Source organism: Diadema setosum, chromosome 21 (assembly GCF_964275005.1).
Source record: "Diadema setosum chromosome 21, eeDiaSeto1, whole genome shotgun sequence".
NCBI classification, from domain to species: domain Eukaryota; kingdom Metazoa; phylum Echinodermata; class Echinoidea; order Diadematoida; family Diadematidae; genus Diadema; species Diadema setosum.
Window position 1 is genome coordinate 31,327,025 of NC_092705.1, and position 144,179 is coordinate 31,471,203.

General features: G+C 37.8%; 4 protein-coding genes across 4 annotated transcripts; 1 reads left to right on the top strand and 3 right to left on the bottom strand.

Annotated features, from left to right (window-relative positions):
- Positions 1–6,094: 6,094 nt before the first annotated feature.
- Positions 6,095–19,748, bottom strand: LOC140244492 (cytochrome P450 2C16-like). The gene is made up of 7 exons (XM_072324122.1): positions 19,553–19,748; positions 18,188–18,204; positions 14,031–14,211; positions 10,996–11,196; positions 10,048–10,769; positions 7,384–7,624; positions 6,095–6,303 (listed from the first exon to the last, which is right to left on the bottom strand). Exons 1-7 carry the CDS (start codon positions 19,746–19,748, stop codon positions 6,095–6,097), a joined length of 1,767 nt encoding a protein of 588 aa, XP_072180223.1.
- Positions 19,749–28,401: 8,653 nt separating this feature from the next.
- LOC140244575 (FMR1-interacting protein NUFIP1-like) lies at positions 28,402–84,849 on the bottom strand. The gene is made up of 7 exons (XM_072324199.1): positions 84,725–84,849; positions 83,735–83,827; positions 82,798–82,906; positions 82,087–82,318; positions 57,361–57,537; positions 39,408–39,634; positions 28,402–28,548 (listed from the first exon to the last, which is right to left on the bottom strand). Exons 1-7 carry the CDS (start codon positions 84,805–84,807, stop codon positions 28,447–28,449), a joined length of 1,023 nt encoding a protein of 340 aa, XP_072180300.1. The 5' UTR covers positions 84,808–84,849; the 3' UTR covers positions 28,402–28,446.
- A 671-nt stretch (positions 84,850–85,520) lies between these two features.
- Positions 85,521–89,353, bottom strand: LOC140244493 (uncharacterized). The gene is made up of 2 exons (XM_072324123.1): positions 88,868–89,353; positions 85,521–85,667 (listed from the first exon to the last, which is right to left on the bottom strand). Exons 1-2 carry the CDS (start codon positions 89,351–89,353, stop codon positions 85,521–85,523), a joined length of 633 nt encoding a protein of 210 aa, XP_072180224.1.
- A 338-nt stretch (positions 89,354–89,691) lies between these two features.
- On the top strand, positions 89,692–106,106 carry LOC140244268 (homocysteine S-methyltransferase YbgG-like). Its single transcript, XM_072323907.1, has 8 exons — positions 89,692–89,819; positions 90,477–90,544; positions 93,456–93,501; positions 95,198–95,324; positions 98,252–98,355; positions 102,039–102,200; positions 102,950–103,158; positions 104,856–106,106. Exons 1-8 carry the CDS (start codon positions 89,757–89,759, stop codon positions 105,001–105,003), a joined length of 927 nt encoding a protein of 308 aa, XP_072180008.1. The 5' UTR covers positions 89,692–89,756; the 3' UTR covers positions 105,004–106,106.
- The last annotated feature ends 38,073 nt before the right edge of the window (positions 106,107–144,179 follow it).

A 144,179-nucleotide genomic window follows, 5' to 3' on the forward strand; every position in this document is an offset into this window, starting at 1 on the left:
GTTACGTTACGACTGTTTTAATGGCAAGTTGCAAAAGCCGAATTTTGACTTTTACTTTTTCATAGTCATAAAGCGCACCTAAGCTTATAACAGTTATTCAGTTTTTGAACTCGAAGTCATGTAGCATAATTATAATAGAAATTATGCAGGATAATAAATTAGTGTCTGTACATTTCATTACTCATGGAACATACAACGAATTATCTTTTTTCATACATGTAAAGGTATGTGTTATATTTCTCAACGAGATAACCGCTGTCCAATTTAGCACCATGGTTTCAAAAGTGGAAGAATATAAGCAATTATGTAACGCTTAACAAATGCGAATATGAAAGAATAAGCCATGTGTATCAGGCGAAGCTAAGCACATTGAGATATTTGTTATTATTGTCAGAACATAGATTATATAACATGAATGTTTTTAGGAGGCGTATTACCACCAAGAAAAATGACTCAACATGTTATGGCTTATAGGTGACAGTGTCATGAAAGTACCGTGTGTAAAACTGCGTTGAAATCATTCGGCAAAGCAGCTCTTGTTTGCATCACGTATTGAGATACGTACTGTAATTAAGCAGTAATTAAGCAGAGCTTGCGAATCGATGACTACAATCCACTAGCGTGAGGATCTTTGTCACAAGAGATGGTAGAAAACGAAATGACGTCACAGATTGTTAATTCCTACAATCATGTCATTCCACATTGACTCCTGACCTCAAACCTTTGCGTCAAGTCGAGTCCGGTACTCCTTTGCGCGAGGGGAACACTTTACGTGTCGCGACTGCGGGTCGAGAACATCTGGATTGTCTGGTACAGTCTATTGATGTAGTATATGTATCGTCAAAATAATTGTGGCATTATGTCGGTCTGTGGTATTAAAAAAAAAAAATCGTGGGTAGAACCCCACATCCATCATAATGTACTTGTGTTGTCGAATATGTGTATGCCTTTTCGTTGTTTTTATTTGACTTTTGACGGTATGTTTTGAAGTTCTAAAAGTTTTTTTTTTTTCGTCCCTTTCGCTGTTTGTTGTCCGTTGATGTTGTTGTTCCTGATATAAAGATGAACGTATGTAAAAAGTGCAAATGCACAAGTGAGGAAGGCAGGTCATTACCAGATTTTTTTAGAAGTTATTTGCAGATTCATTTCCATTTGTGTGGTTCCACCTATTTCAATTGCAGAAGACGTGTACGCACAGAACGTACATCCTTTGCCCGATTGCACTCTTTATGGCTGCAAAAAAAAAAAAATAATAATAACAGCAACAACATAAAAAATGTATGTCAGAAACTCACATAGTCCCATACACATTGCCTGTCTGTGAACAAGTGTCTTAAAATAGAAAGAAAAACATGTTAGCTATACTCAGTATCAGGAGCAGCGTGGTATAATAGGCTCTGGATTTGTAAATAAACAGTTTAAGTTCGAATCCTGGTGTGCCCATCTTGGACAATGTCCTTCTTGACCCAGGTGTTTATATAGCTACCTGGTAATGCTGGGGGTAATGATAAAGACAGGACCCTCTCGAAGAGCAGTATTAGCATCAAAGAGGCTATCCTGGATAAATAGGACCTCGTTATTATCCTCATTACTAAGCATGACTTTTGTAACCATTGTAGAGTTCAACATTTCTATATGAAGGAGCATACTATGTAATTTCCAGGAAACTGCAGAGAAAAATACAAACACGTGTATTGATTACTGACGGAAAGAAATTGACTTTGTGTAACTTGTAGTATCGACGTTTTGTTTAATTCTTTTGAATTACAACGTAATGCCTTATTATACAAGTTTGAATTAAGTTGTAGCTTGACGGCGCAGCATTATTTTGTCAAGGCAAAATCTATTGTTACCCTTTCCTGATTTGTCGACCACGGAACGAGCGGATCTCTGATGTAAGAACGTTATTAGGGCATCGGCACAACACACTCTAATGATCTATAGGATGTTAACACTACGCACCCCAGCCGTGTACTTAGGTAAATATGATTGATTTTGTTGTTTCCTAATTTTTCTCATCAAATCGTTTTAAGTTTGTGCCTGTCAATATTCGTGTCACTTATTGAACATAGGTTATTCAAATTATGTAGTGAATTTAATGACGTTGGTAACATTAAAATTCGAGACCTTTTTTTACACGATTCAGTCAGAAAATATTAAAAATTTGATGACTTCACTTATCGATGTTTTCCCTTTCCTCGTTCCCCATCTTCTCTTCCTCCTTTTCTTCTCCGATCCCTTTTCATCCTCCTCCTTTGCCCATCTCATTGTCTTCTCTCCGTGTCTTATTTGCCTTCATCTTTATACCTTCCTTCTGTCTTCTCCTTTCTTCTGTCGTCTTTTCTTCTTCTGCTCATGGTAACACAGTGGTACACTGAATAAGGTACCAAGATTCCAAGCAGGGAGTCTTGTGTTGGAATCCTGACAGTATACGTACATCCCTGGACAAGATGTCATACGCCAAAATTAAGAGCGGTTTTTAATTGGGTGCAGATAGGTGGGTTGTTGTGACGGTATGGTTCCAAAGAGATTAGTGAGATGTCATCCCAGATAAAGAATATCCCGTCGTTGCAATTCTTCTGATTTAATCTAAGTGAGGTGATGTGAGATATTCGTTAATTAACGAATCCTTCTTTTCCCCTTCCTTGATTTCTTCTGCCTCTCTGCCTTAAAAAGTTGTGTCAAAGTAGAAAGACGACTCTATAAAGACTGTGTACTAGGACAGAATTTCTCTGTGCAATCCTGAAGATATTGTATTGTCTTCTTTTTTTTCTTAAAGAAAAGAATGGTCGTAATGGTAAAAACATTGCTCTGCTCAGCAAACTGAAGCGCTGCACGTAAATAATAATTCTTCGTGTGAACTACTTTGTTCATCATTGTAAGTTCTTTGAATAACATTGTTCTTCAGTTTGTAGTCAGAAAATATACAGATATGATTTATCTTCATTTTCATTTTATTCTTTAGATATTTTCCATTTTGATGTTTGTGATATTGTGAAAGAATGTTACTACTTAGTTATGAGTATGACTTTTTTTTTCCATTGGACAACAGTCTCGTATTCGATTTTTATGCCATGGTCGTATGAATAAAACGATGTAAAAAATGTCACTATAAGGACATAATGTTATTGGATTTTCACGTAGCAATTAAACTCATTTTTTGTCAAACATTTTTAATTCATGTTTTATTTTATCGGTATTACATAAAGAGAGAGAGAGAGCGAAAGAGAGAGGCAAACTATACACATTTGTACACACACACACACACACACACATTCAATGAAATAAAAAGTGAATAGTCACTGTCAATCAGTTGCAATAAATAGTCACTGTTTGTTGCATTTTAAACACGTTTTAGTCATTTGATCAATTTGCAGCACTTTGATCCAGCTTATCAACTCTGTTAAAGGGAAGATTCCGGGCAAGGGTCTTATCTCAATATGCCCAAGTATTTAAAGCGACACATTGCCAGCGCAGATCCTTGTTATGCATTTATTTGTCCATCAACGCTAGTACTTCTATGGTATATCGCGGGAAAAAAACTCTGAAGGAATATTTTTTTTATCCGTAATATCTTGTTGATGAAGATATAATAGGTTACATTCATAGATGACATAGTAATCATAAATAACATATTAAAAAGATGCCTTATCGATCCAAATGAGAGATTAATATTCGTACAGTTAGAAAATGCTGACATGAACATACATACTATAAACAAATATATTTTGTCGGTATTATGATGTAATCAGCAGAAAGTAAAAAAAAAAAAAACAACTCGACCTTATGATAAATGTTCCTTGAATACAATTTAGCTTGAATATGTACTCTTACTGAATACAAAGTAATTTGCTGCAAAGGTTTTCTAATACATGAAATAAAATTACGCACAACTTTACTTGACATAATGAAAATTTTCATATAGATATCAATGATACTTATTTGTAAATATGGATGGAATTGGGTTTCCTCTTATGTTTCAATACAGCAACAATGACCGGACGTCAGTTGACTCTTTACATAACAACCACTTGCAAAGAGATATTCAGGTACAATTTCCTGTCGTAAACTCTCTATCCCGGCCTGCATTTGGGTCGTGTGTGTACAGACTGTGACCAATGTCAACCCACTGATGAATACCAAGAGGATAAATAAAAGTATATAATACACAATCTTGCTTTAAAAACAGCAAATGAAATCATTGGATGACATGCATGTATATTCAAATAAAACATGACAAGACGGAAAGAAGAATGAAGTGGTAACACGTAGCCTAGGAGCACGAATAAAAAAAAAATGTTTTGATGAATATTTGAATATCAATGAGAAGGAACACTCGTCTTCTATCTGTAGGGCCTAAAATCGCTGAGAGATAACAGAACAGAACTGGGCACATAGTAAAGCAAAGGTAATAGTTTTCAAGAATTGCGCAAAATACAATGATTTTTTTAAGGAAGTGAAAATAGCAATAAGAACAAAGATGATGACAAAAGGTTAGTTTCTGTTGCTGGTCATGACCCTTTATCATCACCAGTCGTATTCATATTGTAACATCGGCACTGAAAATGACTTGCGGTGCAAAGTTCGTGTCATCTATATCCCCGGCTATAATAGGTGATTAGAGCTCGGCTTCAAACATAAGGCTACAGCGTCCGGGTATGAACATTGCCTGCAATTCCGCGTTTGAAGTGTGACACTGATCATAAAAAATACCATTTTGACAGCGATAATTCAGGGCTTATTACGCAATTCTCATGATCTAATGCTCATCTCGATAAAAATAGCACGTTCAAGTAAAAACATACGCGAAGAAAACATATTATACATGAATCATGGTCAACAATACAATATAAATACGTAATCATAGCTTGATTTTCTTGTGTTTACAACCAGAGGAGGGATGTACCACCACTCCCCTCCCTTCAGCTGGTCACTCCCTCTCGGAGAATGCCTCACTCTCACATCTCGTTCAATGTTTAACCCTGTGTGTTCTTACGTATGCACCTGTATAGCACTAAAAGAGTAAAGACATCAGTTCAAAATAAATTATGCTAACAATGAAACAATCGATCCAGCGACTCCTCGTTTAATTATACACCTTATACACGGCATGTCGTACACCTGAAAGTATGAAACATACACGAATAGTAACGGGTACTGTATTTACAATGAGGTAATGATGAAAGATTGTATCTTTTGTTTATTTTTTTTTCTGGGGGGGGGGAGGGGTTAACAGGGCCGGCGGAACGGGGGGGGGGTGGCATACTCATACAGTGTAACTACTTTGCCCCCCCCCCCCACTTTTTTACCACGAAAGTGGCACCGAAAAAAAAAAAAAATAGAATGTGGTTAAGCTTTTTGCCGATTGCAAGTTGCGAGGAAGTGGCACCAGAAATATAACCTGCCCCACCCCCCCCCCCCCCGGTGGCGCCGGCCGTGGTTAATAATTTGGTTCTGTTTGGCTGTTTGTTTGTCTTAGACTTGCCACATGCGGGATGTCCTCTGTCTTTAATAACCTAACATTCTCTTACTCACTTTCTCTTGTTCCTAACAAACAAGTGAATATAATAGAACTGATCAAAAGATTGTTTTTGAGTGATCGAATCAACACTTCATGTCAACTCTTAAACATAGACACATACACACACGCACACACACATACAAACACACGCATATATGTATAGACACAAAAAAAGAAATAAAATTATGTACATACATAATAACTATTTACATATCCTACTATTTACATTTCAAACATAACGATGATGTACGGCATCCAATACAACTCTGCCATGATTCATTATTAACGCTGCTGATGTTAACTTTTACTGTCGTTTAGTCATTTATGACAGTGATAAAAAAAAAACCACGGAATTTGAGTACTCAAATATCAGTCTTCATTTTTTTCCCAACGTGCAATCAACGTGCTGAATTGACAATCTGAAATGGATGTTCGCTGTAATAAATTGACGTGGCATCTACAGGCAGGGAAAGAAGACATGAAAAGTAAGAATTTACAGTTGAGTTTACAATTTGGGGCAAGAGCGGGGTAAGTGCATTCTTTGTTCGTTGATCATTATCATAATAATTATCATTAAGTCTCACTGCTGAGTCGTGAGGACGATCGCGTCTTGAAGGACACTTTGTAGTGATGTGGAATTCTTGTCATGCCGCCATTTTGAGCCTCGATGGGAGGTGCCGGGGCGTCTGGAGGGAAGACTAGGTCGTAGTTGTGTAAGATGTTGGTGAAAAAAAGGAAGAGTTCCATTCTTGCAAGTCTCTCTCCCAGACAGTTGCGCTTACCTTGAATAGAAATATAAAGAGAATTAAAAATGTAGATTATGCTATGTGCATCTACATGGAGTGATATGAACTCAACACAAAGGTTACTCAACTTTTATTCAAAATGTGTTCGATCTCACTTTACAAACGTATACGACTATGTGTTGGCCTTTACTATAGCAAGTAAAAGTCATAGATCCAAAGGGTTCGAAATGACGAGAAGCAGTAAGTTATCTAATTCAATAGCGTGAGTAAAATGTCATTATCATCGAAATGCACTGTGAAATGCCCGTTTCACAGAGATTTTTCTTTTCTCCTCGGTCACTTGTCAGGAGCAAAGTTTTCTGCTTCCGACCACCTATCAAAGTGTATCAAATCACAGTCGGACAAACCGACTTGTGTTGCTCCATTATCAGGTAAGTGTCAGACAGGTCAAGCCTGATCCGATGAGGCACGATCGTCCGATGAAGGAACTAAGCCTAGAGGCTTAATAATTCGCAATCAGACACCATTTTTCAGTAGCAAGTGTCGAGTCAGCCAGATAGGTATTGAGTCAATCCCGTATGTACTAGACGTGTGTTTTGTGACTTTTGGGCGTGTCCAGAGGACGTCGTATGAAAGTTTGTTGAGTTTCTTACACCCCCATTCCACAGAGATTTTCTCTCATCGGAAACAAAGTTTGTTGCTTCCGGCCACCCATCGAAGTGTATCGGATGGCAGTCTGATGAATCAGATTTCATCGGAACTCGTCTAAATGCTGACAATGTGTTTTGTGCATTTTGGGGATCAGATGAACTTCCTATGATCAATGGAATGGGGGCCGTTATCATGTTTCATAGTCGGGTCACTTTATCAGTGAGAAATTTCATTTAGGGATAGCGCCATCTATTGGGCACACCATAAGTGCCATTTTAAGTGCGCGTCAATACAGTACTCCTGCATGAGATTGTGTATCTGAAGAATGGTCCAATGCATACTATCGTAATTAATTAACGTGATATAATATACAAAGTTTTTAATTGCTTTTTTTTTTTTGATAGAATGTACCACAAAACAGCAAACATCATGTTTCATTTCAGTATTACCACTGAAGTTGCTTACCAATGCTAAAGGAAATGAGCTCTTCGCGAGGTTGAAACTCTCCTTGGCCATTGAGGAACCTTTCCGGCTTGAAAGAAAGAGGGTCAGACCAAGTTTCCGGGTCAAATGAGCAATACTCATAATTGAGCATGACCCAGGTGTCGGGCTGTATGAGATGTCCAGCTACTTTCATATCTGATGTCGTGGAGCGAATCGAAGAGATGGCGACACTGGCATAACGGATCGCCTCTTCTAACGTTGCCTGAGGGGAAGGAGTGGGGTGGTAGGAGAATGGCAAGTCATATTCAGTTGTAAAAGCGGAATCTTTTGGTGGCCATGATTAAAGTCTAATATCTCTTATAAAATCTACTGAAAGAAACAAATCTTAGTACCTGCTTAGCACCTGTTCAAGCGAAAAAAGAACAAAAGTGCGACTGTTGCTATTTCAATATCTGGCCTTGTCTCTATAATTATGTCACTGAAGTAGAAATAACAGAGAATATGAAGCTGAACTCTTAATAGTTATAACAGTCCGCAGACAGCCTAAGTGTGAGCGCCTACAAACCGCCATTAAGTTTAGCATACCAAGTTTACCACGTTAATAAATGTATTCTCTTTCTTTCGGTCCGATGCGTTAACTGCCAATAAACAAAGAACGCAGTGTTCAAATTGATTTTAATGACTTCAGGACAGAATGGTAGTGTCATTTTATGCACTGGTGCACGACTTCCATGTAACGAATGCTCTACTTTGTCGGTTGGCACCTTTTAACAATGGTCTCGGTAACATGACTTTTATGTTTCTTCTCCAAAGCTGATGACATTTATTGGAATGTAGACCCCGGGCTACTGCGGTTTGCCTTAACAACTATGTTCTACACAATTCATTCACTTGAGGTCACGTTGAATAATCAAAAGACAAAGGAAACGGATTTCTAGTTATCAAAGACTTCTAAAGGAAAGGTCTTGTGGCAGTCACATGAGACACGTGTTACTGCGCATGTTACTTTGAAGTTGATCACCTGATTACAGCAGCGATTACGAAGGCTTAATAGTATCGACGACTTATTGACATGCAAACTATAGTGTATGGGTTCTAAAGTCAGCCGGATTTTGACTTCATATTTGCAGACGTATCATTGTAACTCATCACCCGTTATTTTCTTCAACAAGAAAGCTTTCCCCCCGTTAGCAGTAATAACTAGAAATGTCGCTACAGCGACTGGTTATACCCGCGCCAAACAACATTTCATAAGCTTTGGTCAAAAAACTGAGGAAGTAGTTAAATCCGCAAGATCTTTCCTTGATCTTCTGCCATTAATATGCCGTTACCATGGCAACGTACTTTCGGGTACTGTCGAAAAATGCGTCTTGCACATCTACAACCAAAGGCACACATCTGTACCAAGTTTCATGGAAATTGGGCAAAAACTGAGGAAGTAGTTTGCAACACAAAATTTTCCATCATTTTGGCTCATAATATGTGAGCTGTTACCATGGCAACATACTTTTTGCCACTGTCAAGAAATGTGTCATGCTGACCTATATCCTAAGACAAACATTCAATATGAATTCCATGAGAATTGGAAGAACACTGATGAAGCAGTTTTGCCATGAAGCATTCTGCCCTATATTTTACCAATAACATGCCGTTACCATGGCAGCGCACTTTTTGCCACTGCGGAAATATGTGTCTTGCACATTAACATATTCAGATGAACATCTGTACCTAATTTCATAAAAATTGATCAAAAACTGTGGGAGGAGTTCGCGACGCAAGATTTGTACCCATTTTTGCCCATAATATGCCGTTACCATGGCAACGTATTTTTGGGTACTGTCAAAAAAATACGTCTTGCACATCTACAACCCAAGGCACACATCTGTGCCAAGTTTTATGGGAATCGGTTGAAAACTGAGGAAGTAGTTCGCGACGCAAGATTTGCAACGGACCTACCGCCCGACCGACCGACCGCCCGACCGGCCGACCGACCGCCCGATCGACCGCCCGATCGACCGCCCGACCGACCGCCCGACCGCCCGACCGCCCGACCGTCCGCTGATTCCTATATGCCCCCTTCAAACTTCGTTTGGCGGGGGTATAAAAAAGTCTAATACTTGTCGTGGACGGACTTGATATAAAACATGTACTCCTGGATCATGTATATCATATTGAAGATTGTACATCACGTGATATGAAGGTTCGATGCATGCAGCCAAAATGTAACCCAATATAATATAGAAGAAGAGTGTACCTCAATAAGTTTCCCAGGCAGATCATTTCGGTGTCTCCGAGTCTTAGACTCTTTGTATTGCACACTGTACAATATTTTAGTTTGAATAATGCAACAAAATCATATCTTATCTCCATAAGATAGCACCGTTAAATACATGACTGCTTTGATGTTACTATTTATGGATATCGGAATTTATATTGACTGAACCATTGAGCGCAGACGATTATTATCACAAAATGTTCCTCTCTTTTATCTCTTGTACACTGCAAATCAGAAAGACAATCTGCAAAAGGAAATGGAGCTTTTCTTATTGACAATAAAGGAGACGGACCGGAAAAGGGGTAAATCAGAAGGGGTTTGCTCGAGTAACCTTGTTTTGTGTTTTGTTCTGTTTTGTTTTGTTTTTTTTCTACGGAGAAGTTGAAGAATGAAGTCTGTTGTTTACTAACCATTGTATACGGCATGCTCTGTCGGTCAGACATTGCTGCGTGTCCGTTCTGCCCAATCACTGCATCAGCTTCCTCGTGTAGCGTCTCCTGGATTTCCGGGTGGGATGCCACCAGCAGGATGGCCCAGTACAGTACATTAGCCGTTGTCTCGAAGCCAGCCATAAACAGGTCGTTGACTACAAACTCAAGATTGGTTTTAGTAAAGATGCAGTTCTCGGCAGGGACCTTCGCAGTCTTCTTTATCTCGGTCAGGTAGACGTCGATTACATCACGAGGATTCTCAGGGTCAAGAGTCTCATCATGCTCCTTAATTTGCTCTCGGAAAAACTCCATGAGCTTGTCCATCTTGGAGTAAAAACCTTTGTATGAACATCCCGGCAGATAGTGCAAGCCTGGAACGAGACTGCTAACTGCGGCGTACTCGATGGCACGCAGGCTCCCGTGCACGAGCTGCAAAAGATGAATGAAGCGAGAGTCTTCATAGTCGTACTGCTTGGCAAAGACCACTCCGTTCATGACGTTGGCGACGCTGGCCTGAAGAGTTTGCAGTGGATCGCAGGGCTCCTCATCGAAGGTCTTGTGGAGGTAGTCAACCAGGTGATCGGCCTGTGACGCGACAACGCCTTCAAAGCATTGACGATTGACGCCAAAGTGCTTCAGGGCTTGGATGACGAACGAGCGGGTTTTCTTCCAGTAGTCGGTGTACTGAGAGCCAATTACACCTGGACAGAAAGGTGTTTGAAGGTACAGTTTGTTAAACCCCATAAAACACCATCTATCACAACATACAAGCACTGATGTGAAAGAGGAATAAACAACAACAAAACAACAACAATGACAACAACAAACACTTAAAACCAAATCAATTTGAGTGAGATGTGTTCCACGTCACCATTTATGGAGGGCAAATATTTACACATATCTAAACACACAAACGGGAAAGCTCACCCCGTCCTTTAAAGTAGTCATCCAGCGCGGGCAACGATCCCCTATTGCTGAGTAGATGACCGTCCAAGAGGGCGTCTTTCATGACGGGGTAGGTGTTGAGCACCAGTACTGGTCTTGATCCCATATACATGGTAAAGGCCGTGCCGTACTTTTCCACCAGACCGGCGAGGTACTTGGAGCCACTCCCCGCCAGAATCATGCCTGCGGAGTTAAGGGACGTAAAGGTTGAAGCGGCTCTCAGTGACATCATCAGTACATACTCCCACATAATATTTACTGTGGGACCAGGCAAGTGTTTCTTCTCAACTCACTGGTGCAACCAATATCACTATATTCTGTGAAAACTTATGAAACTCTTGTGGCCCATAACTTTCATCTTTTTTACGCCCGACATCGATTAAAAAAAAAACAACAACAAACAAACACACAAAAAACTAAAAAAACTAAAAAAAAAGTCAGTCTTGACGTACGTGGCCTGTGGACAGTGACTACGGTCTACTGGACAAGGCTCTGGAATTAAAAAAGAAACAAAACAAAACTAAACAAAAAAGGATTTTATTTCTTTTTTTACTCCTAATCCTCTTGCCCGGCCGGTATATTCTTAGATGAATTAATGACCAACATGTCGCTCATTATCTAAGTCAGGTGGTAAGAAGAGTAAAGCCCGTTTATTGAACAGAGGAGTATTACCCTGGGTAGTTATTGTACCTCTGCCAAGGAGGATATTTTTTTGCCGGTGTTTGTTTGTTTGTTTGTTGTTGTTGTTTTTTTGCAAAACAATTCATTAATCTTTTAAATTACTTAAAGGGAACACAAACCCAAAGAGCAATGTGGATTGAGTAAAAGCAGTAACATTAGTAGAACACATCAGTGAAAGTTTGAGGAAAATCGGACAATCGATGCAAAAGTTATGAATTTTTAAAGTTTTGCTGTTGGAACCGCTGGATGAGGAGACTACTAGAGGTTATGACGTATGAGAGGACCACGATATAAAGAAAATATAAAAGGAATTCCACAAAAATTCACTTTTCTAGCAAAATGAAAGAGTTCTTGACTAACCGCTTTCAGAAAGCAGGGGGAATAAGTGCTACCCCTAACATATGTCAGTATCAAGTTGATGGAATGTGTAATTTTCATGAAAAATGAATTTTTATTGAATTCCCTTTTTATTTTCTTTATATTGTAGTCCACTCATACGTCATAACCTCTAGTAGTCTCCTTACCCAGCAGTTGCAACACCAAAACTTTAAAAATTCATAACTTTTGCATCGATTGCCCGATTTTCCTCAAACTTTCACTGATGTGTTCTACTAATATTACTGCTTTCACTCAATCGACATTGCTCTTTGGGTTTACTTTCCCTTTAAATGAAATTTGCAGGAAAACATGTTAATGACACATGAAACAGACGAAAAAATATTGGTAGCGATCCGAATCATCGTCGGAATCCAATAACTTTGGGATTTTTGAGGTAGAAATCTCAATATGGGTGGAAATGAGATGACTGGGAGAGGTCTGCGCTCTCCGAGTGCTTTTCTAGTTATTAATATGTAAAAAAAAAAAAAAAAAAAAAAAAAAACATTATTGTTATCATTATTATCGTAAATATTATTATTGTTATTATCATAAATATTATTATCATTAGTATCATTAGTATTCTTATTATCAGTAGTATTATCATTATTCATATTATCTCTTTACTCTAACTACTACTACCATTACTCTCGTCATCAACAATAACATCGGTATCATCATGAACATAGTGACTATAACAGGTTTTTTTTTTTTTTTTTAACGACTACGAAAATCGGCATTCTGCTGTTAATGAAAAGAACTCCAACTGATATCTAGTAGCTAGACGTTTTCTTGACAAGGTGATCTACATTTTCTGAAAGTTTTCATCTTGATGGAGCCTCAGACAATGTAGACCCAAACCGAAGAAATGGTTCGAAAAACAAACAAACAACCAACCAAACAAAAACTACATTACATTTTACGCCGAACAGGTGTCATATCGGACATAAAAAAAAAAACAAAAACAAAAAACAAAACAAAACAAGCAGAAAACAAAGCAAAACAAAAACGATTTTGATGTCTCACGGCTAATAATCAAACGTAAATTGATAATAAGGATAATGCCAGGATTTTCATCATTCCAGACAGTAGCACTTTATTGATTGAATAGGCTTATACATGATACGTACACGTTAAGTTGCATTACTGAACTGCGGTAAATGAGGACATTGCTAATGACATCAAAAAAGTCATATTTGAATTAACTCTTCTTTTGAGGTGTCATACATGCCGTATAGAATCTGACATTCCTAATACAGATATGTGGGAATTTTTTATATGATAACAATATTTATAATAACATGGTCTTTTTTTATATAGGTTAGAGGGTTTTTCAGATTTAACACTGCTCTTAATTCGCTATACCTCGCATACTCGTGTAACGAGTGAATATAAAATGAGTGAGAGCAGCTATAGAAAGACTACTGTTTATACGGATCAAAATAATGCATAATAGAATATGAAAAATAAGGAAAAGTATGTTGTCGCATATGTTCAAAAATAACCCACTGTATTTTAAACTATTACTTTTTTGATATAAATAAAATTTAGAATTGTTCCTAGAATTGTACATAAAGCACAGCGCTTTACAAAGTCTATGTCCCTTAAAGAATCAGAAAAATCCGAAATTAACGAGGAACTAACAATAGAAAATAAACAAAGACGATGATAAAAATATAATAAGAAATAGACAATACGATTTATACCAAAATACAAGTTAAAAGCAGTTAAAATGGCAATAATAACTGAGAAGAAATGAATCTAAGAAATCACCACTAAGAAAACAATATTAGAAATTAGATGAAAGAAAAGAATAATAAGTAACAAAGGAAAATAAGTACAGTAGAGGAAAGAGATGTATATAAAAGAACTGGGGAACAAAGATAAAAAAAAAAAAACAATAAGAATTGGGAAGATAGGAACAGAAATTGACAAATAAGCCGTAAGAATAAGAATCTTACTGGGAATGTTTCCCAACAGAGGCCAGCCCGGCGGGCCAGGAGGGAGTGAGTACACCGCTGACGGGTTCCCCGCAGTCTTCTTCGACGGACGCCGAGTAAACACGAACGCCGCCAGGAGAGCAAAAGCCACCCCCGCAGTGCTGGCCGTAACGAAGGAGAAATCCGTACTCCCTACGGGGCTCTGAAATGCACACACAGATATACCCATCAGCATTTCCATGATAAAAGTCGATATGAAGAAAGCAAAATCAGTTAAAATCAGATTTTCCGAAGCTGCCAAGAAACAGAATAGTTTTCAATTTTTTTGTTGAAAAATATCAATAGACATTAGTTGTGGCAAAGTAGCAATACAATTCGTATGGAGAGAAGTTAGCAATGACAGATTGCATGGTGAGGTTTGCTGTGTGGCCGTATCTTCTTCTTTGGTGTATCGATAACATTACTGAAGTCAACGGAATACCGAGGCAGGGTGAGGTATATACATTATCTATCTATCTTAATATGTATCAAATATCTCTATATCTCTATAGTGATCTATATCGATGTAGGTAAATAAGTAGATATAGATAGATAGATAGATAGATAGATAGATAGATAGATAGATAGATAGATAGATAGATAGACAGAGTAGATATAGATGGATACAGATTTGTATATACATTGTATAGTGACAAACATCGATATATGAATTGAATTGAATTGAATTGAATTGAATTGAATTGAATTGAATTAAATTGAATATGATTATAGACACATTGTATCTTTTCTAGATGTTCCATTATACGTGTAGTATTATAATTCTTTCTATCTATCATTATTTTTGCACCTTTATCTCTCTGCCTCAAAAAAGAAGAGGATATTTTGGGATAATCTACGTCTTACTGTTAGATCCATTTAAATGATGATGATGGTAATAATAATAATAATAATAATAATAATAACAATAACAATAACAATAATAATGATAATAGTAGTAATAGTACATTATAGCGCATGGTACAATAAAGTCTCAAGTGCTTTACAATAATTATTCCAATAATAACAGTTGCAAAATACTTGTAGTACAAATGATATAAAACACTACAATAAATTACAAAAGTATTATTGAAATAGATGCGTTCCGATTCTAGCCTTGCAGATCTCTTGAGCTGGTGCAGTTCGGAAAGAAATGGGGAAGTGTTCCAGAGAGTGGGACCATAACAGCGAGGGAACTTGAGCCGTAGTACGGAGCAGTACGGAGTGTTCCAGCGGGGGACTTGAATAAGTACATGTAGTTGTTGTAATTGGAGTGTACGAGGAGGTGTGTAGACGTGGATTATGTCAGATACTACATGCAGGATGGAGCTCCATCAGTGAGTGTTTTGTTGGTTTCAATACACTCGCATATATTTCATTCAGTCTAAATTTATAGATTTCATTCAATTTAGATTTATGTCATGACTAGCGATCCCATGAAAGTAAGCCGAGATATTGTAATGTTATACTTTCATTGTCAATTCATTATCATCGAAACGACACACATGAGTAAGCTGAGAAGGGTAATGGTCCGAAAGACTGAAACTACCACGAACTTTACACGAGGAATACTGCATTCGACAGGACAGGGGCAGAAGTTCGGTCTTCATATTATAACTTAACTTCCTCATGAGGTAGGTATATAGGCTGATACAAGGGTCAAGACTTGGAGAGTGATAACGGTCTCCCTTGCCCGTCGGGGAACGCTCTTCAATGTTTGCATTGCTCTTAAAGATGATCATTATCATTATCACCGTAAAATACCAATTTTGACACCAGAGTCAAAAGAGGGGTCCAAGGTGAGACGGGAAGGATTCCAACGGCATACTCTCTACGCCATAGGCTACAGTTATGAACTTAATGCAATTAGAAAACTTTTGGTACAGGCCTACAAATCTCTTAATGTCAGAGTACGCTAAGTTTCTAATGCTATTGCTTGCTGGCCCTATCAAAAGGTAATTGCTGAATTGTGTGGTTTTTAACAAATTAACGAGAAGTTCGACATTTACACCTATCTTGCACGAAAAAAAAAAATCTCATTTGATAAATGTTTACTTTGTTTCCATACTCCCTTGAATCGCTGATGATTAAGAAGATAATGTATCGAGCTCTAACACAGACGGTTACAATATAAGTGATACCGATCATCGACTACAGTGTCATCTTTACATCACAACAGGAATTGCACGACTAAAAAAGTATTTGCTCTTCGTTCAAGGCAAACATCGAAAGATGTACTTTGTTGTCACAAATGCTTTATGTATTAGACAAGTAATGTGAAAGAAATCTCTGTGAATGATTCAAATTTCTTTACACATCCAAAGTGCAACAGTTAGGGATCATCGCTGGTGATAGCATGGCTAGTATATAGCACAAACATTAGCATTATCACCGAACTTGAAATCACCTAAATAGACTTTTCGATAATCCATGATTTTAAGTCTATAACTCTGCTATTTTGACTGTTTTGCTCTAAGAGGATCATTTTCTGTGTGTTCTCGTCAAAGTAACTTAAAAGACAAACCTTATAGTCAGTGTTTAATGGATATTTAGCGCAAGGGTGTATGTACTTTATACATTGGCCGCGTCTGTCGTCCCTCCGTGCACGTGCTCGAGAAAACACCGGTAATGGCTATCAGCTATTAATTGAAAGAAATACACTCACACAAACACACATCCACAGTCGCACAGGTATACACGTGCGAACATCATTTCACAAAGGGTAAGGTATGCTAACATAAACACTAATAACATTGACAAATACGCACTTTGCTCTCTGTATTTCAATGAGCCAAGTACGGCCCGATCACTGCTGATAGTATTCTACAGGGAGCAATGAGAACAAGACCTATAGTCGTGTCTGGATTAGACTCGAAGTGTTGTCTAGATCGCCAGTATACTTTTGTCTCAAATGATTATATAAACGACATTATACACTAGGCATATGAAAATTCTGCTTTGATACTGGTGGTTTCCTCTATCTCTCCCCCCCCCCCCACCCCCACCCCCAGCCGCTTTATTCATGATTACGGTTTAGTATGCAATTGTGTAAGGTTATCAATACCAGTGGCAACCGTGGTTATTGATGGTACAAAATGAATGTTCTAAATAGATTTAGGCCCTACATTGTTTGCTTTATTTGAACACTATTTATTTTGTTACCGTACCTTGAGAAACTATACTGAAATACAACCAGGCCCTTATCAACATAAAATACATTAGTAATGTGGATTAATGTAAAAGTATCAACTACTGACTGTGTCCATGCCTTTTATCAAAATCAAAGTATGATAGAGCTTCCATCAGATTATTGAAGGGGAAAAGCTTTTTGGAGAATCATCTGAAGCGAACGAGACGTCCTGTTCACTGCAAATGGACATCCTCCTTAATTAACTAAGTGACAAAGACAGACACTGCGGTAGCTTAACATCACGCTTTGACAAAATATTTTTCATTTTTTCTCTTTATTTTTGCTTCGAGCGAGTGGTTGTGTCGAGTTAGATTGAGGTGAGTTGAGTTGTATCCATTTCCTCTTTATTTCGTCTTCCCGTAGGAAAAACACAGTCAATAAAACAAAATGTGCTACAGATACAACAGAATGCAAAATTTGGCTTTCAGTACGAAATATAGAAAAGTTTATACGTTTTAAGGAGTAAATTCAATTCACTATTATGTACGATACTAATGCTATATCTAAAAAGAAGAACAAAACGTGGTGAAACGCGATTCAAATGAAAAGATAATGTAAAGTTTATAGGTTCCCTTTACGGCGAAAAAAACAAACAAAAACAAAACAAAAAAACAAACTCAAACAAAACTCTGAATCGAATCTTACATAAAGCCAAATGAATTATAAAAACGAATAATCAAACAAACAAAAAACGAAAAGCTCTCTTTTAGCTTTCCACATGCCTCAATTCGGAAATGTGGATATTAGACATTTAGAGTTTGTCCTTGATGAGGTTAATGAACATTCATCTGACTAGCTTTGTCTGTACTTGCGATATGATTCACATAAACAGAATATGAGAGGATCAGTGTCTTTACTGCACAAACGTCTTCTTTTGGTAATTGGATTCTTGTGAGAAAGATCTTAAGTGAGTGCACGAGTGAAATGATCACCTCAGCAATCCGATTCTTACCTCCATTATCCTGTTCTCTGCGCGAGTTATAGACATAGATGACAGTTAATGATTCGAAAAAGGGAGAGAGAGGAAGATCAGATCAGATCGCTTATCAATCGACTAATTGGGAGAGCTCCTGTCATCCGAGTGAAGTGCTGCGAATCCCCTTGGATCTCGAGGGATCATCACCTGGATTACTCAATGCTCAAATTTTGGTACGATATACCTTAATATATCCCCACACATTCGGGTACGCGGATGACTCTTTGCTACTACAATCATGGCTTGGATGCAATATTTCTAACAGAGCACGATACTATTGTTCCGCTTTGTTAACGTTTTGCAATTGCCCTGCGTAATCGACCATTTGGATTGCACAACAGGGTTAGCTTGTTGAATATTCATAAAGAACTGTTTGATCCAGACCTCCAGTGAATGAGTCTCGAAGCCACGCCCCTGATCGTCTGAACCAATCAGAAGTCGACTTCACGTGGGGCACTCGATAGGTGCACAAACGCAGAATCAATAATAATCGTACTATATTATTGTGTGGTAGCATCTATTACGTGATCTTCCCAATGCCATTTGTGTTTTGGTCTCAAAAAGGTGAAAGATGAGGTCGCAGACCTTTTCTTTGCTTTGGCGGTCGCTTGGGAGCCTTTTGCATTACGCTGAATGGAAGTTCGCTGAGCCTCATCGGCGTACATTGTGAGCGAACCACACATCATGTCTAAAGTTTCAGACGTATCAAAAGAAAGAGGGTACAAGCATTGGGAATCAAGGGTTCATCTCACCTTTTTCATACACATAGGTGCCATATGCGGATCATAAAGCTACACGTACCTTGGAAAACAAATGCCATGTCTTTTGTGTGTAATGTGTTAAGGACTATGACATTCCATCCTCCTTCCCCCCCCCCCCCGAATGACATAAAAACTTTCTCCCTATCAAAAACAAACAAACAAACAAACTAGACAATGCACTTTAGAACAGCTCGATATTCATGGCAATCAATTACGCATCCATCGTGGATTGTAGTTTCCTCCAAAGAACTACGTAATAGATATCAATTGCCTTCCTTGCCCATGTAGAGGGCGCTGCTGGGAGGCCGGAACCAGCTGGTGATCTCAAGACTGAAAGCCGTGCATGGATGGACTTATCCTCAGAGCCACGTCAGCTAATCACGGGTGAGATCTTATGTCTAGCTCATCACGGAGGGACCTCATTTCTAGCTCATCAGGGAGAGACCACATTTCCAGCCCATCAGGATAATACCTCATTTATAGCTTTTCAGGAAGAGACATCATTTTTAGCTCATCAAGACGAGACCTCACTTCGAACTCAGCAGGACGAGACTTCATTTTCAGCTCATCATGAAAATACCTCTTATTTCTAGCTCCTCAGGAAGAGACCTCATTTCTAGCTCATCAGGGAAAGACCTCATTTCTAGCTCGTCAGGGCGAGACCTCATTTCTAGCTCATCACTGAGGGACTTCATTTCTAGCTCACCAGGACGAGTCCTCATTTCTAAATCTTCACAGTGCGATGTCATCTCTAGCTCATCAGGACATGTCCCCATTTCTAAATCTTCAGAGCGAGATCTAATTTCTAGCTCGTCAAGGAGAGACCTCATTTCGAGCTCATCACTGAGGGACCTCATTTCCTACTCTTTGGAGTGCCATCTCATTTCTAGCTCATCAGAACAAATACATCAATACAAACTCTTTAGAGCGCGATCTAATTTCTAGCTCATCAAAGAGAGACCCAATTTCTAGCTCATCACTGAGGGACCTCACTTCTTACTCTTTGGAGTGCCATCTCACTTCTAGCTCGTCAAGACAAGTCCTCATTCTGAGAGAGACCTCATTTCTAGCTCATCAGGACAAATACATCAATACAAACTCTTCAGAGCGCGATCTAATTTCTAGCTCATCATCTGGAAGGAGAGACCCCATTTCCAGCTCATCACTGAGGGAACTCATTTCTTAATCTTTAGAGTGCCATCTCATTTCTAGCTCATCACGACAAGTCCTCATTTCTGACTCTTCAGAGTGCGATCTCATGTCTAGCTCATCAGGAGGAGTCCTCATTTCTAAATCTTCAGAGCGCAATCTAATTTCTAGCTCATCAAGGAGAGAACTCATTTCTAGCTCATCACTGAGGGACCTCATTTCTTACTCTTTACAGTGCCATCCCATTTCTAGCTCATCAAGACAAGTCCTCATTTCTGACTCTTCAGAGTGCGATCTCATGTCTAGCTCTTCAAGGAGAGACTCCATTTCTAGCTCATCACTGAGGGACCTCATTTCTTACTCTTCAGAGTGCAATCTAATTTCTAACTCATCAAGGAGAGACCTCATTTCTAGCTCATCAGGGAAAGACCTCATTTAGACCTCTTCAGAGTGCGATCTCATTTTTAGCTCATCGGGGAGAGACCTCATTTCTAGCTCATCAGGGAGGTAGATCATTTCTAGCTAATCGGGAAAGACCTCACTTCTGGCTCATCTATGGAGAGACCTTATTTCTTGCTCATCAGAGAGAGACCTCGTTTCTAGCTCATCGGGACGAGTCCTCACTTCTAACTCTTCAAAGTGCGATCTCATTTTCAAGCTCAGCAGGGCGAGATCCCATTTCTAGCTCATCAGCAAAGTACCTCATTTACAGCTCATCAGGGTGAGACCACACTTCTAGCTCATCGGGACGAACTCTCATTTCTAAATCTTCAGAGCGCGATCTCATCAGCGCGATCTCATCAAGACCTCATTTCTAGCCCATCAGGGAGACGTCAGGGCAACGTCCAGAGAACAAAATTCCTTGCCTCGGGATTTACTACATGTAAGCCCCACACCTCAGGAGTCTTTCTCACGCTCTTGCATGGCAAGCCTCTTCGTACGCCTCATAACCCCCCCCCCCCCCCCCCACTAAAAAGACCAACAACAACGACAAAAAAAAAAACTAGAAATGTCGCTTTGGCGACTGGTATGCCTCTGCCATAATGCATGATTTTCCCAATAGGTCTAGATAGTACATGTGGACAATGTGTGATTACATTTTCACAAAATTGGCAAAATATTGAAATGACAAGTTTGTCACAAATGTGTTGAATGTTCACCTTCCTTGACCTAGGTTTAATTGGATGAATAGGAGAGCATGTATCTAGGGATTTAAGGACTTTAACTCGACTTTGACCCATTCATACATTTAAGCATTGAGTAATTTTCAAGGTACAGGTGTGGAGAAAAAGTGCAATTTCTGAATTGAATAGTAAATTGCTACCATTTTCATCTGGCCCTTGACCCTAAAATTCATAAGATAATCACTTTCAGGTAGAACATGCATAATATGTACTAAGTTTCAAGATAACTTGAGCCACTTCCGAGATATGGAGGAAAAAGTTAGCTCAGCACTTTCACTTGATCTTTGACCTTTTGACCTTTGAGGCAAAAAAAGAAGAAAAAAAAAAACTTTCCAGAGAATTTCTATTAGGTTACACATGTATGCATACACCAAGTGTAAAAAAAAAATAACCCTGCTGGCATTGCATGATAGGAGGGAAATAGTAAAATTTTGAAGTGTTGCTCTTGACCTTTCACCCCTGACCTTTGACCCCATGAACCCTACATTCTCTAGATAATCACTTCCAGTCAGTATATGTATATACTATGTTCCATGAAGATACCTTGAACAATTTTCCAAGTATGGAAAAAAAAAAGTTTTAATATTTTTACTTGACCTTTTGACCTTTGACCTTTGACCTCATGACCCAAACTTTCACCAGAGAATCTTAATTGGGTAATACATGTATACACTAAGTTTCAAGAAAATATCTTCAGGCATTCAATAGATATGGTGGAAATAGTGAAATTTTATGTATTTGACCCTGACCTTTTGACCTTTGACCTTTGACGTCATGACCCAAACTTTCACCAGAGAATCTTAATTGGGTAATACATGTATACACTAAGTTTCAAGAAAATATCTTCAGGCATTCAATAGATATGGTGGAAATAGTGAAATTTTATGTATTTGACCTTGACCTTTTGACCTTTGACCTTAAGCATGTGCACCCAAAAGTTGATAGGCACAATTTCACCCCATAATACACATACATGCCAAGTTTCATTAGGATACCTCAACAGGTTTTGATAGTTACCTTGTCCACAAAATTCATTACGGACGGACGGAAGGACGGACGGACGGACGGACGGACGGACGGACGGACAACCCGAAAACATAATGCCTCCGGCACCACTTCGTGGCGGAGGCATAAAAAACAAAACAAACGAACAGATACACACACACACACACACACACAAATGGATTTTCAACCATCCATAGAGTCAACTTTTGGGACAACTTTTATTTCATCAGAACGGGTAAAAATAGCAAAGTTAGTATGCAGCTGTGCAATTTACAACTCCAAAATGCAAAAGCTCCTTAACCCTATTTTAACTGGGGGGGGGGGGGGGGGTGTCAAATTGATCCCCCCCCCCGACATTTCGCGCCACGATTCCGCAACGCGCAAAGATTTTGCCACGTCGTTTCATGACTTTTTTCCATTGAAGTCTCCTGCATATTTTGAGACTAAATTTGCGACGTCCGGTTACACTGTTCTGAAGTTACGCAATGTTTTGCATAAGCATGTCAACCCGAAAACAGCTCAAATTCATGATATCGTGTGCAAATCCAATGCAAATTGTGTTTTTTTGGTTTAATTGATATGCATTAGATTATTTCCACTTTGATTGTGCTATTTTTTTACAACAAAGTTGTTCGATGTGTCGTGAGGAACTCTGACACAAAAATTTCGCAATCCTTCAGTCTTTTTAATGGAGTTATAGGTGAAAATATGATTTCATGCATAAATTTGCATAATTAATATATTAAAAACAGAAAGCCAATATTTTTCTATTGTATGACCACGTAATCTTGTAGGTGACATCCGGTTCTATCTTCAGGCAAAATTTTGCAGCGATCGCGCTATCGGTGGCTGAGATCTGAAGGGGGGGTTCAAATTGACCCCCCCTCCCAGTAAAAACTTGGTCTCAAATAGCCCAGTTAAAATAGGGTTGATATTGGGGGGGGGGGGGGGGAGACACCATCCCTCTCACATCTCAGACTCGCTTGGTTGCTTCACTCAGTCTCTTGAATGGCGTTGATGTGCTGCACAATCTCACGCCTAGTCTGTTGTGCGCTACATGGCCTTGACATCCCTGTATTTGAGGCACTCTTAACCAAGGAGGTATCATTTAGTAAAAATTGTACCAGGCTTGACTAATGTATTGTACAGTTAAACTCGCCTAAGTCGACATCGCATATGTCGAATAATCGCGCAAGTCGATGATTTTAAAAAGTCCCGATTTTTCCCCATTGACTTACGTGTAATAATTCACTCACAAGTCGAATTTTGTAAGTCGAATACTCGCCTAAGTCGATGAAATTCCAAGAACACTTTCACGGAAAAACCATTAAATTCACTGTGCCTAAGTCGAATAAGATTTTATTGTGCAATAAATCACTGTCAAAATCACGAGACGCCAGTTTTTGTTTACATAAGAACTAGCCCGACCAGACAGGTGACAAAAAAAATGATCTGAAGTATCAAAATTCAAAGCGATCGCATGCGATTGTTGAATTCTCTTCGTGTTTGGAGATCCGCTGGTACAGCCCTGTCGCGCTAGCGCTACGTACGTACGTACAGCGCGACTGGGCTGTGTATAGTCTGTGTATGTTTGCAGTCTGCGCTGTGCAGTGGATGGATGAAGCTGCTGAGTTTTCAAAGCGGAAAGTAGGGGGAAAGTTACGGGCACAGGTAAATCAGAAGTACACCTCTACACGCATTTCAAGCCACGGTATGGTAAACTGGAATCAATCACTGCTCAAATATCGTTCATATTCACTTCCCCAAGGTTTAACGAGGGTGTAAAGTAATCCGACCTGTGCCAATGCTAATGCACTGTCCATGCAAAGTTAGCCGCGGCCCTGCCGGGCGACCCGTGCTGCGGCACACCTCTCCAGCTCTCGGCTCCAGAGTAGACAACATACATGTACATTATACATAATGTACGTGTGGTGTGACTGTTGTTAAGTCGATTTTTTTCGACTTACGCACAAGTCGAAACTCGCCTAAGTCGATGTGTTTTGCTCAGTCCCGAGAAGATCGACTTATGCGAGTTTAACTGTAGTTCCAACTTGATCTAACCAAGCAGTGCTGTGAATTCACCACATGATGCACACACACATACACACAGACATACACAAATAATCTAGTGTTATTATCATTATTTGTCATCAATAACTTTTTTTATTTGATATCATGGGAAATTCTTACAGAGCGTGTAATGTAACAATTTTTAACAATGTCATACACCCATTACGTGGACTGAAAACCCATTCCCCACGTGACCGAGTCAATTAAATCAAAGCAAACATGTCATGCATATCACATGATTCAATGTCATCTTAATAAAACTGTCTGCATTTGACAAACCATCAATTTTCACTCTTTTTGTTTCAAGAAATATGACTGTTGCATGAAGGCGCCTTGAATATTACTAATAGACTTTCTAAGCTGAAGATATTATTCCAAAATGACATTTTTGACTGAAGTATAGTGAACTTTGACCTTGACCTTTGACATGCTACCATTAGGCCTATCGTGTTCATGGAAAAAGAGAAAGAAAGTGTTTATCCATTTTGCCCTGTCTATCACCTCTAACAATACTGGACATTTCTCACCAAGGTGATAACTGTAAAATAACCTTTTTTTAAAATTGTTCTTTCCTTTTTGAGAAAGTATAACTTTAGCACCATAAACACACTAATTGCAGCGAAATAGATGTCTGTTTATATCTATACACTTCTTGGGAAGTACAATTACCACTGGACATAAGGAATTGTATATATGGGTAATTCCATGAAGTTGGGGCAGTGTCCATGTAGCATCGTGATATTTAAAAAATACATTTCAGCATAACTCAATATTAATTATGCTATACATTTTATATTGTTTGTAGGCTCTACATTTGCATTGAGGCCAAACATTTTCCTGGAAATTTTGTGCCATTCAGACTCAATTTTGATGAAGTTATTAAACAATATGTAACAGTGTCCTGTAGCATCATGACGTGTCCATGTAGCATCGTGATATTTTAAAATTTGGTCCTAAGAGACAAATTATGGCCATTAGCTTGACCAAAATTTGATGCAATATGCATATTTACAAGATATGAATGAGATAGCTAAATATCTCAAATTTCCTGTACACAGTTTTAATTTTAAAAGAAAATTACAAAATGTATCACGATACTATGCGGTGTCCTTTTATGTGACATTTGGTGGACACCGCGTAGCATACTGACACGTTGTGTAATTTTCTTGTAAAAGTAAAACTGTGGAAAGGAGAGTTAAGATATTTAGCTATCTGACTAATCTAGTAATTATGCATATTATATCAAATTTTGGTCAAGCTAATTTCATTAATTTGTCTTTTAGGACCAGATTTTAACTATCACGATGCTACAGGACACCTTTACATATCATTTTAATAACTTCATCAAAATTGAGTCTGAATGGCACAAAATTTCCAGGAAAATGTATGGTCCCAATACAAATGTAAAGCCTATAAACAATATATGTATAGCATAATTAGTATTGAGTTATAAAATGCTAAAATGTCACACTTTGTGCCCCAACTTCACGGAATTACCCATATGTATGTGTGTGTGTGTGTATATACTGTAAAACAAGGAATATTAGCGTGCATTTTAATTTTGTGAATTTCGCAAGCAGCAACATTCACGAAATTAAAATGCATGCAAAAGTTCTTGCAATAATACGCATTGAATGCCAGTGGTAAGTAGCAAAAATTTCATGCTGTGAGACAGACTGTCGGCTCCAATTTGTGAAATTTTCATGCCGCGAATATATCTTGTTTGACAGTATATATATGCACAAACATATATACATTGCATCAAATGACAAAAAAGACTAATTACCTACTTCAAGTGTGACTTCTATGGGGTGGAGATTGTAGTTGATACATAATTAGAAAAAAAAAGTTATCTTTACAGAACATTGAGAAACTTGAAAGGCTATAATATCACTGCCTCACCTTTACAACATCTGAGATAATGAGCAATATCATAGTTTCATAAAAACAGTTAAAACCATAAAATTCCATTTTAAAAATGGGAGCTATAAATAATAAAAAAAAAAATCTGCCCTATGTCAAAGTCTGGCAAATCTAATGCTAGTAGGTCATAAGCAGCAGTCACACTGGCAAAACTTCACAAGGTCTAAGTTCTTGGAAGTTTTGCCAGTGTGTAAGTAAAACTGGGGGAAGTGGAAAGTACAATTAAACTAGGTAAATTTCCCTATTCCCACAAATCTTCTCAAAGTTTGTGCAGTCTGGATGCACATGACAGGAGTTATTACGGAGTTATGACCAGTCTATTGCAGTGACTCCAAAGTGTGCCTTCATTGTGATGTTTGTGTGAACATTGTTATTTCACAATCATAAAAGGTGTCAGATACACCTAGCATGACCTTTCTTTTATATTGCGCATGTGCACCAGTGACCCACACTTCATGAACTGAAACTTTGAGAGTGTTGGCTGCCACAGTGAACAAACAAGCAAAGTTCCTGGAGAGTACTTGAGAAGATTTGCTAGAGTTACTGTGGCTAGTGTGAAGAATTTCATGGACTGTGCACGCATCAAAGTAAATACATTAAATTGCTAACTTTTATTTGCTTATGTAACGGTACAATCACCCCATTCTTGTATACAAAAGCATGAGGGACAAGCACTTATTCACAAAATTTACATTAAAAATATCAAGAACAATAAATATCAATGGATTCTCTGCAGTATGATATTAAATGCCCTTATGCTTATTAATGACTGGGCATCAGATGTTGTATCACAATCACTCCATCCAGCATTGCTCATGACTATTAAATAAATGCAACTTGAATCCTGCAATTGCTTTACAGAAACCTCTTTTAAAGAATACCTGCCAAGACTGTTGAAGGGACATTATCTTTTCAGCAAAGTTTCACATGGCATATCACCTTCCAAATACAAACTTTTACCAGAATACATAGCTAGTAATCAAAAGGATATTGGTTCAAAGTTTGCAATTTAACAAACTGACTGTTAAACAAAATTTAAACATACAAATGTAACATCCTCTTTAAAAGGTCTCAATTTACACAAAATCTCTCACATTGCTACACTTTCTTTCCATATTATTTCCGTAAAGTGGAAGACTAATGAAAAACTGGAGAAATAATGCCTTCGAAGAGAGTGGTTTCCATGGTTTCTGTGAAACTGTTTGGATCAATACAGAACAGCAATAAATACTGCATTGATCCTCAAAAGTTGGTATTTCGGCTCAAGAGATGTACAGTGTATGAGAAAATGTACATCACATAAATGACGACAGAAGTCTTTCAGTAAAGCCGGATAAACTTCCACTGATTTGTAAAAATCAGCTTTTTATTTTCTGACAGAAATAAATTTAAACTCTTAGCTCTCATTTCCCTGATCAAATCACTTTATCATCTTGTATCCATGGTAACTGCAGAGGTAGGAGCACCGTGCATAAGGATATTTATATCTAAATTGGCATCCAATTCTTCATGCTGGTGGTTGGAGACATGGCTGTTCCCCTCACTTCTTGCTTCTCTACCGTATGTCCCCCAAAAAGTACAATGAGACCTTCTACAGTGATAACTTTAAAAATCGTGAATCAATCCAAATACAATTTTAGGGTATGAAACTATACCTTATTACCCACATCTTACAGAAAAGCCCATCCAATTTGCTTCAGTGGTCAAAGAGATATGAGGAGTTTGTAGAGCATGTCAGGAATCCCTTCCCTCCAAGTTCTGTCCATTGTGTTCACACGTTTTGCAGTTCAAAGAGCATCCAAGTGCCGAACTTGGAAGAATCAGACCCACGACATGCGTTACAACGATCCACATTTCGCTGTGACCACTCAACCAATTAAATGGAGTTTTCTGCATAATAATATACAATGTAGCTAAGATGTTGTATTTGAAGACCCTGAAGTAGCATTTAGACGGTTAAATCATATCGGAAGTTATCAATGCGAAAATCAAAATGTATTTTTTTTTTTTTTTGGGGGGGGGGAGGACAGATTGTATGTACTCAAGGAGCAAATGAGACAAGGAAGTCCACATTGCTATGTGAAGCAGTAAGCCGATTACATCTTTACCCCTCTAGCGATGGAATATGGGAGTTCCCCTCTCATCATGTGTCTGCGTCGGTGCCTTGGAAGAAGCCATTTTTGACGATGTACCGCACACACTGGAGGATGGTGTTCCTCTCTCTACAAATCTCTGGAGCCAACAACTTACGAGAGAAGAGAAATATGCCCATAAGAAAAGAAATCTATTATTACAAATAGGTCAGACAAGAGTGGACAATAATCAGCATTAATCATACAACACCTACAAAGAATGTAGCTATCTGATTGGTTGATTGCCCATCACATGACCTTCAGTTAAAAGTACAATCGCACATTGTCTCTGTCAGCTGTGCAATTTTTTTGCATAAACTAAATAGTGTATGGTCTTTACACATGCAACGGAACAAGATCTCACACTTCGTTGAAGATGAAGTGCACCATTCAACTCAGCTCAACTTAAGCAAAAATTAGTACCACTGAACTCATGACCATTCACTAACGTAAAAGTGGACATTTTCGCGGAACCAGAAGTCAGCGCAACAAGAATAAACAGGCAGATATTTTTGCATGTCATATGTTCCACAATTAAATGTCTTGATTCTGTGGAATTAACGTGAAATTCATCTCACCAAGCCAAGCGTAAAAAAATTAATAGCGCGAAATAACCACTCTTACAGTATTTGTAAACTATCACATTTTCCGTGATGTAGAATTCAAAGAAAATTTTGGCATTGCAAAAGGAATGTGAATTGGCTCACTAGAAAAAGGTACACAAGATACCCTAGACTAAATGCAAAAGATTTAGCATGGAAAGATAAAACTTATGGCCCATGCACTTGGGCACATCTTCACTCAATATACACATGGACACATAAAGAGATATAGTGAGTGAGACAGACAGACGGGGAGAATGGCATACATACAAACAGACAGAGACAGAGTAACATGATGATTCTGCAACTTGTGGACAAATACTGAACAAATAAGGAAGGCAAACATTGTTAGTGTTTTGGTTCAGTAGGCTGGCAATGCATGCTGTTCATTATCCCATTGGCAAGCACAAGGTTTGATAACAGACATTCAATTCTATTCAATTGTAGGGAAAAATGACTTTTTATTATGTCACTGATGAGTTTGTTTTGCTTTCTGTTTTTGTTTTTTGACCAGACCCTGACTCTGCTCTGTTTACTTTCCTATTGACTGCTCAACTGGAATCAAGAACACTTGAGACTTTGATTTGTTCAGTGAGTCAGTAGGAAATGCCTTTTCAATAGCTCTAGGCTAAGTACGAATGAAATAACCACAATGTGATTGATTACCCTGCTAAGTAATCACAGATTTGCTTTGCTCTAAAAAGTGACAATACATTCTAAAGTAGGGTGAGGACATTAACTGCCTCATACCTCACGTGACTGCATCACTCACATAATTGTCCTTGTAGAGCGGCATAGTATGCGATCACGTGAGATTTTTTTTTTTATCATTTTTTTTTTTAGTTGATCTGTGTCCTCCTGTATCATCTCTTGATTTTGTCACAATTTTTCTTTCTTTCTTTTTATTTCTTTCTGCCACATTTTGGTGAAGAGCATACACTTCAAGTGTCACCTTGTTTCTTAACCAGTTGAGGACGGACTGATTTTGCTTCAACAGGCATTTCCCATAGACACCTGCCCAAGTATACTCGGGACTAGTCCTAAACGGGTTAAGTTGAAACTTCTTTCACTTATTGCTTATGACTTCTGAATGACATGGTTACAATTTCAGTCTGGTCACTGATGCCTGATGAACATATACGTCACTTTGCAAAATCACGTAAGTGTGTACATCTTCAGTACTAGACATAATTTTTCAACAAAACTTGGTGGGCATATGTGTTTATTTCATATGATAATTGATGTATACAGCACAAAGAATTGCCCGGATGCACACCACACGTGCATACATGTGTGTCAAAATTCAGGCACGCTCCAAATGACCTACAAATCATCTTGCATATGTTTCAGGCCTTCTTTCTTTTTCTTTTTTTGCACTGTAAAGATTTTGCAGGGGCATGTCATTTTGCATATATGTTTCAGGCCTTTTTTCTTTTTCTTTTATTTTGCACTGTAAAGATTTTGCAGGGCATGTCATTTGTGTCCTTTTACACTGACATAAAATAAAAATGAAATTTTGTGCATAGTATCATGTTGTAGTATCATGGAAAATATATGCACCAATTTCAAGTCTATCCTAGTTGATATGACATCATACAGGCCTGTGAGGGTTGACATTCCACATGTGCATCAATGACGACATACAGTAGAAATGTACAGAGAAAAAAAGAATTGCATATACCAGAATCTAGCTGAGAATCTTAGCTCCCTCAACAATTTCAGCTACAAATGTTTATTGATAATTATATGGTAAAAATGTTTGAAATTAATGAAATATCAGTAGATACCTGAATCACCATGGCAAAAAGTGAAATCATATGTTAAAATGCCGAGTTCTGGTTGTGAATTCTATATGTACAATTTTAAGTCAAACATAAGGTTACTTGATGCAATGGATTGGATATTAAAAAGATTTTTTTTCCCCCCAGAGACAGGCCCAAAGTTCGATGATCTTCATCAAAATACAGATAAAGGACAATGTACACATGCACAGCACACACAGTGATTGCATGAAAAGTGCATGCTGCATTTTTGATTGTGGAACAGTCAAATTGGTCTGCAAATGTGTCTTTACAAATGAAGCAAAAAACATGCTTAGATGTGTAGATTACCCAATCCTAAACCCACCATTCACAGTCTAACACAAATGTATTGCCCCCATCTAATTTTCATACAATCGTTTATTTCTTGACTGCAATCTTTTTTTTTTTAAAGATAATGTCTCCTCTTTGATGCTCAATGCTCCTCCCAGTAAAAGCACTATTGTGTTCCTAAAACTATTCAAACAAATGGTGGAGTTGATCACTCCAAAACCAGGACTGCTTCTAACCTTTTCATACACACCCTCCCCCACCCCCATGGTATCATATAATTTTTTCTAGGTCATCCAACCTTTGCAGGTATTCAACCATGGAAAGTGGGTCAGTCGTGGAGTAGTCATATAAATTGCTATCTTTCACTTGGTTTTTTTTAACTGATTCCCTCCAAGATTCCAAAAAATGTCATAGATTTTTTTTATACAGGCACCATCAGGCTTCTGCGGCAAAGTGGTTACACTGGATTGCCTCAAGTTTACGCCATGTGTTCATGGCAAGTGAATGTGTCGCATCTTGATTTACCGAAGCTCATGTAACTTAAATGTTAATACATAGCTTGAGCTGTATTTCCATGATAACACAGCTGATCTCTGCATTCTTTTATCATTCAAAGTTCTAAATTATGCAACGGTTGATAATTTTTACATCGCATGTTGACCTGAAAACAGGTGTTTGTTTTCATATCTTGTCCATTCTTTACTATCTGGTGTGTGTTGATGTAGTTGTTCACTGTTGTTTCCAAAAACAAAAGGTAAACCATTAAGGTGATGAACTAAAGTTAGTCATCTGTAGTAAAATATGCCAACTTATGACAAGAATTGCCAGCCTTATTAACATGACTGGCATATCAATACAACTACCAGTAGGCTACGTGGTAATTGCAATTACCCACAGCAACAACCAGACATGCCTGGATCTGAATCTCATAAAGTTGCATTGATTACATTAGGCGTTTTCACATCAGCCCGCTAAAAATCCGAGCTCGAAATATTTTCCGCCATTGAGAATTAGAGCACTATTTCATTTCTTATTCACATCAGCCCAAAGAGCGAGTAGCCCGAATAGTTAGAAATTTTAAAATAGCTAATTCGACGGCTGAGTATGTGCAGACAGCATCAGTAATTTGTGTGCCCTCTCAAAAATTCCCCATGATTTGTGTGCAGTGTGTCTCGATCGATCGGGTCACACATGCTAGGCATGATGGGATTCATCGCGCTAATTTCTCGAGTCGTTTTCACATTATCAAATAGCGCGCTACTATCCCGCTATTTCAGAAATTTCCAGAGTTGGAGTCGAGAAATTTTCTCAATCAGAGCGATACAATTAGCGTGCTAATTTGTGTTCACATTATCAAATAGCGCGCTATTTCGCTATCAGGAAAATTTCCAAAGTCAGAAAATAGCACGCTATTTCGAAACATCGGACTGATGTGAAAACGCCTATTGTTGCCAAGTTTCCCCATATGTCCTTTAATACATTGCAACAAGAGCCACAACATGAATATGTTGCAAGTTAGTGTATATCTTGCCTCCTCATCCCCCCCCCCCCCCCCCTTGTACAACTGTATGTTCACCTACTGAGGAAGAGTCCTGATATACTCCGGCAAGCGTTTATGGGAAATGTAGGTTGTTGCAAAATCAGTCCGTCCTCAACGGGTTAAATACACTATGACTGTTATAATGTGATATTTTATGTAAAGATTTTGACATAGTTGATGGGGTGTGGGGTAGAAGACCTGCAGGTCATGGAAATTAAGTTTACCTTTTCCTGCCCATGGTTGCCCTGTTTCTTTTGTCACAATGTAAGCTTATTTTTCAGTTTCTGCTATGTTGCTGTGTTATGATTTATCTTATTGTTTGTCATGCTGAATAAAATTTGATTTGTGTTTAGCGATGTACACATGATATGTCTGAAATGCTGAATACATAAATAATAACAACATTCAGCCAACAGATTAACTAATACAAACATTTGATTTCTGGTATAATTACAGTGTATTCTCTCTCTTTTTTTTTTTGGGGGGGGGGGAGGACAGGAAGTGTCGTGGCACAAAAGTGACATGAAAATATCAAGGAATGAATTTGATCTGCTTTGCCCATCTCTCTTCAAGTCTTCGCTCCGGCTCATCTATCACTACCTATTACCTAATCTTAATTTGTGGGGCACAGTTGCCTACAAAGTCCTCTTGTCTCTGGCTTTATGCATACAGGTCGCATAACCTGTTACATGCACAAAGCAGCTCACAATTACAAAGAGATTGGCGCATTTCCAACAGCGGAACAGTTACCTGAAAATAAATTTCTATCACTCCTTTCAACGCATGACAGAGATCTTTTTTAGCCGTCATCACTGATGCCTGAATGCCACAGGCAAGAATCTGCCGGTGTTCCGCAAGCTGTAATCCTTTCTTTGTGTGTGTATTTGAAAATATTCCCACTCATTGAGCTCAGCATAGTTTGCTGAACACAGTGTTTACACCATTTAAATGTGACAATGACAATGAGTAATGTAATTCAATCAGACAGAACTACATGGAGGGGTGTCTGAGAAAGGCATGTAAGAAAAAAGAAAAGAAATGATATCACTGGAAAAATCATCAAAATGAGAGAATATTAAGAGCCCTGGGGTCATTTGGTGGAAGAAATCTGATCACAATGTGCCTTTCCAATGGTCTTCCCTGAGGGTTTGTCATTAGCTACCTCTCCAGGGGCCCTAAAAAAACAAAATATGTTTCATTCTTCACCTTTAAGGGTATCTATACGTAACATATAATATATTTGTTCTATGGAAAAGACAAATGACGATTAACCCGTTGAGGACAAGTCCCGAGTATACTCGGGCAGGTGTCTATGGAAAATGCATGTTGTAGCAAAATCAAACCGTCCTCAACGGGTTAAAAAGTTACGCTATTTAAAGGGAACGCAAACCCAAAGAGCAATATGCATTGAGTGAAAGCATTTACTTAGTAGAACACATCAGTGAAAGTTTGAGGAAAATCGGACAATCGATGCAAAAAATATGAATTTTTAAAGTTTTGGTGTTGGAACCGCTGGATGAGGAGACTACTAGACCCCGTTTATATTGCGGGGCTAGGCCGCGGCTCGGCCGTGGCCGAGCCCTCCTTCATTTCGGTGTAAACGCGCAAAAGGCCAAATACTGGGCCAAAATTGGCCGCGCATTTGGCCACGCTCTGGAGGTGGTCTCGGCCGCGGCCGCGGCGGCCGAGCCCGGCCTTTTCTCAGTGTAAACGCAAACTGGGCCAAATGCGCGGCCAATTTTAGTCTGGCTTCCAGACCCTCTGCCCGTACTATTTTGCTTTTCAGGATATTAAAGATAATAAAAAGTTTTGGTACCTGAAAAGTGTCCCTGAATTTCCTTGTCTTGGTTTGTGTTTCAGGTTAAAGTACGTTGTCTGTGAGAATTACTCGCCCCAAAGTGCTCTCATGTCTAAGTAATCATGCAATAATGGTTTCGTACCAGAGCCGTCGTGGTACCGCGGCGAAAATTATAGTATATACAATGTACATTGTATATGTGTATTGTACGAAACCACTGACTGCGACCAGCACCGTGCAGCCCCATACGCATAGCTAACAGCGACCAGCAGCCCCTTACGCATAGCGTAATGGGGCTTCGCGTTGTAGCATTCAGAATCATGAAAGAATTATTATCGCGGGTAACAGTCAATTTAAAATCCAAAAATTTCTTCAATTTGAAGACTTACCAACTAAGTTGAAGTATTGAAAACAGGTTTCGGACAACGTTTGGTTCTGCCAATAGTCCCTTTCTGTTCGAATTGATGACTGAATGTGACTCGGTCGAGAGGACCGTGGGAGAGTTACATACACTGAATACTACGGCCAGCGCATGCGCTCACAAACATCTTATCCATTCATGGATTTGAAATCTGTGTGCATGCATGTGATGTGTTCTCATGCACTGGCTATTCAGTGTACGTAGTTCTCCCAAGGTCCTCTCGACCGCGCCTGTTTTCAATACTTCAACTTAATTGGTAAGTCTTCAAATTGAAGAAATTTTGGGATTTTAACTTGATATGTACCCGCGATACTAAATCTGTCATGATCCTGAATGCTACAATGCGAAGCCCGATTACGCTATGCGTATGGGGCTGCTGGTTGCAGTTAATTGCATGATTACCAAGACAAGAGAGCACTTTGGGGCGAGTAAGTCTCACAGTGTTAGTTATATGAAAGGTACTTTAACCTGAAACACAAACTAAGACAAGGAAATTCAGGGAAACTTTTGAGGTACCAAAACTTTTTATTATCTTTATAACCCCTTCAACGTCGAAAACTAGTATAGTTTAAGGTGGTTTTGTCCTGCAAAGGATTTTTCCTTCGGCAAAGGCCTTTGCCCAAATGGAGACTTCGTCACCACGGAATCCAGTTGGCAAAGGGTCTGAAAACCAGACTATACCAAATTGCGTTTGTTTACAAGCAGAGCGCCACTACGACAAAGTATTGAAAGGTTTGAATTAAAAGCGCGGCCGAGCCCAGCAGTGTAAAGAGTCAAAATTGCTGGGCTCGGCCCCGCACTGTAAACGGGGTCCTAGAAGTTATGACGTATGAGTTGACCACAATATAAAGAAAATATGAAGGGAATTCCACAAAAATTCACTTTTCTAGCAAAATGAAAGAGTACTTGATTAACCGCTTTCAGAAAGCTCTCTACCCCTAATATATGTCAGTATCAAGTTGATGGAATGTGTAATTTTCGTGAAAAATGAATTTCTATTGAATTCCCTTTATATTTTCTTTATATTGTAGTCCACTCATACGTCATAACCTCTAGTAGTCTCCTTACCCAGCAGTTCCAATACCAAAACTTTAAAAATTCATAACTTTTGCGTCGATTGCCCGATTTTCCTCAAACTTCCACTGATGTGTTCTACCAATGTTACTGCTTTCACTCAATCCACATTGCTCATTGCTCTTTTGAGTTTGCCTTCCCTTTAAATAGCCCTGTCCAAAGGCCCCCTTGAGGACACTATACCTACGTTGTATATATCTGCATGTCAACATCAAACCTTTGTTGAATAGTTAACAACTTGCCCCCCCCCCCCCCCCTCACCAATGTTACCCTCTTGTGGGTCCAATTGGGCCATCTCTATCACTGCTATGTACAACTAAATTAAGTCCAAAACAATTTTTAAATGCAGTTCAATTTGGCTGCACTACAGCTAGATCCCCCCCCCCCCCTCGGCCCTAAAAAAGAAAAAAGAAAGAAAGAAGAAGAAGCGTTTGGAAATTCATACAGGCTTGGTCCCTGTCCCATGCCCCTGCCCCTGCCCCCCTCCCCTGGACCACCTGCGTAACTTAACAAACTTTGTATCAACTTGCCCCTATGAATAATTCATCTCAAGCTGAAAAACTGATAATGCATGGCGAGAGAAGATGAAAATGTCTCTTGTAACAATAGATACCACCCAAACTTGCCCCCTTCTAAGGCACCCAAAGATGAAAATATCTCTTTTGACAATAGGCACCACCTTAACTTGTCACCTTCTAAGGCACCCAAAGATCAAAAGAGCTCTTTTGACAATGAGCACCACACTAACTTGTCACCTTCTAAGGTACCCCAAGCTGAAAACATCTCTTTTGACAATGGGGACCATCCTCACTGATCGCCTCCTTAGGCACCCAAGCATGAATTATTTCTTTTGACAATGGGCATTATCCTAACATGTCACCTCATAAGGTACTCAAAGATAAAAATGTCTCTTTTGACAATGGGCACCACTCTGTCACCTTCCAAGGGAACCCCACGATAAAAATGTCTCTTTTGACAATAGGTACCACCCTAAGTTGTCACCTCCCAAGGCACCCAAGGATGCAAATGTCTCTTTTAACAATATGCACCACCCAATCTGGCTACCTCCTACGGCACCCAAAGATGAAAATGTCTTGTCAACAGGCATCACAATAACTTATCACCTTCCAAAGCACCCAGAGATAAAAATGTCTCTTTTGGAAATAGGCACCACCCTAACTTGCCACTTTCTAAGGTACCAGGTACACAAAAATTAAAATCTGCTTTGACAACAGGCACCACATATTTACTTGCCACCTCCCAAGGCACCCAAAGATGAAAATTTCTCTGTTGGAAATAGACACCACCCAAACTTGCCACCTTCTAAGGCACCAAAAGATCAAAATATCTCTTTTGACAATATATTAGGCACCACCAAAACTTGCCACCTTCTAAGGCACCGAAAGATCAAAATATCTTTTTTGACAATAGCCACCAAACTAACTTGCCCCTTCTAAGGAACCAAAAGTTCAAAAGAGCTCTTTTGACAATAGGCACCACCTTAACTTGTCACCATCTAAGGTACCCAAAGGTCAAAATGTCTCTTTTGACAATAGGCACCACCCAAATTTGCCACCTTCCAAGACACCAAAAGATCAAAATATCTCTTTTGACAATATATTAGGCACCACCAAAACTCGCCACCTTCTAAGGCACTGAAAGATCAAAATATTTTTTTTGACAATAGCCATCAAACTAACTTGCCCCTTCTAAGGAACCAAAAGTTCAAAAGAGCTCTTTTGACAATAGGCACCACCTTAACTTGCCACTTTCTAAGGTACCCAAAAATTAAAATCTGTTTTGACAACAGGCACCACACATTTACTTGCCACCTCCTAAGGCACCCAAAGATAAAAATGTCTCTGTTGGAAATAGACACCAACCAAACTTTCCACCTTCTAAGGTACCCAAAGATGAAAATGTCTCTTTTGACAATAGGCACCACCAAAACTTGCCACCTCCCAAGGCACCCTAAGATGAAAATGTCTCTGTTGGAAAGAGGCACCATCCAAACTTGCCACAATTCTAAGGTACCCAAAGATCAAAATGTCTCTTTTGACAACAGGAACCACCCTAACTTGTCACCTCCCAAGGCACCCAAAGATCAAAATATCTCTTTTGACAATAAGCACCACTAAAATTTGCCACCTTCTAAGGCATGCAAAGATGAAAATGTCCATTTTGCATTCATTGCTACTAAAAAAAAAAAGAGAGGTTAAAGGGGAAGGCTAGTAACTGATCAGTGGGAATCAGTGCGAATGCTGGGGGATGATTGTTCCAATTCTTGTGGGATTCATTTAAGAGTACATTATATATCTATCGTTGTGTGAAAATCATTTGCTTCACAACGGTCTCATATTCAAGTAATGTGCAGCTTAATGCTCCGTCACTGACCAGGCATGCTAACCTGGAAACATTAAACTGCACATTACTTGAATATGAGACCATTCTGAAGCAAATAATTTTCACACAACAATAGATATATAATGTACTCTTGAATGAATCCCATAAGGATTGGAACAATCATCTCCCAGCATTCCCACTGATCAGTTACTAGCCTTCCCCTTTAAGTTACTTGGAATTAGGCTAATTGTGATATTTTTTTCGAAAGAAAAGGTGGCACAAAATGCTACTATACCAGTGCCCAGCATAGAAACCTTCACTAGAAAGGAAGGGCCATTACACTTTCGAATTTGCGTTTGAAAAGCCCGCCTAACAATGGTGAATGTGAATGAACAGCAAACCACCTGGCACGGCCATGCAGCTGAATGTGGGCAAGTGCATGAGAGACATGGAATTTTACCTTTCATTTGATAGATTGTCATTACTGTTGATGTTTTCAAAGCAGATAATTCAAATGACATGGAAAAGCATTAGATTCAGATTACATTGGTATGACAGTTATGCCGGCTAAATACCAATACAACGCTCACCTAGGAAAACGTCACAAATATCAGGTGTTTTTGGTATGTTTTGTTAGGTTTTCAAAATAGACAGGAGAATGCTGTTCTCCTAACTTTATGTTGCCAAAATCTTTTCTGTGAGTTTGGGAATTGTAATAACTGGGTTTGGCTTAAACTCTATTTACAATTTCATGAAATATTAATCATGTTTAATATTCTTTGAATGTACAGTTTAACTCCCTCTTCTCTTGGGTGGCTAGTAAGGCCACCACTGTCACTGACATGCAAACATCAACTCAGTCACAGGCCAACATCAGTTAATATTAATGTATTAAATGTGGATGCAACTGAAATTGTTTCTGTGTAAAAATGTGCTAAATTAAAATTCTACAGCTTTCATGATTATTGACATATTTTGATGAGACTTTCACCATTGTATTCATCTGATTCTAGTCCGCAAGATTTATGAAGTCCACTGATACATAGTGTGGAATGATACATTAAATAAATGAACAAAAGTAAATATTGAACCTCCGCTCACCATCTCAAGCAGTGTTGGTTTTCTCCTCTTGCTGGGGATGTGTGAAAGAGGAGCTTTTCTCCTCTTTTGCTTCCTTTGCTCGATCTTCCTTTTGCTGAGGCTGTGTCCTCTGCTTTGAGGGTCATTGTGTTTATCCACCTCCAGCTCTGCCTTGGCAGTGGTCAAAACATCCTCCTTTGGTTTTGGCTGCTCTACAGTTTGGATTGGGGTAACATCTGTGTTCGCTTCTGAAAAAGATAAAAACCAGGAGAAGAGAAGGGATTAAAATGTTGTGCATATTGCCCCTCAATAACTTCCTATCTTTGAAGGCCTACAGTAGAACATTGAGTGGGAGAAGGCTTTAATAACAGCACACCACTTTATTCTTCTTCGGGTATATAGTAGCCCTAGTCAGGGCCACATCATATAACGAAGAAAGAATACTTGGTGCCCCATTAAGCCTTCTCCAACTTAATTTCCTGTCATTTGGTTTGCTTAGGTTCAGGACATCATCTTTGTTTCAAGCCTTCCTAGTTTGTGTGTTTGTTATTGTTGTGAATACGAATATTTTTTAATCCAATTTTGGCCATTTTTGTGGCCCATATATATATATATAGAGAGAGCTTTGTGGCCCACTAATTGAAAAGCACTGCTCTAGATCCTCTCTGGTACTATCTCGGCATTATATCTTGTGACATTTGACCATAATGAATGAGCTGCATCCCAAGGAAGAAATCTCCACCCCGCTTTTCATGTGTTTGAATCACTTGCAATTTTCTTTCTTGAAGTATGTGGTCAGTTTTGGTATGGCGTTAGGCATGTTGCATGTTTTAGCGGAAAGTTAAGCGTGTCACAGCAGACATGCTAACACATCTTTTGAACCACCATGCAAGCTTCTTCAAGTCCCCAAACGCAAAATTGGCTTGTGGGTCTAGTGATATGGAATCCCAGTACTGATAAACAGGGCATCTTGGCAACAAATCATAAGAGGGAAGTGAAAACTACAGCCTTTAAAAAGTTTTGATAAATCCACACAAAAAAAGAGATTAGGTTTCGTGGGAGAGCACTTGCCGAGATAACAACTAGAAATGTCGCTATGGCGACCTTTGACCTTGATCATGTGCGCCCAAAAGTTGATAGGCACAACTTCGCTCACTCATACATATACATGCCAAGTTTCATTACGAAACCTCTAACAGTTTTTTAGATACGCTGTCCACAAAATAACATTACGGACGGACAACCCGAAAATATAATGCCTCCGGCGACACTTCGCGGTGGAGGCATAAAAAAATGAAAGCTGTGTGACGGAGAACTCAAGAAGCTGTAATATCTATTTCTAGAAGCCGACACCGGCACTTCAGGTCAACTCCTAAATGGTGACAATAACAGATTAATGTAGTTGCCTCTTGAATGTAACAGCAAACTGCTTGCTGTACTAGCAGTATAGAACTGCATAATAACAAGGGATTTTATTCAAGATGTGGCAAGAAAAAGATCTAAAAAACTTCTATGACAGGCCCGTAGCCAGGGGGGGTGCGTCGGGTGCGTACGCACCCCCCCCCCCAAATTCTGAAAGGTCCACTTTTTCATAATAACGGTTTTTAGCAATTCTCAAGATAACAATCCAAATAAATATAAAGACACATTATTATGCTACGTAAATGTGGAAGAGTACGTTTAACAATGTTAAAAATAATTGTACGAAACCCTTTTGTTGTATGAACCATCGGATCGTCCCCATGCACACAAACACAAATGTTATGTATCAATTTGTGCGAGCTATTATTATATTGGCACTGCATGCCATGGCCCTTGGCGCGTGTGACCGGTGTTTTTTTTCCCACTGGCCGCCCGAGTACGTGCGATTCGTGGATGACATTGCGGTTGACACTTGCATTTTTTCACAGGAACAGAGGTAAGTTGATGAAAATCTAATAGCCTCAAGTTTACGTATAATGTTTTTATTATGATAAGAATTAAAGAAATTTCCTCGAAATTATAACTATAATCGCAAACCTGAGACATTTTATATCTACGTCTCACAAAGATATAGTACATGTATATAAGTACATGTTGGCATGATAATGCCTGGGGATAGATTATTATGTCAACTATTTTCCATTATGAATGCATGCTCCAATCAAATTGTGAAAAGGTGGTCATGAATTAGCATTTCTTACGAACGATCAGGAGAGACAAAATGAGTCGGATTGGATTACAATTCTCACTTACAGCTTTGTAGAAGTCTGAGTCAACAGTATCACACAGTACTTCAAGACGTATTATAGTACAAACGATTTCTTGAGCCTGCACCGTTTCAGGCTCTGTTCTGGATACAGCGGTAGAAACTCATTCTTTTCTTTCTTTTTTATTTTATCATTATTTACTAATCTCTTTTCTAACTTACAGGTAGCGGATTTCTTTGCAGGCCAAATTCGGAAATGTAGTGTTGATTATTACTTATACATTTTCTCATGTTGTGACAGTTCTATTGGTTCTCATTTTAAAGTGAGCCAAAACCTAAAAAAATTTTCACTTATAATTTCCAAAGAGTATTATGCAGGCACGCAAACTCATTTTAGTTGTATTTCATTTAAATGTAATGAGTAAGAGGGTATGAGAGAGAATGGAAAGTGCTGAGCTATGAAGTAAAATGGTAAAGTAAAAAGTTTGTCAGATAGTATTACAAAAGAAACTCATTCTTTTTTGTTTGTTTATTTTATCATTATTTACTTATCTCTCTTCTAACTTAAAGGTAGTGGATCTCTTTGCAGCCAGTGGCGTATCTAGGGGGGGGGGGGGGGGGGCAAGGGGGGCACGTGCCCCGGGCGCCACTCCTTGGGGGCGCAAAAAAAAATGGAAAAAAAAAACGAAGAAGAAGAAGAAAAAAAACGAAGAAGAAGAAGAAAAAAAGAAAAGAAAAAGAAGAAGAAGAAGAAGAAGAAAAAAAAAAACTCGCCCGGAAGGGGGAGGGAGAATGGTAAGGGGGGGGGGGGGGGGGGGCAGAAAACCAAATCAAACAAGATAAAAACAAAACATGATGATGACGCGGACAAAACGACAATGTTTATTGTGTTCACACAAACATTCTATGTTCTGTGAGCTGAAATACAAAAATTTTCGGCTCGCTCGCTGCGCTCGCTCGCCAAAATTTGTATAAAAAAGAAGGTAAGAACAAAACGTGATGATGACAAAATGGCAGTCTCTATTGTGTTCACACATGTCATTTTATATTTAGCAGGCAAAATGTTTCACGGAGCAGCGGCTGCAATTTCATTCCTTCTGAAGCGATCGCCCATTGGATCAAAAGAGGGCGTCAACGGTTTCGAACATACGGGGGGGGGGGGCGCAAAAAAACAATAACAAATCAAACAAGATAAGAACAAAACGTAATGATGACGCGGAAATATACAAATTTTGGCTCACTCGCTCGTACTAATTTAGAGTATTTTTTCAAGTCCTCAGTTTGTTGGTATAAATCGTTATCTATAAGGCCGTCACTATATTTTGATTAGAATTGTAAGATTTAATAAGCAAAAAATGACAAGAGTTTCATGATTTGTAAGCTGAAATACAAAAATTTTCTGCTCGCTCGCTGCGCTCGCTCGCCAAAATTTGTTTAAAAAAAAGAGAAGAAGATAAGAACAAAACGTGACGATGACGCGGACAAAATGATAATGTCTATTGTGTTCACTCATGTCATTTTATATTTAGCAGGAAAAATGTTACACGGAGCAGCGACTGCAATTTCATTCGTTCTGAAGCGATCGCCGATTGGATCAAAAGAGGACGCCAACGGTTTCGAACATACGGGGAAGGGGGGCGCAAGAAAAAAATCAAAAAAAGATAAGAAAAAAAAAACGTAATGATGACGCAGAAATATACAAATTTCGGCTCACTCGCTCGTACTAATTTAGAGTATTTTTTCAAGTCCTCAGTTTGTTGGTATAAATCGTTATCTATAAGGTCGTCACTATAATTGTGAGATTTAATAAGCAAAAAATGACAAGAATTCCATGTTTTGTAAGCTGAAATACAAAAATTTCGGCTCGCTCGCTGCGCTCGCTCGCCAAAATTTATATAAAAAAAAATATAAGAACAATACGTGATGATGACGAGGACATTTACAAATTTCAGCACACTCGCGCGCACTAATTTAGAGTACTTTTTTAAGTCCTCAGTTCTTTTGGTATAAATCGATATCTATAAGGCTGTCACTATATCTTGATTAGAATTGTAAGATTTGGTAAGCAAAAAATGACAAAAATTCCATGTTTTGTAAGCTGAAATACAAAAATTTTCAGCTCGCTCGCTGCGCTCGCTCGCCAAAATCTATCAAAATTCATTACATTTAAATCACCCTCAAAAAGATCCCTTTTAAGTGCTTGAAAAAGCATCATGCGGACTTTGTTTAAAGTCCCTACCGGGATGGGGTAGGGGTTGAACACTTTTTTTCAGAAATTAGGGGCGCAATTTTCGTGCTTGCCCCGGGCGCCGTTTTCCCTAGATACGCCACTGTTTGCAGCCCAATTCGAAAATGCCCAGAGACAGCTAGTAACCAAATAACCTACTATAATTTAATAGATAAGAAATAACCATTCCAGTATGTATCTTAGTGTGCACAGTAAGACAGATCAAATCAAATAGGAAAACATCTGACTACTGAGCACTAAGCCTGAGGTCTGAATTTGCACTCAACTTCTTCCAATGGCTAACGGATGTTTAATTTTTGAATTTCACTGACCTCCAAATTTCACAAAGAAAACCTTCTTAGCATGATGGTTAATATGACATTTGACTGATATTGGAGATGTTTGCGAATCGGATCTACTACCTTTAATATTATTAATCTAAAATGATTATTTGAAAGTTCGGAAATGCTGGAAATATCCTACCACAAGGAGGCAAAATATAAATGGTTCACATTTACAATTCATTTTGTTTTAAAAATTTTCTTATTTATTTTCGTTTTTGACAAACTCGCATATCAGGCTTCAGGCCTGCTAACGCGGGTATACAATAGAAAAAAATAAAAGTTAAAACAACACCAGGAAAATCACTATTCTCAATTTTGCGGCGCGCTACGCGCGCAGAGTCTCGAACACAATTAAACTTTGCAACTTCCTGGCAAAATGAGTTTTTACTATTTCCTAGATGAAATACCGTAACGTGATTGCATGCAACAGACAAAAATACAAATTTCCTCGAGACTTTAAAACGTCATTAAAACAGTCAAAATTCACAATTTGCGGCGCGCTTCGCGCGCAAATTCTTATACAACTTTTGTAGTTCGGTCGTCCAAAGAAGAAGAAAAAAAAAATATATATATATATAATAGCGTGTGTGTGTGTGTGTGTGTGTGTGTGTGTGTCATCATTGGTATTGGTACCGAAGGTCCGTTTTTTTAGTGACCGCACCCCCCCTTGAAAAATCCTGGCTACGGGCCTGTATGATATGTGAGTCAACTGGCACAACACCAGCATTCAGCCACTACATGAAGTTGTTATAAACATGATTTTCCTCCTAATCATGATATTGATAACATAGTCAAAGAATACAAACAAACAAATGAAGCCAGTTACACATGATCTCCTTGAGTTCTGTTCTCAATTTAAGATTTGATGACCTATTTGTCGGCAACTAAAAAGGGTGTCTATGAAGGGCAGATGTTAAATGCCTGAAGGTGGTGAGGAAGGACAGAGTGATGATATTGCTTTCATTCGCTTCAATGAAATTCAAAGAATGTCTTTTGTCTCCAGAGATATTTTGCACTATGGCACCAATTCCTGGTGCTCTCCTCCACCCACCCCCCCCCCCCCCTTAGGGGTGAGGGAAGGTACAGTGTAGGACATGACATCTTTTCTCCAACCTGCCTCACACCGCGAGCACTCTGAGCATTTGAGAAAGGTTGCTAGACCTTTGGAGAGGTTATGAAACATATTACATGATTACTGCACACAGGAGCAGACAGACCAGGCAAGAAGAGGCTGAGTGTAACTGATTTCTTTGTTCATACAGGCACTGTGTGCAGTCAGGCAAATATATCCAGACTAAGTCACACATCTGATCACAATGAAAAGATTAATCAGCCTTTGGCAATTGTGGGGGGGGGGGAGGATGCAAGGGAGTTCTTGGGTTCAACACACACCTGGGCTTGACAATTTCACCTCAGGGACACTCACTACCGTCAATGGCTTTATACAATATTTCAAGAACGACCAGACTTTCATGAATCAAATTTACCTTTTTAATAGCGTATCTGACTCTAAGTACACCAAAAATCAAAAAGAAATGAGAGAAAAAATTCAAACAAACAAATCATCATTACCAATCATGTGATATTTGTTTCTTTCTTTCACTTCTGCTTTGTCTCTTTCTTTTTTTCTTTCTTTTTTTTTTTTTTTGGGGGGGGGGGGGGGAGGGGCGGATGGACCAAATGGGACCCAGTTTTGTACCACCCTAATGGAACCTTCACTTTATTTGCCTATCAAGGTAAAAATACAACAATTATATATGGCCTCACGAAAGGCACAATCTATCACATTTTACAATGTTCAAGTGAGACCACATGACTGAAAATGAGCTCTTTTAAAAATGTATTGCAAGATTGCAACTACTGATCTATAATTTAATAAACATGTCAACAACAAAAGAGAGGAACCAGTGGGATACAAACCTGTCATCTACTGCTTTCCGAGCAGCTACAGTCCCACTGGGCTATCCCTGGTTACCGGCAGTGATAAGATGAACTTGGAACAAATACCCTGTTATCTGCTGTCATCTACTGCCCAAGCAGTACATGACAGGTCCAAATCCCGCAGGTTCCTTTTTACCGACATGTTTGTTAAATCATAGATCAGCTGTTGTGATCTTATAAATTCATTTTATAAGATTAGAATTAACAACAACAAAAAATCCCTAATAGCATATCTTCAACCCTCTGCATTCAGTACTCTCTTTCCTTCATTTCTTTTATCACAAATTACATTGACTGAGTCAATAATACCCATGTCAACATGGGGATCAAGGTTCTTTGTCGAACAACTGAAGATTTATACCACCTTTGGTTAAATCAACTAGTACTTGAACTTTAATCCGTTGAAGACGAGTCCCGGGTATACTCGGGCAGATGTCTATGGGAAATGCGTGTTGCAGCAAAATCAGCCCGTTACTGTCATATATCTTCATGGGCAAATTTGTATTTATTACAGTTAGTCATGTGAATGCTGCTGTGTACATAGTATCACATCTAGTGCCTAATCCATAGATGTTAGACTTTTAGGAATATATAGCAGTCAGGTGGTGACTATTACTCTCACTGCTTACCCTTTATTCCACTTTGAATATACTAAAAGTTTATCACTCAGATCGATGCCTACCGCGAGTTCGTAGACCCTACATGACAAAAAGAGGACATTGGAAGCTTTTTACATACACACACACACACACACACACACTCAGAGTTTGTTTGCATGTCATACTTTGGTCTGGTACAGTAAGCAACAGACAAACACTAAAGCACATGTGAGGCACGTGAAGTGACTACAGGGCCATTCTCAGATTAAGTGTTCAATTCCATGTGAGTAAAACCGAAAAATCAACCACAAAGTAATACATTCAAAGATGTGTTTTCGGAAACTTCAAAACCGGTCAAATACAAAACAAAAAGTGGAACATTTTAAATGATGGCCATTCATTGAGTAAAAATGAATTGAAATAGAGCATCATATATGATTTTTGATCACCAATCAGATACGTTACCGCAAATTTACATGTTGTAATGGACTCCTAACTCTTAATTAAATTTATTGTTTTGATCCAATTTCTGTTCAGGAAAAGACATCTGTCCCCCCTAAAGATATTGGGGTTTTTCAAGAGGTAAAGATGTTGTCATCCCTTGCTAATTGGTAGAAATTATTTCTGTGTGGTAGGTTGAAATATGCTTTTCGCAGAAATGAAATATGACCTTAAGATTCACTTTGTATTTTTAGCAAATTTCGCTTACAAATAAAGTTTCGAATCCCACAAATCATGCAAAGGGAACGATTCGATCTGGAATTTCCACAGGAAACAAATATGAATTGCTTTCCTGGGGAAATAACTATTGAAAAGCATCGAATCACTTTTGGTAACGTATCTGGTAAAATATAAGTAATAATTTTAGTTGTGTATGAATTAATAAATATCACCTGTTTAATTATTTACCTCATGAATTGATGTAAAAATGAACGATGTAAGCCCAAATTAACCATTTTAAACATTGTACGTAATATTTAAACTGTGAAATGTAATGGAAAAGAGCCCAAAATGTGAAAGCTAAGTTCTTCATTCACAGAATATTCTCATCTTACGTCTGAATGTATTTATCCATCTGACTATAAATATTCATTAAGTTTTGATGGATAATGCAAACAAGGTTTAAAAAATATATTTTTGCAGGCACTTAGAAGGAAGTAGGTACAGTTTCTATGAACTCGATATGCTAAACAGTTGTTTGACCTATGGTAACGTATTTGGCTCATCCCCTTTAATGAAAATGAATAAATAATTGTTCAACTTATCAATGAATCTTGAGTATTCAAATTTATGAAGTTCTTCCGTCGAGATGTTTTCATTGCAACTGATTGACAAATTGCCCTACATCGACGTAAATAAGCACTGAATTGATCAGTGTTTTAGTAGTAGCCATGATAAAAAAAATCATGGGCGTACATACTCGAGCAGGATTCGAACCCACGACCTCCTGATCACCGGACAGGCGTCATCTCCACTAGACCACCGAGCTTTCGCCCGACAGCAAGTGTTGGTTCTAATCCTTATAGCATGCAGCGGGTACTGCTTTGTTATTCAAATTTATGAAGTTCTTCCGTTGAGATGTTTTCATTGCAACTGATGTGAAAGCTAAGTTCTTCATTCACAGAATATTCTCATCTTACGTCTGAATGTATTTATCCATCTGACTATAAATATTCATTAAGTTTTGATGGATAATGCAAACAAGGTTTAAAATATATATTTTTGCAGGCACTTAGAAGGAAGTAGGTACAGTTTCTATGAACTCGATATGCTAGAATATGAAAGTGGCTGGGTTTTATAGAATAGAACTTTGGAGTTTATGAGCACACAACGATTTTTTTGTAAAAACATTAACAATTTCTTTTCAGTATTTTGATTATGTGGTAACGTATGTTTTACATAACACTGACGCAGAAAGAAACACCATGTGGAAGTGTTACAATGAAAACATCTCGACGGAAGAACTTCATAAATTTGAATAACAAAGCAGTACCCGCTGCATGCTATAAGGATTAAAACCAACACTTGCTGTCGGGCGAAAGCTCGGTGGTCTAGTGGAGATGACGCCTGTCCGGTGATCAGGAGGTCGTGGGTTCGAATCCTGCTCGAGTATGAATCTTGAGTAGTTCTTCATATATTGAAAAACACTAGAATAAATATGCAACAGAACACTGAAACTTTTCTCGGAAGCGTTTCATAAACTACTTTTTACTCTTTCAAAGTTTGGTAACGTATCTGGCGTACCGTAAATGAATCTGTCGGTGAAGTTACAGAGCAATTTCTACTGAATATTCTTCATTTGAACACAACTTTAATTTCTTATGGAAGCGTCATTCTATGCAGAATTGTTTTATGAACACTTTGTTTTACATAACATTATTTGTCACCGTGGGTGCCCTGAATTATACGTAACGTATCTGCTAAATCTGAAAAGCAAAAAACTGATATGCTGAATCTTAGCTTCGTCTTGTAAAATAAACGTTCAAAGTTGTTGCATAGAATATGAAAGTGGCTGGGTTTTATAGAATAGAACTTTGGAGTTTATGAGCACACAACAATTTGTTTGTAAAAACATTAACAATTTCTTTTCAGTATTTTGATTATGTGGTAACGTATCTGTCGGAAAACTTGGCATTAAGTTGTGAGACACTGACGCAGAAAGAAAAACCATGTGGAAGTGTTGCTCTTTTTCACCTCTCTGTCCTTTTGGTGCAAGAATATAATCTTGAGGTCCAACAAAACGAAGCATGTAATTTGTAGGGATGAATTTTGACCAGATTTGATCCCCAGAAAGCACAAGACCAATGCGCAAAATTCAGTCACGTATCTGGGGTAACGTATCTGTGGTAACGTATATGGTCGATCATATTATTATGAGAGCGATATCTACCAAATATTTCTCACTTGTACTAAACTTTAATGTTGAATCGATGCGTCATTCCGAGGAGTAATGTATAATATACAATTTGTCTGACATTGCAATATCTGTCGCAGTGGGTGGCGTGAAAAGTATGTAACGCATCTGTCAAAATAAAAGTGTAGAAAACCGATATTTCAAACATTGTACCGTATTCTCAATAAAGAGCTGTTGCACAAAAAAATCTAAGTACTTGCAATGTATGAAGTATATCCTCAGGGTTTCATATACACAGGGTCATTGCATAGTCTTGTTATTTTCGCAATGCTGTAACACTAAAGAAACTGGTAACGTATCTGGCGGTGAACTTGGCGACAGGTTTCAAAAGGCTATAAAAAAGAAGTCAATAAAAATTTTGGAACTTTTTGAGTATTGTGATTAGCACATATGATATGCTCATCGTCCATGAAAATGATATTTGGAAAGTGTGTTTGTGGACGGAGAGGAGCAATAAAACATAATTCTGAAATAGCCGGCGACACTGCGTTTTGGGGGTCTTAACGAAGTTTAGCAGCAAAATTTTATACAAAAAGGCAGACAACCGCATTTGATCGTGTTTATTTTTAACAAATAAAGTCCTCGTGATATATTATAAACATTTAAATAGTATCTAATAGGTTTCAGGGAACCGCAAACTGTCATGGAATGTCGGCGACACCAAAATTCCGTATTTGAACGCTTTTACTGAGAATGGGCCTACAGAATGATAAAAAGGGCATGTGAACTTTATCAATACATTTGTACATACTGTAGGTTGAGTACACGCTGTTTGAGCAGGGGACCTTTCAGAAGAGGTCTTCCTTTTATAGACTTTAAAATACACAAAATACACAAAATACACGAACACACACACATTCTATTTTTCTTTTCTTTGAAAAAGGATTCTACGTAAGTGACATCTTCCATACACAGGCTATTCTGCCTGCTGGGATGTCAGTCTGTGTGGTTAAATTTTGTCTTCCTGTCGATATTTTCTACTCTCAATCAAAGAGTACCACCAGGCACCAAGTTTGTTTTTGCTGTATGACAGACACATCACTCACAAACATATATATCTCAACTATATTCAACAACAACTATATTCAACAACAACAACAACAACAACAACAACAACAACAACAACAACAACACATTCTTACTGGCTCCACAAAACAATAAGAATTAAGTGCAATCTTGTGCTGGGTGATGCTCTGTAAATCGGTCCGAGCAATCACGCCACCTAAATGGCTATATTGTGGATGTCCTCTGTATGCACCCAGTCGTAACCATACATTGTATAGCATGAATGTCTGGCATCACAGCTAGTTTATTCAGTACTGTATGGATCATGTGCGTGACGCAGTCATGGTCAATGCCTTAAAGCCATAAAATGCCATTTGCAGATTAAACAAAAACTCTGCATTAGTGCTTCAAAATAGTTTTAAATGTGAGCTAGGAAACAACCAAGAATGTAAAGATTTGAATCAGTAAAATCAATGTTAAGTACGTAATGTCATTATATAAACTGTGAACAATACATACGCCTAGTTATAATAAAATGTTTCCAGACTAAACCATCTACAGTTATAGTTTAATGAGAAAAAATAATGATATCTCTTTGATATATTTCAGGCTTTATTGCAAAAATGTTATATGGTAGAATGTTTTGTGATACAACTGACCTACACATATACATCAAAAGTGATATCTTGAACATTTTTTTAAATCACTGCACCCAAAGGTAAACAGGCCCTTTAAAGCAGCAACTGTAACATTGTGTTGCTTGTCATTCCATGTATTACTTTAAGTACATAACTCATACGTGATAACTTCCATCTAAAACATCCTTGGATGTGAGTAATATTTTTCACATCCTATTATCTGGAACTAGAGTACCAAGGTCCCTGATTAAAGTAGCTTCCAAGAACTGTTTAGATTTCACACCCTGATTCTGAGTTCTGACTTTAAACTTTGTTCATCACCATGTCAAATAATTAGTTAACATACTAAAAGCAGGTCCATGATGTTTTATTTGAAGTTTGTTAATTAGAACTACCAGAAATGATTTTATCGTCATTACCAAAATCAACAGTTTATATGGTCTGACAAAATGGTACACCTGGCTTAACTGTAAATGGCTTTTTAAAGCACTGTAATTTGAATTGTATGTTTTTGTATAATCTTTTCATTTTTTGAGCGCATAGGGACTTTATCGCTATGTGTTATGCGCTATATAAGCACTGTCAATTATGATCATGATGATGATGATTATTATTATTCTATTATCTATTCATGTACATAAAATGCATATTTTCCACAAATGAAAATCTAAAGTAGGACAAACATGGCAGCATAGGCCTAAACTTCTTTTTTTCTACCACATTTTGTATCTATTGTAGGAACAAAGTACAATGATGAAATGTCGGGTTTTGTGAGCAGTCGCTCAACTCTCCATCTTACAGCACTTGTCTTCCATCCTGAAGTGTGGGCTCTAACCATCTTAGTGGCCCTCAAAATTTGAAGCAATTAGGCATTGGATGTACACGTATTATGAACCCGCTTAAGACTAGTACCGAGTATCAGGCAGGTGTCTATACATGGGAAATGTGTGTTCTAAAGAGCAAAATCACTCCATCCTCAAAGGGTTAAAATGCATTCAGATGAAAGTGCACAGTCACAGAATCTATAAAGGCCTACCTTTTTTTTTTTTGGAACAAGCTTCAACTCATTACAGACAAAATGACATCTTTTCTCGTTATGTGAGTACTTAACATAAAGATACAGTATGGAACCACATCAGAAACCTTATTATTCACAGAATCTCATTAAACCAGCCTCATAACACTGAATTCTCTTTGTTACTGCAGTTGATTATCAAGAAGCCTTGAGTGCTCTCAGCAGTTTGGAAGTCTGGAAGGGAAGGACGAACTACAGGTGACAAGACCTTTGCAGTACAACACACTGTACACAGGCCTGTCAATGGATAGAAATCAACCAATCAGCGTCGCTGTTGGTTGGAGGGAACAAAACGTTTTCTCACTGAAAATGTATCAAAGTTGAAAAATGCGAAGAACACTGGAGATCTGCAAGCATTCAAGTAAAAAAAAAAAAAAGTGGCTCATGAATTATTTGCACTATGAAATACCTTCTGTAAATACTTAACACAGAATTGATCAGTAAGGCAAACTTTGCTAAGTTCTTATTTGAACCTCACTGTGCTTTGTTCATCAATATTGGCAGGCATGCTGGAGTGCATTCCTTGTCAATAGGCAGATGGATTGTCAAATTGTCAATGAAAAGAGATTACCCAATCCCTATTGTACTACCATGGCCTCCATGTTAGACTATCATGGCACATCGCTACACCCGAGTGGGACTTACAACTACACAGTAGGTCAAGTTTGGATGGGTTCCTGAATGAAGATGAAAAAGCAAGTCATGTAAAGCTACGTGCCTGGCACATTAACCCGTGGAAGACTCGTTCCGAGTATACTCAGGCAGGTGTCTACAGGAAATGTGTGTTGTAGCAAAATCAGCTGGACCTCAACGAGTTCCCGGTTAAATGGTGACGCTGTTTTCTTGTCAGCCTGTGTCATTAAAGGGATAGTATAGTTTTGGTTGAGATGGTGCTGCAGGATTTCAACATTTTTTTTGTGAGATAATGAGAAACCTTTTATGAAATATGTAACAGCATATGATTTTAAGAGCAATTCAAAGTTCTTTTTTTTCCTGAAAATTGATTTTGAAATGGTTGTGACCTCCAAAAACAAAGAAATTGTGATTAAACCGTGGAAACCATGTTTCATTAGGACCACTTTGTTTCACTTTATTTGGGAGATCTCAGCCATTTCAAAACCGATTTTCATCAAATATCTTTTGAATTCCTCCTGGAATTGTATGCTCTTTAATATTTCATAAGTTGTTTCTAATCATCTCACAAAAAAGTTAAAATTTGATTTCCCCATCTCAACCCAAACTATATGATTCCTTAAAGCTCAGAGGACTTTTGCAGTACAAAGCAACTCTTGTCTGTGAGTTGGGTCACTGGGAAGGTTGACAGACCTTTCCAGGAGATAAAAGGTAGGCATCACAGAATATGAGATGACCAATCACAGAAGTCAACAAGAGATATGGCTAGTTTAGCAGGCAATAAATGCCACTGCATAGTTTCTGGCAAATCATGAATTACAATGAACGGATGGCTGTCTTTCTTCAGAGTTAAGTAATCCCTCATTCCAGTTTGGGGAAAAAAGGGGGGTTGAAAAGGTTGTAGGACCTTTTTCACAGGGTGAACTCTTTTTTCACAGCCACGATAAGGTCATTGCAGTCTGCCTACTCAACTAACTCCTCCCCCATTTTTCTTCCCAGGCTCCGCCCACAAAAAAAAAAACCCTAACAACAACAGCTCTCCTACTAAGCCACTCCTACTTGGTGGGGAGAATTAAGCTCCGCCTCCCAAGCCTCTGCTCTGGATTATTCTGCCAACACCAAACAAATATTCAGGATGACCTCTGATAGTGTCAGCTGAATAAGTGTACTTTAATTTCATGCAGAAAAAGAAACCAAACAAAAAAAAAAAATCATAATTTTGCTTTGTCTACCCACTATAACAAAGCGGCAAGCACCTAATTAAGTGCTTGTCATTAAAAGCACATGTCGTATCCAGAATACAGACTGCACCTTTCGTGTAGTCCCATCCAACGTGTGCACACTAATGTACCCAATAAAAGGCAAAATTAAAGGCATGGCAGAAAAGCACTTGCAGGTGACTCAAAGAACCAGGTATGCCATTCAAATGCATGTCCACTTGTATGGATTCATAATACCCTGATAAACACTTACACCGTGACAAAAAGATCATCTAACTGTGTGGCACATATTAGTTTTCTACTATTTTTCTTCAGATTTAATACTTTTATATGCCCACAAAAAAAAACAACAAACAAACAAATTCTACACCAAGAATCTCTCAGTCCTATCATCTGTCAATCATTGCTGATGTACTTAATACTACCCTCTGTATGTGATTAACACAACATCAGAATGCACCTTTCCACAGACTGAGCATAATTTCCACATTTCTATGTTACTTTATGATTAGCAAAAGACATTGAAGAGAAGTATCCAAGTTATGTTCTATCTAGGGACGATGCATTCCAATGCTTTTGTTATAGGGACTGTGCAATGCAAATACATGCTCACTTGCATTGATTCATAAGTTATACCCTGATCATCACACATGGCCAAAAGAATATTATCTGAATATGTGCCATATCTTTTCAAAGTTTCTATTATTTTTCATAAGATTACTTGGATATGCTCACATGAAACTTTCCACACCATGATTCTGTCATTAACCGGTTGAGGACGAGTCCCGAGTATACTCGGGCAGGGGTCTATGGGAAATGCATGTTGTAGCAAAATCAGTCCGTCCTCAACGGGTTAACATCATCTGTCTATCACTGCTTAAATACTGTATAATTGGAAAAAAAAAAAACAATTCCCCTACAGCTGTAGACAAAGTTTAACTTGATGTTTCAATGTAACTACAGTAGGGCCTCAATTATCCGGCCGTGTCAGGGCGGGCAGGCCTCCGGATAATAGATTTGGTCGTATAAGAGAGCTGCTCAAATAAAGCACGTTGTAGCATACAGTGTATCATGCTAGGGGTATACACATTACCAATTTACTAATAGTATGATTAAATCTGCATGGCATTGTCATGTTTCACATGTCATATGATAGGAAAAAAAAACAAAATATAAGTAAAATATCCCTTCATGTTCCTTCATATGTATCTTTTTTTATTTATTGCAATATTGATGGACAATGACATAATGCAACTTGTCAAATACTGCCACTGCACTGTACTGCAACCACTGCTGTGCACTCACATGGGTCACTGACATAATCGTCTCACAAACCGACTTAAAAGTTACAGTTCACTGCGATGATTGAAATATGTCTCATAATGGTTGAAGGTGTGTTTGTTTTGAGTGAGGTTTGGCACTGAAAATACATGAAAACATGAAAAGAAAAATGTCAGCCAGTCAGTGTCCAGATAGCAGAGAATTCAGATAATCGAGGTCCTACTGTAATATGGATAGCAAAATATATCTTAAGGGAAACATACAAGTTATATATTACATCTTCAGAAAGGTGCATTCCATCGTCTTTTGTTACAGGGACTTGCAGTGCAAATGAATGTGACTTGCATTAATCCATGATATCCTGGACATCACTTTATATGTGGCAAAAAAAAAAAAATGAATATGTGCCATATATTTCATAGTAATTTGTCTACTACTTTTCTTCAGATTATTGTACCTGCAAATGTCCAAAATAAACTTTCCAAATCAAGATTCTGTCAATGATATCATCTGTCAATCACTGATAAAATTGAATAAAAGACACTAAAATGCACCTTCCACTAGCCTGATGTAACTTTTCTGCCATGTCTTTTGTTTATCATAATTTTTAGTGTACACAAGACTGCATAATGAATGAGAAAAAGCTTTTCTTGCAAATGCCTAATGGGAAATTGCATGTTGAACTTTATCTGAGTGTTCAGCACACTAAAAATTCACTGTAAAACTGGGAATTTTTTAATAGGTGCATAAAACTTTTGCAAATCCAGGAGCCAAGTGAGAGTAAACTGCATGTGAAAGTTTTTGTCTATATAATGCAATGAATGCCAGTCGCTAATTAGCAAAAGTTTCATGCTGCGAAAAAGGCTGTCAGTTCCAATTTGCAATTGTGGTAGTTTCATGCCAATAATGTTGCTGGTTTTACTGTATACCACAACGGTAAAGCTATCTAATATCAAAACAGTTTATGCATTTCATGTGTCTGAGTGTTAACTGACGAAAGATCAGGACATGAAAAAGGGGTCAGAGCATCATTTTGAAACGTGATAACTAATCACCTTTCCATGTGAGTCTGAATGTCTGCTGACCATAAAACAGTTTGACTATTTGGGTGGGCTAAGCGTCAGCGCATGAAGAAGGTGACCTTAAATTTCACTTGACTTGCGGTCGTAAGTCATATTGCGTATTCTCCATGAATGATATGAGGGAAGGCTGGCGTTAGCAGTAACCATGTAGCAGTGTGTGCTGCGGAACACTGCGCATCTATACATCTTCTTTTTTTTTTCTAAATTGATTGAGGTATGTGTCTGAACCACCTGTAGGCTATACAATGAACATTTCACATTTCTTTATCGAGTTTTGGTATTAACATTTTGTGTCTGAAAAGAGGGCACTATACACATGACATTATTTTGCTTGGCCTAGAAAACATAATCACAAAATGAACAAATTCAATGAATATCCATTTTCACAAACGGTTTCACCTCAGTGTTCTGACAGATTTTAAGTCTAGTTCTATTTCTATTTGTCCATAAGATAGTGTGTTGTTCAAAATAAGTGGCAAGCAATATCAACAAATTGACTCTGTGGACCCCATGAGTCTTTGAAGAAAAGCAATTGTTACATCCTCGTCCATCATCTACCAGTCTACAGCAAAATTTGATCATGAATATTATTCACACACAATGCATGACATGTCATGATACCAGGGGGTGTTTCATACATAAAGCTGTTCTTAAAGTTACGAACAACTTACGAGCGACTGGTGATCAGTTGTGATGTGCTATACTTATCAAAATTTCAACAATTCAGCACAGGAACTGATCATCAGTCACTCGTAAGTCGTTCATAACTTTAAGAACAGCTTTATGAAACATCCCCCCGCCCCCCCAGAACAGGTAGACCAACTCACCTTTACCTGTACTCTCCGTGCCACTATCCTCACTGCTGTCCGAGTTGTAAGACATGGCTAGGCTTCCCAGGGCTCCTACGGTACCCTTTGGGGCCACCTCAATGGCAGGATTGACAGCATTCTGGTTCTCATGACAGACACCTTGGCTCAAAGTGGGATCTTCATCGCCAGAACCTTCTGGAAGAAACATTGTTGCAAACAACATAGAGACATTTGGTCACTTAGGGGTATGGTCTAAGCACCATAGAATTTAACCTATAAAAGCCAGATATATGTTGCATGTGTGAACAGAGTCAGCAGATAAAGATGGGACATGATCACAGACCTCAAGACTTGAAAGAGTAACAGGAACACAGCTGGTAGGCCTACAGTGCAAAATATGTGGTGTTCTGGACATTCAATGGATTAATATGTCTACATGAATCATTCTATTAACCCATTGAGGATGGGCTGATTTTGCTACAACATGCATTACCCACGGACCCCTGCCCATGTATACTCGGGACTCGTCCTCAATGGGTTAAAAGGAAATAATCAAGTCATACTTTTCATCCATTAATCTCTTGGAGAAGAACAAATTGTTTGTTTTAAATCACTACAATCCTTTCTCAAAGACCATATTATCAGATAATGTGGTTTAAAAAGTAGGACTTTTGTCAACTGATGGAATTGATGTGTTCAAAGTATTAATTACTGTTAATAATTTGTTGAAGTAAACAACTATCTGTATGAAAAAAAAAAGTTGTCAGAAACTAACCTCTGTCTAAATGAATCTGCTACATGTACTGGCTTGACAAAAATTATAATGTTAGAATGAATAAAAAAAAACCATTTTGGCATGTTCTCAAGACACTTCTACTGCCATAAACCTCAACCACTGAAATCCAAGTGTGGTATATCTTTAATAATACCGTAAAATAATCACATTTATACATGCAGAGTTATATCATCAAAATATCACTCCACGATCAAACGATATCAAAAGTTATGGTGAAAAGAAAAGGCAGTGTTCAAGTGTATCAAAGTCTGGGTGTATCCTATGGCCCACATATGTGTACAAAATATGCCTTCTCTCTCTCTCTCTCTCTCTCTCTCTCTCTTTCTCTCCCCCCCCCCCCCCCCCCTTCGTCCACCTTGGTTGATCTCTGTTGATCTCTCTTTCTAGATATGTACATATTACACTCATCATGATAGATATCACAGAAAAAAGATGAAAGACTATCATACATGCATAATTTAACCTGTACTAAAAATATTGTCTGTGTGTTTTGACATTTTCATTATGTATGTATTAAAGCTAATTTTTAACAGCGTTCCTATTGAAAAGTTGCTACCACACCACAGATGTTTGGAAAATGCAAAGGATTTGGCATTTGGTATGTACAGTAGCATACATATATGCAGTGCTGCACATTCCTTGAGTGACTGCCTAAGCGATGGAATTGATTACTACAAAATGGAAATGTCATACTAAACACTTTCAAACGAAAGTCAAGGACCAATCTTGAAACCTCTTTTATTTTATCTTTTCATATGAGAATATCTACGTAATACACTGTACCTCAAAGTTTTTTTTTATATCATTTGCTAATGATATCCATTATTTTTATGTCCCATAATGACCCCAAATCATTTCAATTATTCCAAATAGTCAATAATTAACTTACTAAAATATCTGAAATTTTATAGGAATATGTTAAATACAGGTAAATACAAGTAAAACACATTATTTCACCAACAAAAGTATTGATATAAATGATGCAACAAAACATTAAGCAAGATCTGTAATCAAATATGAGTCACATTTCAACTTTGTAGAAATAAAGATTGATTATTAATTCACTTGGAAGATCACATAAATATTACATGTATGTTTAAAGATAAAAAGAAATTCATTAAACTACTCATCCTATTTAGCACGCAATTCATCCATATTTCATACTCAAAAGATCCTAATATTTTACAATAGATAGGCATACATGAATTCCGAATTAGTGAACCTTGATGAAAAACAGATTTATGTAGATGTTCTTACATGTAGCCTGTGAAAATAATCAGCATTTATGGTGAAATACGTAAGTGTCTGTACTTTTCAATGGCACAGGAAGCTTTCACCCAATTCTCTTCTGAATCATTTCACTTTAAATTGCCATGTTCATACTTATTTCACCATAAATGCTGATTATTTTCACAGTCTACATTTAAGAACATCAACATATATCTGTTTTTCATCAAGGCTTGCTGATTTGGAATTCAGTAGCATTTACAACATTTGCTAAGCTGCCTCTTTCGATATATTTAAACGTACACCTAAGAATAATTTCATACAAAATTGTAGTTCATAGCTTCTTAGACATTATTTACTGGTATATGATTGTTTCATTTTAGAATTATATTCACTTTGATTGTTTTTTTTTTGTATTGTCTTTGCAAACAATGCAGATATAGTACTAATGTACTACTGCTGTATACTTTCCTAGTTCTGTTATCTTCTTTAAAAGAAAACTGGATGCAATTATAGCCTGTTTTTCACTGCTTTCCTGGGTTGGCCTAATTTCAAGGAAACCTTTCTTCTTTGGCTGTTTCAGTTCAGCTTTTACACAGCTCATACACCATGAATTCTATATTGACTATAAATACTCTGTACTTTGTCATGATTGTGTTTATCACTTCCATTTTTTATATAATCATGCCAAATAAATTCCAGACATCAATTCAAAATTTGAAGCATATATCACATCAATGAAGTATCTGTTGTTTGTGAGGTAAAGTACATTATAGTTCTGTATACCAAGAGATCCTACAGCACAGTACAATACATCTGTCTAGTTTCTGGAAATAAGCAGTGTCTAGAAATTTGAGTGCAATTATCATTAGCATTATTGTTGTCAGCTTTAACAGCAGACTAACAAATTCATGGCAACTTATGCATTGCCACGTAGGACTAATATTTACATAGTATACAGAGAGAGAGACACACACATTTGACACACACAGCAAGTTTTATGTGATCAATGGTAAACCACAGAGTATTCTCTAAAAAAATTCTTTTGTTAAACTTTTCATGCAGTGCAGGAGGCCCAGTAAAGAGGAAGCGTGTTACGGATGATGGAATCCTCATCAAATTCACAGATCTATTGGTGCGACCCACACAAAAGATATCTCGGGCATAATGGCATAGTTTTTCTCTTGAGTTGTATTCAGTGTTCTGTCCGCACAATGCAAGATATAAATACGGCTGCCACAATATTGCACTGTCTCCGATCAGTCCCTTTGTACCAAGCCAGACCAATGGAGCAATCGATGACATAAGACCTGAACACAGCCATAAAGCATTCAACTGCTCAATTCTATTCCATCCAGAATTACAGCCCCAAAGGTGAAAGAAAGGATAATACTAAAAAAAAAGGGTATTTGTAAAGAAATACTACGAATTGCTCAATGCTGAAATGCCATAAAATCATACACACACACACACACACACACACACACACACACATCGAGTGAAGCTTTATCATATTTTTGCAAGCTGTGAACTCTTGGTCGTTTTCGGGGTCAGAGAAGTCACAGAGATGGCATACATTTATTGGAAGGAAAAAAAGGTGAAAAGGATATTTTGGCATCATATGGACCAAAAGCTTCTGAATATTGCTAGTTGGCTGTTCCTCATAATGTATTGCCCTTTACCCAGTGATTTTTTTCTCCCTTAGTAGTTATCCAAAGAAACTGCAAAGAGAGGATCTACACATATGATGACGTTTTCATCAACTAAAAAGCCAGCATGGTAACTCCGACAGTCACCGGTGCGAATTGGTTCTCTGATGCCCCTTTCTGCAACCACAGTGCTGTGTAGTACAAGCAATGGCAGACGCATAGCATTGCGATTACGGCTGTACTGCAAAGCGAGGCACTCGTGCGGACAAATGGCACAATGGAAACTGCCACGGAGCCCGCGAAAATATTCCCGGGTACGTTTGCACAAAAAACACACTGCTCTCAAGGTATACACACCCTGAACATGTCCAGCAACGCATAGTTAGCTTCAATAGGATGTTAAATAACAAATTTATGTTCCCTACGTGCTTTATAAAGTAGAAACCATTATCTATTTTGCAACCTCCCTCCTCCCCCCCCCCCTAAGAAAAAGGAGAAAAATATATATATAAACAAATTACAGTCTAGGTGACAACAAGGATGTATTAAAGGACAAGTTCACCTTCCTAGACATGTGGGTTGAGTGAATGTATAGCAATATTAGTAGAGCATATCACTGAGAGTTTGAGGAAAATCAGACAATCCGTTTAAAAGTTATTAAGTTTTGAAGTTTCTGCTCAGTCACGGCTGGATGAGAAGACTACTATAGCTTGTGATGTCACATGAGTACAACTATATAAAGAAAGTATAAAGAAAATTAAACATATTTTCACTTTTCTCGCACATACCACAAAAGAACACTCGATTTCTCTCTTCCAGAAGACAAGGGGAAAAATATTTCCCTTAACATACGTCAGTAACAAGTCGAAGAAATGTGCACTTTATTAAAAAAAACAAAGTTTTGAGAAATTTTCTTTTTATTTTCCTTATACCGTTGTACGCATGTGACATCATACACTGTAGTAGTCTCCTCATTCAGCAGTGATTGTGCAGATGCTTAAAAAATTCATAACTTCTGAACGGATTGTCGGATTTTCCCCAAACTTTCACTGATGTGTTCTACTAATATTGTTGCATTCACTCAATCCATATATGAAGGTCGACTTGTCCTTTAAACATACATACGGTACAACACTCAACATATGCATTATAAACAAATATAACTGTACTTGGGGAGAAATTTTACTTTACAAATGAGTAACTCTTCAAAGAGAATTTGAAAAAAGATAATGTGGCACACTGATGAATGTGTTGTGGGAGTGAATTCCATATTCTTTGGGCAGCAATCAAAAAGGACCTATCATCTTAAAATTTACCGTTAACTTCAGGAAGAAAGAGTTCAAGCAACATTTACAAGATGCTGTGATCTCTTGACTGGAAAAATAAAACTGAATGAATAAATCCAGAAGAAATATACTGGGATGAGTATCTCAAGGACAAAACAAACCCAATGAATACCCCTACAACAAATCTAACTAGACAAATACATCTACAACAAATAGAATGGGAGGGATATAGTAGGGTAATGACTTCCAGATGAATATCTCTGGAAGAAATGAAACTGAACAACTATCTGTGCAACATAAAATATGACATAACTCCCTAAACAAAATATGTTTCAGGACAAATATCACCCAGACATATTAAACTGGACAGATATCCCTAGTGCAAATAAACTAGGTGATAAGTCTATATCTAGGAGCAAAGAAAAAAAACAGATGAAATACTGGACAATATAAACAACAAACACAGAATCATTCTAACTATATTTGTCCAGTTTTATTTGACCTAGGAACATATGTGACCTGCTACAACAAAAGGATCCTAAAGTCGCTGACGGGCGAGCCAAGCATGGCCCATAAAAATGCTATTTTCAGGCCTTTCCTTTGATCATTTAGCTTCGAAATTTCGGCAGATGATAGAAGATACATTAGACTACAAAATTACGTTAAAAACAGAAATCCAAACATTTTGACAGATTTTGGTGATCTGACTTCAAACTCAATTTTCTCGGCTCACCTGTCAGCGACTTTAGGATCCTTTTGTTGTAGCGGGTCACATATGTCCAGTCGAGGGCAAATGAAGCCCAATATTTCTATGACAAATTTGTTCAACGGATACTTGTTTGAAATAATGTATTCACACAGTTTCAGAAATATTCTTTCAATTTCATTTTCCCAAGGGATGTTTTCCAAGGGCGGTGAGTTGGCTCTGTCAGAAGCGTGTCTGCCTCACGATCACGCGGCCCGGGTTCGAACCTGAGTCTGGACTGAGCAATGTTGTGTGTAAGCATACCGTCCCCTCTTGCGAGAGGCAAAACACTCTGTCCCTCGGATAGGACATAAAATGGAGGTCCCGTGTATGAGAGAGCACAAACTCATGCAACAAACCCAACAAAACCTAGGTTTAGGTAGGTCATTCTATTAAGTGTTGCTACATTATCATCGACATAGTTTAGTTTCATGTATATATTTCGATATACACTGCTCAACAGCATAACATATACTGTGAAATTGTTAACATATTGAACGAGTATTTTACAACTTACACTGATTTCTAATCAAAATGCTAATAATACTATAAAAAATGTAGAATGTAAATTCAATACCTAAATCTATGCATGTTTACCTTAAAGTCTATTGTTAGTATTGGAGGGTGTCAAAGTGTGTGAAACATGATATCTGAAAATACACTCTACACGATCGTATGTCAGTGTTCATTGCTGAATACATTATGATGGACAGAAAGCTACATCAGATCCATATTTATGGGCATGGTAGTGACACATGTCTAATATGGAGAGAATTTAAAATATAGTAAGAAGTGACAAAAGAGCCATGGAAACATGTTTTGCTTCAGGTGTGCTGCAACATTGTATGCCCGTGCTTTGGAGACCAATTTGATGCGTTTTAACCCGTTGAGGACGGACTGATTTGACTACAACACGCATTTCCCATAGACACCTGCCCGAGTATACTCAGGACTCATCCTCAATGGGTTAATCTCATGAAAAGCTTGCAGATTACCAACATAAATTCACTTGTGCAATGTGTTGTAGACTTTTGACCGCATCTTTTGTCATTTCAATCAACAGAATGTACTCCTCAGATTCAAAGTTTTCTAGAGAGCTGTTTCAAAGGTGGTCATCCCACTAGACAGACACCCACGAGTCATACAGCCCACGAGTTGACATTGAAAACAGGTCCATGAGTCATACAGCTCACAAGTCATACAGCCCATGAGTTCAACACTTAGCAAATAAAGCCCAATAAGTCCGACACTACAGTCCTTAAGTAAAAACAGCCCACAAGTTTGACAGATACAACATGGGGCTTAATAATGTGTCGGTCTTGTGGGCCTTGTTAACTTAGTGTCAAACTAATTGGGTTGTATGACTCATGGGCTGTATAATGACTCATAGGCTGTATTTCTGGTGAGCTGTATGACTCGTGGGAGTCGGTCTCATGACATGCACCTGTTTCAAAGCATGACTAAAACATGGAAGGAAAATGGAAGCGATCAACAACGCTGCGAGGATTTTCATTACACGTGCCAAGACACGTATCCTAAACATGCTCTTAGTCTGTAAATACAGCAGTTTGCGAAAAGGTGCACAACGGCCTACCCTACGCTTACAACAAGTCATCTCATCGAATGCATGCACACAAAAGAGTGAACATTTACATACATGTATTTCCTGCTCTTGTATCAGTCACAATCATTCATACTACATCTGTTGTTTGATTGGACAGTTCCACACCAAATATGGATGTGTATGCAGTAGAGAGTAAATGCCTCTTGCTAAAAAGGGCACCAGTGAAAAAAAGAAAATGGGTTGAGATCTTGCAGATGGCCTGCTTTTTAGAATGTCGCCTCGCATAATTTGCATAGTATGAAGTTGTTTCTCTAGAGTGTATATGGGATGATAGACTTGCATTGCACAATTCTACATCAAATTGAAGCTCAGAGTGCCACAAATCCACAACCTGAATATAATAAAAACATAATTTTTCATGACTTTTGAGCAATTTCGACAAAGTGTGTCACATACGTGTACAAGTATCACATAGTGAATGTGACAATATGTGCTTTGTGTATCGTGGAATTTGTGGCAAATGTTGTATAAAATGCAGTTTGTGTGATATATGTGGCAGAGGAAGGCTGGAAAGATATGAAAACTCTTTCATCACATTTTGTAAACTAGCAAAGACTGCAATGTGGATACCTTGCATTTTAAGGCAGTGGTCTTTAACCCGTTGAGGACGGTCTGATTTTGCTACAACACGCATTTCCCATAGACACCTGCCCGAGTATACTCGGGACTCGTCCTCAACGGGTTAGCTCTTTATGTGCCGCGTTCGCATGTTCAACTCAGTCGACGTGGTGTCAAGTTTGCATATTCTGCTCAAACCCACAAACCCGCCCACACTGATCGATAAAATGCCAAATGCCACAGTACAATGAAAGCATTTCTCGCAATTCCCTTCCTGTCACATATAGCTGACATTTTACATGGTGATTGACTATCAAGCCATGTTCTCTACCGGATTTGTGAATAAATTCTAAGTTTCTGCCACTGTTTTGTGTGCAAAAAGTCATGTCTCTACAGTAATGTAGCTACTGGCCATTTGAATGAAAAACAATCATAGATTTGCAATTTACATCAGAGCAAAGCTTGGCATTCACTCTAGGCCTACAACTTTGCTTACTACATGTCCAGGGTTAAAAAAAAATCAATAAGAGTTACAAAGACTTTAAAAAAAGAAGAAGAATGTTTTCGAACCTAAAGCATGACTATGTTGTTGTCTCAGAATAATGTGGCACACAGGGGGTTTCCACTATGGCACATAAAGAGTTAATGGTTTAGATAGGATAGGGTAGGCCTAGTTTGACTTGAGATGGGGTATAGATAGGATGGGGTAGGCCTAGTTTGACTTGAGGTGGGGTATAGATAGGATAGGGTAGGCCTAGTTTGACTTGAGGTGGGGTATAGATATGATAGGGTAGGCCTAGTTTGACTTGAGGTGGGGTATAGATAGGATGGGGTAGGCCTAGTTTGACTTGAGGTGGGGTATAGATAGGATAGGGTAGGCCTAGTTTGACTTGAGGTGGGGTATAGATAGGATAAGGTAGGCCTAGTTTGACTTGAGGTGGGGTATAGATAGGATAGGGTAGGCCTAGTTTGACTTGAGGTGGGGTATAGATAGGATGGGGTAGGCCTAGTTTGACTTGAGGTGGGGTATTTTGGATGGGGTAGGCCTAGTTTGACTTGAGGTGGGGTATATAGGATGGGGTAGGCCTAGTTTGACTTGAGGTGGGGTATATAGGATGGGGTAGGCCTAGTTTGACTTGAGGTGGGGTATAGATAGGATAGGGTAGGCCTACGTGTAGTTTGACTTAAGTTGGGGTATATACATTAGGCCTAGTTTGACTTGAGGTGGGGTATAATAGGATGGGGTAGGCCTAGTTTGACTTGAGGTGGGGTATAGATAGGATAGGGTAGGCCTAGTTTGACTTGAGGTGGGGACAGGGCAGGCCTATGTGTAGTTTGACTTGAGGTGGGGTATATAGGATGGGGTAGGCCTAGTTTGACTTGAGGTGGGGTATAGATAGGATAGGGTAGGCCTACGTGTAGTTTGACTTAAGTTGGGGTATATACAGTAGGCCTAGTTTGACTTGAGGTGGGGTATAATAGGATAGGGTAGGCCTAGTTTAACTTGAGGTGGGGTATAGATAGGATAGGGTAGGCCTACATGTAGTTTGACTTGAGGTGGGGTATAATAGTATAGGGTAGGCCTAGTTTGACTTGAGGTGGGGTATAGATAGGATAGGGTAGGCCTAGTTTGACTTGAGGTGGGGTATAGATAGGATAGGGTAGGCCTAGTTTGACTTGAGGTGGGGTATAGATAGGATAGGGTAGGCCTAGTTTGACTTGAGGTGGGGTATAGATAGGATAGGGTAGGCCTAGTTTGACTTGAGGTGGGGTATAGATAGGATAGGGTAGGCCTAGTTTGACTTGAGGTGGGGTATAGATAGGATAGGGTAGGCCTAGTTTGACTTGAGGTGGGGTATAGATAGGATAGGGTAGGCCTAGTTTGACTTGAGGTGGGGTATAGATACGATAGGGTAGGCCTAGTTTGACTTGAGGTGGGGTATAAATAGGATAGGGTAGGCCTAGCTTGACTTGAGGTGGGGTATAGATAGGATAGGGTAGGCCTAGTTTGACTTGAGGTGGGGTATAGATAGGATAGGGTAGGCCTAGTTTGACTTGAGGTGGGGTATAGATAGGATAGGGTAGGCCTTGTGTTACTTGAGGTGGGGTATAGATAGGATAGGGTAGGCCTAGTTTGACATGAGGTGGGGTATAGGGAAGGGGGAAGAATAAGGCTTGAGGCTATGCAGAAAAGATGCCTTTAAATCACTTTTAAAAGAAAATATTTCTTGTATCAATACCTGCAACAGCAGTTTTATGCAATTCCCCTTCCCTCCCCCTCCCCCACCCACACACACACACACAAACATGCACAAAAAATTGTTTGTCAAACAGCATGATACAAGCATGCATCAACTGTATGGATATAAAAGTATAGAGAATGAAGCATAAAAGTGTCTGCCAACCATTCCTGAACTTAATAATGTTTTCACAATAATTGCAATTTTGTATTGAAATGAGAGTGCCCCTTCTATTTTATTAAATTCTTTGTCTATATCTATGTGATATTAAAATCTCTTGCAATATAATGGGAAACATGGAAAGAGATTGATCTGGGCTGCCTGAGCCCAAATTCACAGGCACAATCAGAAATTCTTGTCACTCATTGGCATAATGCATATAAGTGTACAATAAGTGTACAGCAGCATGCGGCATGCAGTAAACATGTGTTAAAACCTTCTTTTCGTGGTGGAGGCCTCAAACTACGGTCTGAAATCTACTCTTTACTGCATTCATACAAACTGCAGCAAAACACTCTGTACGTCGACCTATTGGCTCACAACGTGACCGACCCATTGGCTCACAACGTGACCAACCAATAAGCTGCAAATTTATGGACAACACCCATGCAAATTTATGCAAAACAAAGGTATGTACATGCTTTAACCCGTCAAAATATTTGGAAAAAAAAAGAGAAAAAGATAATGTCTGCCAGGAGATATGCCAAAGCTATGAGTACTCTTACACAGCCAAGGTGGCGCTGTAGTCTGTAGTTTTACACCTTGTAGAGAAATGTCCAAATATTTCAGGCTACGTGCACAGACTCAAAACAGTGACAGAAACAGATGAAGCAAACTTAAGTTTGTATCTGAACAAAGTACCGTAAACACAGAAATGTTTGTGGTACATTAATTTTCACGTATTTCGTGCTACTTTTGGCTAGCACGAATTCTTAATCCAGTGAAAATATCTTCAAAATTTTATCTGCATGTTTTGAATAGGTTGAAAATGGCAAAACGCAAATTCAATGACCCACAAATATGTTTTTGAGCTGCCCCAAAAAAATAATGGCACGAAAATGTTGACGTTTAGTAAATGCTAGAACTCTACTTGTACTTTCTGTGTTTTACGGCAAGGTGTACCATCTCTCTGTAACAGCTTATTGCTAACCCTCTGCACAGCTTTGCTTCTAACTGTGAAGACTAACTCCATGATATCAAGGTCTTTTTAACCCTCTTGAGGACGGTTTGATTTTGCTACAACATGCAGTTCCCATAGACACCTGCCCAAGTATACTCGGGGCCCATCCTCAACAGGTTAACGCTGCCAGATCTCCCATTCTTACTACTACAGTTCAAGGGGGAAAATCCCTGCCCTGCCAACAAGAATGAAAAATAGACTTGGAATTTGTCAACACTGACAAATTAGGTGATCCGATCTATTCGGAAATCAATGATTTGAGTCCTGATCCCAATAGGCATGACAATACAGGTTTCATTTGCTACAACATATTAAAATCTGGGAGAAATTCACTGAAGGGTAAGTGAGCTAGTAAGTGCTCAATAAAAACAATGATGTCTATATTCACATCTAGAAAAATTCCCTCCCATAGAGATAACACGTCATAACGAAGATACAGAAAGAAGTACATATGACCTTTTAAACAAGCTTAAACATTTGTTCCCTGTTTATATTTTGCAGAGTATATATTCTTCTTTAATATCTCCACACTTTAATTATGGAATTTTGGCGTGGGGAAATGCAATCAATTTACTATTAGATTCCCTTCTTCGTATTCAAAAGCGTGCAATAAGAATTATAAACCACGCCGGATATTTTGCTCATACCAACTGTTTTTTTCATCAAAACAGAATTCTGAAAATTCCAGACCTATTTCATTATAATCTTGGAATTTTCATGTATAAACTAACAACTAATGAGTTACCATCCGTTTTTATTCACATGTTCAAAAGAAATCGCTCTATTCATTGCTACCCCACTCGTCAGAGTGACGCTTATCACCTTCCCCGTACTCGCACTATTTTTGCAAAGAAAACAATTATGTTTAATGGACCCAGATACTGGAATGACCTCCCTCAAGATATTACTTCTTCCTTATCCTTATTCACCTTCAAACGCAAACTAAAACGGCTATTACTTAGTGGATACACACTACCCGGCTCTTAGCAACATTTTTTTAATACCCCCAGTCTTTTGTCTTTGTCTGCAGCTCCAAGTTATTTGACGATACCGTTATAGCACTTTTTGTGTGAGTATGTGTGTGTAAACACGGCGAAATATGTACAGTCTCGTTTAAGCGATACTAAAGTATTCATGTGGTTCGATAGTTCGTTTTTAATACTGATTTTGCACTGGTACAATTTAAGTTGGTCGAGATAAACATGTCCGTTCTCCGTATAATTTCACGCCTATAAACTCGGGAACCTACAGTTTTTACAAGCATCTTTGCTTTTATGTAGGCCCCATCATATTTCTGACATTTATTTGTGATATCCTCAGATGAAAATGACCATTTATATTTGTGTGTAATGTTTGTTTGTCTTTTTTTTTTCTTCAAACATAAGATATGGTTGTATATGTTTTGTAATTTTGTTTTATTGTCAATCATTTTGTAATCCCATCACTGAGAAATGGAAATATGAAATAAACTTGAAACTTGAAACCTTTGATCCCACTTTGCACAGACAAGATGGCATCTGAGCAAAAAATTGTTATTTTGTGAAATGATTCTTGTAACATGGTCTTTGTGTGTGCAAAATATGGGAAAGATAGGACATGTATTCACCAAGATACAGGATGAAACATTTATGACCTTTGACCCTAATTTACATACCCAAGATGGTGTCCGATCAAGTACTTGTTATTTTATGAAATAATGTACGTGACATGAACTAAACATGTGCAAAATATAGGGGTGATAGGAGCTGTTTTTCTTGAGTTATTGCAAAGAAAGTTGCAGAAAGAAAGAAATATCCCAATACATCGAAGATAAGCTTTAATTTCAACCAGGTTTTTTGACGTGATCCCAACATCGTATGAAAATCAAAGGGCACACTTACAATAGCCCAAAGTCTCAGATACAACATATTAAAATCTGGGAGAAATTCACCGAAGCATAAGTGAGCTAGTGCTCAAAAAAGATAGTCATGTCAATTTCCATTTCCAGAAACACTGCACTCCCATAGAGATAACACGTAAACTGGTCAAATTTGACAAGGTTACTTTCAATCCATTTTTACGAGGTGATGCCGTCAGCCAATCAAAATTGTGTAATTACATTGATGAAAGACCATTAAATAAGCTACAACATACTGAAATCTGGGTGAAAATCGGCAAAGGATAAGAGAGATACGCTCGAGTGAACTTGAAATTTGATGACATCATTTTGAAAATTTACTTTTTTTATTTTATCAAGAAATTTGATATCTTTTAGTCATTTTTTCAGCATTGCCAACCCATGAAATCACATGTAGAACTCATCAGCTTTCAGAATACGTAAAGAAAATGGGGGGTCACCGTCCATCCTGACAAGTAAAATCGGATTTAAAATTGGCGTTTTTTTGGCATAGTTGCACTGTACATGTATATTGCCATTGAGGCGCGCGCGAAATTTCAACTTTGACGGGCCCGTATGACGTCATATTGAGTCGGATTGACTTGAAACTTGGTAGAAATATTCCTTGACATTTCAGGCATACGATCAGTGTAAAAAAAAATGGAAATTTCTATTGCATATGAGCTGTGCGTGCATATATGTACGCGCGCGTTTTTCAATTTTTTTCAATTTTTCAACAAATGCTCCAAATGGTGTGAAACGTGTGCAAAAAAATTTTGAGCTCGATTGGAGTATGTAAATATTTCAACACGCGCATACGTGCACGTTTTAAGAGAAAATATGAATTTTGAGAACATGAGTAGAATGCGCATAACTTGAAATATATGTGACGTAAATTTCATTGAAAAATTCCATTCCATTAATGAGATAGAATTGAGAATGCGTTTTCATATAATGATGTCATAGTGACGTCACGGTCGACTGATCACAGTGATACATTAGATTTGTTGTCTTTGGGACATGATGCATACATGGTATAAGTTTGAAATTGATAGGCAGACGACTTTCTGAGCTAACGTCTGCACAACTTTTGAGGAGAAAGAAGAAAAAGAAGAAGAAGAAGAAGAAGAACAAAGAATGAGTACAGATATAGAAGGTGATCCAAGAGGATACTCGGATCACCTAATAAACAAAAAAGTACACATTACGCCAAACCTCCTACACACGACAAACAGAATCACTTGCTCAAGAAAGAAAAATGAAAATAAAAATAGAAAGAAAAAAGTGAAATCTTTGCATTTTCACTTGACCTTCAACCCCATGGCCTTAAACTTCCCCGAGAGAATCTTCATCTAATACTACATGTTTACAGATTAAGTTTCATGAAAATACTTTCATGCATTGCAGAGATATGGGAAAATTGTGAAATTTTACGGATGTAAACTCGACATTTGTCCTTTTGAGCATGTGCACCCAAAAGTTGATAGGCACAGGTCTGTCTACTCAATATGCCATGTTTCATTTGGACACCTAAAACAGTTCTTTAGTTACACCATACACAAAATCGATTACGGATGGACAAAAGGACAGACTTACAAGCCGAAAACACAACATGTTCGGTAACACTTCGTGGCGGAGGCATAAAAGAGACTGGCACAATGAGACATAGACAAACATCAACAAAAATACATTCCTAACATTCCAAACCTGGAAAAAAAAAAATCCTTGACAATATGGGTACAGTTCGTAGAAAATTGTGATTTAATCAGACACTATTAGGCCAACCCCCAAACTAGCAATAGGTACATTGCACTTTGGGGTCGGAGTACCCCCTAGTTTTCTGCTGTAGACAAATACTCCCACAATGTCATTTATACCCCCAGAGTGCCTGACTACCGGTAAATAAAGCAAAAGATAAGATGGAACCCCCACAATGTACCCCTTGCTCGTCCCGCTACACTAACATACAAGTGCCCATACCCATGACTGATACAATATGCCTGATGTGTGTCAAAATCAAGTACAATATACCAAGGTCTAAACTACACCATTAGTCTATGTCACAGATCACTTTTAGATGTACACGTAAGAATGTTAGAGATGCTACAGGGTGGGGGGGGGGGGGACGGGGGAGGAGCATTCCAATTTCCTGAAATCTATGTGCTAGCGCAGCAAGTGAGGGTGAAGGGTGTGTCCCTTCCCCCCCCCCCCCTAACTGTGTGGAGCTTTTTCTCTTCTTGAAATTGCAATGTGAAACTGTGTGTTCAGCTGCATACAACGTACTTCAAATGGTATTTTCACACATTTCTACCAATATTTTTGTGTGTGTGTGTTTGAGTATTGGGTACTCATTGCCATAATGCCTTTGCTTTTTATACAAGAAATATAACGGCAGGACAAATAAAAGGTGAATGGTGGCGAATCTAACTTGCAAGCATCAGGCTTCGTAAAAGTAACAATTACCGTATTCCCCGGTAATAAGGCCGCACCACCGGATCAGCAGCATCCCAACTTTGGTGATGAAAAACAGAATTAAAAAAAAAAATGAAGGGGTTTTGTTCTGAGCAAAACTTTATTATTTCTCTACATTATATTTCTGAGAAATTCTAATTTCCATCTTTCTAAGGCCTTTCTGATTATGTTTGTTTTATATTAAGCTTTTTCCAGTTGATGCAAACTTCATGTCAGGATTTTGAATGATATTTCTGTGTGTAGGACTCTAATGTGAGCAATGACTGAGAGTGTGTACACTCACACACACTATTTAATAGCCTGGTGTCTTCATTCACACACACTGTAGGCTTATCTATTCAATAGAAAATTATAACTGTAGAGATAGTGCTATTGTGTGATATGTGTTAGGATTGCAGCCGCCACAGTGGTTACCCTCACCATCATGCCTCATGTTTGACACTTTGGAAAGACAATAATTTGTTTGTGTCAGCGTATAATAATTCTCACTATCGCCAATGATGTAAAAAGTACCCGGATGTGGCTTTTTCGTCAAGATTTAGTGCACTTCGTAGCAAGGGCACTTCCGGCGCGGGGCATAATTTGCACAGTGCTAGCGTGCGCGTACGTGTACATGTACCTTACACTTTACCTATAGCGCTGTGCCGACCATGGATACTAGTACAGTATATAGGCAGCTGTACCGCCCGAGCCAGCGAGTGGCCAGGCCTGTCATACTTGTACACTGTAGTCCCCACATGCATTGCCCTAGGCCGGCGGCCGGCCTTGCATTAGCATGCACCATACACCACTGCACGCATAAGCTAACACATACCGGTACAGCGTACTGCTTGATCATGCGATCGATGTGCACATCACAGATCAGTCATCTCTGTATACGCTGAAAATATGCTGGAAAATATTCACCCACCTGGATATCGTCATGGAATATGCCCATTTTTTTTTTATTTGTTCTCTGTCGAAATGTCACGAACACAATCGGGAATGAACCGTGATCTCGAACTTATCCCGTCTCCGAAGCAACTTCTTCCAAGTAAGTACCTAGGCACTAGGCCCACTACCACTACTAGTACTAGTAAGTCGCGCGTGCACATACTGCGCTGTGGAGTCACCCGCAAACTTCACCCACGCAGCCACGTCACGTCTCGCATGCCAGTAAGGGTCCTATTTCTGCAGATTTTTTTCATTTATTGTCGTGCAGACAACACATGGCAGCTTCGCAGCAACAACCAATAGTCGTATTAACAGCAATTTCTTAAGAATGGAGAAATTTCAAATCATATTAAAGCTGTAATTCAAGTCGAGAAAACAGGAAGTACACGTAGAATACAGTCGGTTGTATGTGTAAATAGCATTAGTCAAGTATCACGTGCATACGAACAGAAGTGACTTTGCTACCGGACTATCCCATAATGCACCGTAAATAACGCTTAAATCAACATCTCGGTACTTTTTACGTCATTGGCCATAACGAGAATTGCATCTATATGACGCTTCATACTGGTGTTTCTAAGCAAACTCTAGAAAACACAATAGCATTAGGACAATACAAAACCAAAATAACAGTAGCAAAAGAAAAAGAAAGAGAAAAAAATTAAAACAATACGTGTGATGAAGAGATACAATAATTAATAACTGACTGTGTGCGCCTCCAGAAAAAAAAAAATACAAATGATTAAACACATGAGTTTTAAGAAGAATTTTACCGGTAAATGAGTCAATAGATGAGGCATTCTGAATATAAAGAGGGAGTTTATTCTAAAGGGTGGGGGCAAGCGTATAGGCCTCATCCCGACTTAACTGCCTTATTTTTGTGAAAAATAGTGTACCCTTATCACCAGCGAATATGATTTATACATATATATATATATATATATATATATATATATATATATATATATATATATATATATATATATATATATATATATATATATATATATATATATATATATATATATATATAGTGTCTCAATCTGTAAAGTCTGGTCTCCTGTCCCTTCTATAGAGTGGACACAGGCAAAAATCTAATGAAACAAAATCCAGGCAATATTACACAGATGTGTTCCAGTACTATGAGTAAGTACAAAAGACGTCTGAAGCATAAATGGCATCTAAAAAAAAAAGGGAAGAAAAGAAAAAAGGACTGCACCGGGGACGCCATACCACAAAAGAATCAAATATCAAAGGATTTTTTCTTTTTTTATATAATTTATCCTTTCCATCATTGGAATTTTTTCAGTATTTTGGCCTGATGCTTTCTCACAAAGGCTTTTCTTCTATTGATAACAGATGAGAAAAATGCTTGTGCAATACTTGCCCTCTTCAACAAAGAAAATTATGTCATCGGAAAGATTGTCAGCACAAAGGAGACATTATCAATTTATTACACTCACCTCCTAGTCGAGGATAAAGCAAGGTGGCGCGTAAAGGCAGCAGACTGCCTTTCCATGCAGCACAGAAATGCATACCAGGTATACACAATTCTCGGCATCGCCAATACCTCTAGAGGTGCTGTGCGCAGAGCACCATTTCAGATTATGCATTATGGGATAGCTCAGGGGACAAACTTGCTCCGATATTGGCTGCATATGCACTCAGGTCACGTTCTGTCTTTATCCAGGGGTATTTTTTTGTTAAAGATTTCTTCGCTTTCCATCATGTGACCAGCACATCGAAGCCTTGCAGTTGTGAACCATGACTCGAGTGACCGCAAATCAGTAAAATTTAGAAACTTTTAACTCTTTTTAAGCTGAATTATAGCCAAGAAAAAAGGAGCAACAACGTAAAAGCAGACAGATAACTTCATTGAATCGTATGGGAACTGTGACGCACGTGAGACAACCTGAAGCGTCACTGGCACCGAGGAATCCCACAGTGCATCTGTGACAGAGCTCTTCAGTGTGCACAGAAGTTTTCTGCGCATTGGCGATACCGAGAATTATGATAACAGCGACAATACGTTCTGAGGAAAAAGCTGGAAGGACTACCTATTTTTTGTCACTGTTTCATTGATGAAATATTACCACTCAAAAACATAATGTCTCTCTTGATTTGGTTGACTGGGTTAAAACCTACTGTGGTATTGGCTGTGCAGTAAAAAGGACTGTTCCAACCATACAAACTATGTTGAAAACTCATACAAAGTAGATGCTGATGCAAGGTGCACTACATACACACAGCACAGAATAACCCCCCCCCCCCAAAAAAAAAAAAGAAAAAAGAAAAAAGAAAAGAAAAAAAGAACTGGAGTAAAGAGTCACTAAAAAACAGGGTAACAGGGTAGGTTTGAAAAAAAAATAATAAATTGCTGTATTGGAGTTATGGGTCACTGAAAAATAGGATAGGGAAGACTGATTCTATTCTTCTTTTAGATGAGCATGCCAAGTTATAAGTAAGCATGGGTTTCAGATATGCACGATAACCAGCAATGCGGGTGTGGATATCATCCAAACAGGTAGCACTGTATATGCTCACAAATAATAGAAAAGAAAATTAACCCATTAAGGATGGACTGATTTTGCAACAACATGTACATGTATTTCCCATAGACATCTACCAGAGTATACTCAGGACTTGTCCTCAGTGAGTTAAAGGTGCATGGTCCTGGTGTTTTTGATAGTCAAATGCATACGCGGGCGCACGGCACAAGTTTCTTATAGAGACCTACGGCTATCCACTCCTCTTTAGCGCTTTAATACGCAGTGGCCCACTTCCCCGAGTCCGAAGAAGTCTGATTCACTGTAGTCAGTGGTCGGATCACAGTTCGACTTATGATTCGGTTGAGGGGGATGACAGCTTTAGCAAACTTCTTTTGTGATGTCACAATAACAAGCACATTAGCACGCACCCTGGCATTACTACAGACTGCACAATGCGCAGAGAAGACAACGAAGGCAAAGTTACTTAGCAACACCTACGCACTTTACTCTTGATGACAGCTCAACTTCGGTAATCTTCGTTATCAATGCTAACGGTGATCGGCAGTATCATCAACAGCACCCTCTACACTACCAGGACTATGCCAAGAGTGCTCATGCACATGCATTTTACGGCAGGAAAATAGCCGACAGTTCTGTATGCAACACTTAACCCTAACCAGGCCGGGCTTTTTGGGGTGTTCTGTGGCCAAGGGGGGTTGATTTCAACCCCCCCCCCAAGATCTCGGCCATTGATCGGGCAATCGCCATGAAAATTGGCACATGCATTACCTGTGGCGTAATCTACCACATTGTACAAAAAGAAATGTAAATTTTCATAATATTGATTAATTATGCTAATATATGCATAAAATCATACATTTTGCCCTAAATCATTAAGTAAAGCTCATAGAATCCTAATTTTTGGTGATAACATTCTCTGTAGCATTCCTAACAATGTACTTAAATAAAAAATATGGTATCAAACTTATTTTCTTATGTATTTTATTGTTTAATAAATTTTTTATGTATTTCTTTGTTTTCCGACCTTTTGTAATATCATTTTTTTCACAAAATTTCTGACAGAACCTTTTTCAAGCATAATTATGCTAAAATTAATTGATTTCAGCTTTATGAAAGTGAAAATAATCATATCTTTATGAATAAGGTGAGAAAACTCCATTTGCATAGACTTTACACACAAAATCATGTTTCTGAGCCATTTTCGGTCTGACAGGCATGTATAGAAGGTCGTGCAGTGTCGTAACAGTATGCACGATTTTTGCGAAAATGGTGTCAAAAGATGCACAAGACTGGAAAGTAAAAAGTCAGCGAATGGTGCTGTCAAAAATTTTCGCGTCAGAATAGTCGTGAAAAATGTCGAAGGGGTGTTGATTCAACCCCCCCCCCCCCCCTGGCCTTTTTAGGGTTAAAGGTCAGCGGCGGATCAAGGGGGAGTGCACTGGGTGCACCCCCCTTTATTTTTTTTTTGGGATAATACAAAAGAAATAAAAAGACTAAATATGGCGAAGGGGTGCGTGCACCCCCCTTTAATTTTGCAAAGGCGCCCCCTCTTTATGGAATTCCTGGATCCACCCCTGAAGGTAGTCTACGAACTGTACAAAGCATGTTTGATTGTAAAGGCAGCATAATCACATGAGATATCAACAGCAACAACATCAAGAGATCCATGGGTCTTACGCTCACCTGCATTCAAAATTCACCTTCCACAAATTTTTGGAGAGTATTATCCAAGAAGAACGTAGGAAACCTGAGGAACTTAGGGGGATCTCTAGGAGGGTATGGTGTCCATTTGTATTTTCTATCACCCTGGAAATAACACCCGCCAAGTTTGTGGAAAATTTGATCATGCATTGCAAAAACTGACTTTCAATTTGATCCCAGCCCCGAAGGCACCACCCCTGGATCCATGCACAAGCTTGAAAATGCATTCACTTAACTCATTCCATACTGAATTCTGAAATCCCCATAGACTTGATACACAGGCTACCAGGTTCCCGTATGGAACATGTTAAATATGTAATTATGTACTTTGTACTTGTACAAAATATTAGACAACATTCTAAAACATTTTAAAATTTAGGGTGGAGTGGGTGGTACCCACTTCAGCAAATAAGGACTCTCTCACCCTAGGAAAGTTTGGTGAATATCCATCATGGGGTTTTCAAGTTGAAGCTGGAAATGGCCCCAATTTTTTAGGCCCCAATTTGCCCCCCACATTTCAATCTATCTCAGGGTTTTTCCAAATAACAGACGATGAATGATTTTAATAACTATACAAAAGCAAAAAATAAATAAATAAATACATAAAAATAGGGTATGGGATAATTTTATGGTTGGATAGGTTATGCCAACACAACTTTTTTTTTTTTTTTTTTTTTTTTTTTGGGGGGGGGGGGATAAGGGTGTATGGATAATAAATTGAATGACTTTTGACAAGTCTTGAATATCTGTCATAAGTCTTGTCTTCTGACCTGAGGATTAAACAGTGGTAGTGGCTGTAATATACAAAGAACAATGAGCATCTAGAAAGTTCAACTAATTCTACCTACAAATTTACATTGTCCTATTCTAATAGAATCTTCTCCTTTTTTCGTACGAGGTCTGCAAGCTACTTTTTTAGATTATACTACTATACAGCTGCTAGACTGCGTCACAAAGCTGCTGTGACCATCCTACTAGGTCACTGCCTGGGTTGGTCAAGTCGATGGGAGGAGGGTCCAAAGGAGGTCCAAGCCTGGATGTGGTCCTCAGTCTGCTCTGGAGCACCACACATACAAGCTGCTGATGGACGAAGGCCCCATCGGTGCATGTCAGCGCCAAAACAGCTGACTCCAATGTGAAGGCGATTTACGGTTACCCACTCTCGGTGAGGGAGATCAGCTCCTGATGGGGTGTTTGTGCTAGGATGGACTACGTAATTATGAGCTGTGCAGGATTACAGTGTAGCTGTCTCTACATGTATATATTGTCTTCCCCTCGATACATAGCTTTCTTAGGGTGCATTCGAGCGCTCTAAAGGGAACCAAAGCGAACTAAACTAAAGCATACCACACTGAACTATGCCAGATTTGAAGTGTTCGAGAGTTCTGTTGAGAAAGCGTACATCATGAGTTATTTTTAGAAGAGGTCACACATTTTGTAGCAAGAGGGTCATTCACCTGGCGCGCTTGAACTACTTACAGCTATCCCCAACAAGGAGAATAAACTCTTTGCATTATGACTCTGGCGCGGGTACGGTACAGTACAAATTGCTTTAGGAGAGCGCTCGAATGCACCCTTACATCGTATTTATGGGCTCAAGTTATCTAACGTCCATGTGGTGAGCCCTGGTAACTGCGCCAACAGTCCTCTGTTGACCCAGGTGAATGACAACACCAGAGACTACTGCTGCTATTGATTTTCTAATAGTGATGCAATAACTCTTTGCGGGCTGTTTCTTCATGCATTTTGGTTTGTGGCATCAGCAAGCTGGGGATGACTTCCTGCAAATTTTAGAATTTAATTGACAGTGGAAAATTTGTTAGTTACTTCAATTTGTGTCCATGTCTGTGTCTGAATGAATGTATGTCTACTTGAATATGAGTCTAAATAGCTTTGTTATTGTTTATGTGTCTGAGATAGCATGTGTGTGTGTCTGTGTGGTGTCTGTGTCTGTGTCTACATCTGTGTGCTTCAGTGTGTCTGTGTCTGTTTTGAATTGCTTAACTTGCTTGGACACTATTGAAGAGTGCGATGCCCATACAGGCTTGTCTGTCCAGACCAACCCAACCACCATCAAACCACACCTGGATGGTGCCTTGTTGAGTTCCCATATCAGCCACCAGTCAACTTCAGCTCAAAACTAGAGAAACTCACGGCACCCAGGCTGGGACTGAATGAAAGCTCCGGGGCTCTCCTACCAGCCATTGGATTATATTGAGATATCACTATGGAAAAAAGAAAGGGCCTACTTGAAAACTTTATGCGCCAATCTAGCTACAGTTTCTTGTGGAAGATGCTAAGCGGCACTTCATATAACCAGTGGTCACCAGGCAAGATACAGCAAGAAAGTGAGCAGGCGCTTCCCTAAACCGGCCAATTTTGCATTCCCTATATGGTTATTGACCAATTTCCTAGTGGTAACGACACAGCAAACTGCTCATCAGGCTTCACTGCAGTGGTTTTCCACTCCATGACCACTGCTTGAATTGGTCAGTACCTATGTGGCATATGGGGAGGGGCTTGATTCTACATATAGTTTGGGCATCAAGCAATTTTGGAGGCAAGTGAAAAGTGGGCAGTAGTCCCAGAATTCAAGACTCTGTGCCAAAAAATTAAGTAGCAACCACGCGATGCCCTAAAAACCAGTGGTGCCCATACAATATTGGCCAAACACACACCACCTTGTCAATTGGCTCAAACACAGACCAATCGGGCCACCAAAAGAAGAATTTAGTGTCAAGCCTTGGCTAAACCATTGAGTTTTCGAGCAAACAAACAATATGATGTGAAAAGCGTAGTTTACCTACTGAGACTAGCAGTGAGTTATGCCTGAGAAATTTAAGACTTACTGATCTTGTTTCACTATCTCAGCCATCTCACCAGGGGAAATATCCATACAAACTGTGCATTATACCCACCATGCCCCTATGAAGGCTTTCTAACAACAGGCAGTGTTCTTAGAGACACTGGTGACAGTCTGCTCTGTATGTTTATATTCTGCAGAATGGTCAATTAAAATAAATAGTGACAATGACTAGATCATAGAGCTAATTCCATGTTCTTAAAAAAGGGTAATTGACCTGTCAGCACTTGGTTATTAATGAGGAAGACTTCTGTTGTTTCTGTGTTTTCACAGGTAAAGTAAATTACTGGAGAGGTACCATGTATAGAGGCCAGCACATACATTATAGAATCCATTAAAAAAAAAAAAAAAATCGCTTCTTGAATGTATTGTCTGATTCCCAATATCAAGTTTGCATTTGTTCACCCACATTGTTGTCTAGAGACAACAATGTGGGTTGCCTGGGGTTTTGCCTATTTTAAAAGAAAACAGGCATGGATGATCCAAACTCATATTGGTCTACAAGCTGTTGAGATACTGTAAATGCAGCCGGTCACTTTGTGCCATACTTCTTGTTGGCCACATTTTTCTTTTCTTTTTTTTTTTGTGTGTGTTAATCAGTTTCAAATCAGTTTAATTTGATCTTCTACTCCTCCACTACACATCTTTCCATAATTATATTCTTTGCTCCAATCAGTTTTTTGGGGATGCCAAGCCATATTCTCCTCTTCCCCTAGTAACAAGAGTTGTATTCACTTGGTGGAAACTGACTAATTTCAGAATCTGTCAAACCTGACTGATATCAGTAAATATAACTTACTTGATTTTAAACATTAAAATCCCTTTTTGTACCAAGTGTTCTAGCAAAGTTTCCATAATAAACAGAGCTTTGTTTGAAAACACCTCTGGAAGCAAGAGGATGTCCTGCTCTCCTGCTATAACCAACATTACTTTCTGTGGCTAAATGTTCCTTACACAGGTTCCTATAACTAGTCAGTACTTGGAAGCACTTATACATTGTATCTCACACACGTTTTTTATATTTTTTTTATAAAAGTCATCCTTCATCCAACAGAGAAAGAATGAATCTGACCCAACAAATTACCATTTTCGGCAAGAAGTGAGAGGGGATCACAGTCCGGTTGGTCATCACTGTCCTTGGTGTGCTGGTCAGCAGGTCGGACCTGGTCATCTCCTATCTCATCTGTGTCATCCCTGGCCGAGGACAGCTTGGCATCAGACAAGGAGGAGGTGTGATGACTTGTGTTCTCCGTCTTTTGCTTCTTGGTAGGAACCTCATCTTCCATCTCCGCAGGGCTTGAAGACTGGACGGGTACCTGATAGGAGTAAAGAGCAGAGACTGTTGGTTGATGCTTCAGAAGATGCACTGGGAGAATGAAAACAAGACTACCCCAAATACTAGTACACTAATATTTGAATCATTGAGATCAAAGCTTTAAGAGTTCCTTCTGCCAAGTTTCTGATATCAATTAAACACAAAAAACATTGCAGATAATATTACTCTACGACATGAAATTTTGTGTCTTAACACAGATGTTAAACATGTTGAACATATTTACCATTCTGCATTTATTGGAAGCAATAAGTTATGACAAAAGTGTTTTGTCAAAGTGGGTGGTGTTTGATTAAAAACAATAATGTCTATGTCTGCTTAGCTTCATAAGGCCTCCTCCTCCTTCTCCTCCTTCTTTGCCACCTTCTCCTCCTTGCTAATTGTTGTTATGTTAATTTGTGTATACTTCTTGTTGACATTTCATCTGTACTCCAGTCTCAAAGTTGTTGTTTTTCACATTACCTCAGCGCTGACCTGTCCAGGATGTTGTCTCTGACCCCAATGCTGACCTCTGCCCCTTCCTCGAACCCTCTGACCTCGACCCCTCTGTCCTCGTCCCCTCTTCATTTTGCTGAACAGAATGAGACATTGTCATACACTTGAGGGGTTGACATAATGACAGACATAGCATTTCCTAAGACAAATTTGAGAGAATTATAACCTCCCAAAATAGCTTGTATAATTCTGACCTTAGAACATTTTGTGTATTCCTAACAATAAAAATCATCATCTGTTCTACATGTATCACATAGGTAAAACTGTAAGTCAGAGTGCTTTGAAAATAACTTATACCTTCAACTTGAGTCTTCCACAGAGGATGAACTACACAACATCACCAACAAGCTGACTCACTTCACACAACTTTATGCGCCTTCAATATATTTTCTGCCTCATGCTTGCAGTAACTACCCGATTGCATACCCCAATTTTATTATTTACAGCTTTCGTCAGTTAGCATTTCTTTTAACCAAGTCATTTTCCCATAGGAAATGTTCTACAACAATGCTCTGTTAATGAGAGAACATGTATTACAACCTTCAATCATGCAATCGCATCAAACCACTGACTGATATTTGACAAGTCCAACAAAATATTCTGCCATGTCACTTTGGTTTACGGCTAACACACAAAGCATTGTTGTTTACATCTATGAATGCTGTTCATGCTCTGGTCTGGCAAATGAGATGCAGTCCATCAAAGATCCAACCCTGCTACCAGGTCATCCCACAATTCATCTGAAATAGGGCGAGTCAGGAAGGCGTTTGTGTACTGGTGGTACCCTGAATTCTAAGAATTTCCAGTCTCTGTACGGCTATTCAGACCTTTGTTTTCTAGTGGCTTTGTCAACAAACATACATGCAGGAATCAGTCCAAGATGAAATTCTCCTTTGTGGCTCACCCAAACTCTTTTGTCTCCAGGACATCACCTCGTGTCCTCTTCTCTTCCTCTTGCTCTCGCTTTCTGGCGATGTTGGCAGCTGTTGGAAAATTCCTGGAGAGGAAAAAAATCATTTAAATTAAACATGCAGTCTAAAAAAGCAAGGACATCTCATATGATTTATTTGTTTGCTTTTCATATTTTTCATACTTTTTCACATTTATTCATAATAATTCTCAGTATAATGCTATTCACATTTTTCATCAAGAGCAGCAAGATGGCTCAGTAGGTAGTGTATATCTGCTTTGCAATCAAATGGCTGGGGTTTGGGCGCTGGTTTAATTCCAAGTGAGTCTTACTGAGCAATGTTACGAGTGCATTATCAATTATCATGCTGCCCCCTGTCATTAGCAGAGGCTAAAATCCCTGTCCCTCGGATAAAACATAAAAGGAGGTCCCGTGTACAAGAGAGTAACAACTCATGCACATAAAGGATCCTGCTTCATTCATTCAACGCAAAGAGCAGGGTGTTTAACCCGGGAAAGTGGTCAATCCCATGTACTCACAACTGGACCTTTTGGAAAACCAGCTGAATATGAGCTATCCAGCCATCTTGTCAGATGGAAAATTAAAATAAAAACAAATCATATCTACAAGCTTTTTGGACATTGACAGTGAGATCAAAGACATCATAAGCTATACTAATTCCTAAAATGAATGAAGACTATTAAACTCTTGGGAGTATGTAATGATTCAACCAACTTGAATCTATCATGACACCGAGTCACACCTTAAAATCTGTATGCATATTGTTTTGGTAATTGTGTTTATATGTTATGCATACTGCAACACACAGTTACTGTAGCAGTAAAAAATTTTGAGATCTACATGTACATACCCATTTTCCTCCTCTTTAAAAGGACATTTGGCTTGCATTACATTGCAGAAGCCATGATGATTATCTTTATATTCTAGTCGTTACAAAGGAATGAACAAGATGTAATGTCTTACCTTTTTCTATCTTCTCTCCATTTCTTGATATCTTCTGGAGTATCCAACCACTTTATAGTCTTAGCACCAGGACCATGCTGCATTTTGAAGTGTACCTTCACAACCTTGGGGTGCCCGAAAAATCTGCAGTCTTTTGCCTTGCACTGTAACAATATGTTGATGTAACAATGATAAAAGATGGGTAAATCAAGCGACACAACAGTGAGGTTAGTTTAATCTTACAGAAATTTGTTGTGGAGTGAAAAGTTTTACATCTTTGCATTTGCAAAATAATCACATTATGTTCTCAGCCTTGATGAAGGTTTTTAAAATTGTTTGACCATTAACCTTAAAGCCATGCAAATTTTTAGTTGTAAAATGTTATCTGTAATAATATTAACTGACAATACTTTGTAAATTTGTATTCATGTCAGTAAAGTCCCTCTAACATCCAATTCCAGTCCTGTGATATCCTGTTTCATGATGAAAATTTTCCCATCCAGCCGTTTTTAAAGGCAGACTCTCATTAAAACACACTTGAGACAAGAATGCTACAGTGCATGAATATGGTAGATGTGAATAGATACATATCTGCATATTTGTTTTTAAATAAGTTTTCTTTTTGAAGTTAAAGTCTTACCATGAATTAAATCAATTTATTGATCTGTTCTAACTGTACAACTGTACCCCCTCTCTCTCTCTCTCTCTCTCTCTCTCTCTCTCTCTCTCTCTCTCTCTCTCTCTCTCTCTCATGCAATCTCTCATAGACTATTGCTTTTTAAAATCATTTGTAAGCACATCTCCTGGGAAGAAGAGTTTATCCTAAAACTGAGTTACATACTTGGACATGTTCTGCCACATGAGCCTGAAACTGCTCTTCAGATTTGAAGCCTCCGTCACAGACATCACAGTAATGGGAGTAGTCCACTTCTTTTGGCTCTTTGGTCTTCTTCTGCTTGCCATTCTGTGTGGGGAGGGGAAAAGTCCAGTATGGTATGTATTGGGCCATCACATTAAAAATCCAACATTAACATGTTTTAGAATGTTCCTCCATCAACAAAGCCATAGAAACAATATAACTTAGAAGACTATTGGAAATATTTCTTTATGATTCTCCATTCACATTCAAAATTAGCCATAAAAGTACAGTTCTATCTACAACTACATCCTAAATCCAAACCACATCAATTGCTCAGTCATCAACAAAATTGGAAACAAACAAACCTTACAGGAAACCAAAGTCCAAATATGGACTGAGTGAAAGTAGCAATATTACAGGTGAAATCCAGTCCAGATATAAGTTAGTCTCATAAAAAAGAGAAAAATCTTACGAATTCATTGGTAAAAATTTGACTGAAATCGGATATGAAATAAGTAAGTTATGACCTTTGGAAGTTTTGCTAATTTCTGCAAAAACAGTTCTTGTACAGAGAGTAATGAATATATTATATGAGTGAGCTACCCATGTCATAACCTCAAAATTTTCCATTGATCATGTACAAAAAATGACAAAAATTCAATGTTTCTGTCATTGAAGTTTGAAACATGTTACAGTGCACTCCAGTTACAACGAATTTCGTTATAATGAAGTAAAACTTCCAATCCCAAATTATCGCCATTAAAGTCTATGGTACAAAATTCGCTTATAACAAATACGGTTATAGTGAAATTTTTGTTATGACGAAGTCTTTTCCAAGCGCCAATGACAAAGAAAAGCAAAAGAAATGTGCCCTGTTGTAACGAAATGCAGATCGTTTTCGAAAATGCGTAGCGGAATAAGCATTTATAGCGTCTCTGCATGGGAGAATGCTTCACATCACTGTGTGTTTGCTCCTTGTGTCACGCACAATTTTCTGATACACTTAAATGTCCCAAGTAGTTCAGAAATGAAATAGGGTTTGTTATTACGAACGTTTTGACGTTATTCCAAAGGTTCGTTACAAATAAGGTTTGTTAATCCGACAATGAAATATGGTTCTTATTACGACGGTTCGTTAGTCCAAAAATGATAGGAATTCCAAACGTTAGTTAATTGGAACATTAAAAAAAAAGTTTCTTTAAAACCCATGGCCTGCTGAGGGTATTTTTAGCATTTCTAGTTTAATCGCCACACATTTTTTTTTTAAATTATTCAAAAATATTACATTTCTTGTGTTTATGTCATGTCATACGTCAATTTGAAGAAGATACATTGAAAATTCTCACTAGCAAAATTTCCTTTTGATAAAGTGCATACTCAATTAAATATTTTATGCCAAACACAGATTTTCATATTGAAAAATACCATAATTTTTGTGAAAAATATTACAAATTGTAATATTTTTCAAATTTTCCTAGATGGTTTCCCAAATTTTCTACCTAATTTTGTAGACTAGTAGCTTAGAAAAGCCGTACGGAAATTTCAGGTTTTTATCTCTTTTCACTGCTGAGATATTTGCATAATTGTGAATCATGTTTGCAATGTCCGTGTAGTCCCATATAATAATTTTAATGTGGTACTTTGTGCAAAAATGCATATTTTGACATCACTTTTAGCTGTAAAATTTCATTTTAATGATGAAACCTATTTTTTTTTCTGCATTAGTTTGATATTCAAAACTAAATATGTTCAAGTAAAATAACATGGGTTTTTCATTGTTATACATCACAAAAAGACACAAAATGTAGCTTAGGGCCAGTAAGGTGGCCCTTAGCGGGTTACAGGTTGTTAATTAATCCAAAAGTGAAAAAGGAGAGTCCACTAACAAAACTTATAACAAATAATGAACCTCATTTCATTTTCGGATTACAAAACCGTCGCAACAACAAACCTTCGGAAAAGTGAACCTTTCTCATTTTCTGATTTACAAACCTTCGGAATGACAAACCTCATTTCATTTTCCCATCAACGAACCTTCGGAAAACGAAAAATATAGTAACTATTTCTATCTAAATTATGAACTTTCGGAATACCGGTAACAAATCTTTGGAAGAGCAAAGCTTCAGATGAACAAACCTTCGGAATCCCGGGAATGGCAAAACTTCGGAATAAGGAGCCTTCCGAGTAACAAATTTTAGTAAGAAATGAACCTTTGGCATAGCGAACTTAACTGAATCCAAAACCATCATTTTCTATACATGTTTGACAATACAAACAACTTTATTCTCTCTTTTAAATGTATTTATTTAAACGAAATTAAAAAGGTACCATCCCATTTCACATAGCTTTCCAGTGTATGATGAGTATTCAACAAACAGAATATAATACTAAGCATGGTTTCCTTGTTTTAGTTATATATTGTATCTGTTCGGTTATAACGAAATTTCGTTATAATGAAAGAAAACTGCCAGTCCCAAGCATTTCATTATAACGGGAGTGCACTGTATTCTTGGTCGAATATTCCACTTCAGAACAGTGATCATAGACATTTAGATATTATCATATACCAGGATTTAAGCCTCAGGCATAATAACTTTGGTTGAATGAAAAACCAGAAATTTCAAAATATTATGTACAAACAATATGGCAAGTTGTGAGGGGATGACATGCTCACTTTTCCATTCGCATATCATATTGACTGTTCGAAGAACTGTTTCCTGAAAAATTAGCAAAACTTCAAAATGTCATATAACTTCCTTATATTTTTTAAATTTTATCATTGAACTCGTAATAGTTTACTCTTTCTTATAAGACTAACTTATAATATTTGGACCACATTTCCCCTTGTATAAATGATAGAAAACATTAGTAAAAATTTGAACATAATGATTGAAAAACCTATTCTAAAAAAGTTAAAAAAGTTTGGTGCCATCAACACTGAATAAGGAGGCTACTAGAGCTCTACACTTCATGACTATATTCACAGACAATACAAAGAAAATTTCGTTTTACTTTTCTAGCATAGTGTCAGTGATACTAGATAGTGAAACAGCACTTGACTTTAACTAGACTAGTTTCTAGAAGTAGAACTAGAAGTGGCATTGTGGCCGTATCTGATCCATCATATATCCAGAGATGACGACGGCACCAAAAATGTAAAAATTCATGGTGAACGAAACGTAAAATTTTCCTCAAACTTTCACCAATGTGTTCTACTGTACTAGGCCTAGTTATATTACTGCTTTCACTCTATCCACTTTACTTCGGTTTGGGTTTCCTCTTTTAGGCTATTGAACTCGGCTCACCTGCTTCTTCTGAACTTGAGATTTTGGAAAAGGATGCTGCTGATTATGAGTACGGTTGGGTCCTTCAAATCTCTGACACCTCTGAATGCCGTCATGCCCTCCATGAAACGGATCACCATTGGGAAATCGTGGTCCGTTCATGTGCATTGGCTGATTATTATAGTTCTGGCGGTGGTGGTATCTATTTGGTGGAGCGCCTCCACCGCGGGCACCGGCACCTCTCGCTCGTAGCGGTTGCCCAGAATGTATGCCCGGGCTCGGTCCCCGACAGTGCGACGGCGGTCCCCCGTATGGAGGCTGCTGTTGTTGCGGTGGCATGCTTCCTTGAGGCCTGATGATGTGCCTTGGAGGGCCGGGGGACGCATGAAAATGGTGACCTGGAGGCCTTAGAAAACCCCGTGGCCCTTGAGGATACTGGCCATCATTGACTGGAAACCTTGGGTGGAAGTGTCGAGGAGTAGGGTGAAAGTTATGTGGAAAGCGCATCATGGACCATCGGTAGTACAGTACAAGTGAAACATGTGTTCAATGTTGATCCACGCGCTGATGGTTGTAAATTGGTATGGTATCTGCAAAACAAAAATTTTACAAAAAAAAAATGGTAGACTACTAGATCAACCTCTAGTAAAGATTTTCGCATTAGATCTAATTATGCACTATTAATTACTTTTTTACGCAATGTTCAGTTGTAATGTAAGAAATTGGGCGGTCAGACACGCAAAAGAGACTGAATATCGTGGAGGATTTTTTCCGTTTTTTTTTTTCTTGTCACCACCATATCAAAATCATCAGCTGTTTTTAGGATTCGCAATAGAGCTTACAACACAGGCCTCGTGACTGCAGCGATTGTCAACATCTTTTGCCTACAAAAGTGCCGCGGATACCTAAAATGAAGGTTATAGATGGTGGTCTCAGCACTGAGCTCGAGCGGATAGGATATCCTCTTGATTGGGTACGACATGAAAATTTTCCGTGCATCTCGGAGCTTGTTTCAAGTCAAGGTGTGACGGACCGTTTTGGTACAGCAGCTAGCATAGCAGGCCAGTAATAGTGATGCTTCTTTTGTCACATGTTCGAGGGTGCCACACACACCCCGTCATGTCCCCAGCGTTTCCCCGCAATTCCAGTGTCAATCTCCAGCGGTTCTCTATGCACGTGCATGATGCCATATTTCGGGGGAAGGCCGAGAGAGGGGGGATGGGGGCGGGGGGGGGGGGGAGCTGCATGCGGGGCCCGAGGTCAAGGTTAATGTTGTATTTTTTATTATTTTTGTCACTTTGAAGCAGGACTAAGTGCAACACAATGTAGGCTAAATCACTATTAACTAACCTTTATACTGCCAGTGCTAGTATAGATCTAGGCCTAGTAGTAATTTATAGTAACTGTTACATGTAAAGATTAGATTCTACTTAGGTGCCTACTCATGTCTCGATATTATTAAACTCCGGGCTGGTCGGGTCACAGTTACTAGCAAAATTCTATAGCAAGTTCATATAGCATTCCACAACTATGGTACCAAAGTAGACATCTAGAATTGATATAATAAGACCTATTATCATTCTATTTATTTAATTCTAATAAATTTAATTTAATATACATTTTATTTCAGGATGACCCACTCTGGACAAGTCGGTCGCTGTTGACCGACCCTGGTACCCTCAAGAAAGCTCACCTGAGGTAGATATCTTGGTGTCAAATTTTGTGTGAATGCCTTCACAAAAACTCGTCTCCCATTGTCTCAAGCATCATCAGATTGAAGGGAAAAAAATCAAAAGATTGACATAGATACCTATAGATTAGAAACTACTGCTGTAAATGGAAGATTGTTACGAAATGAAGTTTATACACTGCACAGATCATGCAAATGTAATGTGAGTTCTTGTTCATAGAAGACATTTATAAATGTAAGATTCAGTACAATATGATGTTCTTTATAAAGGTCTACTGAGGGAGAGTGATTTGATATTAAAGATTACAATATTTTTTTATTGCCATTTTGTAATTTATCGTTCAATATAATGATATTAATAAATATCGTTCAATATAATGATATTAATAAATATGTTTTTTAACTCTTTATGTGCCATGATATAAAACCCATGTGTGCCACATTATTCTGAGACTGCAACGTAGTTATGCTTTGGGAAAAGGTTCTGTTTTTAAAATGTATGAAGCTTTTACATAGACTTTTGTTACCCTGGACATGTACATGTAAGGTGCAACATTTAGAGGAAATGCCACGCTTTGTTTTTGATGTAAATTGTACGACAAATCAGTGATTGCTTTGACCAGTATCTACTGTATACGCTATAATTATCGCGTACATAAATTTTCGCGAATTGCCGCTGTCACACATTTTCGCGAGTGGTTAAATTCGCGATTGGGGGACCAGAGAAAATATGAAGTGGCAAAGAAAGTGTGAATTTTCAACTTAATAGCAAATAAGAATGATACTAGTTATACACTGCATGAAAAAAACTTACCAAACTCTGCGAACTAGTAAGTTAGAATTCAACATTTTTGAAGTGGTTAAGTCCATCGCGCTAGATTTCTGACGAGTGGTCCCCTTGCGATAATGGATTGGTTCTCTACAGTATTCGTAAGTAGACGTGGACGTGCGTAAACAAGCTTAGCCAGTATGGTCTGTTCGGTAAGCCGTGACATGGTATACTATAGTACTGAAATGTTCGTATCATCAAGGCAAGGGATTCATTTTGGAAGGTAATATTTTCGCGTGTTGTTAATTTCGCGAATAGCTCCCAACTCGCGAAATTCGCGAAAATAAACCCCCCGCGAAATATATAGCGTATACAGTACATTATTGCAAAGGCATGATTTTTGCACACAAAACAGTGACAGAAAACTTAGAATTTACTTGCAATTCCAGTAGGGAACACTCGTCGGTAGTCAAGCACCACATATGATACAAGCTGCATGTGACAGGAATGGAATCGAAAGAAATGTGTTCCGTAAAACGGGGTGAATAGGGACAATTTTAAGTTTCTCATGATTGTCATTTTTTTCATGCAGCCCAAAGACTCACTCTTATGTGGGGATTTTATGTCCACCTAAAATACCGTTAATTTGGTATTATGAAAAAAAAATAAATATTCAGGGGAAAATCATATTTTTTAATGAAATGGTGCTGTCCCTGTTGACCCCAAATTCGGGGTCAATAGGGACAACACTAGTTTTGATCCCCAAAAAAGCTGTTTAGAGGCAGTTTTTCCAATTTATCCAATAGATTTGATTGGAGGAACACCTAGAGAGTTTAAAAGTAATATATATACAAAAATTTCAGAGCAATTTATTCCATCGTTAAAACAATCTTTTAAAAAAATGCAACAGCCCAGCAAAACGAGCTGACATACAAAAATGTGATCCATCAGGTCAAAGGTCAAGACTGGAGAGTAAGTCAAAATTTTACTAATCAATCTATTGAACTGCACTAAAATATTAACTCAATTCTTCTTCAAGAGGCAAATCATGATGTACAATGTTATTCATACACTAGATTCAATGAAACTTAACTCTAATGATGTTGTGGTATTTTGGGAGTTCTTACAGTAATTGTAATCTGGCACCTGAAGTATGGGTCTGACCCAAACAGATGTGTTGATGGCATTGAAACATGCAGAAGACAGAGAAAAGGGTCGTGAAATACAAGTGCAAAAGTCCTAGCCTGTCGTAGGCTGTGAAAAAAATTCCCAGAGGGTGGGTAGGGGTGGGGTTCCAAGACCTAGTATTGGTCAAGATAGAAAAGTTCACTCTCATCGATGAATACAAAAGTGACACCACATATCCCAAGATCTTATTGCTCTCTTTTCAAGAGATTTAGAATAAAAATTCACACTTTTAGAAAAAGCTGGACATAACAAATATTTCAGGGCAATTTATGACATTATAATAATTAATCATACAGAAAGTTTAAAGGGCCAATCAAACAACACCGTGGTGTCCCTATTCACTCCAGTCTAACTGATTTTTTTTTTGCTCCCGAGAAGAAAAAACATGCTGTCATCAATTCCTGTTGGAATAATTATTTCAAATTCTAGGGTGTGGTGTAGGACCTAGCAGGCTAGGTTCATGCACATTTTCAGCGAATTTCATTAATCAATGGCCACAGGAGCAGAAAAGTTTTGACCACCCTGATTTTTTGTGATATTTTTGAAATTTTTTTATTTGGACCTCCTGTACCCTTAAATAATTTTTTCACATCAGGTGGACCACTTACTGGACACTGTTGGATGGTCCTTCCATCCTATGATAAAAATAAAAAAAGTTCAAGCAAATATGAAACATGCAGATTCAAAAGACTTTCCTCGGTTTTGTCCCTATCAACCTCGCTATCCCTGCTCACCCCGTTTGACGGTTCATTGTACTGCGACATTTGGCGATTTATCGATCGGTTTGGGCTGGTTTGTGCGTTTGAGCAGAATATGCAAAGTTGGCACGCTGTCGATTGAGTCGGGCGTGCGAATGTGGCACATAAAGAGTTAATACACTTTGGATTATTTGCTAAATTTGTATGGTATCTTTATCTCAAAATAGGCTCTTTTTTTCTCTTATTGACTTATTTTTGTTGCAGTTTTCTAGAACATGGTGCAGACATCATTTTGACAGCCACATATCAGGTGAATATCAGAAAATTTTATTTATTGTTAAAGGGTGTGTACAGTTCTGGTCGAGGTTAGGATTTCGCTTTTAACATTTTGCGAGATATTCAAAAACCACTCTATGAGATGTCACAGAGCATGCAATTCTAAGGGGTATCAAAAGTTTAATTGATGAAAATCGGTTTTGAAGTGGCCGAGATATCCAAAAACAAGGTGAAACAAAGAGATCCTAATAAAGTTGGGGCATGTAGTCTTTTATTATTATCACTTTTTTGGATATCTCAGCCATTTGAAAACCAATTGTCATCAAATAAACGTTGAATCCTTCTTAAAATTACATGCTCTTTCATATTTCATGATAGGTTTCTCATTATCTCACTTAGGAATGTTAAAATAATGAATCCCCACCTCAACCAGTACTGTACAGCCCCTCTAAAGCTCCTGTCCATTCATTTGTTTGTTGTTTTTTACACAGTTGAATGTTTTTTTTTAAAAAAAAGATAAAATGGTGCCATACGAAAGCTGTGAATCATCATCATTATCATCACTGTCACTCACAGTGACCCAAGACAATTATTTCTACTAGCAGAAAGAGATTATTTTTTGAAACACTGTAATATTGTTCCAGAAAATCCTGAAATCCCGATATTCTGAGGATCTGTGAGGGCTGAAAAAACTGAATTATAAATGGCAATGTCTAACCCCGGGGCGCTTCTTGTACACAGTTATACTGTGGGATGCTTCACGTTCGGCATTCGGGCTGTGTTTTGCAGTTAGGCAATGTCATGATAATTTTTTTATGATGACTGCAAATTTTTTTTTTCTTGGGCTATTTTGTTGACAGACAGGTTGGGCTAATGTTTGCCCACATAAACAAGTAGATATTCTCTCTTAACTCCAGTGCATGGCATATTTCAAAATATGTTTTTGTTGTCTCTACTCAGCTGAACTTGCAGGCATGAATACACTAAAGACTAACTGATTCCAAACCATGGATTGTATAGTTCATGATTTTAGACAACTGTGGTTTGAATTTTAAAGGGGATCGTATAGTTTTGGTTGAGACCTTAACTCTGAGTTTCTAACATTTTGTGGTGAGATAATGAGACACCTCTTTTAAAATGTGAAAGAGAATGTAATTCCAAGAGGAATTCAACATTCATTTAATGAAAATTGGTTTTTAAATGGCTGAGATACCCAAAACAGAGCAATCCTGATAAAAGGTGTGACCCATCTTTTATTATGATTGCTTTGTTTTTGATATCTCGGCCATTTCAAAACCAATTTTCATCAAATTAACTTTGAATTCCTCTTTAAGGGTATGCTCTGTACTATTTCACAAGTGGTTTCTTGATATCTCGTAAAAAGTTAAAAGCCCAATCCTTATCTCCACCAACACTATATCATCCCTTTAACCACAGTTTTGATTCATCAGTGACAGTCTAGAAACTACTAGATACAAAGCTAGATTGAGCCCGTCATTAACTACCTTGAGGAACTGACTAACTTCATGCTGTAATATATGACCTAATAAATCCATGGACAAAATCTAAAAACTTCTTTTTGAGTCACATATATAAGTTTACAGTCCAAGTTCAGTCCGCCTTTGTGAATGTGAGCCACAACATTTCTGCTTCTAGCAACTGCATACATGTTCATATAGTTCCAGTGCGCCATACTGCAATGTTACTTTCATTAATTTCTGCTCCACTAGGTCAGTAAGGATCTGTTAGAACAGGAGGCTCACATGGGAGAAGAAGACTTCCACAAGCTAATGAAGCTAGCTTGCCAGGTTGCTAGGGAAGCAGCTGATGAATTCTGGGAGCAAAACTCTGACAAAGGTGTGACTTAAAGACACAGTCAGTTACAGTCTAAGATATGATATGAAAATATGTGCCATTGGCTGTCACTTGCTATGCTGTTTTAAATATTCAGTCTGTTCATCCCACCAACCCTCCTACTTGTCCAAAACAAAGAAAAATAAAGAAAAGGCAAACAAACCATATTGACTATTATTAGAGGTGGGCTATAGAGGGTGACATTTTCAGAACATGCTCATCACACCTTAGTTTGATGACTTTGTGCCTACTGACACCATTTTTGAAAAAAAGAACGAAAAAAATGCGAAATCCAGGGTGCCCCGGCCGAAATCGTTAAAAATCCAAGATGGCCGCCGTTTCGGCTTTAAAAAGACATTTTTGGCTATAACTCGGCTATTTTTTGGTCAATTGTGATAGTTTTGGTGTCTAACCCCGTGTTTTAGGGGTCAAGGAAATGGAATACAATGATGATTTTAGTGTAAAACCAGATCTTCCAGATGATACTAACCTTTTTCCCATATTTAGGGTTAAATTTTCCTTGTCCTTTAACCCCTACCCCACCCGCCATTTTTGCACTTTTTTTGTGCATTTTTTTTTAAAGTCATGTATCTACCATACTCTTAATAACAAGTTCTAGCTATCGATCTGGTATTTTCTACCAACGATACAACAAGAAATATACAAATAACTTACGTTTTATGTGTATGTGTCATGCAGATACCGGTGTGTGGCTGGTACATTCAGGATGCATGGTAACTGTGCATACAGTGCTAATACTGTATCTGCTTTATGGTGCCCATTGACTTTGGTCATTAGACTTTAACAATTAGTCAAAGTGTACAATTCTACTGTAGGTGTACAATTTTGTAAAATGACGAATAAGCCTTCTATATACATTGTATATGCCAATTGTCCTGCACAAAGGTACTTGACTGGATGATGTACATTGTATCTGCCGTCTTGCCTAGAAAACACATTTTTTACCATAACTCAGTGATTTTTTCATCTTTTAGCCTAGTTTTTGTGTTTCTCCATCACCACTTGGTCCCTTATTTCTCATGGCTGCTTTTCCCTACCATGTATGGTATATTGCTGTACTTTTATAAAGCAAGAGTCCTCACATTTCATGGGAAATTTGATAGCATTTGAGTGATTATCCAACCAGTTCTATGACAAACAAATGTTACATACAATGTATGTTCCTCATAGCATCATAATGGTAGAGTCATCATCTCACTCTCTGTGACTGAAAGTTACAGTAGAACTGTACAATACAGTGTATGACTACACGTCTAAAGACCAAATGTTAATAAAGCAGATACCATGAAGTTTAGCCACTGGCTTCACAGTGACCATGCATCCTGAATGCACCAGCCACATACCGGTACCTGCATGACACATACACGTATAACGTAAGTTATTTGTATATTTCTTGCTGTATTATTGGTAGAAAACACCAGATTGATAGCTAGAACTTGATATTAAGAGTATGTTAGTCAACACGACTTGAAAAAAATACAGAAAAAAGTGCAAAAAATGGCGGTTGGGGTAGGGGTAAAGGACAAGGAAAATCTAACCTTAAATATGGGAAAAAGGTTAGTATCATGTGGAAGATCTGGTTTTACACTAAAATTATTATTACAATCCACTTCCTTGACCCCTAAAACATGGGTTTAGACACCAAAACCATCACAATTGACCAAAAAATAGCCCAGTTATAGTAAAAAATGTCTCTTTAAAGCCGAAACAGCGGCCATCTTGGATTTTTAACGATTTTGGCCGGGGCACCCTGGATTTCGTATTTTTTTCGTTCTTTTTTTCAAAAATAGTGTCAGTAGGCACAAAGTCATCAAAGTAAGGTGTGATGAGCATGTTCTGAAAATGTGACCAAAAATTGACCCTCTATAGCCTACCTCTACTATTATGAAAACATGCATACTTCCACAGTAAAAGGGTACTGTTCAGGAATGTGAAGGTATTTGTTTTTTCAATGTGCATCCCCCCCCCCCCCCTTATGACCTTTAAAAACACTTAAATGAAAAACAGCTTTGCCTTAAAATTGCTTTATACAATCCTTTAAAAAATATTTAGGCGGTACAAACATAGAAATGGTGTTCAACTTTTGCAGGGTATCTATATGACAGAAAATGGCATGCACAACGAGCATGCAACAATAGATCTCCCTCTTGGAGTACAACACTATCAGTGCACTGAAGGGTTCAAGCGCTTTTACAGGGACTGTACAGTTCTGGTTGAGGTGAGGATTGCGAGATATTCAGAAACCACTCTATGACATGTCAAAGAGCATGCAATTCTAAGGGGTATCAAAAGTTTATTTGATGAAAATTGGTTTTGAAATGGATGAGATATCAAAAACCAGGGGAACAAAGAGATCCTAATAAAAGGCGTGGCCTGTCGCCTTTTATTATTATCACTTTTTTGGATATCTCGGCCATTTGAAAACCAATTTTCATCAAATAAACATTGAATCCTCCTTAAAATTATGTGCCCTTTCATATTTCATAAGAGGTTTCTCATTATCTCACTTAGGAATGTTATAAAACTGAATCCCCACCTCAACCAGTACTGTACAGCACTGTGTGCATCAAAGTGTAAAGAGGATGTAATGGTACACAATTAGGCACTTTTGTTTTGGCCCTGTGAAATAGCATTACAAAACAGAGGAGTGAAAAATAAAAGGTACATGTTGGACGTTGGGAACTTAGTGATATAACCCATTGTTCTTATGCTTTATGCTGTTCAAATCATAGCACAAGAGCATGCTTCATGTATGATTGAACTCATAATGTTGAATCATCCGTGCAAGTCATTGTAGACCTCAAGGCACATTCATATTGACTCACAGCTCCTTATCTTGTCTGAATATCTTGTTTGAAGATGTATTTTGGTTTGCTTATTGTCTTTGTTTTGTTTTTGTCTTTATACAGAGAGAAGTAAGCCAATGATTGCAGGATCTGTAGGGCCATATGGGGCATGTCTGCATGACTTTTCAGAGTACCATGGAAGATATGTGGATGGTATGACCAAAGAAGTGAGTTGTTCCTCAGGAAAATGATGAAAGATAATTTAAACCGAAGGAAGTGTCTGCTGTTGGATATAGCTAATGGATGGCAAGAAAGATATTAATGGGCAATTCCACGTTACTCACGTTACACTTTTTAGGCGTCTCTGCATATTGTAATTGTCATATTTTTTATACTGGAAGGTTTGACATACTCTCTGTTGTACAATAGATGCACAAGTCCTTAGTCTACCATGCAATATTAATAGAATTTTACTAACCACATCCATACCGGAAATAAAGACAAAATACTTTCGTTACTCACGTTACATTTTTTGGGACGACATAAAAAGCCAACATGCCTTTATTCAAAAAGTGTCCTCATACTGGGCAGTATTTCAAACAACTGTTGTATGATTTATATAACTCATGTTGGGGTACTCAAATATAGGGGGTCAAAATTTTCAGAGCATTGGAAATATTTGACAGCGATATCAAAATTGTCGTTACTCACGTTACACGTTACTCACGTTACATATTAGCTCATAATCACTACCACATAACTGACCACGAGAATTAGCTGGAAACTAAATGCTTTTGATGTATCTAACCTCTACAGATATTTTATCCCTAAAATAAAGCAATATTGGCACTCTTTCATACTTTTCCCACTATCATACGGTCCTATATTCCACATACTTTACTTTTCAGAATCCGAGTAACCACTATAAACCGAATGCAAGAAAATATAAAGTAGTAGATACTAGTTCATGCAGTGAATTAAAATATTATCCTTCTATTCCCTTTCACAGGAACTTAAATGTAAGTCGTTTTAATCATGAGTGAAACATTTGATTTCATAAATTGTAAACTACTTTAGAAATGTGTACAGTACATATGTCTACAAATTACATCCAACTACTGTTCCAAGTGTGGACTTTCCACTCTATGTCAGGGCTGCCAACTCTCGCGCAATTAGCATTAAACTCACGCAATTCATCAAATACATGTATCAACTATCTCTGATAAAAGAATTCTCACACTTAACCCCCAAAACAGCATGTAAAAAGAGAAAAAAAAAAGTAATGTCCCTAAAATCCCTGATTATCTGAACATGCAATTATGCCCAAGCCCAAACTTTTCAGATTTTCCCACAGGCAAATTTTCTCTATGGCATGTGTTGAAATCCTTACTAGAGTATGCACCAAATCCACCAGTTAAAATGCAAAATTGATGAAGTTCACTCCAGTGAAAAGGGGGGAGGGGAGACAACCCCCTTCCACACCATCCCCAACCCCCTCCCCACCATTGTCACTTCGATTAGTCGCTTGCTTACACTTCACCCCAAATTTTCACTCTAGTTTGGCAGCCCTGCTATGTACAGTCTTAACTGATCTACCTCTTAAACCAAAAATATTCTTGTATCTTCTGGTAGTGGTGAATTCTAACTTTGAGTAAGTTATTGTAGTTAAGCAATTGTCATTATTTGGGGTTGATGATCCCAGAGAATAATGTATAAAAAGCTGTAACACCGAATATTCTTGTAAATGTCTTAAAGGCATAATTTACCATTTGCAGATGAAACAAAAAACCAGCATTAGTGCTTCAAAATATTTCTAAAATGTGAGTTAGGGATAGAAACAACTGCTGTGAAAATTTGAATCTGTATAATCAATGTTAAGTATTGTTAAATACACAAAATGTGAACAATAGTTATAATAAGAATGCTTCCCGACTAAACCGTCTACAGTTATGGTTTAGTGAGAAAAATGCTGATATCTCCTTATATTTTAGGCTTCATTGTGAAAAATTTATATGATACGATGTTTTGTGATACAGCAGACCTACACATATACACCAGATGTGATATCTTGAACATTTTTTAAATCACTGCTCCCAAAGGTAAACTGGACCTTTAAACACACATGTATGTGTATTTACCAGCTGCCAGAAAATGATTATTGTTAACCCCCCCCCCCCCACTAAAAAAAAATAAATAAATAAAAATGGCATTGTAAAAAGAGACAATGCCAACTCTTGCTCAAAGTTACATCAGATATATACAGATTTTGGTTAATCTATTATGCTTACAATTCATTTGTAAATTGCATCGAGATGCAACATTAATTCCCATTTGTCTTATGACTGCTCCACTAAACAATTCCCAAAGTTGTACAAATTACAACCTTAAGCATTAAAAAAGATCAAGCTGGCTCTAAAAGGGATTTAAAGTTTTATATCCATAGCTGATATCTGAAAAGATATAATGTAAGGCTTAGAACTTAACCAAAAAAAAAAAAAATACAATTTCCACGATTATTAGCCACATCTGGTTTGTCTAGTTTGCCAATCAAGATTTTCTTTGAATAGCAATTGTTTAGCCTATTAGATAACAACCAATTCAAGCAAGGTCATGTAAGGTTATTTACAAGACCATACTCTCTTTATGCTCCCTCAGCTTACTCAATTCACACCAAAAATTTTTTGCTGTCATTGGTGTAGAAATATATTTGTATTTCGTAATTTTTTGGTCGTTACTCACGTTACACCCTTGTTACTCACGTTACATTGTTACTCACGTTACAATTTTTGAACCTCTCTCATTATAATACAACTGCATGGACACAACTCTTTCACCATTTTTCATATTAGGTAGAGGCAGCATGAAGAGAATTTCCATTGGCACTTTTTAAATCCAGAGGAATAATAGGATATGAAACTATTTGAGTATTTTCGTTACTCACGTTACATTAGTTTTAGCAGTTTAACAGTATGCATTCTACCAATTCATGGGAATACAGATCATTTTTTCCTCACTGACAACTAGTAACTGATACCCAATACATCATAAAAATCAACAAATCAATTACATACCATTCTTTTATATTCTATGGATTCAACTCAAACATTCAAGTACATTTTCAATGTAATTCTCAATGAAAATGTTATTTGACTTTAAAGTGTAATATCTGCCATTCTGGAGGTATATTAGTGTAAGAAATGGCTGTTCCACATGCCCAGACGTATACTGAACAAAATAAAATAGGTGGCAAGTTTCAACGTAACAATTTATTTTTTCACCCCATGACACCAATCTCATGGAATTGCCCTAATGTACAATATGTACTGCCTATATACAGCTACACAGTGCATTATTTAGCATGCCAAAGGTGGTCTTGCCATGTCATCCTCAAATGTAAGCTTGGTCCTAATGTCTATGTTTCGTAAGTTCTGTGACATGCTTTGTCAAAATTAGTCAAAAATTGTTCTTGAAATATCTCCATGATAATATCTCATGAATGGAAGAGAAAACAAAAACCTCCCTCTTATTTGTGTATTCAGAACTGGTAATCCATTTTAAGAAGAGAGGAGAAATAATTCAACATTTTTCCGTATAGAAAGAGATTCCTTAACTGAAGGTACAAGTGAATTCCATTAACGTTTTGTTTTGTGGGTTTGTTTTTTGTTGACTTGGGTTAATTCTGTTATCTTACTAAGGAATTGGTTATATGTGATGAACTCAGATTGTAAGCATTCAATATCTTTTGAGTCATAGATGGAAACCATATTGATTATTATATTTTGTTGATTCTCAGCTTTGACAAAATCTCACAAATGATGTCATCCTTTGATGTTGTCTCCAGTAGTTTTAAATGTAGCTTGTCTATCAATTCTTAGTCTGTGTATCAGACCTTTCACTGTTGTCCCCGCAGACTCTAATGAATTGGCACAGACCCAGGGTCAGAGCACTCGTGGAGGGAGGAGTGGACTTGGTTGCCATAGAGACCATCCCATCCATCCAAGAGGCCTCGGCTCTATTGACCCTTCTTGAGGAGTTTCCTAATGCCAAGGCCTGGATGTCATTTTCTTGCAAGGTGAAGAGACAATAAGATTGTGTAGGAGAACCACAATGTTTATGTCACTCACCAGCTAAGTCTTGTTAGTGGTTGGTGTATGAGTATAAGTTAGGAAGTGTATTCAGGGCAAAGTGTCTAAGATTAATGGAAAGAAGTAGTCAAAAAGCCCCAAATATTAAGAATATAATGTTACAGATTTGTTCAAAGATTCACTGATATTTATTATTGATTAATGTTTATGGTTATGTTTTGTTGTCTTTTATTTTCTCTTTTTTTGTGGAGAGTGTTCTATGTGAGATACACAGAGTATGTTGTAAGAAATAACTAGCATGAATGATTAGTATTCCCTCAGGTGCGATTGCCATACATGTATAGCCACTTCCTCAGCTTATTTGATATATTTTTTTTTTTTTTTTCCAGATATGGAGGTACAATGTATAAAAAGTTTGAATGATGAAGTAGATACAGAAGTTGAGAAGACTGCAAACTTATCATAATTTGTATTGACCATTGAGTACATTTCACACATCTACCCTTGGTTTTGTATGGCATGAATTGGGTACTTCCTTTCAAGGGCATTTTGATTTATAATAAATTTTGTTAGTTATGTGTGTCGTAACCATGGACCTATCTTTATTGCAGAACATTTACCTGTGTATGAAAGATCAAGGTTAGAGTTCAATGAAACATAACAGAAGTCTTCTTTAGAATGGTTTCCTAGTGAAGGAGACTGGATTATTCTTTTTGCTCTCTCTCTCTTCAAACAGGATAAGACTCACATTGGTCATGGAGAAACATTAGCTGAAGCAGCTACCCTAGCCAGCAAGCATTCTCAGATAATGGCCGTTGGAGCCAACTGCCTACCAGCAGAAAATGTGACGAGTTTACTACAGAGTGTCTCAGCATGTGGACTGGAGAAACCTTTGATTGTTTACCCAAATTCACCTGGTGATCAGTGGACTGGTGATGCCAAAAAGTAAGACAAGATGTAGTGAGTATATCTTCATACAATGTATGTGTGTGTTTATGTATCGGGAGATGTATTCCTTTTCTGATTGGTCAATTACTGGAGAGAAACCTAATGAAAAGTCTGAACAAGTACAGCCAAGTACAGGCACATGACTGTACAAAAAGGGCAAAACTTTGGTGGATTTTATAGTTTTCTTTATCAAACTAAAAATGAAAACTATGTATGAAACTGTTGCAATTGTACATGACCACATTGAGGTGTAGTTATGCAAGACACTCATGTTTTTACCTGACAAGGCATTGTTATGGTAACTGCATATTTTCTTGGAAATCTTGTGGAGTGAACTACTTCCGCAATTTTGAAGCAATTGAAATCAAATTCGGTGGACATTATGGCATTGAGTTATAGATGTGCAAGACATGTTTTTTTTCTGTTTGTCAGAGAAGGCATTGCCATGGTAACCACAATTTTCCCAAATCTTGTGGAGGAACTGCTACCACACTACAAAAAGTAGCAATTTATTTCAAATGTTGTATGTATAGTGATCTAAGGTGTAGCATATGCAAGACACACTTTGCGTTTGTACCCGACAATGAAATATTGCCTGTAGTTGTTGCAAATATGTTATCACATAAAGATACAATGTAAGGTTTTCGTATCTAAAACAAATGTTTCTCATATCGCATTCTAAACATGCCGCTGGAAATGTCATAACCAGAGATATTCAATTATTCAGAGATTTAGGCTTAGTCAAGCATTGTGTTGCTAAACCATTTTATAGGTTCAATTTTTGAGATGAAGAAGCAGCATCATTAATCCAAGTTATACAAATTATCCCTGGTGTGTGGAATGATTCTCATATCATTCTACCAAGTACATATTAAAGACCATCATCAAGTCTCCATTTCAGTTCATAAACCTCTCAGCACTTCTCTCTAAAAGTTTCATTTCTATTGCATGTGTCGGTCATACTTTTAGGTCCCTGTGTAAGGGTTAAAGGACAAGTTCACCTTCATAAACGTAAGGATTGAGAGAATGCAGCAATATTAGTAGAACACATCAGTGAAAGTTTGAGGAAAACTGGACAATCGATGCAAAAGTTATGAATTTTTAAAATGTTTGTATTGGAACCGCTGGATGAGGAGATTACTAAGGCTCGTTATGTCATATGAGTACAACAGTATAAAGAAAATGTAAAGAAAATTCAACATATTTTCACTTTTTTCGCATAATAAAAGAGCACTTGACTTGCCTTTTTCTAAAGGCAATGGGAATAATATTACCCATAACATGTGTCAGTAACGAGTCGAGGGAATGTGTACTTTTTTCAAAAGATGAAATTTTGTGAAATTCTCTTTATATTTTCCTTATATTGTTGTATGCATGTGACATCTACAACTGCAGTAGTCTTCTCATCCAGCGGTTACTGCACAAAAACTTCAAAAATTCATAACTTTTGAACGGATTATCCCATTTTCCTCAAACTTTCAATGATGTGTTCTACTTATATTGCTACATTTTCTCAATCCTTATGTTAATGAAGGTGAACTTGTCCTTTAAACAGCATTTGAGTTTTAACATTATGAGTGTCCATTTTGATGTCTTGTTTATTTTTCACTATCACTTCTGTCTCTACTGTTATGAATTCCAGGATTTAATTTCATCCTACTCCTTCTCTGTGCTATTTTTTTTTCTTGTGATAGTTTATGTGGTAAAGCTACAGTCTACGAGTTAGACACCCTGGTACCAGAATGGATCGAGGCAGGGGCAAGGTACATTGGTGGCTGCTGTGGGATGGCAGCTCCAGATATCGGACATCTCTCAAAAATCATCCAGAGCCATTCAAGGTGACGCTAGGTACAGATGCTGATATGACGTGTCTGTGGCGCCATGAAAAATATATATGCCTTTTAGTTACTGAAAAAGAGACTGACTGTATGGGTTTCAGGTGGAACATTAGAATGATTATGAATGAACATGGGTACGGAACTTTTATTTTATGAGGTGATTGTATGTTATGACTGTGTAATTTTATGCCATGATTTTACCATGGAAAACAGTGCAGTTTCATCAAATGATAATTTCATTCTGATAAGAATTTCTATCGTTCCATATAACTCAGCAAATCCACATGAATGTTTAAAATTTTTGAAAATGTTACCTTATTCATGAAGTCAAATTTCATGTTCACAAAATCCACTTTTAGTAGAAAAGCAGAGACCTTTCTAGCTGAGAAGGAACGATGAGTTCAAGGTTGTCTACTGTTTATAGGCTTGTTGTATTCAGTCACTTTCCATGTATTGTCATTCGTAACATACACACATAAGCACACAAACATAAAAGTAATAAGGTATTTTGTCATGTACTCAACTATTTTGATGCATATTTTTGACATTACTTTTGATAATGTTTCTTGTATTTCCATAAATACTGTTCAGATTAGAGATTATTTAGGGAATACTCTTTTATGCTTCTATGTTCAAAATATAATGGTGCCAAATATGGAACGATGCATACATGTACTAATACATTTACACAGTATGGTGTCCTTACTGCAAGACTTCCTTTTAAAGCAAGTCCATCTTTCAGTGAATAAGGACACATTTGAGAAAGAAAACTGAGCAGGTAAACATGGAAGATAAGAAGTGAATGTGGTCAAAATCTGTTACACTCAAAATATCGTATTAAAGATCATTATGATGTATGAACAATAGTTTGCTTTTGAAATATACAGGGTAACATTTTTCCATGTGAACTATTGGTTAAGAGAATTTTATTTGTACTGATGCCAGTAATGATACCACTATTCCATAATACATTGTAAACAAAGACAAATAGTGTTTTGATCAATGTTAAAAGCAAAAGTTTGAAGCGGTCTATTTCTACAAAGTAGAAAATGCTGAAAATGTGATATCATTATGGCAAAATATCTGATATGATGAGAATAAACTCTTTGGTGCAATGCATTTTGATATGTTTTCCCTGTGTTGCTCTTCGTTACAGGTAAAGAACCATGATATCGTAAAAGAAATTTCCCAATCCCGATTGAATTTTCAGTGAAGATCATGATTCAAATGGTTAGAGATTAGCTTTCAAAAACATGCAATAACAAAGAAATACATTGTAATAATGTAAAGTTGAACACAGCTTTAACGTCATCAAGATCACATACCCATTATATATATATATATATATATATATATATATATATATATATATATATATATATATATATATATATATACACGTATATATATATATATATATATATATACACAGTGTATATACACGTGTATATATAACAGCAATATGTTTCTGCTCGGAGTCCAAGAAGGTATTGACTCACAACAGTAGTTCAATATGAAAACTCCATAAGAGATGTAGTTTTGACAAATTTTCGCCCATAGGGCTTTGTCAAGTCAATGGCAGATTTTATTTTGGATCAGATATAAATCAAAATAAAAGATGCGTTGTCAGTGGTAGTGAGTCAATAACAAACTGCGCACATACACATACATATGTTGTTATGGACGCGCTACCACTGACAACGCATCTTTTATTTTGATTTCTATCTGCTTCAAAATAAAATCTGCCATTGACTTGACAAAGCCCTATGGGCGAAAATTCATCAAAACTATGTCTCTCACAGAGTTTTCATATTGAACTACATATATATATAAAGTATATATATTATATATATATATATATATATATATATATATATATATATATATATATATACACACATATATGTATATATTTGTTTATATGTGTGTGTGTGTGTGTGTTACATAAAAATTTGTTTTTATATCTGTTCTCCAAACGGAAACTGGATCAAAATTCAAATCCAAATTTGCCGACAAGTGTGTTTTATTACCAGTTGAAACCACCATGAAAAAAAGTACAATGGAGAATAATGACGATCTTGGCATGTTAATACTGCCTGATCTCGTTCTCTCCTCTCCCTCTCTTGCTGCACTGCAGCAGCTCTTCCTTTGTGTCTTCTCAGTGTTGCGCTATTAAAACAAAATGTATTTGTATGTGTATGTGTATACAGTATATATATATATATATATATATATATATATATATATATATATACATATATACATAAACGAGAGTAAAGAGGCGGTAGACGTTGCTTAATCCTCACAAGTGATTTACTCAAGCTTTCGGGCTTCCTGCCCTTTGTCAAGACTGGGGACAAGATACAATACATGGATATCATATACAAATAGAAAATGATAATGATGATCAAAACAATAGCGGAACTGATAACTACAGTGAAAGAGGCAGAGACGGCAGGGAATAATTACATATATATATATATATATATATATATATATATATATATATATATATATATATATATATATATATATACACACACATGTAATAACAGGTCCATCATAGCTGTAGATCACTTGCTGTACCTCCATGTGGCGCCAGTGGACATATTATACGCAACCTCTGACGAGGACCTCACCTTAGATACCAATTTCCTATATACATACTCCTTCGGCCACATCCGAACGTCATGCCGTAGTTCGTCCAATACGATTCAGTGGAAGGTGACGTGTACTACGCCGATGCCATCACCGATAACCGCCCGGACAAACTTTGACCACATTGTTGACGCCACCTCGGAAGAGGCGATGCCTCTTGAAGACAGGCGCGCGTCACGTACTCGATCTCCAGCTCATTTACGACCTTGCTCACAGCAGTGAGTTGGACGAAAATTACCATTCGAGACGTCCAACCTACTTTTTGTCTTCATGCGTCTTTGACCAATCCATTTACGTTATCATATCTTCAACTAATGTTGTACATGTACTTGTTATGTTGTTTACTACGTTTTCACCCATTAATGTTTATTCTTATGCCTCCGCCACGAAGTGGTGCCGGAGGCATTATGTTTTCGGGTTGTCCGTCCGTCCGTCCTTCCGTCCGTCCGTCCTTCCGTCCGTCCGTAATGAATTTTGTGGACAAGGTAACTATCAAAACCTGTTGAGGTATCCTAATGGAACTTGGCATGTATGTGTATTAGGGGGTGAAGTTGTGCCTATCAACTTTTGGGTGCACATGCTCAAGGTCAAAGGTCAAAAGGTCAAGGTCAAATACATAAAATTTCACTATTTCCACCATATCTATTGAATGCATGAAGATATTTTCTTGAAACTTAGTGTATACATGTATTACCCAATTAAGATTTTCTGGTGAAAGTTTGGGTCATGAGGTCAAAGGTCAAAGGTCAAAAGGTCAGGGTCAAATACATAAAATTTCACTATTTCCACCATATCTATTGAATGCCTGAAGATATTTGCTTGAAACTTAGTGTATACATGTATTACCCAATTAAGATTCTCTGGTGAAAGTTTGGGTCATGAGGTCAAAGGTCAAAGGTCAAAAGGTCAAGTAAAAATATTAAAACTTTTTTTTTCTCCATACCTTGGAAAATTGTTCAAGGTATCTTCATGGAACATAGTATGTACATATACTGACTGGAAGTGATTATCTAGAGAATGTAGGGTTCATGGGGTCAAAGGTCAGGGGTCAAAGGTCAAGTGCAACACTTCAAAATTTTACTATTTCCCTCCTATCATGCAATGCCAGCAGGGTTATTTTTTTTTACACTTGGTCTATGCATACATGTGTAACCTAATAGAAATTCTCTGGAAAGTTTTTTTTTTCTTCTTTTTTTTTGCCTCAAAGGTCAAAAGGTCAAAGATCAAGTGAAAGTTCTGAACTAACTTTTTCCTCCATATCTCGGAAGTGGCTCAAGTTATCTTGAAACTTAGTACATATTATGCATGTTCTACCTGAAAGTGATTATCTTATGAATTTTAGGGTCAAGGGCCAGATGAAAATGGTAACAATTTACTATTCAATTCAGAAATTGCACTTTTTCTCCACACCTGTACCTTGAAAATTACTCAATGCCTAAATGTATGAATGTGTCAAAGTCGAGTTAAAGTCCTTAAATGCCTAGATACATGCTCTCCTATTCATCCAATTAAACCTAGGTCAAGGAAGGTGAACATTCAACACATTTGTGACAAACTTGTCATTTCAATATTTTGCCAATTTTGTGAAAATGTAATCACACATTGTCCACATGTACTATCTAGACCTATTGGGAGAATCATGCATTATGGCGGAGGCATACCAGTCGCCAAAGCGACATTTCTAGTTCTATTCATTTGTTAATTTTCTTTCAGTTATTGTTTTCATTATTTATCTATTTATTATTCTTTGTTCATTCGTGAATTACTACCAGTTAAAGTTTCAGATGTCGGACTGCTGCTCCAAAGTAAACATTTCCCTTGCTACTTTGTTTATTTACCCATGATGGCTATCACCTTGAATGTGCAAGGATTTAATTTCTGCTTTGTTGTTGTTTGTTTCTTTATTTGATTTGTGTTGATATTCTTCATCTATACCTCCGATTGTATGAGCATAAACCGACTCTGGAAAGTGAGAATTAGCAGGGGCGTATGTTTTGTAGTCTGTTCTTCAGCATAGACGGACTATAGAAATACATTATGAGTACTTAGTATCGTTGGATGAAATATGCCTTTTGTCTATCCGTCCATGTCATGCTGAGCGTATATATAGCAATGAGCGGTTTAGTTTTTATGGACTATGTCAACCGGAAGCTGTACTGGGTTTCCTACCATGCCAACATCCTGGCATGTGAGTGTCTGGATGCGAGTGATCTTGAAGTCCAGGTCCAGTTTGACCGAACAAGTTGCCACCCTCGTCCGTAGTCATCGATTCACGTGCTGGGCTACCTTTTGGGCACTCTTCTTTTTGTTTAGACTTGCTAGCTGAATATATGAATGTCAGATTACTGCAGGTCAGTAACGAGTAAAAATTAAGTCTGCTGGGATGGTGCAGATGATCATGCTAATCATTTTAGAGAATCATGACAATGAAAACACTTGGAAAATGAATCGCACAATCAGCCAATGTAGATGTTTTGTTTGTTTGTTTGTTTTTGCATATACACGCAGACTCATATGTCATTATACATGATGATTATGTGAATTCTATTATGTATCTTCAACTATGAAGTACCGTGTATATGATATACAAGAATATGAGTATCATTTGAAAACCTATTATGATATTGATCTGAAAATGGATTTTCATATAATACTGGCTTTGTAGAACAAAGCTTTCAATAGCAAATTTCGACGATGCAAACTGTAAAAAGATTATAATTATATCCTAAGATTCAAGAATAAGTAAAAATTGATATCACTTTGCATGCGAAGTGAGTTCATAAGGATCGTTGATAAACATAATTTTATAGATATGGAGTTCCCTAAATACATCCAATTGTTGTATTTACCTGTGACAGTATTGACGACGCGACGGGCTGTAATCTTTCTCTAACGACGGCTAATCAGCGACTCGTGTTTTTGGCGCCAATTAGCAATCACCCAGGTGTAACATCCGGGTTATAGCGCTTGAGAAAGATGGCAGTCCGTCGTCGAAATTGCCATAGTCAAATACAACAATTGGATGTGTTCAGAGAACTTGATATTTGTAAATTATATTCACTTTGCTTCAAAATGATTTGCTTCAAAAAGTACATCCGGTGTGTCATGAACTGTAAGGAAGATGAGAGGGAAAAATCATGTGAAATCTTTGTCCCTGAGAGGTAATCAATAATTAACCCCCGTCATCCGGCGTCTGATCCATGTATCCCAATAGAAATGATGATGTATTGGTCATGAATCGATTTTGAATTCGAGAACAAATCCCTCACGGAACACTCGCGAGGGAGAATTATCCGATTATAACACTCGTGATATTATAACTCGCCTACTCTCTACCGACCTGCCTCATTTGTCTTATCTGTTTTGTTTCTAATCCAGGTATTTGCTCTGGGTCCAGACGGATGGTGAGCGAGCGGGAATAGTGAGAGCGAATCTAAACTCTGGCGCTCACACTTATCTCATCACTGACTATACGATCAAGGGATTAACATTGGCGAAATGTGACAATTCTTTATCAAAGCATATCATCACAAGCGTTAGTGAAGTGAGCAAACATAAATTATGACACGATACTTCAGTTGTTTTTTATTATTTTCTTTTCTGATTCGCCGATATCATCAAACTCAAAAGGTATTTTAAGTATTTATTGTCTAGAAAAGAATAGTAATGTTGGAACCTTAGTTTTGCTTCATTTCTCATACGCAGGAATATTCTTATCAAGAAACAATATGTATGTTAACATAATAAAATTGCAACAGCAACCAACCGTTATTAATCAACTAACCGTTTTCGGTCGCTTTACTCTATTTCGAGCCTCCTGGCCTCCCTGCTAAATCCAAATCGGGACTATGCAATGTTTGCACCCTCGAAAGTTTTGAAATATTCAAGATGGCCGCCAAAATAATTGCAAAAACGGCTGCCAAGAATCTAAGATCCTACGTGTGCATTTCCTTACAAATAATAATACCTCCCTGATAACAGCGATGCAACCCCCTAATGATTGGGAATACGGGATGGAAATTAGAACACAAACATGAATCACTCCCAAATCATACCGCTACATCCTCCAATTCACCTAACAAATCACCCATTTTCTTGAACATCTGGGGGGCGTTTCATCAACGAGTTCGTCGGAGGTTTTCACCGACGAATTTGCTATCAGCCAATCAGACGCAAGGATTTACACTGACAACTGTTAAAAGCTAATGAAATCCTTGGTCTGATTGGCTGATAGCAAATTTGTCGGTGAAATCTCCGACGAACTCGTTGATGAAACGCCCCCCTGATTTATAGATATGAGAGAATACAAAGTACGTATTTGGTGGGGTAAATTTCCAAAAGGTAGGACCCCAATAAACTTAGACAGATAGATAGATTAGATAGATAGATAGATAGATAGATAGATAGATAGATAGATAGATAGATAGATAGATAGATAGATAGATAGATAGATAGATAGATAGATAGATAGATAGATTAGATAGATAGATAGATAGATAGATAGATGGATGGATGGATGGATGGAAGGATAGATGGATGGATGGATGGATGAATAGATAGATGGATAGATAGATAGATAGATAGATAGATAGATAGATTGATTGATTGATTGATTGATTGATTGATTGATTGATTGATTGATTGATTGATTGATTGATTGATTGATGGTCGGGCAGAATTCTCCCTGCACGGCGCCATGAGTGGACGCGGCATCTCAAGCTCTTTACGCGACCGTGGACACACGCATCACAGGAGCAAACACACGCACACCGTCCACTATGCAGTCCTCTACCCACGAACTTCCACACACCACCATCACCGCCACAATCCACACACATCCCACATATCACCCTTCATACACTCACCGTACACCCACCACACGGACAACAGCAACAACAACACGCACACACACACACACACACACACACACACACACACACAACACACACACACCACCGCCACCACCGCCGCCGCCGCCGCCGCCGCCGCCGCCGCCGCCACAATCCATACACATCCCACACATCACCATTCATACACTCACCCGTCCGTACATCCATCACGGGAACAACAGCACACACACCACCATCACCACAATCCATAACACGTGTGTGTCTTTTACTTTTCATAAACACACACACAACCATCATCAAGTCCCAACAAGTACAGCTGACACGTATATTTCCGTTTTCATAATACACTAACTGATACAACAAAATCAACATAATAAGCAGAATACATCTTTTATATAGCCTGGGTGTTCTTGAGCGTTTTGAAGCCAAACACTGCAAATCTCATATATTTTCCTACAAGCCCTAAATAGTGAAAAAATTGAAAAAAAAAAGGTAATGTTCTTACTCTAATCTAAGGGCGTGCTAAATCTGAATCTGGAATTTGCAACTCTTGCATCCTTGAGTACTTTTAGCAATTCAAAATGGCTACCAAAATCTCAGCTAAAATCTACCATTATCTGTAGTCTTTTATACTGCATTTTATCATGATGAAACAAAAATCACTGTGTATATCAAAGATATTAAGAAAAGATATTAATTTGAGATATTCTAAAATTAATCTTAAATTCCTTCTTTGTACATGGTGAAAACTGCGTTTTATGTGATTCAGGAAATGGAACCAACTGTGAAAACATACTTCATACCCTTATTTACATATCAGTCGAGAAATTTGTAAATTCAGTCAAAATGGTATCCAAAGTACCAGCCACTATGATAATCTTCACGAAGATATCCCAATAATGTATAATGTCTCATATAACGTTTGGATTCATGCAGAAAAGATTGAAATGAACAGTATCTTACAGGTGTGAATGTCTGACACACCCATATGCGAAAAAGACGTAAAGATTGCTTTTAAAAGGGTGTGTACAGTTCTGGTTGAAGTGAGAATTTAGCTTTTAACGTTTTGCGAGATATTCAGAAACCACTCTATGAGATGTCAAAGAGCATGCATTTTTAAGGGGTATCAAAAGTTTATTTGATGAAAATCGGTTTTGAAATGGCTGAGATATCCAAAAACAAGGTGAGACAAAGAGATCCTAATAAAAGGCGTGGCCTGTCGCCTTTTATCATTATCACTGTTTTTTTGGCTATCAGCCATTTGAAAACCAATTTTCATCAAATAAACGTTGAATCCTTTTTAAAATTACATGCTCTTTCATATTTCATAAGGGGTTTCTCATCATCTCACTTAAGAATGTTATAAACCTGTATCTCCACCTCAAGTACTGTACAGTCCCTTTAAAGGTAGGGGATACCTTTTACAGACCTCCCAAAATGCAGCAAAACATTAAATATGAACCTCAGGGAACTTGTTTGGGCCACTGCTGAGAAATTTGGAAGTCAACAGTTATCTACAATTTGAATAATGCACAAAACTCAACTATTCAGTAGTTCTGTGTGTCAGCCACACTTGAGCATTTTTGCTGCAGTCTTCTGTATTTTTTATCTATAAACACAAATCTAAAAGTATAAGAGCGGATGTAATAACATTATAGAGTGTGTGGCAAGAATGTATATAGAAATGTTTGTAAGTTTTGATGAACTTTCTTCACAAAATATACATGATGGACACACATGCAGTGCATGGGTCTGTAAAGGTAGCCTAGTAATGTGCTGGAATTTATGGTGAGCCCCGAAAAAAATTCAATTCAAAATCTAACGGTCAATAAAAGTGTACTAAATGTTACCTTCCACTTTCAATACTTTATGGGAGTTTCTAAAATGATACTCTCTTCAACATACCACTGTATTTATACAACTCTTCATTTAAGGCATGCAAATGGGATTCCCTACCTGTAAAAAAAAAAAAAGGCCGTCAAGATGCATGGCTTCCGAGATGTGAAGTTAACCCATTATGTAATTGGATTATGTGTGACATGCAAAAAACAAACAAACAAACAAACAAAAACAGGAGAAAACAGGACGAAAAAAAAAATCTTCATCAAAATCAACAACAACTACAACAACAACCAATCATTTGGGACTGTGAAACAGATCCTTATTTTGATAAAGTCGTTGTGACAAATAGATTCAAATGTCGGTAATGGCTGATATGAATACAATTTTCCAGTTTTTAGCTAAAAAAAAAAAATGAAATGGTTCCTAAAATATGGAAGACCAGTTATAGTAAACTGAATGTTGGCTATCCAGCCATCTTATTAGATAGAAACGCTAAACTAAATTGATCTGTGTTTATTTTCTGACGTCCTGTTTGAATTCTTATTTCTCTTTTTTTTTTGGGGGGGGGGGGGGTGGGAGCTAGTAAAATGTGGAGGGCGACGTGGATTTCGGTGTTCATCTACGTAGTTAAAACATGTTACATACTATCTTTCCCTTCTGCAAGTTACTTTTATGGTTCCTTTTACGAGTAGAATAATTTTTGTCATGCCTGAAATATACACTGCCATTCTGTATGTTTCTTCATACTAAAGATTCCAAGCCTCTGTCGTGTCTGTACATTATTCTTGTGCTTTTCGATGTTTGCATGATGTGGTATGAAGACTTCGATATCGTCTGTTTTTCAGCTTTAGCAATGAACAATACATCTATAACATGTTTAAATATCTCCATCAGGACATACACGCATAGAAAGACCGTGTCGAGCGAGACTTCGCAGAATCATGCGGTGATTTTCCAAATGGCGCCATCTACAGTTCATTCAATAGGAATCATGAATCATGCACATGATGCACTCGGTATCATCGCAGCTTTGTCTGGACGCGAGTTCTGGGCACCGTTTCAAGAAAGTTGTCAACCCAGTTAAGTTGTCGGTCTCTGACAATAACGTACCATAGTAACAGTCAGTGACTAGCTTTTCAGCCAAGCAAAACCAAGGATTTTGCTGAAATTATCAAAGATTGACAACTTTCCTGAAACGGTGCCCTTGACGGCAGAGCTGTGGTGAAAAGTGATTCGGTCTTTGATGTCGAAATAATAATTCAAAAGTCCGTCATAAAAGAAAGTAAAATAAGAAATATGGTTGACTGGTAGTGTTCTATCATTACTATGAATAGAAGACACATTCTGTTAGATGGTTGTGGTAGCTAAAGCTTTAAAAAAAAAAAAAAAAAAAAAAAAGCTTAAAAATCAGCCCCAAAATTAATAAACTCTAAAAGAAAGAGAAAAAAGTCTCTACAGAACGTTTCCAAAATGACAAAAATTGGAAGAGAAATAAGGAATTTTGAAATTTCACATTTTTTTTTTCGGAATGTATATCTTGGCCAGTCCTTACTAATATTCAAATAAGCGAGTTGATGATGTCATCCCCTCACAGTTTTTTTTTTATGTATATTACGATATATATATTTTTTTTTTGGGGGGGGGCGTTGTTATTTTTAGCCCAGACCAAGAGTTAACATTTGTTTTTGTTTTGTTTTTTATTTTGGGTGGTTTAAAGGCAAGTTTTATATTCATCCAGTTGAGATACGAGATTTTTGTCATTTCTGTTTATGAAATGAATAAGAAATTGTATGAGCATGACATTTTCAAATTGCTGATTTGAATATTCATAACAACTAGTCAAGAAGTGTTTTCCGAAAAATTTTGAAATTTCAGAATGTTTTTAACTTCCTTATTTTTTATCCGATTTTGATAATATTTTTACTGTTCTGCAGCGATTTTTTTATATCTCTTTTTTAATGAAATTGATAAAATTCTGGCGTTGATTTCTTCTTAGCGACTTGCAAAGCAAATGCATGTTGATTTGTATTGATTTATAATACCCTGATCACCACTTATGTGGCCAAAAAAGCGTCTGAATATGTGTCATGTATTTAATAATATGTTTTCTATTTTTCTGCTGATTACTTGGATACACATGCACACGCACACGCACACGCACACAAACAAACCAAACTTCCAAACCAAGATTCTGTCTATCACTGGTAAAGTAGGCCCTATACACTATACGTGTACTATCTACTAAACAAAATGTATTGAACAGTAGACAACTTCCCCTCGACTGAGCAATCACATGTGGAATTGCATGCCTCCCCTGTAGCATGTCTGGTTTTGATCACTGTATGGTAACATGAAAATAATGCAAGTTATGCTCAGTCTATAGGGAAAGATATCTTCCAATATCTTGTGTTAATAACATGAGTACTTTAGCAATGATTGACAGATGGTGTCACTGAGAGAATCTTGCTTTGGAAGTTGTGTTTTAGTTTAGTTTAGTTTAGTTTAGTTTAGTTTAGTTTAGTTTAGTTTAGTTTAGTTTAGTTTAGTTTAGTTTAGTTTAGTTTAGTTTAGTTTAGTTTAGTTTAGTTTAGTTTAGTTTAGTTTTGGTTTTGTTTTGTTTTGGGTTGTTTGTTTGTTTGTTTGTTTGTTTGTTTTGTTTTTTTGTGGGAGTATCCAAATAATCTGAAGGAAGATAGTAGAAAATTTATCATGAAATCAATTGGCCACATTTAAGGGCCGGTGTTGAGGGTATCATGAATCAACATAAGTCATCGTGCATTTGACAAAAGTGCTAAGGAGAAAATAATTTAGGAAAACGAATGTTATATCAGTAGGATTATAAAAAAAAAAAAAGTTACGAATGGTGAAGGAATATAGGAACACACGTGATATCATTTTACCAGCGTCTATAGTTTTTATACTCTATGACCCTTTCGAGCATATTCGCATTGAATAACTTAACTGATTTACTTTAAAGAGTCTACTGTTTACAGGTTTATTAATATGTTTGCCCTTATGATAAGATCTCCAAAAAATCTTATTCTATCTATATTTTGGGGGTTAAGTATTAACTTTCTCATGTCACTCTCTTACGCTACATTTTGTTGTTGATTTTGTTGTTCTTCAATTGACTTCAAACATTTATGTACATATAGATGAAGCCGTATGTAATCCTTTCATGAAATATCAAAAATCCTGTGTGCTACTTCTCCTTCACCTTCTTTCTTTCTTTCTTTTTTTCTTTCTTTCTTTGTGGGGGAGTGGTTCAAGTGAATCGTAAGTTTTTTGTTGTTATCATCTATCCCTTATGAGTCTGACTAAAACTACAACGACTACAACGATTGCATTTATTGTTTTTTAACTTTTCATTTCGCCTTTCTTTTAGCGAAAATGGCATGCCTGAAACAAGATCAAACAACTCCGAGTAATCGCTAACCAACAGTACATATCTGGACAGCCAATTGAACAAAATTTTTGAAATGCACATCTATTTCAAAGACGTCAATAAACGTCGACACGGCATAGACGTCGACACGGCATTCAAAAAACATTGATTCTTTGCCATAATGTCGCATTGATTATCCAAGTGTGAGTAAACTCTTCAACACGACTCTCTCGTTTTAGATTGACCTGGATTTGTGCTTACAGAATGTCGATCTGGGGAAGTTGGCACGTCTTCACAAACACTGTTAAACTTTACATTAAAGCTGACGTACATTCACGCGTAATGTGAAAGAAAATTCAATTAATTCGTGCACGAACATACTTGATAAGGAACTAACGCACATGTTACCACGTAGGAGTACACAGTCAAACGCAGTATTAAAACAAAGTGTGATCGTTAATCCGTATCACATTTGTATCAAGGACTGGCAAGGATTTTGTAAACAAACACCAACAGCTTAATGCGCCTTCATATGACACGTTATGACAGTGAACGGAAATTCGGAGAGATTGACAGTGGAACAAACAACACCGGATATAAATACAGCACCCTGATTGTGCCATGGTGTTGGTCTATGCTACAGTGAGGTGCTGTTGCCACGCGATTGAGGACGCACGAGAGAATATTAATCGTGCATGCATCACTCTTGACAAGAATAACACTTTATATAGTGTCTTCCTGTCCTTCGAGGGGGGCGCACTGCTCTCTCCTTCCCTCTGTCCCTTCTCTGTCATTTTCTCCCCCTCTCCCTCTCTCCATCTCTCTCTTCCCCCCTCTCTCTCCAGTTCCCTCCCTTTCTGATTCATTTGCTCTGTCATTCCTTCTGTCAAGCTTTTCATCCAGAGCAACATGATTAACAATGACTTCTCAAAACACACACATGATCAGGGCCCTACCATTTAATTTCATTCGCAATATGAAAAGTCTCTCTCTCTCTCTCTCTCTCTCTCTCGTTCTGTCAATCGATGGGGCGGTACCCTTTCGCTTGAGATGTTCTTTTTTATGTTGTTGTTTTTTTTTAGGTAATGAGAAATCTCTTATGAAATATCAAAGAGCATACTATTAGTCCAAGAGGAATGCAGAGTTTTTGATGATAATTGGTTTTGAAATAGCTGAGATATGCAAAACAATGCGATCCTAATAGAAAATGGAACCCACCTTTTCTTAGGATCGCTTTTTTTACCTTAATTTTGATATATTGGCCGTTTCACAACCAATTTTCATGAAATAAACTTTGAATTATTCTCAGTATTCTCAGAATTTTATGCTCTTTCATCTATAAAGTGATTTCTAAGTATCTCGCAAGAAGTTAAAAGCTGAATTTTCACTTCAAACAATACTATACCATCCCCTTTAAAGTAAAATACGTATTCCTCTTTTCCATAATAATTGTTAAGCATTTTACGTTTACCACACATTACAGTGATTGCATATCACAGTATATGTGCCAATGTTTGCATGTGTGTGTGCGTGTGCGTGAATGTATTTTTTATGTTTGTTTACTTTCCTATGGATGTGATGGCGGAGATATAGAGCCAATCGTGTTCTGACAGTTGGCTGAACTGGATTTTGTGCTTTTGATGATGATGTCATGTTACGAGGTCATAAGTTTGGATATTGAGTTTTTGAAAAAGACAAAAAGAAATATGGTTTGTTGGCTGACTTCCTACATGAGGCTTCATTAATTTGATACCCGCCCCCTGGAGAAGAGAAGGAGAGAATTCATTGGTAAAGCATATTCCTGATGAAAAAAACAATAACAACAAACAAACAAATCGAAATGATTTCAGGAGCCACTATCCACAACTGATTGTTTTTGACTGAATGACGGAATCGTTCTTTACGAGGAACAAAGTCAGGTAGATTATTTCAGATTTAACTTAATAATGCATGTCCTGAGATAGTCACAATATCTACAACGGTGCAGTGTTAGCTTGTAAATCGCTAATATGTCTTTCTATACGTGATGGATTAATTACTGACAGCTACACAATATTCATGTCCTAACGCGTGACTATTGAGACTTAAGCGTGCGTTTTCACCGGCCTTTACTGTTTGTGTGTTGTCTCTCAAAATAGCTATTATTATACATGAGTCGCTGCTGCCAAGTTAGTATTAAGGCATTTTTGTCTGATGACATCTCATGGTCCTTGAATCTATTTATGTTAGACTCCTATTTTGTTTTGCTAAACAAACATAGCTCTTCTTTTTGTCTGCTTTCACGAGGACATCTCTTTGAGCCCACTGGCGGTCAAGGTTTCTTGATCTTAAAATCCAACCAAAGTCTTACATAACTCCGCTCTCTTATCATTCATGTCGGAATTTCAATTACCTAGGGCAACATGGAGATTACGGCTTTCATATGTTGCTTTGTGGTAGAATGTTATCTTGTACATGGAAAGATGAGAAAAAATGAGGAAAGATGATGGGGCACATCAGGTATGCGGAGGAGAAGATAAGAAGAGAACTCTTGACACCATTTGCCTTATCTTTAGATTGCCTCTTTTTATGAGGTCAGCATCAATTAGCTACTTTAAAAGGTTAAAAGATCCATTGAGGTAGAACATTCGGCGATGACATTTGCGCAACATGATTAGGATGTCATTCCATCTATTTCTGCATTCGTTTTCCTGATAATATTCTACCATCTGCACTTTATGCAAAAGTTCACACGCACAGTGACATTCCAAATAGTCTTATTTCATCTTTGGGTCTGTCATTATGGATAAAGAAATAACATTTAGCCTACACATGACACACTTTTCAAATTATCAAAGGTATATCTTGAAACTATATGCATCATTTTGATAACTTAGATTCATGACATATCTGATTCTTTTAATTGGTTTATTTCATGATTTTGATAGAAGATGTGCAAAAGGCATCGAATGATACTCCATTGATCACGTGCTATGAAACTGAGTGTTATTACCAAAATGATACCTAGAACGGAAAGAATGAAAGAACATCCACGTCGTCTGTATCATTATTTTAATACAACAGAGTAGACTGTTGCACTGTAACAAATACGTATCTCAACAAAGGATTTGTTCAAATTTGTTCAAATTTTCAGAAAACCACGCACTCAACGTGAAGTTATGAAAATCACTAGGGAAGTGAAAATAAACAGAAGAAAAAGCAAACTGAGAGGTCGAATGAGTGCTGTCTTCTCATCACTTTGTAATCATCACTAACACAAAGAAAGAAAGATCAATCACCGAGGATATCTCAGACACTAAATAGTCGTCCATCTGACTCTGTACCTTCCCCCACCACCACCACCACTATCTTCATCACTCCCTTCCTACTCCCCTCTCTCCTCTTCCTTTTAATCCCTTCTCATCCTCTTAACAACTTTTCAACTAGAGGCCAAGAGAATAGCTAACAAGTATCGGTGAGTAATCCGTCACACACAACATCACATCCACAGCATTACCGCGTTCCGTTCATCAAAAAGTGAGGGCCCATCTTAGCAAATGGTGCGGAATGCATTGTCCTCTAATGACCCCAAGATTTCATTGTGATTGGCGCGAGGGTGTTTACTGTTTACTGTGGTTTAATTCTGACCAATATTGAGGTCCCTTTATTTGTTTATGTTTTTTTTTTGTTCTTTGTTGTTGCTTTTGTTTGTTTGGTTAATCAATTGTTGACATTTTGTTGTTGTTTTGTTGTTGATAATGATGTGTAGTTCAGCTTTGATAAGTGATGTTATTCTGGTGCCTGTCACTAAGGTTTAGTAACTGTCTGTCACCGTGTGTACAGGCAGACACAGAGTGTGGCATCTTGCCAGGACGAGGGATACACACTGATCGGAATGACCCTTCCTGTCTATGAATGGATGTGAGTAGAAAACACTGGAAAGTATAGTGTGTGTGATCCAAGAGAAGCCCAGGAATAAACTTTAGTACTTTTGACCAAATCAAAGGAAAATCCCACATGATTCCATTAATACAGAACTGGACTCTGACCAAATCCATAGGAATTTCGTTTTAAGTATAGCCTAATGAAGACGAAAAACAGAATTACTCACAACAAATTTAAGAAATCCACGTTTCCTGTCGTGTCCTACCTTTTGGCTATTTCTTCTGGCAATGATGATTGAATACTGCTGATGAAGTATTTGACAGAAATATTGATAATAAAAGCAAGAATAACAGCAATTATAATAATAAAATGATATAATCTTGATAGTGCTGAAACAAGGCAATGGTATTAACGATAACAATCACAAAACTAACCATTGTAATCAATATCATAATCATAGAAATAATAGTAATGGCAATACAACTTGTTAGAAAACATAACTTTTTGAAAAGAATTAGAAATGTGTCAAAATGCTTGGAAAAGTGGACACTTTTAACTTGCACTGTGGCATAGTGGATACGACTCCCGACTCCCGATCGGAGGACCCGAGTTCGAATCCCGCCCAGTGCTTACGTCCTTGGACAAGATGTTTCTTTTACCAACTATATGTTCCTCTCGACCCAGGTGTATAAATGGGTGCCTGGCAACGCTAGGGTGATAATAATAACGGGGCCCTCTGGTAGAGCAGTGGCAACACTGAGGAGGCTACCCTGGGTAGATAAGACCTGATTATTATTATTATCATTATTATTATTATTATTATTATTATTATTATTATTATTATTATTATTATTATTATTATTATTATTATTATTATTATTATTATTATTATTATTATTATTATTATTATCATTACTATTATTATTATTATACATTTTTTAGTTCATGTATGATTTGTATTATTTTGTTTTTTGAAGCCAAATCGTATATAAGTTCTCCATCAAGCTAATGACTAATAAGAACAACGACCCAAGATATCATTAGGACGGCTGCCCGGCACACTGTGGGAGGGGTGGCGGAGGAGGGAAAAGGCGTCATAATTCTCGTTATCATCAGTTTAAAGAGTATCGAAATCATCGTCGTCGTCATTAGAGTCGACAACCAGTCACCAGGGCAAAATATGACGAATGTAGATAACGTTGTTGTTTTGTTCTCTCCACCAGTGGTCAGTGACACCGAAGGACAGAGATTAGCTTGACCACACGGACAGGAAACGTATCATTGTGGTCAATTCACATAGGACTGGATTTATCGGGAGGGATCAATTCAGTCGGACCAGTGAATCACAAGATAGACAAATAATCTCTTCCGATATTTCCTGGACTTTAATCAAACAAACAATCATGAATAAATGAAAACATAATTGTTTTCTTGGACGAAACAAAAATGCATATTCATAAATAAAATAAAATAAAAGTAAGACGTGTCAATATGCGATATTACCACAACATTTGGTGTTAGTTGTAAGAACAATATATCCAGTGTTAGTAACACCACATTTGGTATTCAACGGAGCTACTTATATATAGTCAACGCTCTGTTTTGTTTGTCAACACTAACGAAACATTCACGGATTATCGTATGAGGCTTCTGCTTATCAAAATAGTAATACAAAATACTGTATGACACTGGGCAGTCTCGTTTGTTATGTTTTAACCCGCAGCAGTTGTAATTTGTAATAGATCTGGTGTACATCTGAAAGAACGTTCAAAATAGATATGAGAAATATTGATTTAAGTCTATAGGATGGAGGTTATTTCGATTGTTTTCTGGAGATTGCATGTCATGAATATCAGAGTAATTTTACTCTCAATTCGCTATCATTAGGAAAACATATACATAAAACTATCTGAAGTAGGAAGTGGGATTTTTTTCACAAAATAACGTCTAGTGGATAGTGACAAAATACTCAGGGAAAACACTTATAAAGTGTTTGTTTGTTTTGTTTCAGTATAAAATAAAAATAATCTCAAATACAAGTGACATGAAATATTTTACGTATCAAGAAAAAGGAACAATTACAGCAGGTAGCCCTTCATCAGAAGTGATAATGATTATTGCTTCTAGTCATCCTCGAGAAATAAAGTGGAAACTCCCTTTAGATAGAACAAGAAATAATGTCGGGACGTGACACTCCTTGAAAGAGTTAGACACAATACTTGACTCACAGTGATTTGATTCTGGTTTTATAAATCTAAATGTATGCATCCTTTATTCCCCAGAGTCATTTTTTCCCGTATATGTTCTTGATGTTCAGATAATGGCTACATCTGTGGATTGTTAAGGCTTTTTGTAGTTTAAATAGCAACACCGTTCACGTTGTCTCTTTAACTGGGCTCAAATGTTCGAGTTAGATAACATATTAGACAACATAGTTAGATAACATATATCCCTTTGTTGGGTCAATTAAGAGGAATCTTCTTCTTCTTTCTTTTAATCTTCTTCCCGTTTTATAAGTTTTTGGGGTGTCACGGACAGTTTGTAGGCATCCCATAAGATGATCAATCCTGATGAATTTTGGAAAAAAAAATATTACAACCATAGCGTGGAAGCTGTTGTACACATACTAAGTACATGTCATATAAATGTCAATTTACTCTGTCTGTAAGATAATACATCCTCACAGTGTTCAGATGTGACAGAAGACTGAATAGACGACTTTACGTAGACTGTACATGCATCAACCACCTCATCGACTTTAAGTACATTCGGCGAACGAAAAACATATCGTATCGCATGTGATACTGCGGTCTTACTCTTTTTTTTTAATCTCACATTTCTGCTCATGACTCCAATTATTATCTCTAATTACAATACCACTCAATGCTCCAGTTAACTTGAACAGATGTAATCACCGATAGTTAAGAAAGTGAAATCAAACAGACAATGGTTTTACGTTTGATTAAAATTGGCAATAACAATATGATAACGAAGGTTTGGTTTTTGGTGACCCGACATTGCTCCTGCGACAGTGGGTTGCTTCGGTCTTATTTTTTTCCAAGGACTTATAAGGGTAAGGGTTAGGGTTGTAATATGGTTTTAGGTTTAGTTTGATGTGAGGATTAGGATAAGGGTTAGGATTATGTTTGTATGCAGATATTTCATGGAAGCAATTGTAGCAGGAGAAAATGTTTGAAACCGTTGTTTTAATGCGAAACTGCGTTTATATCCTCAACCACATATGCAAATTAAATGAGGTGATACACACATCGCCTAACAAGCACCAAATTTGCCTACACATCAACGTTATTCAATTTGTTTCATTTTCTTTTTGAATACGCACATCAAGGTATCAGAAAGCCATGTCATTTTACAGCAGATTGGGCTGATTCGTGACCTGAAAATCAGCAGCGTTCAGTTCTGATGAAAGAAGCAGGTAGGTCTATAATATCAACTTCAATGTTGACTTTCGTGTGTAATACTGTATATCTTGTTGAGCAACCTAGTTGTCAATTATCGTCATTATTGAGATTCAAAGAAAGAAATAATGCTTACCAGACGCACGATGATTGAAGTGAAGGCGAGGGACTCGTGCGTCAATTACAGCCGTCATTACTCATAGCTGTGCGTTGATCCCCAGGGTAAGGGATTTAGGGTGCTGAAGGGTTATAATTATGCCTATGCATGTATACATAGGGCCTACATATACACTTTTACACACACACATACACACACACACACACACACACACACACACACGCACACAGGTCTACACATACACGTATACGCCTGCATGATATATAATATACATATTGTATATAACATATTCCTATACATCATTGTACATAATAGATGAACAAGTGCTTTGGTCGAAAAATTATAAATCTAGCATGCGTTCAAAAGCCGAAAGTTTGATATGTTCACTACTTCCTGTGCAAAAGTCAAAATCTCTGCATGTTTAGTGGTGCCAAAAAAAGAGAAAAAGAATGTTCGTGAAACATGAAGCCTTGATGTTTTTACTGACCTTATTGGGTGTGAACGTCTGATAGCTTGTCTGATAGTATGTGGCGATCTATTCACACTTAATATTTCAGTCACATCCTACACACCTGTTTCTCTCTATCTGAACAGCATGCTGTCCAACATTTATGCTTTGGTCGTCAAGTTGAGAATGAATTAACCCCTTTTCATCACGTGTAGTGGCGTCATGTACATCTGACTAGGCCTTAATTGAGGAAATAATTTTACCAGCCTTCGATCTTATATAACGCCCAAAATGTCAAAGAGCGAGAAAACTTGATACGAAGGCCGCCCTTGTCAGTTTTCAGCCCAGCAGTACTCCCTCTCTAGAAATGAAAGGAAAATCTGCTGGTTAGCTGTCAGTCATTCTATTCTGCTACTGACAGATTTACACATAATCGATTTCTCCATCTGCATGGATGCAGAAATTGGCAAGGACATTTCAAACAGTCTTACACGCACCTTCTGCAGGTGTGCATGGTCGTTGTGACCGTGGAACGAGAGAGGTTGATAATTATGTCTAAAGAGGATCGTGCTTGTGACGCACTAGATTTTGGGGAGCTACGAATTGCAGGTCATCCAGGGTAAATAAAAAGACCAAAAAAAATTCCAACAGAAATCGACTTTTCTATTGTTTCGAAGATGGCTAATTAATTCAGAGTAAAACGGTACGGGCTAACTGTTTTCTCTTTTTCTTGTTTGGCATGAAGGGAAGATGAAGAATAGGACTTTCCTTTTCTTAAGAAATGTATGTAACATCATTTTAGGGAGATCGGAGCGGATTCAAAGGGCAACAAAACAATTATAAGAAAGAAATACACTTTCTCTAACATTTCAGGACTCCGGTTCAAGTACATGAATTTTTCGAAAAACAAAATTATTGCTGAGTTTGACTAATCCAATCAACTTCCCTTGAATCTCCATTTTCGAATTGAGAAAAACTGAATCATTTGAAGTAAATTCATGAATTGAATAAAAATATTTTCTTACAAAATTTAAGCCTAAAGTGCATAAAGCTCAATTCTCAAAAACAGAAAATAAAAATGAAAAAGCTCAACGACCAAAATTGATTCTTCATTCTAAATGTTAAAAAAAGGCCTTACTAGTGATAGACCGTGAACACTTTTTTTATAATTTAATCACACAAAAATGAATTGTTTATTTCCAGTAAATTGCTTAAAAACAATTTTGTATTTGAATTACTTTGAAATATTTATGTATACTAGTAAGTTAAAACTGGCTACCTGCCTAGCATATTTTCTTCAATGTTTGTTCAAAACAGTGATATTCATGTTTCGGCAGCAACACAAGGTAGATTCTACTCACCCCCCCCCCCCCCCCCGTACCGTTTTTTCGTTTCTTAGGACAATAATAGGCCTACTACAGGCCCTTCATTTTGGAATGACTTAGATTCTGTTCAACCAAGTTTATTGACTTCCTTTAAGCAAAATCTCAGTCATTTATGTTTCGATCCTCTGTATAATTTTCCTACCCAAGTAAGTGGAACTATTTCTGTGTAATAACAAATACTAGTAAGTATCGCTTGGATGATCAAATTTGTTTGACTGAAATGTAATTATAAGCTTTGTTACCTTAGTATAGGTTTGATCTTGATCATGAATACTGCATGTTTTTGTGCATTACGTAACTTCGGTATAGATTACCGACATTCTGTTTCTGATATATGGTTCGTCATTTTTCGTCACAAAGACATTGTAGCAAACTTTTCGCAATTGTTAATTTGGAGCCTGCATTCTATACAATCTTCTACTTTTTAGTAGGTTCCTAATATTACACATTATTCATATTGGCTTATATATTTGCTTCCTTCCATCTCACATTGACTATTTCGTGTTGTTGTCGTGTTTTCTCTCTTGAAATAAAATGCATTGTAAAATTATATGAAATGTGAAATATGGAACAACAAATTTAAAAAAAGCTCAAAAATCAAATCATGTATTGGAGTTATATTAGAAAACGGGACTTCTGAACCTTGGGTGAATTTTTCCGTGAGTTTATCATCCTGTTCACCAACTTTTCGAAGAGAATACACTTCCCAGCAGTGCTTCCCCAATTAATTTCCTTCCGTATGACTAATGTAGAACATTGCAACAGGTAGATTGAGCTGGGAGATAACAGACTATAAGGTTAAGATGATACACAATGAATTATGGAACCGCAACCTGTTGTCTGCCTGCTGGCGTGGCTACTTGTTTCTAAGGAAACAAAATAAAATCCCCCAAAACCTACCTTGCCCATGTGTATACACTCAATAATCTAAAACAGGACAAATTTGAATCACCATTTAGTGGCTTGTTCCATAAATTGATTCAGAAGAAAGACCTCATTAATCCCACAATGCCCGTCATGAAAACCATCTATGCCTGAAATACTCCGATGAGTTATGTCTACATGTACACAGTAACTTAAATAGTGAAATGCTGGAAAGGGCAGTTTCAAAGTATTCACCCAAGTGATGTGATTCAGAGGGTAAACCGATCTGGAGGTGAGGATTTGAGAACGAGGAAAAGTCTTCCTCTTCCTTTTTCTGAAGAAATGACTGTTGAACATTTCATACACTATTTTAAGAAAATTTGCGGCGGGCTAAATCACACATTGTCATGCAAAGTATTTTATGATTGTGCTTGCAACAGCATTAGCATTATGTTAAATTCGCAGGTTATAATCATAGACTGAACGCTACAATGTAAACTGAGACAAAAACTACTTCGAGCAGTCTTTCTTTCATTTTACAAGCCCGAATGTATCAATAGGCTTATACGTACCATTGATTTTTGTGCACATAATATTGTATTCCTACTTTTCTCTGCATCTATACATCAATTAAACCACTTCTGAAGATACCAAATACTCTTGAACAGAATGTCGATTTGAATTTCATGAAATTCGAGACCCTATATTTCAAAGCCAGAAGCGCTTGATGTCTAATGCGGCTATCTATCAAATATCAATATTTGTGTTGTTTTTTTAATGGAGCATGATACACAGGAAGTCTCATTTATCCGTTAAGAAGATAATACGTTTTCTTAGAAATACAATGTAATAGAATTTAAAAAAATCATCTGATACGTCACAAAAGTCGTGACCTCTTCCTATGAGTTCATGCTCATTTTGGTTATGTTTTTTTATTTTTGTTGTTTAACTTAAGGAATTTCAGCCCTCAAGTTAACATTAAATTCATGTCAGGTGCACGGATGTCTGAGACTCATTGCCAGCTTTTAGAAGTGAAGTATTATCTCTGGATTTCAGTTTTTATTCATTTTATTTTTGTCATAGAGCTACGTAGACTGAAAATGAAACTATTGAATACAAATAAATTTCAATGTGAACATTCTAAGGCCTTTAACAAACAGCTTAAGAATTCTAGCGTGTGTATGTGTTCCTTTCTTCCCCCCCCCCCCCCCCCTTTCTCTCCCTGGTATCTAACGTGGATACAGCAGATCAATTTCATTCAACTTTGTTCGAGATTGCATGCTTTGAATAAATCTCAGTGAGTCACTTTTATACCCTAAAGATAACTTGGCTTAGATCAAATCACGTGCTATTCTATAGCTTTATTCTCTATCAAAGCATGTGGTATTTTGAGAGATTTACGCTGAATCCCACCTCATAGGCTATTTGAATCTTTAGATGGACAAGTGTTGGATTTTATCTCGTGATCGCTTCCTCAGCAGGTACACAAAGGTTGTTTTAGTATGGATAACAAATACATGACCAACTTGTCGACGGTATTTAATAACATGTCTTCTGTAGGTATACAGTAAGTGCATTTCATATACCACTTAAACGTTTCGGAACAAGTCAAAGTCGTTTGGGCTGATTTCTTTCAGCTTAATACTTATTCATCTTCTTTTTGATTTCCAGTGTTATCTACATTTAGATGTATCAAAAGACAATAAATAACACTGGAACAAAATTCATGCACAAAATTTAGTGTCAAAGAAAAAAAAATCATGAAGAAATTATCTCTGCATTATAAGATTTAAGAGCACCTCTCAGGAAAGGGTGTGGTCATGTGAAATTAAGGGGGTAGGTACGATGGGTATTTATGAAATGTTTGTTTGATTTTCCCATCTAATTGTGTTGAATTTCATGTTTAAACAGCAGCAGCTAAAACGCTCATTTTTTTGACAGTTTTAACACAGCGATGCAACGAAGTCGATGGGTTTTCGTCATTTGTTGATACGATGCTTACTTTTTTTCTTTCACTTGTTTTGGGAGATAAGTGGATTACGTACCTTTATCCGGAAATAGTCCGTAAGTTATTGGGTCTAAATATAACTCCAAACATTTGTTGGCTGTTTATTTTTTAGCATCTACGCAAGAGGTTATAAACAAGAACAACGTATGACAAAAATACTGTGAACCTGCGAACTTCAGAAGATGAACACGTGATCATAGAACCTGTTCTCAGCACGTAGGCTACAAGTGGCTGCCTTTTACTGACACCAAACGCATAAAGGCCTTGACGAGACAAGTTTTGTTTACGATGTCATCACCGGTTTCATCTTTTTTTCCCATTTCCCATTAATTTTGGTCATGTTACCAAAATCAAAGCTAACTGGAAACATTGTGTGTGTGTGTGTGTGTGTGTGTGTGTGTGTGTGTGTGTGTGTCTGTCTGTGTGTGTGTGTGTGTCTGTCTGTCTGTGTGTCTGTGTGTGTGTCTGTGTCTGTGTGTTTGTGTCTGTCTGTGTGTGTATGAACTTCAGCTTTGTATCCATACCTATATAAAGGCAACAGAATATGTTAAAAACATTACCATTTAACTAGAATTGAGTGTAAAGACTTCACTTTACCAGTTGCTTTATTCAAGTTATTATGTCAATATCTAACTAAGCAGTCTTCAATTTGTATTGATACTCCTTTCCGTCTTCTCTCTCCCCTCTTTCTTAGTCACTTTTCGTTCTCTTCTTTGTCAACAAAGTTGAATCATGTGAGCCAAAGAAGATGGTGCTCTTCCAAAAATAGAGTTTTCTGGTCAGTACTCATTCCGTGTGCCTGTCACTGGTTTTGATAGGTGTGATGTCTTAAAGTAAGACTTCAATGTTGATATACCTCATTATACACCTTTCAAGTGGTTTTTGCGACTACCAATGGGATTACGGGTCTAAAGGGCTTACAAAATTGGTAATTTAGTTCGCGATCATAAGATGCAGGTTTGGTTTTGCCATTAATAGATCCTGTTTTTTCAGAAAGTATTACGCATTCAACCTAATACGTATCTTGTAAGTGTTTACACAAAGTTTATTTGTTAGATATACAGGTCACACACTTGTCACCGAAACAACAATTGAACGGGGCTAGATGTTTAATATCATGTACTTCTTAGAGAGTATTTTCTTATTTGATTTGCCTTTTACTATAATTCACATAATTATCCCTTTAATGTTTCTAGTTTTCATGTTGTGGAGGAGGGGATACAGTCACACCGCATCACGTACTTCTTTCCTCTTTCTTTTTTTTTAAGTAAATGGAAGTTCTTGCAGAGAACAAAGTTAATAGTAATTGCATATTTAGGAGTGTAAAAATGCTGTAGGCATGATATGTGCGATAATTTCTTTGTCCAAGCGGTGACTACCGACGAGTCACACAGGCAAAACCTCCTTTATCCCCTCTGAACGGGGGTATTACATGAACGAACACATTTGGGCAGTAAATTATCACAGGCACTCGAAATCCTGTGCCTATCGTATCTTTACACTATGATTATTGTCATTTCTTTGTTATCATCATTGTTTATTTTTACATTAACGACCACTGAAATATTATAGAAACACAGGTATAGCGAATATCTTGTGATATAGACATTTACATTACAATGGCCGTTAGCGCATCATTATAATCTTGATCATTATTTATACTGCTGACTACTGGTGGCATTTTCAAAGTGACATAATGCACAAAATAATGTTGTACCAGAAAGCCTGTTCATTTGAGTAACTATCATGAAGCACTTAACTAGTGGAGAAGCTAATGGATTAATGGACATCAAAACACCGGATGAGTAAGCATCGATTCGGGAAGGGCGTTTGTTGGGTATTCCTCGAGTCCTCCTTGCGTCAGATCTACTTGAAGGAATTACCACCAAGTAGTTTCCCCTTCCCCAAATAACTCCCCACTCCCATTGCTGTATGGAGCCTGACAGTGACTATGCAGTTTAATCCTATCTATTTCAGTTAGATCATTACACTACTGACCGTTGTTATCAAGTAACGTTAAATGTCCTCCTGATGTCGAATGATCATCGTTCATGACCACATCACATACAGTGGATGACCAGTACGCATCGGTCATGTAGGGCCACTCCATATACAATCATAAAGACCACAATGTCAGTGAAGATAGCTGTGCTATGGTAGGTAAATAAAAGGAGATATATTTATATCTATGCTGTAATTGTTATGCTACTGTTACGCTTCCAAGACAACTATTGTCTGTGCGGTAGGGGGGGGGGGGGTCGTGTTTTGTTTTGTTTTGTTTTTTCGTCATAATATCTGGTGGACTAGACTGCGTCTTACCAATCTGCACTGAATCCTCGATCTTCATGCCGGGTATTAATGTTGGTTCTTGATAACTCATAATTGGTTTTTTAGTATTTTGAAAAGTTTGCAAATGTACTCAAATATGTAAGTCCATATTTTGTAAATCAAACAAGCAACTTCGTGTCATGTAACAGTAGCACTGTAACCAAGGGAGAATCTACCGTTTTGGTAAGGGAGGGGAATGGGGGAGGGGGAACCCAATGACGATGGGCCGTAACAAGTGAAAAAAAAAAAGGTCTTCACATCTTTTACTACCTTCTCCCCAAAAATCGGTTCATCCCCCCCCCCCAAAAAAAAGAATAAAGAAAAATGGGAGAGGGGGGATAAACTCCATAAACCCCCAAAACAAAGCAAAGGAAACCAACAAAGGATACTAGGGAAATCCCCTAATCTCCATGTATCTTATCAAGCAGAACATCCCATGGATGAACATGAACGGTATCCATATTGGGACGTGCCAACTTTAGCCAACCTCCTCCTAAATTCCCTCTTCTTGCTATAAGTAGCATTTGTCCCATCAAGCCCCCCAAACCAGTGTTCTTTGTGTGGGTTCTGCACCTTTACCTTATAATCCTCTAATATTCATTGTTAATGCTTCCCAGGGCGAAGTAAAAAAAATATATATATATATTTATTAAGCTGATTGTTGCATTATCTTCAAGGGGTCCTCAATTGCTAACTGATTCTCCAGCTGGCAATGCAATAAGACGTAAAGTTCTTGTCTCTATTTAAAACTGACAAATTTTTGAAAATTCCTTTCTATAGACCTCACGTGCATTTTACAAAGGTAGAACTCACTGTGTTGTATTTTGTAGACCTCGTATATTCTAACGACGAAACCATCCTTTTTTCTTGGAGGTGGTTTTGAATATTACCTTGCATCAAATATCTTGTTCGGTTTATAGTATGTAAGAAAACATGTCGTGGTTATCACAAATGCGACATAACACTATTTTCGTAGCCATCCTTTTATTACATGAATACGATTCAATAACAACAGGAAATGTTTATCAATACAGGTAGAGTCATATTCTCTAAGATCTTATTGTAATTGACACGTGTTGAGAAGCAATATGGGCGCTTACCTTTTCATCATTGCAATATTAATCATGCAAGAGTTACGTAAGAGCGTCATAATGATCTAAATATCATTCCCCTTCCTTCGACAAAGGGAGTTCGGACAGTGACTGGGCAGTACTAATCCTCAGGTCCAGTATCACTGCATGACAGACAAGTCACAGTAAAATGATGTCTGGTCATCATCAGGCTTGGACACTCATCATTACTTGTCATGCGGTTGGTCATCATGGCTTACTCAAACCAACAGGAAATACAGCTACAATACAGTATTATACAGTGCACTCCCGTTATAACGAAAACGGTTATAACGAAATTCCGGTTACAACGAAGTAAAAATTGTCCTTTTTTTTTTTGTTCTCTATTGTTTATTTGTTCGGTTATGACGAAATTTAAATATACCGAAAGAAAACTGCCGGTCCAGAGGACTTCGTCATAACGGGAGTCCACTGTAATAGATTCAGAGACACGGTGGTAAGATGATATGGTTCTTGCCGTGACTATTCACTTACGAACAAGGTTTGTGGCTTGTCAGGAATGATGAAAAATTCGATGGAAAAAATGATGACTTTACCAAGATAACATACATTAACTAGGATGGATACGATAACACTCAAAGTAATCTTGGCAATTTACAATACGGATAATGATTACATTGCAGATTAATCCATAACATCCCTATTAATTAGATATTTTCAATGAAAAAGTATTAAGGAAGAGGCTTTCTATACAAGTCATTGAAGTTTCTTTTGTCAAACATTTTACGTAACAAAGAGAGTCTTTAGCATACTTTTGACCAGTTCACCATGCGTTACATAACCTCGGTTACAGTTCGTTATTCCGAAGGTTCGTTAATCAGCAAATGAAATCAGGCTCGTTAATTCAAAGTTTCGTTAATCCGAAAATGAAATACCATTTCGTCATTTCGAAAGTTCGTTATTCCGAAACACATACATTCCACATCACTATACATGTTCGTTAGTCCAAGCATTTTTGGACTTGTTTCGAAGGTTCGTTATTTCGAGAGTTCGAAATAAGAGTCGTCATTTCAAAGGTTCGTTAATCCCAAAATGAAACAAAAAAATGAGTAGGTCTACTAACAAACCATCGGAATAACAAACATTATTTCCTTTTCGGAATAACAAACCTTCTGAATAATGCACATTATTTCATTTTGGGATTAATGAACCTTCGCAGAGTTGCATTCAATCTAAGAGTCCTGATATCGGTCTGACAGTCTGGAAATGGGTTCCCATAATAGCTGACTTTGAATACATCACAGCGAAGATTATCAAGTCCAATACAGATTTTCCAAAAAAAAAAAGACCATAGAATCATCCTTTTACATGAAAGTAATCAATGATCCTCAAACATTGTATGGATAAAGTTTCAATCGTTTGTGAGAAAAGATCAGGAGGGGTGACTCAAGACGATGTATAAAGTGCACACGAAGCATTCACAGCACAAAGTAAGAAAAACAACCAAAATTATGCATTGATGTAATATCTTGTGTCTTTGTTTACAACACTTTTCCCAACTCCAGACTCTCTCAAATACATCCTATACCAGGCACCCATTCCTGTCTTGTGTTCACAAAAGGGGATTCACGTAAGTTGCGGTGTAATTTGACATGAACACAGGTTAGAAATACCACGCCTGGGAAGGAATTAATAATGCCACTTGCCATGTGTTCTTCGTTCCTTGTCAACTTAAAACCAATTTAATCGCATATGACTACATCGATCTCCTTTCTCTAATTTTCTCCTCTCTCCCTCCCTCTCAATCTCTCCTTATTTTCTCTCTCGCCCTTCCTCTTTTTTTTTCTCTTTCTCTGCCTCATACGGCACACTTTCTCAGAAACCTGTTGTGCACCATGACACTATGTGTAACCAGTTAAAGGGATGGTATAGTATTGGTTGAGGTGAAAATTCAGCTGTTAACTTTTTCAAAGATATTTAGAAACCATTTTTATGAAATGTTCAGAGGTCTACAATTCTTAGAGGAACTCATGTTTATTTGATGAAAATCGGTTCTGAAATGTCGGAGATATTAACAAAGTAAAACAAAGCGATCTTAAAAGGTGGGATATCGCTTTGTTTTGGATATCTCATCCATTTCAAACCAGTTTTCATTGATAAATTTTGAATTCCCCTAAGAATTGCATGCTCTTTCATATTTCGTAAGAGGTTTCTCATTATCTCAGAAAATCACCATCAAAAACGCTGTAAAACCTCAAACGCTATATCCACCGAAACTGTAATAGGTTTGCTGCTAAAGAGGTTCTATATCCTACCTCTTCATTTGCTACCAACAGCTGAATGTGAACCTCGTTACACGTATGGCTAGTTTCCATCTTTGAATAATTTAGTGGAGTCACAAACGTCAATAGACATAAAAATGCACAGGCCATCGACGATTACCAAATCAAACGAAGTCCGTTTGAACATCGCTGTCACCTAATATCTAGGAAAATAGGCGTTCCCTTTGAAAAAAAACCCCACATAATCAAAAGAAAAACAAACACTAACCACCTGGAGTTGTTTTTTTTTTCTGTATAGCTTCATCTAGATTTGAAGATGCAGAATTTTTGCTTAAAATCAATTGAGATTATTTCAATCATTTTAATTACATTCCTTCAATCAATTATTTCAAAATATACTATGTTGTTTGAAATATACTATTATTTGACGGTTGTGATATTTATATAAATTGTTTGGAAATGAAAATAAAAAGAAATGAATGAATAAATGAATGAAAGGATCAAGATAAGATGGTCTTTGTAAAGGAAACACTTTTTTCTACCTCTAACATCTAAAAACAAAACTATGTGTTCATTTGTGATATCGTCACTTTGTGTTCTATTATTGATTATACTACATATTTACTAACAGTGGATTAATGCTAAAGCTCTCAGAAGGAATCAAATCCATCTTCCACAGTTTGTAAAATGCTTGTAATATATTGAAAGACTCTACCCAGAAACTATCAATAATGCTGTAAGATTGCAACATTTGCGGTTTACCTTTTTGGGTAATATTTCGAATTTCCAGCATTACCTAACTGCATTCATATGCACATTTTTGTGCGTATGTCTCCATTTTAGTGAGAAAAATTGAGAGTTTCTGCAGTCATATTAAGACTATATTTCACCTTTGAACCTAATAATATTTCGGAGTGGCCGGGTTCAAACATGAATTGAAAATCGCAAAGCGCTAAAATACTCGTTCATAGGAGAAGCTAAGAAGAATATTGAAAGGAACTTCCTTTTCAGTACAGTATCAAAAAGTTCGTGCTGAAAAAAAAAAAAAAAAAATGATAAATTGTTTAGTGAGACAGTTAAAAGCTTTGGCTTCACATAATTTGATGAAAGTGTGCATGCACATACGTACTGATTCATCGCCATTATTGAATATGGTGTTATTTCCGAATGAAAATTCCTTTCCTTGGGGTGTTCCCTCACTGCACCCCTACCGACTGAGAAGATCTCAAACATTATAATAACCAGAATGTTTTCATAATTCCCTCTTTATATACTGAGATCTGCAAAGAATTCATCTGGTATGGGTGATTGGGATACCCTGCGGTGAGGGAATTCCGTGATTAAGTCACGACCCAATGCCCACATCACCACTTGAAGATGGGTCAGACCTTGTTATTCATCTCGATCCCATCACAAGACCGTTACTATTCACCTGGTCCGATAGAGCCGGGTTGCACGGTTTCTAATTTCAGCTACCTATCCTGAAGACACGGTCAATTTCTCCTTCCTGGACCACCAGACCACGGGGTCTGGGGGTCTTGGCACGGAGCAGACGAATGGGAGGTGTCCAGTATTGGTCATCTCATCGGAAGACGACCATAGATTAGCTAAGGATCATGCGTGATTCAATCATGGGATTAGCGAATGTTCCTGTAATGCTAATAGATTGTTAAACCATCGTGTCCTATTAAATAGCCATGACTGGATGGACCGATTTATCTTTTCGACTTCTCCCACCTAACAACGTTCTCTCTTCTGCGAAAAGATTTGACATTAGAATTTGAGAGGAACGCTTTATTGATTACGTAAGACAATATTACAGACTAAATTACATTTAGAAACATCTCTCGGCTATAAATACTGACCGTTAATGTAGGCCATGAGTTAGTTTGAAATAGACTGCACTGTGTACACGTACTGTGATGCACAGCGGCTGGATTGAATAAAGATCGAAGAGAGGAATATCACGCATGAGCGCATTTTGTACTACATGCCTTTGTCAGTCAGCATTATTTCATACACACCTATTAATGTGAATATTCACGTCCACTACTCCATGTGTTTTACGTGATAGAACATCAACTTATTCTCCCTGAGCATAAATTTTCTGAACGCTAGAACATCATTAATCTATTATGCAGAGATTAATAATTGACATTTTAGAGTGATGATCTTTCATTTGTAATATATATCTCAGGTACGAGTGGCATTATTGAAAATAATGAGAGTCAGTATCAAGTTAGTTTACGGGAGCAAAGTGGGAGCAAGTTTAATGTGTTTACACAAAGGAGGATACCGTACAAGAAACCTTATTATCAGAATCTCGCTCATTTTACAGCCATTATCTTTTCTCCTCTGTACTTTGTTGCGCTGTGTAGCTTAAAAACCCTAAAATTCGTGTAAAACCGCCAATTTTTGTTATACTTTTGTTTTCTCATAAAAATGTAAGATGACCCTTTACAAAGCTGCAATTTTATCCCTATGCCGATAGATTACTAGTTCACCCTATATGTGGATAGATTAGTAGTTCGGGAGGCAGCAAACTCGCCTTGTCATTCCACGGAAAGAAAAAAAAAAGTGAGTAGGAGAGGAGGAGAAAGTATGTCTGAAAGGTCATCGTATAACCACATCAGTCTGCGATAATTGCCTGGGGCTTTTCCTGGTTTTTCCACCTTTTCGAGTAGTTTTTCGATTTCTTTTCTTTTTTTCTTTTTTTTAGGTAAGTTGCCAATCATGACCCCTAGATATGAGGACTTGTACTTCATATTGCTTGGAGTTCATCTTTTCCAAGAGTGTCACTTTGAAGCATGGACTTACATCACAGTTGCTCCATGGTTGCAGCATTGGACACTCAACACACGTGTTGTAGCCCCAGACTTGCAGCTCGCAAGGAGTTATCAGACTCTGATAATTCCTTGCAGCTCGCAAAGACTGTGTCAGCAAACATTAATGACATATGTGGAAAGGGCAGTGAGTCCAAACAGGATGAATGACATCCAGTTAACTCGCGAGGTTTTTACTTTACCAAGAGATGTTAAATTTGTTCACTTAATATTTTATGTATATGAGAGATGCTTCTCACCCCTTTCACAAGTTTCATGCTCTCCATCACTCTAATACGTTGGGATCAAAAATACAAGTAAACTGGTTGCCAACGCAACAACGGCGCACTGTGGATGATGTTAAACCGTCTGGTAATGAATACAAGTTAATCCTGTCAGTTTCCAGTAAAAAAAGGAAGACCATTTTCTTTTCTTTTACGTTTGACATACACAGTTAAATTGTCAGTCCTCTCTGGCAGTCATCCCAGATGTTATACACTTTTGTGGCTTTTTAGTTTTCTGGCAAGCTTTGATGAGGTTGATCATAATAACTCAATTTTAGAAACTCGTCGTGCCCGGATTCAATTGAGCAATGGAGAAATGCAAACACAAGATGTAGTCAATTCGGAATGCAGAAGGAATATTTTTTGTTTTCTTTTTGACTTAAATATTCATTTCATTACTGAAAAAACACTTCCTCTGTATCATTACTGGTATCATTTTCCTTGAAATTGCCATTACGTTATTATTGTTATTATCATTATTATTATTATCATCATCATCGTTTAATACCTTCTATAATATCTATATTTTTATCATGTGATCATTGTCATCACCACTATCATTTTTCTATTCAACTCCGTTCAACTTCAATTCAATTCAGTTATACTTTATTTCCATCTCTCAAAAGAGAATGTATGATGCAGATTATACATTCGACAAATTATAGTATTCCAACAATCTGCAAAAAGTAGATGTAAGAAGTACAAGTTATAAAGTAATATACAAAATAGAAGTAGGAATGAATACAAAGGAGGTAATCGATGCATAATTTGCAAAGATAACAAAGAAGTGAAAATAGCAATTAAAACGAGTAATCTACTGAAAAGCGGAGTTTGTAAGACGTGGATCACTCGATAAACATTATGAAAATTACATATTTTGTCCACAATTTATTTATGTACGCCTAGAGCATGTGTTAACTGATAGAGTATACGATAAAGGCACACATTTGTAACCAGTAGTCGTTTTTCAGTGCAGAGGAAATACAATTGTGACCCTTGTCCTACTTTCTATCATGCAATAGGATGATCATCTAAAGTAGATCTCACACTTAGGAGGCGACGATATAATAATGACAAAGTTAGGCCTGCCGCTCCAGTTTTACTTTCTTGACATAAGACTGTCCCAGGTATCAACAACCGGTGTGTAAATATATGACAAAACAAAACGACTTCGGGGAGATTGCGGAGAATCTTTTGAGGTCAAACCTCGGGCTTCACCTCAATGCGAGATGGTTTGGGAGAGAGGTCCACAGGGCGAGTGAGTAAGGGTTCCCTGGACTCGCAGCCTTAAAATAAAAATATGTCTAAGGTGACCCATGTGAACCACGCAGGTAAACTCCCCTCACAGTGATCTGGTCATGGGTCCAATGAGTTTCAGCATCCCCAATGTAAATGTAAAATGGGGTGACTTTGAAAAAAAAAAACCAAGTTGCAAGTGAATAATTCTTCACACTTATATGAAAGACAGACCCAGAGGTATGGAAACAACGTTACTTTTTTTTATATCTTTATTCAGGAAAGCTGGATCAGCATGCTGAGTTGCATCGAGGTCCTGATACACACAACAACAAAATCAAGTATACAAATTACAAGATAAAAAGAAATAATTACTCCAAAATCAGCTGCAGCTTCACTTCAATATTATGAAAAGAGATCATATCAGAGAGATAATTGTATAAGATATAGATCTATATATAGATGAACATTTCTGAGGTAGCTTATTGAAAGTAAATCTCTTCAATCTTAAATTTCATGTAGTATAGGGACGAAGGCCTAGGAACCAACATTCAAGAACTGAAGCAGGTATACAACAGAAGAGGTTGAAGTTAAAAGTGGCCATCTCATATAGCATGTTCAATTACAATGATGCTAAATATAAGTAGAAATAGAAATAAAACGTCTTGATATGCTTAACTACGTTTCTTTCTCCCTCTCTCTCTCTCTCTCTCTCTCTCACTCCTGAATGACATTTTTTCTTGCTGTCAGATTAGGCGCTGATTGAATGTGCCAAACTGTCAAAGGTAGTATAGAAAGCCTTCGTTATGTACTATGAGAATGGAAACAACCTTGTATATCAGATCATCACACTTGGTCGAGTCATAGCAGAAGAGTTTGGAAAACATTCCCGCCCAGACAGCGGGGAATATCTCCGCCTCGTAATCATTCCCTTTGACTCAAAGTCACAGTGGTCATAATGAAGAGCCACTTTAGTCATCTCTCATGTCTTTAAGCCTTTACTTCCGAGGGTTTTCCAACCAAACCTTTCTCGCAGCACTACGCATGCGTCGTCGGGAAAAAGGTAATTTGCTGATGACACATTGCGGTTGGGTATGACGCTCGTTCGTGCGGACCCTTAGACTTCCTTCCTCTGAGCTTTATTCTTTAAACTTGATGCACACGCTGCGCATTGCTACGAATTCACGTGTCTTCGACGGCTGTATCACAAGTCTAGGAACGGTGCTGTGTACTAAAAGAGGGCGAGTCACGACATCCCCGAGAGTATATAAGAGAGTTCATTTCCCCTTCCCAAGACAGAGCTAGTTACACTCAGCCAAGGAGACAATGGCATTCCTCAAGCGCTCTCTCGCACGGCTTGATCTTCTTTTCAAGAAGAAGCCTGAGCGAAGAACTAAGTTTGTCGAGTGCGTCGAGAAGGTTATGGAAGCCCGACGCAGCGGCTGTATTGACGAAGATGGCAACATCCTAAAGCCACTCGATGACCTTCTCAACAAGGAGGTCAGCCCCGTGGAAGATGTGAAACTGAGGGCTCGACCACGAGTGCCAAACTACAGAGTGTCCGTCGTCGAGCCACGCCCAAGGCCACGAGCACGACTCATCCATGGGGTTCCGCCGACTTACTGCCGACCTGACAAGCTGAGAAGGAGGAAAGAACTCGAGCAAATGCAGCTCAGGCGACAACGGCAAGACAAGCAGCGGAGACGTGCATCACCGGTGCTCGTCGATGGCACCGTCATCAGGCCCATCACCCCGACGAACTCCAGTGACGAGGAGGACGAGCTCGATGTCCTCAAGCCAGACAGAATCACCGCAGTGTCAAATCCAATGTACCGGGAAAGCTTCCCTCTTCCAGAGGAGGACGATGGTTCAGAGGGATACGCGTCTGCCAGCGAGGTCGACCACTTCGAATTCAATCCTACTGCCTTTCTTGAGAGGAATCGAACTTCGGGGAACCCCCTTCATCATCATGTGCACCGCCATCACGGCTTCTCGGATCATTCGAGTGACGAACAGGAAGACGACCAGGACGCGCGCTCTGCGGCCAGGAGGGTGCGCTTTTCCGACGACGTGCAGGAGATCGAGGACTTCATGTCTGCCGAAGAGAGAAAGAAAAGAAGGAGTTCCGTCTTGGATCCCACTGGACTGCCTGTTCACACCAAAATCGACATGTTTGAAAAGGTGAGCCACCACTGTATGAAGCCAGCCGCACCCCTTCTTAATCGTCACAGTGATCCTGGTCCAAGGATACCTCCTAGACCACACCTTAACAGAACAGTCAATTCAGTCACCAAAGAAAAAGTCACGCTTTTTGAAGAACTCTCGAATCCGGAGAACCGTCCCGTTCCACCGCCCCGACCACGGAGGAGAAAGTTGGAAACAAAGATGAATGAGACGAAACTGAAAATTCACTTCTTTGAGCAGCTATCGAAAAGCTCTTCAAATTTCCAGCCATTGACAAACAGAGCCAGCACGCCATGTTTGTAGAACAACCTTTTTGATACCAAATTTTTGTACCGCCAACCAGTTTGTATTCAAAGCCAAGACTCAAGCTGTATAGAATAATGCAAATCGCGATTTCAGATAAACTCGGGGCCAACATGGAAACAGAACTACTTCCTAACCTTTCGCCTTTATTCAAGTTCAACTGTTTTCCATTTAACGTCGGCCTAAAACATCTGTGGGCTTCCTCAATGCCAACTCCTGACCAGACCTTGGAATTGCTGAATCAGCGAGAGGAGAGGTGTGTAAGAGGGAAGTAGTGCTAACATGCGACCTCCACCTGTGAGTCCATGACCGACGTTGAGTGGGCAACCACCGGCCGGAGGGAAGCTGAGGCCGCAGAGACATCCGGCATGAGATGGGCATGAGGGACGCAAAGGTGTCAAAATTCGTGACCGCTGCAAACACCTGAGTGCACAGAACAGCTTTCTCCTGCAGTTCATCATCGAAAGCACCGACTGAAAAAACATATTTTTGCGAACAACAAACGCACGCCCGATCATCCTGATATTCTCATGTCATCAAAATTCCTAGATAGACTTGCGAATAGAAATGTACTTTCAGGTTTCGGTTGTTGTTGTTTTTTATACATGTTTCCCTAAATATTGTATTACTATCATCTATATATGTTCAATCCTAATAATAATGTCGAAAGCTGTTTCTACGTCTTCAAAAGCTGCAGAAATCCAAGCCAGGTGACTATGCTTTACTAATACATGATACCCATGTTATATAGTCTTCACTGGCTTTTTTTTTTTTTGTATTTCATTTGAGGTAAATAATCTATTTCTGAGAAAAAATCACATGGACAAAAGCAATCAATTTTGCCTGCAAAATTGATTGATAGACCTGTCACCAAAAATAGTAATTCTTGAAGTTTACGGAATTATATTTGGAACGAATGCGCCTGCTATTTTAAAATGTGGAGGCACGAAGTCACGGGGCCTGCGTATGTTCTCTGGAGAACGGGGCTGGAGCAGTCAGCCCACAGCTGTGGCGAGACGCATCGCCCATTTGTCAAAGTAGAAAGAGGAAATCACTTTAGCTGCTAAGGACCCAATAGAGATTACAAGATAATTAAGCATGAGACGAGCTTTGTGCCATTATCATGTGTAGGATAGAGGCAAGAAAAATGTAAGCCGCATATCCCTCATCAGTTCCATTTAAGAAAAGTATGACAATTAGAAATATGATCACGAAAGTCTACAGTTATTTCGAAGAGGATTAATTATGTTATGAAGTATATGTAAAAGTTTTATTGCATTACCTTTGCCAGTCACACATAATAACGGCGACTAGTCTTGATTGATAGATCAATTTTTGAAAGATCATTCGCGGAAACTTGTCGATTTTGAAAAGAAAATCAAATTGCTCGTAACATGATGTAAGTGTTCTTCAGTAATTACGTCAGAAGCTGTGACTTCTATGTTACAGGCATTTTATTCTGCAGCAGTTCTGCAGGAGGATACTTTTGTCGAAAACTTTATCTGGTAAATACCTATCATCACTTTAGTTTGAATTGAGGACCTCGGAGGGATATACAGCCTTGTTCCTCCTCATATACCTTTCCTTCTTTTATCGATCCGATAGGATACGACATAAAAACACTTGGGTCGTTGATAGAAAGTCGGTGAAAGGATTGGTCGGAAGATATTGAGGGGCGGGCGGAAACTGCTAGTTGAAGACTTAAATTGTCTCTTCCTGAGCCGAGGTGAGACCATAAAGCAATGAATCATGGATTGGTCAAATGGACAAGCCACCTTGAGAACAATATGAAGATGAGACGGATCAGCCATGTGGGATCCATTCTATTGT

Bases quoted from the DNA above. Each gene is read 5' to 3' on its own strand.
- LOC140244492 (XM_072324122.1), bottom strand. From the start codon at position 19,748: ATGGGGACATGTCCTGATGAGCTAGAGATGACATCGCACTGTGAAGAT. The intron at 11,197-14,030 runs GTAAGATTCTTA...TTAACTCCGCAG, and splicing joins TCTGTTGGGAAACATTCCCA to GCATGATTCTGGCGGGGAGT. The intron at 7,625-10,047 runs GTTAGTAAACAA...CCTTCCCCTCAG, and splicing joins AGAGCATGCCGTATACAATG to GCAACGTTAGAAGAGGCGAT.
- LOC140244575 (XM_072324199.1), bottom strand. From the start codon at position 84,807: ATGCAGCATGGTCCTGGTGCTAAGACTATAAAGTGGTTGGATACTCCA. The intron at 83,828-84,724 runs GTAAGACATTAC...TTTCCTCTCCAG, and splicing joins TGGAGAGAAGATAGAAAAAG to GAATTTTCCAACAGCTGCCA. The intron at 28,549-39,407 runs GTGAGCGGAGGT...TTCTCTCGTAAG, and splicing joins AACCAACACTGCTTGAGATG to TTGTTGGCTCCAGAGATTTG.
- LOC140244493 (XM_072324123.1), bottom strand. From the start codon at position 89,353: ATGCGCTTTCCACATAACTTTCACCCTACTCCTCGACACTTCCACCCA. The intron at 85,668-88,867 runs GTGAGCCGAGTT...CTCCCCACACAG, and splicing joins CTCAAGTTCAGAAGAAGCAG to AATGGCAAGCAGAAGAAGAC.
- LOC140244268 (XM_072323907.1), top strand. From the start codon at position 89,757: ATGAAGGTTATAGATGGTGGTCTCAGCACTGAGCTCGAGCGGATAGGA. The intron at 90,545-93,455 runs GTAGATATCTTG...TTTTTGTTGCAG, and splicing joins CTCAAGAAAGCTCACCTGAG to TTTTCTAGAACATGGTGCAG. The intron at 102,201-102,949 runs GTGAAGAGACAA...CTCTTCAAACAG, and splicing joins GGATGTCATTTTCTTGCAAG to GATAAGACTCACATTGGTCA.